This window comes from Simochromis diagramma, unplaced genomic scaffold (genome assembly GCF_900408965.1).
Source record: "Simochromis diagramma unplaced genomic scaffold, fSimDia1.1 OVJJ01000308.1, whole genome shotgun sequence".
In the NCBI taxonomy this organism is placed as follows: Eukaryota; Metazoa; Chordata; class Actinopteri; order Cichliformes; family Cichlidae; genus Simochromis; species Simochromis diagramma.
The window spans coordinates 3,770,769-3,891,237 of NW_024386785.1; the positions used below are offsets into that span (position 1 = coordinate 3,770,769).

Genomic DNA, 120,469 nt, shown 5'->3' on the forward strand with positions numbered 1-120,469 from the left:
AGCATCAACAGCAATGAACTCGAAGGAAAATGACGACTTTATTAACACACGGTACATCTTCTCTTTCAAGGCTACCATCCCTGTGCGCTCACGTGGTCAGCCTTGTAATCGGAAGGTTGCCAGTTCGAGCCCCGGCTCGGACAGCCTCGGTCGTTGTGTCCTTGGGCAAGACACTTCACCCGTTGCCTACTGGTGGTGGTCAGAGGTGGCGCCAGTGTCCGGCGGCCTCGCCTCTGTCAGGCTACACTGTAGCATCACCAGTGTGTGAATGTGTGATGGCTTTGGCGCTTTGGGGTCCTTATGGACTAGTAAAATACAAATACAGGCCATTTACCATTACTGGGCACCCTATTCTAGTCTCAACAACAGCATTTCAGTAAGTTTCCACTACAAGATGGTTCCCTCTTATCTACAGGCAAACATGGGCGAGAGTCTATTCAGGGCTGTGTCCTGTAACACTACGCCACATGATTATATGGCAGGTTTGAGTAATATGAGATTAATATAAGGCACAGTAATAAAGCACTTCAGGTAAGCTCATTCTAACAACATGGAAACAGGAGCAGTGCAAAGAAAAAAGAAGTGATCGCATATACAGTATAGTTGGGCTGCTGCCAGCTTCTTCACTCACTGTGTTTATACGCCTCTCTGCACTTAATTATTAGTTGTGATTATTAATCTCTGGCTCTCTTCCACACGTGTCCTTGTCCTGTGTTCCTCCCCTCGGCATCAACGGGTCCTTATGTCTGCCCCTCCCTGAGCCTGGAGATTTCTTCCTATTTAAAGGGAGTTTTTCCTTCCCACTGTCACCAAGTGCTTGTTCTTAGGGGGTCATCTGATTGTTGGGGTTTCTCTGTATTATTGTAGGTTCTTTACTTCACAGTGTAAAGCACCTCGAGGTGCCTGCTTTTGTGACATGGAGCGCTATAAATAAAACTGAACAGTTACATGGTTGGGGTCAAGACATCTGTCGCAGAAAGGCCACTCTTTCAGAAATCCATTTACATCTCAGATGTTGGAAAAACTGTTTATCAAATCTTTTTTCAGAAGACATATTAGAGTCCTTCATGGTGAGCTTGAACAACACACTCAAACACAGGTGTGATGGCTTTTTCAGTTTCAGGTTTCCTGGATGATGATTTGGGTGTTTATGAAGGTCCTGTTCTGTCTGTGCTCCAAACCTTTTGCATGATGCTGTCGCTGCTGCACAATGACATGTTGTGTTTATCAGGAACTAATTCAGCAGTCAGTAGAAAGACTTCTTTCTAAATACTCTGAATGTTTTTGAAGCTCATTTTTAGTTTCTGGTGTTTTCCCATGAATCCACTTCCTCTGTGGTCTCTGAACAGAGAGGCGTGTGGAGATGTTTCATGCAAAGCAGAATATTTTCCAGTCAAATGTGTTCTCAGCTGTGCTCCTGCCTGTCTGTTACATTCATATCATGGACCTGTGTGTTTTATAGTAACATCCAGTGAATCATTAAATAGCCGTCATAAATACCTGCTGTACCACCCCATTTAAAACCACTGTAAACACTGGTGTGTTGAACACCCACAGCTGTTGCTGCATGTGTGTCTGTGTCGTCCACTTGGTCTCCGTCCTCTTTGTTCCCTCTTTAAGACGCTGTTAATGAACAGGGGAGTGTCACTTTCTCTCTGAGCTGATCAGGCTCTTTGAACTGTTCTGTGCTCTTCATTTAAATCCAGACGTGATCACATTTTCAGACTGTAGCTCCTAAACTTTGGAACAACATGTTTGCAATCATTTACATCATGTTAACACAATCATTTGTATTAAATGTTAAAATAAATGTAACCTACCATTAATCATGTTTAAAATGATGATCCGAGCCTCTCCCAGCTGTCACTGGGTCAGCTGATCCAGGCTTATATAACTTTTAATGTAAAGTAGTTTTATTTCCTGCTGCAGCTGACAAGGAACAGATCCTGCTTTTCCATTGGCTGTGCTTTGCATGTACATCACAGGTGTTACTGAAACAGAGTGAATCCAGCAGCTCTGTGTTTGATCCTCCATCAGCTCAGCTCTTCACTGTAATCCAGATCTCCTAACATGATGCTCTGCTCCGGACTCAGCAGCACACTGTGTGAGTACAACACACTGATAATCCTTTATTTATACATGAAATCAGCTGCACATGTTCAGTCTAATCCTTTTCTAGCTTTCCACTGTGCTGTACTGTGACATGCTTTTCTTTCTGCTTTATTGGATCAGTTCATCTAACATCCTAAATACATGTTTGCATCACCTCAGCAGGACAGTTAGGCTTCACAGAGTCCTGAGAGCAATTCATGGCTGATCATTTACTTTGAAGAGTTGAAGTCAAACTGAACACAAATAAGTTTATTGACAAAAGTTGGAAAGATGAAGAGAATAAATGTGTCATTGAAATCTGCTGTTTAGAAAGAGTTTTCAAAGAATCCAGGTGTGAATGAAAGCAGCAGCTTTCTCCTGTTTGGTTTTCATTTCTGTTTCATGTTTTGAGGTGAATTCAACTTGATATCAAACACACAGTCTGACACTGAGCTTTCTTTCTGTCTCTTTCAGTGCTGGCAGCAACCTGTTCACTCATCACTTCAGGTAAATGCTGTTTTACTGCTTCTTATATTTCTCAGCCTTGCTGTTAACTTTATACTTCCATCATGCTAATCATGCTAATGCCTCGTTACTCCCTGGTGTGTTTTCCTCTGTCTGTTGTTGTCTTACACCCTCTGTGTTTCCAGCCATTTTCTAGTCGCGGTTCCTGGTTTGCTCCAGGACACCCTGGATGACCCGGCATTGACCCCCCCTCTTGTCTTTTTAGTGCTCGTTTATTTTGAGTTATTGCCATGTTTATAAAAATTACATTTTCATTTGGAAAAATGTTTAACATGTGGTCATTTTTCATACATGTATTATGAAATACGCAACAACTACATACTAGTTTGTTTGTTTTTTTAGACTTAGACTACCAGTGGCTCAAGAGTTGGCAGTTTGTATTGTAATCGGAAGGTTGCCGGTTCGAGCCCCGGCTCGGACAGTCTCGGTCGTTGTGTCCTTGGGCAAGACACTTCACCCGTTGCCTACTGGTGGTGGTCAGAGGGCCCGGTGGCGCCAGTGTCCGGCAGCCTCGCCTCTGTCAGTGCGCCCCAGGGTGGCTGTGGCTACAATGTAGCATCACCAGTGTGTGGATGACTGGATGTGTAAAGCTTTGGGGTCCTTAGGGACGAGTAAAGTGCTTTACAAATACAGGCCATTTATAATGTTAAGTACAATTTTGATTGCGTTCCGTTTACAATATTAAGTAAATGGAACAAAATTTTGGATTAAATGACCATCTATATTTCAGTTACATGACCAAGCATGTCAGTGTTACTTACTCAATTTTTTCACGTTTGTGTAAAACTACAATTATTTATTTCAGCTTAATATGTTTAAGCTTTAGTTATTCAATTGATTAAGTATATTGAACAGATTTGACTGGTTTCCAATCTACTCAATATTTTTAAGTGTAAAAGTGTTGCCTCAAACATTTTAAGTAAATGTCAGTTTTAGTTTTTGGAGTGCACATCCACATTTTTATCGATATCTGCAGGTCAGGCATTACATCCAATCACAGTTTAAAGACTTGCAACTCTTCTGTCGGAGCATGGCCTCTATGAAATACTCAAGAGCCAATCTGATTCCAGGTAAAAACTGTACACTTTCTTGGTGATTCTATGGTGGTGTATACTGCTGGGATTAGGCAGGCTTGGGAGAAAGAGTTGGGGAGGAAGGTGCCTGAATGTATGTGGAGTAAGTGTTGGTCTAAAATCCATTCTTGCTCTATAAACAGCAGTTAATTCAATTTAAAACCCTCCACCGGTTACACTATTCTAAGGTCAGACTGCACAAGATTTATCCTTTATCTTCCCAATGTGTGACAGGTGCAGATTGGCAGAAGCTACGTTGTTCCATGCCTCTTGGTCTTGTCCCTCATTAACAGACGTTGGTCTAAAATATTTGACTGGTCTTCTGAGGGATAAATGAAGCCCCTACAGCGTGAACCTGAACTTGTAATTTTTGGATGTTCTCAGACATCAGAGCTACTCCCGGTTACAGTGCAGTGGCCGTTAGAATTAGGTTTGATTGCCGCCAACAGGCTAATCCTGAGGGGATGGAAGTCGCCCACTCCTCCTTCTTTTCAGTTAAGGGTAACAGATATGATGTCCATAATACAAATGGAAAAGTTCAGCAAAGACTCAAAGGATTCTCCTCTGAATGTGTGGAACCTCTTCTTGGAACAACTTGTGAAGGCCAGATTTGTAAACTCTCATCGACTCCAGCATTTGGTATTCTACCCTGTGGTGTTTTGTGAAGTGCATGTTTGTCATGGTCTGGGTGGGTACCTGCAGGTCTCCAACAGCGGCCCCTCCTCCTTAGGCGGAGTTCGGTTGCTCCTCCCTGGCTGACCACCTGTGAGCAATTATTCCGGCAGTATATCAGACCTGCGCTCTCAACCATTCATCGCCTGAGTATCTGCTATCCCCATGTTAGTCAAGTGGAGCATCATAACTCTGTCCAGAATCCATGTGATGACTTACTTGTTCGTCTTGTTCTCAGAGGTAGCACCTGGAGTGGAGGTCTTGTCTCCCTCACTCCCGCCTTCCTGGACCTGGGCCGCTTGCTGCTGATACGACGTGGCCTGCCGGCCCACGTCTCGACCGCTTCCGGGCCTTCCGCCCCACCTGTCCCCTCCACCTGAAACCCAGTAAGGCAACTCAATTCAACTGTGGAGTATCGTTGATTGTCTGCTGGATCCCACTGACCGTGATCTCCTCTTATTCCAGTGCCCCGGCCCCTACCTAGTTTCCACCTCCCCGCTGCCTCTGCTGTTCAGCCGTCTCCTAGAGGTGTCTAGGTCACCCTCCGTTATCTTAGATTATCCTACGCGCCACTAGTGTGGTGGCGTCGTTTTGTTTTTTTGCTTGTGTTTGCCTGTGGGCGGAAATAAATCCTTTGTTCCCTTATCGTCTCGCTTCCGGGTTGGTTTCTGCACCTGTGTCCATCTCTGTTCCCTCGTGCCGCTGGGCCGTGACAATGTTTATTTGAATGAATTGTTTTTCCTGTAATGCATCTGAGCCTGTTTGTTTTTGTTTATTGAGGGGGTTTGTTTTTGTTTTATATTTTGATAATCTAAAATAAAATGATCAAAAAAAGAACACAACACTTTGTGGTGTTGCACACATCTTGTTCACAGTTTGCCGACTATCCTGCTTTGTTTCTGTCAGAGAACTGAAGCCAAGTGGCCTCATTTTATTTACTGATCTTTTGTTTTTTGTTTTTTGAAATTGTACTTTTACAATGACCAATATTGTTTTATCATTGAAGCCTACAAAGGGTAACTGTCATGGTCCTGGGTCATTTTGACCCAGCGGTTTAAGTTCCCTGTGTTTTCTGTCATATTTTGCATTATGTTGAGGACTCCAGGTTTCCTAGGTTGTTCTGTACAGTGTTGTTTATTAGATGTTCTCCCTGTGTTGTTGCCTTCTGTGTCTCCCACTGTGTGACTGTCTATATAGTGATGTGAGTTACTGTGCTTTGCTCCCACTCCTTGTGTTCCATGATTTCCTCTTCCCTTCATTTACCCTTCATGTTCTCCCTCTCTCTCTCCAGGCTGTCTCACTGCACTTCCTGCAGTTGTGTGTCCTCCCCGTGCTGTCAAGTGTAATTGTCCTCAGCTGTGTTCCTTGTGTGCTTCCACTTCCTCATTACCTGCTGTGTATTTATGTCAGAGTCTCCCTCTGCTCCATGTCGCATCGTCCCTCATGCTGTGTGTTTCTCTGTTAAGGTTAGTTTATATTTTCCAGTTTACTTTAGTTCTGTATCATTTCCGTGTGTCAGCAATGAAGCTGCATTTTCAGTTATTCCCGTGTGTTGTGAGTTCTGCACTTTGGGTCCTCTTCCTGCCTGCACACAGCCGAAACATGACAGTAGCAGGACAAGAATGCGTAAAAGATTGCCTGCCTCCAACAACAGGTCACCGATCAAAGAAAGAAAGAGAGCAAAGATGTGGTGCCGCCTGAGGATAGTGAGGAAAGCAAATGAACATGAAACGTAACACACATACTGACTGTAGGAAGGCGTTTGAAGGAAACCTGCACATGAAAGAAAATGTTTCTAAACTAAAAAGCTGAAAATTTTTACATTTGCGGAAGTGAATCCAGGCACAGAGAGGGTAAATATATGCAGGACCGGTCTATATAAACCTGTTCTGTCCGTGTGGAGCCTGGACTGCTGTTGGCATGCTGTGTAGCAGGAGGTTTCTCCTGCAACAATGTAAGGGATGTAGGCCAGCATGATCTGATCATCACACAACACACCAAACCCTAACCCCCAACTCCCCCCCTAACCTAATCACATCCTAAACTTCACAACACTAACCCCCTAAGACATAGGTGTCAAACTCTGGCCCACGGGCCAAATTTGGCCCGCAGCCTAATTACATTTGGCCCGCGAAGCCATACAAAATTACTATTAGAGCTGGCCTGCCAGTATCATACAGTGCATGTACTGCTAATACTACAATTCCCAGAATGCTCTGTTGGTGTTTTGGCACGTCAGTCATGACAGGACCATTAGCACCCTCTCCTCTGTTGACCATAGTCATAGCAACCATGCAAATACTGCCATGCTACCTATCCCAAAATGGGAAAAAGAAAGACAGAAAACAGGAGCTTTCTGGACAGGTGGGAGAATATGATGGAAATGTGATAAATGATAAAATGATAAAATTTAATTCAGAAGGCTGCAAATACATTTTTTATTTAAGAAATGAATTCCACTGATGTGTTATTTAATTAATTATTTAATTTCAGCAAAACTTGTTTGAGTCCATAAGAAAAGATTCCTTGTTATATTTGGAGGAAGATGTTTTTTCAATGAATATTAATGTTAGCCCGCGACTTTGATCCAGTTTTGAATTTTGGCCCACTGTGTATTTGAGTTTGACAGCCCTGCCCTAAGACGTTTGGAAATAAAAACAAGAAATCTCTGGCAGAACCAGGCTCAGGGACGGGCGGCCGCATGTGACGGTTTGCCAAGTAAACATTTACTGGCATAGCGTCTGTTCCTGCGCGTCCTCAAAGTCCTAAAGTCCGTCTACAAGCACGTTTAAAGCTCACTCACATGAACACCGACATTCTTTGAAAACAACTTTTAAGTGTATGATGAATTCTGGTCTCCTTCCTTTGGAGAGCCTTGGAGCACACACTGGACGTTGTTCTGTTTTATCATCTTTTGCACCCATTAATCAAAGATTCTTGCTTTAAATTGAGTTTCCAGTTAATGCGTCTGGGTAGGATCCAACAGGGTCAAACTACTGTTTAAAATAAAGTTCCTTATCAAACTGAATAAATAGAGGTGTGTTTGAGTCAGGTACCAACAGTACCAGTATTCACCAGCACTGGCACCATGCTCCGTGTAAGGCTCAGCTGCACACTGTGTGAGTACACGAATGATTTTCTATATTTATGTTTAATGACTGAATTCTAAAATGTTTGTTTCCGTCTGAATATTATTTTATATGTATGTGGGTTTTCTGTTGGATGAGTCCAGATGTATCACTTGTTGACAGCTCTGCGAGGCTGTAAGCAGCGATCTCTGAGCTGAATGTAAATGCTGAGCACATTTTGTGGTTAACATGAAAGGCGACAGACACTCGGAACTTCTTCTGGTTGGCACTAAACGACTGCTATCCAGAATTAACAATTTCTCTCTCACCATCAATAACTCGCTGGTCCCTATCTCTCCCTCTGTGAAAAGCTTGGGTGTCATTCTCGATAGCACATTATCCTTTAACTCACATATCAATAATATTACACGTGCAGCATATTTCCAACTCCGTAACATTAATCGCCTCCGCCCCTTCCTCACACCTCACGCCACTGCCATTCTCATCCATAATCTTGTTATCTCTAGGATTGATTACTGCAACTCATTATTATTTGGCCTCACACAAAAATCTATCAACAAGCTCCAACGTGTCCAGAACTCTGCTGCCCGTATTATTGCTAGGACTTCTTCTACCCACCACATCTCCCCAATCCTGCAGCAACTTCACTGGCTCCCGGTCAAATTTCGCATCCATTTTAAAATAATTCTGTATACATTCAAGGCTATTCATTCTCTCTCTCCACCGTACCTCTCTGACTTATTACAGATGAAGCTCCCATCCCGCTGCCTCAGATCTTCATCTTCTCTTTCTCTCTCTGTTCCCTCTGCTCGTCTGATCACAATGGGAGGGAGGGCCTTTAGCTGCTCTGCCCCTCGACTTTGGAATTCCCTACCCCCGGACCTCAGAAATATTAGTTCATTCTCTCTTTTTAAGTCCACCCTCAGAACTCATCTGTTTAAAATTGCCTATTTTTAAATTTCTGTATGTTTTAACTTTTATCTTCTATTTTTATCATTGTATACATTTCCAGTTTTTATCTATTGTACAGTGTCCTTGGGTGCTTTGAAAGGCGCTATTTAAATAAAATGTATTATTATTATTATTATGAGGCTGTGATTTTATGACACATGTGACACTCGCTGCTAAAGGTGTGACTTAGATACCTCACAGAAAAGTATGTTCAAAGCTGGTAGTAGATAACAATGTGAGGGTGAAGCAACATTATTGTGAAAATAATTTTATTTCAGTTACAGACGCAGGAAAATAGGTAAAACATCAAAGCCTTAATATTAATATACACCACGCATGTTTGAGAAGTTCTGCTTTTTCAAAAAGATGATCAAATCATTTTCGTTTAAATCTTTTCTCTTGCTCAATGAATAAAACACTGATGTTTGTTTTCAGTGCTGGCAGCGACCTGTTTGCTCAGCGGAGCAGGTAAACAGCATCTGGTGCAAGATCCAGTTTATCATTACAGAGCTCACCTCATGTCACATTTTCATATCTGTTCTTCAGATGCTTCCATGGAGAAAGCCGTCACCTGTCACATGGACGTTGTCCAGAGGTTGAGCTGTGGTACGATGCATGTTTACATCTGCGCAACCAAAGCGACTCGGCGGGGATGTGAAAAATCAGCTTGTACATTTCACTCAGTCAATGAAACTCTTGGAATTAATGAATTGAGAAAAAATATTTTGGTTTGATTTTTACATTTTTTCATCTAAAGGTTCATCGTCCTAAATTGGAGACATTTTTTAAACAAATACATAAATTGGGCCTGTTCTACACTGGGGCAAGAGGGGGCAATGCCCCCTTAAACAAACTTCCTGCCCCCTTAAGTCAAACTTTTGGAAGTTGAGAAAAAGAAACAGATTCTCCACAAACTGATTCTGGACAAGATTTACTGCAGTAGCTGAAAAGATCTGCTGGAAAATGTACAAATGAGATGATAGGGTTTAAGTCTTGTTTGCTTTCCCTCTGTGTTCTCTTTGTGTGCAGGCTCACACACTCCCCCTCCCCCCAGCTAAACATCCAATCACTTTAAGTATGCAAATGATCCGGTGTCCGGTTTCTCAGCAGTGTTGCCAATTTAGCGACTTTGTTGCTATATTTAGCAAGCTGTCCGACGCCCTTAACTACTTTTTATCTAAAACAACTTCTAAAAGTAGCAACTTCTCACTACTTTTAGGACAGCCAATAGTGATTTTTCTTACTGAGGAGTTGGCAACACTGTTTCTCAGTAGGCAGGACAGAGCAGCTAATCTGTGTGTGGTGTAACCAGAGGTGGGTAGTAACGAGTTACATTTACTCCGTTACATTTAATGAAAAAAATATACTTTTAAAGTATCTTTTAACTTTTGCTTGAGTACATTTGTGAAGAAAAACGGTACTTTTACTCCGCTACATTTGCAAAATTAGACTCGTTACTTTAAAAAAAATAATTAGTTTAACACATTAGATAACATGCCGCCAGTGGAGTTTCCAGTGACTTTTTTACCAATCAGATATGGCCATGCAGTCACATGACCAGTTTGAAACTGACCCCCTTAGCGACTTTTTTTCTAAAAAGCGACTAGCGACAAATCTGGCGACTTTTTCTGGTATTATTGGAGACTTATTTATGACGACTTTTTGACGTGAAAACGCGTGTCGCTCTTACTCTCAACAAGCAGCGGTGCTGCCGTGGGCACCTCACCCGTGCCAAAGTGCTCACAGGCGGAGGATAGTCCTCCCCCGGCTGCTATCAGAGCAGGAGACGTTCCTTCATACCTATGCGTCTAAACACACACACACACACACACACACACAAAGTAAATCCACCAGAGTGCCAATTTCGGGTCACTTTTGCCGGTCCAAGCCCGGGACCCACCTCTGGGTGTAACAACCCTTTTGGGTTATAGCACCACTGGGGAGGGGGGGGTTGCCCTACTATTGTAATAGCTGTGGGAGTCTCCTAGTGGGTGTGTGTTGTTAGCTCGTGTTCCATTCAGAAAGGAAAACCTTACCGTTGTGACGGCCTGGCGCCGGCGTTACCAATCTGTGCGCATGTATGCATGGACGAGTACAGCCGTGGAGACCTGGCTCAGGTGTAATGTTGCTGACAGTGAATAAAGGTCTGTTATTGGATTTAACCGACTGGCTTTGGGTTTTTAACCCCCACACCACACGCTCGCTCGACCCGCTAGCCGCTCCTTCCTCGCCATACTGCTGTTACAGTGGGTTACAGTGACTGTAACTGACAGTGAATTTGAACTCTTTCATGCACAGTGGTCACTACAGCTATTCATAGGTTGTTTTCTTGTATTTGTGTCAGTGTTGATGGTATACTTGCACATAAACCACTGCATTGGTGTCACTCCACACCCTGCCACCCAAAGGTCGTGTAATGTTACTATGACGTGTTTCATTGTAATTATTGTTATTTATTCCTGTCATCCATGAATTATGAGTATAAGTGTTTTTATTCATCTTTTACTGCCCAAAGACGAATAAAAATACTTAAGAAAGAAACTCCGGATTGAGGTAGTCATAATTCATGCATGAAAGGTTTAATGTTCGTCACTGTATTTGTTAGAAACAGTTTTGTAATTTTCCTTTAATTTAATTTATTCGTTAGTTTATATATGATCATGTATAAACTACATCATCAACTCAGTCAATAAATATACTTAGATGTATCTCATAAATGAAATAACAGTGTAGTAATTATTTTAGTAAACCTTTTACAGTTAATGAAAATGTAGTGCAAAATAAAATACCTACGATTATTATTGTTATTATTGTTATTCAAGTTCTAACCTCTCAGCTGCTTGCAGCGATGTGTTGCTGTAGGGTCTTTAACTTACAAAATAAAGCGCCTTGAGACAACGATGCAGGAATAAAAATCGCAGTGAACTCTGATTTTTACGCTGCTTTTAAATGAAATGCTCTCGTTTCTGATCCACTCGATGTGACAGAAAATGGAGTGATCAGTGTGGTAGCAGCTCTGTACGGACGTGCAGACGGAGAGACCTGCAGTGAGGGCAGACCTCAACAACAGCTTAACAACACTGAGTGCTCTCAGCAGGGAACCGTGGACGTCCTCAGGAGGAGGTACAAGAGAAAGGATCCTAAACTTCTGTTGTGAATGTGGCAGCTTACAGTCAGCTACATGTGAGCGTCCATGAGGTTGAGCTAATTATAGCTAGCAGCTAGCTATAAGCATAGTAATTATTCTCTATGGGCCAACTGAGCCTTTGCTGTTCATCTTTCAATTACAGCCGCTACATGAGCAAAGAAAGTAAAGAAATATGTGTAAATATGTTTTGGAAAAAGCAGCACAGTTAAACAATAACCAACATCCAGCACTGCTTTTTTTGTGTATGTGTTTCCTTCAGGTGTGATGGGAAGAAAGTGTGTGAACTGAGCGTGACTGACGTCCAAAGTCCTGACCCTTGTGTCGACACCTACAAATATCTGGAGACCAGCTACACCTGCTTACCTGCAAGTCAGTATCACATGACCATGAAACTATGAAGGAAGCAGAGCTCAGAAAGAAGGTCAGAGAGTTTGTGACTGATTTATGTGAGCATGCTAACGCTAAGTCAAGTCAGTCAACACATTTAAACACAGCAGATGTTCAACAAATCATCAAAACCAAGTAATACGTTGAAAACAACGAATAATGACTTTTTCATTATAATTTAGTAAAACATAAAATCTGCTTTGATGACATTATGTTAAAGCTCATGTGAAAGCTCATGAAAACATTTTGAGCTGGGATGTGAACACTGTTCCTGAGGTAGATGATGTCATCTGAGGAGGGAGCCAGTGAGTGAGAACGCACCAATCAGATGAATCATGAGAAGACCCTGATTAACAAACCCAAGTGAGCAGCAGGAGACAGAGCATGTGGAACATCTGCTAGAGAACATGAAGTTCATGTAGGCGCGTATATGTGAGCAACAATATTTCTGATCCTGTACCTCACAAATATGATTGCACTTCTGTGCACGCAGACGTTCAGGATCCTTTCATTCATGCAGCAAACGTTTAGGTTATTAACAGAAAGAAAGAGTTCATCTTTCTGAAGAAAAGTGGGTAACAACTGCTTTGATCTGTGAGTCAAACTGAAGAGAGGTACAAACATGACACCAAGATATTTTCCCCCGGAGGGTTAAGAAGGGACGGTGGAAAGCAAGGAATCCCTAAACTTTCAGCTTCATTTACATTGAGGCTGCCAAACAGCAGCTTCAACATGTCGCTGAGAGCCAATGTTCTTCAATGCTTTCATATCTAATCTGACCTGCTTCCACAGGTCACCTGGTCACATGCGAGCACTCGTTTGCACACCTGCACTGTGGTAAGAGTCATTATCTCTGTTGTGTCTCAGCTCTGATCATTTTCAGGTGAAGATTTTCTACTTTTATTGCAGTTCTTTGTTTTTATTTTATTTACATTTTAATTTCTTATTAGTGTTTATTAAGTCAATCCATGTGTTCTTTTGTTATGTTCATGGATTCGACCCGTGTTAAATGATTTATATGACTTGAATCAAATTTAAATTTGATTAAACTGAAAAAACGTTGCTGGGTTGTTTTCTGCTCGTCTTCTCTCGTCAGATGAAGGGCAGGCTATCCTCGTGTACGGGGCTCACTATGGACGCCACGATCAGACCACATGCTCCTACAGACGTCCGGCCTCTCAGGTCCAAAATGTTTACTGCTCCCGTCCCACCAGCAAAGTCGCTGAGAGGTACTGTTTTCCTCCTGTTACTGATTTAAACTGTGGCTGCAGGTATTACTTTCATATTTCTCAGTGCACATCGATGCCTGCGCTCACTCACATTGCTCTGCATCTCCAGCTGCGACGGGAAGAGCAGCTGCACCATCAGAGCGAGTAACTCGGTGTTTGGAGACCCCTGTGTTGGCACATACAAATACCTCGAGGTGGCTTACATCTGCCAGTGTAAGCAGCCTAAATGATCACGTTGATGTTCTCACACTACAAAGACTGACATGATCTGACGTGGAGATGTTGTCTGTTCTTTTGCAGATCTAACATGAACGGATTAAAATGCAGTTTTATGACAATTTATTGGGAGTTGATCAGCAAAACCATTTCATGGGTCTCTCAGTAGCTTCAGTGCTTTTGATGACTTTTCCTATGATGCAGTAAATCAGTGAAGCTGAGTCAGTTTCAAACACCTGTGATTGTTTTTTTCCTGTCCAGGATTAGATGGAGATTATCTGACTGTTTTAAAAATTACAAAAATAAACATCTATCAAATAATTATGTTTTTGCTTTTTTATTTAAAAAAACAACATTGGTCTCTGTATTTGTAATGTGAAATGGAAATAAACCTGCCTGCCAGTGTCTGGCTTTGGCTGATGTGACCACGACATTAAAGCTCCGTCCTGGTGTCAAACATCTGTTTTATTATCACTGAATAAAGGATGTTCCTTCAGATCATGGCATCAAAGACAAATCTTGTCTGGACTGTGCAAAACAGCAACATTCACATATAATAAATGATCATTTTAAACTAAAAACGTTATCCTACAGTCGGCATTAGGGTGAAGAGAGGATGATGATAGGCAGAGCTGGCACACCTAAATGTGGCGTGAGGACCTGACAGAGGCTTCGGTCTGTGAGGTCTTCATCTCCCACCTCCAGCAGAGCTTCACCACTCAGAGGCTGGACTATGCTCTGCACCTCCAGCACTGAGCTGCAGCTGCAGCGTGGTTGGTGCCTGCATGGAGCCATCAAGGTGACACATTCCCCACATCAAGCTGAGCATACATCCAAAACCTTCCAAGCAGGTCAAGTTGCAGGTCTGTTTTTATCTTCTGGTTTCTCTCGAGGATACACACCTTTCCATCAGATATGTTTCTCTCAGTGTGTGTCTGTGTGTGTGTGCCCTGCGGGCTTTATCTAAGGTCAAATTCTATTGTCTGTTTCAGTTTGTTGCACATCATGAGGGAAAGTTTCTGATTGGCTGCTTGCCTGGTGTGCAGATAGAGTCTTAGAGAAACAGTACAAATAGACCAGGTTCCTGTGCTCCACCATCAGCTCTGCTCTAACAGCATGCAGTGCTCCGGACTCAGCAGCACACTGTGTGAGTACAGGAAAGGCTTTGCACACTAAAAGTTGCTCCTTTAATGTGTCATTTACATGACTTTGTTGTCTTTTACCAGTAAGTTGTGTATCCAGTTTTTCCCTGTTTGTTATTCATTTTCATTTCATGTGTTAAAGTCCATGTGGAACACTGTTAACTTACAGTAACACAGAAGACAAACGAGTAAATCAGCTGTAGGTCGCACGCCGGCTAACACCCAGGTTTCTCTTTTTATGTTTCAGTGCTCGCAGCAACGTGTGTACTCATGACTTCAGGTAATCACTGAATGTTTGATACGTTTTATGCTAACGTCCTTTTAACCGCTTACTCTAGCACGTAGATGAGTTAGTGAAACCCGATCGGCTCTGATTGTGTCTGTGATACGACATCCGTCCTCTTTACTGCACGAGCCTGTAACCATCGCCTTCCTTACGTCGGCCTATCCAGTTTCTTCTTTTCTCTCAGAATACACAATAATATTTTTCTGGCTCTAACACGCCTTCATACTCAAAGAGATAGCCTAGATTTGCATAGCAGTTTTGCTTCATGCCTGTACACTATAGTGCTATTTGATTTTACTACACTACTCACTACAAGAGCCTCCGATAAGTTTTCAGTCCCACCACCACTAAGGAAAAATCCCTCAGGTAAACTGGAAACTCGGACTCATTGAAGCACTGACTGAAAGCAGTTCAGTAACAGAGAACAGTGTCCTGTGAAACTGATGTTAAACTAGTGGTGGGAACACTTTTAGATAATCGGAATTATGGGGACTGGCCTTCGTTGTCCCTACCAGAACTTACGGCTGATTCGCTTCCATCATGCTCAGCCAGTCAGGTTACATATCGGACCCCAGGAACGACACTGTTCAACATTCTTACATTATCTGAATAGCATCACTTCATTATTGTGCATGAGTCACCCAGCAGGAGGCTTCAGTGACTGAAAACCAGTCAGACCTGTCGCGGCAGAGAGACCGGTATGTTTGCGGTGTGGACCCAAAAGCAGACACGACAGAAAAACAAAGCAAAGTGAAACAAGGGTGGAACTAACCTAAGCTGGGAAAAACTAAACTATGACAACAATGATAGAAAACCAGAACACAACGCTGAACAGGGACATGCAAAACGCACCCATGAAATAAACCAAACATGAACCTGAGCAGTTGAAGAAAAACTCTATGATGCGACGTGACACAAGGTAAACAGATGATCCGACACTGAACCGAAGAAGACCGAAGGGCAATGAAGGAAGTGGAAACACCTGGAGAGACACAGCTGACACAAATGAACATGACGCCACAGGGGAAGTAAAACTGAACATGGAAACATCGAACCCTTCACAGTAAAACAGGAAACATAATGGAACGTAGACATGACAACACGGACTTGACAACGTGTGCACACAGACATGAGACACATGCCAGACTGGGGAGAGACAGAACGCAAGGACAGACACGTGGGAACAGAGAGGGGAGACGAAAGCACGGGCATAACTACAACACAAAATAACACAAAATTGCTGGGTGACAGACCATCAGCGACTGATGTGGAGGAAATCATTCCTCAGCCGGTTCAGAGGAGTGTTACAAAATACAAATACATATAATGAAGGTGACATTAAGTCGACTGGGATTATTTCCCACTTGGCCTGTGTTTTCTATATTTCAAATCCATTCATGTTTGTTTATGATGACCCTGCTGTAGCATAATAAATTTATCCAAGACTCACTAATTTTGGACTTTTTACATTTTTCATTTCAGGCTTTTTGGCCCCAGGTGGACCTACGGGCCCAGGTGGTCCTATGGGCCCAGGTGGTCCTATGGGCCCAGGTGGACCTATGGCCCCAGGTGGTCCTATGGGCCAGAGTGGTCCTATGGGCCCAGGTGGACCTATGGGCCCATTCCCGCCGACCTTCATGTCCACAGCGAGGGTGATCACCTGTGACAGCCTTGACAATGTGCAACGCCTGAGCTGTGGTAACATAAAAATGTTTTTTTTATAGCTCCTAGCTCTCACTCAAAAGTGAAGTTCTGATGTAATGTGCATTCTTTCTAATGTCCTGCAGGGGGCGACTCCTCAGGTGTAAATAGAAGTCTGACGCTGTGTTTATGAGAAACTGAGCTCAGTCTCACCCGAGGAGCAAAAAACCTGTTAAGGTTTAGGTTCTTTTTGTGCTTTATTCAGTGAAACTACAGTTTATGCTTGTGACTGATGTGACCTTTCAGACTTCCTGTAACACCACAGAACTACAGGAGGACATTTTCTGATTATTGAAAACATAAAAAGCCTCTATTTGTTTCTCTTGTGCTGCACACCTTATGCATTCCTTGTGATTCCCTCCGTTTGAACGTCATCATTCTCTGTGTAACAGATAATGGAGTGATCATCGTGCAGGCAGCTATGTACGGGCGGACAGATGCAGAAATCTGCAGTGATGGCATTCCTGCAGATCAGCTTGCAAATACACAGTGTTTCCAGATAGACACTCTGAAAGACGTCAAGAGCAGGTAAACAAGTCTGAGGAATCATGGATGAATCGATCACTTTAACTCACCTGAAAAGACGAGAGCTCCTCTTTGTCTCCCTGCAGGTGTGATGGCAAGAAGGTGTGTGAAATAAGTACAAACTCCTTCCGTACTTCTGATCCGTGCTCCGGCATTTACAAATACTTGGACACCACCTACACCTGCTTCCCAGCAAGTACATTACAACTGTGATTAGAAACTAATATTCAGTGTATTCAAATTTGTGAATGTGCATGTTTCTAATGTGCTTCATTTCTCTGTCAGTCCACAGTGTAACTTGTGATGATTCGCTGGCAAACCTTCAGTGCGGTGAGAGCACAGTTCCTCCTTCTTTGTGAGTCTTTGGATTCATGCGGTAAAAATACAAATGAGGTTAACGTTTGCTCTTCTTCAGGTGAAGGACAGGTTTTACTCATCCACGGAGCTGATTACGGGCGCCGTGACTCGACCACATGCTCTTTGAATCTTCCAGCCTCTCAGCTCCAAAATGTCCAATGCTCAAAGCCCATAAGCAATTTAGCTGACAGGTAAAGATGCAGACTCTCTTCCTTCAGCCTTTTGTCTTCTCACACAACATATTTCAACTCACCTTTACCTGAATCTGCAGCTGTAACGGGAAAAGCAACTGTACTGTCAAAGTGAGCAGCTCTGTGTTTGGAGACCCGTGTTTTGGCACCTACAAGTACCTGGAGATGGCTTATAGCTGTCACTGTAAGTGCCTCAGACTTCTCTTTAATTAGAGCATTTATAACAACAAAAAATTTAGCTCATGTAACAGTTAGAGAGAAATGTGAATCTGCCCTTACACACTGTGCTTTTAGGTGGTTCAGCACTGATCCCGTTTCCTAAAACGTTGGGGTTCAGTAATGAAACTCTCTGACATAAATTTTCTTTCAGTTGGTTTTCCAGATCACTGAATGGAGGAAATCGCTGACATCCAAATAGCATCAGCGTCTATGTTCTCTGAAGAAAATGTGCGATGAATCAATTATGAATCAAAAAGAAAAAGATCATTCAACATCCTGTGCAACGTCTGGTCAAAAATACGAAGATACTGATTTTATATCAGATTCTTTCCAGACCTGTTAAGTTGTGGTCTGTGGTGTCCATATACACTTGGCCTTTAAGACGTTTCAGAAAATAAATGATTCTAAATGTAAAACTGATTTAACACTGATTGTCTTAAATGTTTTCTTCTTTTTCCCTTGTATTCTTACGCCTGCTTCACTCTTAAATTTGCCTTCAATATTAAAATAATGAAACGTATCAACTGGATGGTGTGAGTTAAATGTGACAGGGATCTGACTAATTTCTGACGTGACTCTGTTGAAACGGTCGGATGTGAAGAGGAGCTTTTTATCATTAAGGACACCAAGGTCATTGACTCTGTGGTACTTCTCTAACAGTACTCATAGTTTGATAGTACAAATAATAATAATGATAATGGATTGCATTTGTACAGCGCTTTTCGGGGCCCTCAAAGCGCTGTGCAATGCCACTATTCATTCACTCTCACATTCACACACTGGTGGAGGCAGCTGCAGTTGTAGCCACAGCTGCCAAAACACACATTGCATGAAATTTGAAGTTCTGTTCAGTTCAATTGTATTTATACAGCAGCAAACACAACAATGGCCTCAAGGCGCTTTGTGAGGGAAAGACCCCACAACACATTACAACAGAACAGTAGGACTTTGCACAGCGTCTTTCAGAAAGACAGACTTATGAAGTAAGATTAAGATAAGACTGTATTGATCCTACGGCGGGGAAATCTGTGCGTTACCTCAGCTCAGGAACAGATAGCAGAAGAAAAATACAAACAAATACCAAATAAGTAATACACTTTATACAACAGTAGCACACATGTGACTATGACAGAGGGTTTTGGAAATATGCAAGACGTAAATGTAACTATTCTACCATCACTATTACTATGTAAGTAACAAATATCTGTAAGTATCTATAAGTACAGACACATACACACTAAATATACATTGTTATACATATACACACACATATACCTGCACACGTCCGTACATATAAAAAGTGCATTATGCATGAAGTGTGACTGTGGACGTCCACAATGTCCAGTAGTGTATTTACAGCATATGCACTCCAGATTTATGCAACGTTATAGTATAGTGTACAGTACTGCAAGAGCAGTAACTGCAAGTACTAACCTACAGTAACAGCAGGCCTCTGAGCGTAGACTTGAAGCTCGCTGCTGAAAGTGTGTGTAGGTCACACTTACTTCACATACTGATGTCGTAGATCTTTAACTCTTCCACAGAGTCGGTCTGATCATGTTATTAGAAACTAGAGATGGACCGATCCGATATTACTTATCGTCATCGGTCCGATACTGACCTAAATTACTGGATCGGATATCAGAGAGAAATAAAAAATGTAATCCGAAGTATCACAAAATCAACTCACAAAACGCTACTTGGCGTAACCCAGCTCGGCGCATCGGCGCAGTATGTGTCACGTGATAGAGCGGCTGTTGTCTGCGAGACCTGTCGGCGTCTGTCGGAGCATTTGGAGCCTCGCTACATGCTTCCTAACCGCGACATTTCATCTCGGCGAAAACTATCCCAGAGAAGTAAAGTAAGTGTGTAAGTTCATCCCTGAATGTTTGCAGAGTATTTCCACGTTAAGCTTAACAACTGAGATATTGAGCCACAGCTGGACTGGCCATCGGAGCTCCATACTGAGGTGAAAAGGAAGCGATTTGTCCCGGACTTCAGCTAGAATTAAAAAATAGACACAAAGCTGGAGTTATTCTGTCTTTGCTGGCAGTTGCATCTACTTCTCTCATTCTCTCCCCCTCCCTCTCCTCTTATTACTTCAAACATGAAACTGATCAATGATCAGCTGATCGGCTTTTCTGCCGCAAGTCCGTCTTTCTTGTTTGTTTATCGCCCACTTTGCGCTAGAAAGAGGAGACCAGCAGATAAACAACAGCAGCACGTTTAAGCTTGATCAGCTGTTGTTAGAATTTATTTAATATTACTTTCTAGTATCAGCTGATGTTTGCTGGAGCCACAGCTGTAAAGCTGCTGGTCATGATGTCGGTTTGGATATGTGGTGAGAGGGAAACATGAAGATGAAACCAGGAGATGTCCTTACTGAATCATCAGAGCTGAACAGGTGATGGAGGAACAGGTTTACCTTTTAGGTGACATGAATGAGTTGAAGTTATGAACTGTTTCTGAGAGACAAATAACACCAGGATCCTTTTTTTTTATGTAGCTGACAGCTGGTAACTGTGCAGGGGCGGGTCTAGCAAAGTTTTGTCGGGGGGCAGGTTGGACATCAACAGGGAGAGGGGGGCACAAAGAAATACTTTTCTTTGTTATGTCATTTAAAAACGTTGAATAAATAATTATCTGAATCTTACAACAAAAGTTGATGAAATGTATAGAAATCCATTACTGTATATACTGTAGTAACTAATAAGTCTAATATACCCTAGTAAGCTATAGTACTTTTTCCTTTGGGAAGGTACCATCTGTGCAGTCTGCAATTCTGTTGAAGAAAGATGTTGAATCTATTTAAATATTGTAGAAAAAATAATTGATTTCTGTGCATTTGTTTTACACTTGCATTAAATTAAAGTTGATTACATCGATTACGGGTGGGGGTGGTTCCCTAATATTTTTGCTGGGAGTTGGCAACCTTATTAGTTAGGTAGGTAAGTACTCTTTAAAATACCAGAATAGGGAGGATGGTGTAGGTTTAAATTTATTAGATTGAGCAGTGTTGCTGAACTATAAGATGTTTTGGGTGCAGTGTATTTTTTGCATACAGGTACAACAGAATAGCTTCAGTCTCTTGTTTTTTTAAACTTAAGTGTGAACTTCTACGAAATGCAGCAAGATATTTATAAAAAACAGTTTTATTGATTACAAAATACGCTATATTGGATTCATATCGGTATCGCAGATATCAAAATTTATGATATCGGAATCGGACATTAAAAAGTGGTATTGTGCCATCTCTAGTATATACGAACTTCGGTTGCTTATGTTTATAGGACCACCCTGTGTCTTCCTTTTATATTTTATTTTCCCTTGCTGTAAGAGCTCTGTAACACCGAAATTTCTCATCCATGGCATAATAAAGGTTTATTCTGTTCTATTCTAAAAGTAGAATGGGAGGCAGAGCCTTCAGTTTTCAGGCCCCTCTTCTGTGGAACCAGCTTCCAGTTTGGATTCAAACTTTCCTTTTTGCTAAAGCATATAGTTAGGGCTGGACCAGGTGACCCTGAATCCTCCCTTAGTTATGCTGCAGTAGACGTAGGCTGCCGGGGGATTCCCATGATGCATTGAGTTTTTCCTTTCCAGTCACCTTTCGCACTCACTATGTGTTAACAGACCTCTCTGCATTGAATCATATCTGTTATTAACCTCTGTCTCTCTTCCACAGCATGTCTTTATCCTGTCTTCCTTCTCTCACCCCAACCAGCCCCGCCCCTCCCTGAGCCTGGTTCTGCTGGAGGTTTCTTCCTGTTAAAAGGGAGTTTTTCCTTCCCACTGTCGCCAAAGTGCTGCTCATAGGGGGTCATATGATTGTTGGGTTTTTCTCTGTATCTATGAAGCGCCTTGAGGCAACTTTTATTGTGCTTTGGCGCTATATAAATAAAATTGAATTGAATTGAATTGAAGAACAGGTAGTTTAAGATCTTCAATAACAAATGACTGTTTGAATAAAAACAGCAGCAGCTCTGAAACACTTTAATAAAGCTGAAAACGAGCTGCTTTCTGTGTCCCTGCAGCTGTGATGGAAGAAAACTGTGTGACATAAAAATGAACATCATCAGTGCTTCTGATCCCGGCGTCTGCACCTACCTGGACACCACCTACACCTGCGTCCCAGAGAGTCTGTTACATCTCTGATTATAAACTAACAATCAGTCACATCTGTACATGAATCATTACAGTTTCTAATGTGATGCATTTCTTTGTCAGTCCACAGTGTAACATGTGAAGGATCTCAGGCGAACCTTCAGTGTGGTCAGATTTATTTTTTCTCATTTATTGTAACTTTAGTGGATTCATTTGATAGAACTACAAACATGGTTACAGTTCATGAACTCTTCCTCAGGTGAAGGACAGGTTATAGTCGTCTCCTGGGCGAATTATGGTCGCCGTGACACGACCACGTGCCCTGATGGAAATCCTGATCACGTCAAAAATGTTCACTGTTCGAGTCCCAATAGTGCAGAATATGTAACTAACAGGTACAGATGCTGACTCTCTTTCTTCAGCTTTCCATCTTCTCTCAGATGACACGGTGTATTTCAGTCCTCTGCTGACTCACCTTTGACCTGCATTCACAGGTGTAACTGGCAGAACAACTGTACTGTTGAAGCATCAAACACGGGGTTTGGAGACCCCTGTGGTGGCACCTACAAGTGTAAAACACCTCCAGGGGTTTTACACTTGTCAGGGTAAGTAACTCAAACAATAAAGTTATTAAAATAATATTTTAGGGTGTGTACATTCAGATTAATTTTTGAAGTAAATAGAAATGATAATCGTTCATCATTTTTGAAAGTTTAACCTGTCTCTGCTGAAAACACTGAAATCCTCAGACACAAAGTTGAAATGAGTTTTTTTGCAGATCCTAAAAGATTGAAATCACATTTATTAAAAAAGATCTTGAGCATCATCTTTTATTAGCTTATCATAATATTTAGTTATTAAATTGTGATTTAACCTCCTAAGACCCGAACTCTTCCACAGCATGTATTTTTAACTAATTATTAACATTTCAGGTCACAAGCTTCCCCAGCTGTCAGTGATGCTGTCCAAGACTTCCCATCAGGCTGTCTTCCCCCAAGTCTGCTTAAAAATACTTTTAATACTGTCGGGCTTTTTATCCTGAGATTAATTAACACTTGCTTGCTACAGGCTGTGTCCCATCATGTTTTAAACAAGCTATAGTTCAGCCTCTTCTTAAAAAACACAATCTGAACCCAACTGTTCTGTCCAATTACAAGAAATCTCAAAGCTTCCCTTTCGTTCCAAAGTTCTGGAGAAAGCTGCCTATTTACAGTTGCAGGCCCAACTTGATCTTAACGAGATCTCTGAAAGGTTTCAATCTGGTTTTAAATCCAGATTGAAATTAAATCAGACCAGGAGTGACATGTTTAGCCGCATGTTCTCCTTAAATTGCTGGCTGTCTGAATGGTGTCCCAGAAACGATGTGGGCTTCATAGATAATTGGCAAACCTTCTGGAGGAAACCTGGTCTTGTTAGGAGAGACGGCATCCATCCCACTTTGGATGGAGCAGCTCTCATTTCTAGAAATATGGACAAATGTATTAAACCCCCCAAAATATGACTATCCAGAGTTGGGACCAGGAAGCAGAGTTGCAGTCTTACACGCCTCTCTGCAGCTTCTCTCCTCCTGCTACCCCCCCCAAAAACCCATCTCCATAGAGACTGTGTCAGCTCCCAAACAGACAAAAACAAACTAAAAACCAGCAACAAACAACTTAAACATAAACAATTACAAAGAAAGAACAATACAGTATCCACATCTGAACCAAAGAGTAAAACAGTGAAATGTGGATTATTAAATATTAGGTCTCTCTCCTCCAAGTCTCTGTTAGTACATGACTTAATAATTGATCAACAAATCGATTTACTCTGCCTTACAGAAACCTGGTTGCAGCAGGATGATTATGTTAGTTTAAATGAATCAACACCCCCGAGTCATTCTAACTACCAGAAACCTCGAAGCACAGGCCGGGGGGGAGGTGTGGCAGCAATTTTTCACACCAGCCTATTAATCAACCAAAGACCCAGACAGACTTTTAATTCATTTGAAAGCCTGATGCTTAACATTGTCCACCCCAGCTGTAAAACTCAGAAACCAGTCTTACTTGTTATCATCTATCGTCCACCTGGGCCTTACACAGAGTTTCTGTCTGATTTCTCAGACTTTTTATCTGATTTAGTTCTGAGCTCAGATAAAATAATTATTGTGGGTGATTTTAACATCCATGTAGATGCTAAAAATGACAGCCTCAACATGGAATTTGATCTGTTATTAGACTCAATTGGCTTCTGTCAAAATGTAAAAGAACCCACCCACCACTTTAATCACACTCTAGATCTTGTGTTAACATATGGCATAGAAACTGAACATTTAACAGTGTTTCCTGAAAACCCTCTGCTGTCTGATCATTTCCTGATATTACCGTGGAAGCACTAGCTGGTAGTCAGGCTGTACATGTGTCCTTGTGGAGTTGAAAATAATCCACTTGTACTTGAAAAAACAAACAAACATGCAAACATTTGTTTCCACAGTCTTGAATTACAGTAATCCGTCTGAATGTTCCTGTACACTGACATATTGTGGTGGACCACTAGAGGGCTCCACTCACACCCAGTGTCGAGAAAGTGTGTTGCTGTGTTTTTTGGCGCAATGTATGGAGCTGACCTCTGACCACCACCCGTTGCCTACTGGTGGTGGTCAGAGGGCCCGGTGGAGCCAGTGTCCGGCAGCCTCGCCTCTGTCAGTGCGCCCCAGGGTGGCTGTGGCTACAATGTAGCTGCCATCACCAGTGTGTGAATGAGTGTGTGAATGGGTGAATGTAGTGTAAAGCAGTCTGGGGTCCATAGGGACTAAGTAAAGCACTATACATACCAATACAGGCCATTTACCATTTTACCATATACAGGTGGAGTCAAAGTAGTGAAAAACAGCCAGTTCTACCAATAAATCATGAAAAGTAAGGTTTAAATTTTTGGTGAAAAATGTGTTCATGACAATGCAGACTGTACGTTGCTAGTATGTAGCTTCCTAGATTTTATACTTAAGGCACATAATTATTCATTTTACAGGCTGTACAGCACATGAAAAATGTTTTATTTGACTGTAATATTTAATTATGTGGGATAAATAGGGTTAGATAGGGTTAAATAAGAAATTTAAAGAGTATGCTTATATAAAACAAATTCATACTTACTCCATTTTATGTATTTTAAACATATTTAATAGATATTACAGAATGTAGATGGATATGTGAAAAGAAATGGCTTTGATTTTGCCTTCTTAAGTAAATTTCTCTAGATCAGCCCCTGCAGCACAAACCAGGGCAAAGTTCAAGCATTACGGAAGTTTCATTTCTCATATATTATATTGATTATACTCATATTTGATTAGAAGTTTATATATAATGAACTATTAGCAGAATCACATATAGATATATTGTTATAGCACTCTGTGTTACTTTAACCATGAAAAGGCTGGATAGTTGTCCGTTATTTCACTCTTGGATGGAGATAAGCTGGGGGATGTCAATCTCTTTGACATGTTATATGAAACCATATTTGTCAATACATCCACCAGCAGTGATGGAAGTGACATCATCAATTCAGATCTGTCAGCACACGAAGAAGCAGTTACGGATCTCTGACACAAACAAAAGGTTTGTTGGTGTTACACCAGGCATCGTTGACATAATCCTGTCCTGTAAAAACGGTTCAAAATAAAGAAGAATAGAAATAAAATCAGAGGTCTGTGCAGTAAATGTTTTCTTCTTTTCTAATGTAAAAGAAAAAAAACAGTTCTGTTAAAGACCTAAGACTACATGATTTTAATTTGAATTAAAATAAAAATGGATTTCAAAAATGAACCCAGATTCAGTTTGTACCTCCATTGTTTATCGTCATACAATCTTCTCTTCCTTTATAATCATTTGGCTCTCCTTTGGCCCAGTTTGGGAAGTCAAACTGGGAACCATCACTCCACATCCACATAGTTTCCTGAAAGAATAAAGTTTGAGGTCTAGGGAGCTTGGAAAGAAAAGCATTTAAGTTGCTTAAATGCTTGAAAGCAAGCAACTTAAAGAAGTCCAAACACTTTTCTTTCCAAGCTCCTTAGACTACGATGACCGGGATGACTGAGAACCCTCACAGAAATAAAGTTTGAGGTTCACTTTGTTCTGATGTACTTTGGTGCATTTATGCTGAGAGTGCAGACAAGAGACCTCTACACTTCATGTCTGCTGCCAGCAGATACTCACTAGTAGCTCAAAGACAAATCTCAGTTAACACAAAGAAGAACACGACTAACTCTTATATACAAAACACAGACCTGGATTTGACAAAATTATGAAATTTGAATCAAACTGATGAATATGAAGAGAAACATATGAAATATCAGAAACAGCTGCAGCTCATCCTCTTTATCTATGAAACACTTACAGTCTCTCTGTCGTTGCCTCCAACCCAAGCTGTTTCATTCAACCCTGCTGCTGTGCGAGTGAGCTCTCTGATGAAGGTGTACTCAGCTGTGCTGTGGAATGAGGCCAGATGTCCACCGAGTGTCTGACAGGAACTCTGAGGAGGAAGATGAGGTGCACAGAAGATGAAAAGTGTGAGAATGCATTTAAAATCAGTCAAAGACAGAAACTCTTTATATCATCAGTGATGCAGCGACAGCTGCTGTTATTTCCTGATGTACCTCAGCATCAGTCCAGATCTTCATGCTGCTGTTAACGATGAAACAGCGACCTCCAAACCAAGTCCAACCAGGAGGGCAGGAAGCATCTTCAAAATGATTGCAAAGTTAAAAGGTCAGTGAACAGATTAATGGTTCCTCAAAAGAAAGTAATTTCTCCCCATAAACTTCAGAACAGAAGATGAAGAATTTCATAACAGACATCTGTTTCATTATTTTTCATGTGTTCCTAATAAACTGTCAGTTGAGTACACGCCAAAGCAAAGCAGTCGATCATCTCATGTTAGAAGAAGCTGAGCTTGAACAATGACTTTCATATTAACGGCTGGTTAATTATGTAACTGACTAACTACATCAGTACGACACTGCCTGGGTCTTTCTAAGGCCTCAGGTTTGTACAGCTTGTTGTACTTGTTAGGCGTCCCATCACACTTCTCTGCAGTTCTGATAGTTGGGTAACTTCCCTCCTTTCTGCCTCTAGTTTTCGTCTCCACTGAGGCTTCTGTTCTCGTGTTCATCTGATATTCAAGGATCCCTGTTGCTGTGTAGATCAGCTGGCTGTTTGCAGTGATGGTCACAGAAGGGATTTTATTAGTGTGCGCTCAAATATAGGACTTTGTAGGAATGCTTCAATGTTTTCACATTTAATTAGCAAATACAAGCACATTTTTGCTTTGCACACCGCAGAGTGAAGGCAAAGGACCAACAAGCGCTCAGCATCTCTGGGAACTCCTTCAAGACTGTTGGAAAACCATTTCAGGAGACGACCTCATGGAGCTCATGGAGACAAGGCCAAGAGTGTGCAAAGCAGAAATCAAAGCAAAGGGTGGCTGTTACCAAGAATCTAAAATATGAAACATATTTTGAGTTATTTCACACTTTTTTGTTTACTATATAATTCTACGTGTTCATTCATAGTTTTGATCCCTTCAGTGAGAATCTACAATGTAAACAGTCATGACAATAAAAAAATAAATGAATAAGGTGTGTCCTGACTATGTTGATAAATCTTTCATGCTGAAATGAGCAAATGTAACAAGTTTTACATATTTTTATGTTTTTGTAAAATATATACAAGTCTTACAAAAACAAAAAACACTGTTGTTTCTCAAACTGTATTTTGGGAAAGACATTAAAATTCATGTGTATTTTCGATTAAATACGCATAAATTTTCTAATTAAATATATTTTTAAATCATCCAAGCCTTCTGCTTGGATGATTTGACATGATATAACCTGTGTCTTTGTGCTTATCTAGTCTCTTTTTCTCTGACTACCTCATTTTAATATTGTGTTGATCAGAGCTCTTGTCATTTTCTGTTTTGCATTTAACCTTTTTTATAAGACATCTATCGTCCCGATAACGATATAAATCACAAAAATGTAACATTTTCTGTAAATTCTGTGAATCTCGGGCAGCTCGACTTGCGTGAAGTGTTTCCAGCTGCGCGTCAGCTGGAGTCGAGTGTTTTAACGATCCATGAAACGATACATTTTTAGACATAAGTTGTAACGGCCGCCGTTTTCTTTGAGTATTTATTACACGGCGTGCTGCGGGGAAAAGCCTGTTCTAACGTTTGAGTCTAAGGTTTATTTTTTAGCACCTGGCGGCTCTTTTTTACTTCTCATCCATAAACAATCTGCTCTTTCACGTGATTCAGTTTATTTTGAAAGGTCTCAACAGGATCTTGAGCTTTATTGTGAAAGGTTTATGTGGTACATAAACAAGTGGACACGCAATGCTGTTACCGTCGTTGTTGCTAATGACAACGCATAAAAACAGGCGCTTGTCCATCCGTAGTGTGGTTATATTAAATATAAGAGAAAGAGAGAACTTTAAGAAATGAATACAGCCACTACAGTGACCATCAAACCATGAACAAATATTGCCGTAAACAGTTTATTTTGCGACACCACGAAACAAACGACAGCGTAAAATGAAACGATCGACGTTTTTACATCGTCATCCGATATATATCGTTATATCGAACAGCCCTAATTCTGTCTGTTTGATTTTTACTTGTATGTGTCTTTAATTTGGTCGGAGGACTTTGTAAACTCTCCCTTTTAATGTACTTTTATTGCAAAATGTGTTCATCTCTCAACTTCAGATTGTTATTAAAGAACTGTTACACTGATTTACTGCACCATCTTGTGGTATAAAGCAGTATCTCTGCCTTATCTTCAGTTGGTAAACACAACGTACAGATGTTCTGTTCTCCACATTCTGTCGATGTTCAGGAAACATCAGTGAATAAAACAGAGACGTTTTTTATTTACGATGTCATTTTCATTAGCTTACTTGATAAGCTTATGAAAAAAAATTCAAATTCAAAAATTCAAAATTTATTTGTATGGCAGATTTAAGAACAACAGAGTTGACCAAAGTGCTTCACAATCAGTTAAAAACAAGAAAAAACTGTAGAGAAACAAATAAAGATAAATTAGAAACAAATAAAGATAAATAAGAAGACAATGAATTAAATATAAAAACATAAAACAGGCCTGATTGTACTCATACTGAACTCTAACACTGCCTGTGAATGCAGAGTTCGTAAGGTTGAGATTTTTTAATGAAGCGATTCAGTTTTCACAAAGTGGAAAGGAAGCCTGCATAGTAACAGTGGCATAGGGGTTAATAACAGAATTAAAACTAGAAAATGCATTTTCTGAAGAAACTGCAGCGTGGATGCTGATAGCTGAATGTTTTGAGTTGAAATGAAGCTGTTAAGTTAAAAATGTTGAAGGGGGCGCAGTATGAAAAGAAAAACAATAAAAGAACGCTTGGACACTGCTAGCATCGTGGACAGGTTTTTGACGGGGCTCCCGCACAAACGCAAAGCAGGAGATGAAGCATCGCCAAATATGTTTCCAAACCAACTTCCTTCCAAGCCAAAGACTAGAAAATATGGTGAAGCAAATCTTCCCTTTGGCTTCACCTGCACAAGTGCTGAGGTAGGTCTCCGCTGCAGAACTGGTTTTCCCTGCGTCGGGAGCAGCGCTGGGCTCTTCAAATCACAGACAAACAGGATCCCATATTCTTGATCTTTAGTTCACAAACACTTGTTGTAATGACTAACTACTCCTGACATGTTGGAGATGTTTGCTCTTTATACAGTAAAGTTACAGCGGGATACAAATAACATCAGGCTGATCCTGCCACGATTTGTTCCCTCGGTTCAAATCACAGACAAACAGGATCCCACAGCTGTTTATGTTTTTGAACACCGTTATGCACAGAGAGGCATTTTTTGAAAAAAATAAATTGATAGCAATGTTGAATATTATTACACAGGAAAAAAACAACTACATGTAAAATAATCACACTGTGACACCTCTGCCTTTGTAAATGAAGGGACAGTTACTGCGTGTTTATATGTAAGCATGTAAAACCTGAAGATAGTCAGATTAACAGTATTTCGTCTCTATCAGCCATTGTAGAAATGAACCTCATGTAAACAATAATGTTATTTATGTGTGGACGAAAGGCCCAAACGCATAGAAACAGCTGTAAACAGCAAATTACTACCTGTAATTTATTGCAGTTTACTTTTATTTGTTTAATTGTTTACTAAATGTTTGAGGTGTGAATTAAACCGCAATGGAGTTTGATAACAAAATATGTGTGTGTGGTTGGAGAATTTTTTTGTGCGGGGGGGTTCATGTAAAACAAAGGGGGGCCTAGCAAGAAAAGATTGGGAACCACTGACCTAGAGTGACCAAACTTTAAAACGAAGCCAAGACACTGAACTATTCAACTTGTATTTATCTTTTCAATATCTATTATACTTTTTCTTCAGTTCCAGTTTAAGTTTCAGAGTTTCAGAAGTACAGGCTGTCTTTACACTGTCACCACGTCTATTTAATAAACTCCACAGCCATGAAAAGTGAGAATTCTGTAGACTGGACATTGCTGGCGCTCGCAGTGAAAGAATTTTGTCAATATGACTTGTAGTTTTCTCTTGGGAAGCATTTGTTTTGGGGTCACTTTTCTGTTTATTTAAAGCAGCAGAAGAGAGGCGCAAATCAAAATTTATTTACATTCCAAGGTTCCTTACAGTGAGCGAGAGGCTGGCGAGAGGGCCTAAGGCATCAGCCTAAGGCATCAGCTAACTGGTCTGGCGGAGTGTGACTATCAAAAACTATGATTTCAGTCTTATTCTCGTTCAGTGTAAGAAAATTATGTGGTAACCAAATTTTAACTTCATGCAGACAGTTTAACAGAGTTTGCAAAGAAGCAGACACATCGGATTTCAAAGGTGAATAAATCTGGATATCATCAGCATAACAGTGAAAGGAGATGCTATATTTTTTAAAAATTAATCCAAACGGCAACATGTACAAAGAAAAGAGCAGGACCGAGCACAGACCCTTGAGGCACACCACAGTAAATAGGGGCAGAGGCCGAGGAGTGTTGCCCCATAGCAACAGAGAGGTAGGATTTAAACCAGGATAAAACCGTACCTTTGAGACCAACAACATATTCCAATCTTGACAGAAGAATGCTGTGGTTAACCGTGTCAAAGCAGCGGAAACCACGGAATAGCCAGAGTCAGCGGTTAAAAGAAGATCATTAAAAACTCTAAGGCTGTCTCTGTGCTGTGGCGAGGTTTCAAACCAGACTGAAACTTTCTGTTAATACCATTTGCATCTAAAAAGGCCTGAAGTTGTTTTAGAACGACCTTTTCCAATATTTTGGAAATAAAAGGGAGTTTGGAGATCGGCCTGTAGTTAGTGAGACCATTAGGGTCAAGATTTTTCTTTTTCATAGTAGGTTGCACAACAGCATGCTTAAAGACAGACGGTACACAACCTGATGACAATGATGCATTCAACAGAAGTAAGATACAAGGACCAATAACATGTAAAGCTTCCTTAAAGAAACGAGAAGGAAGAATATCGTGCGGGGAACCAGAGATTTTGAGATGATCAATTCTATCTTTTAAAGCAGAATAAGACACTGGCTCAAACTGTTGGAAGACAGTCAAGCATTCAGAGGCTGGAACTGGGTCTAAAACTGACGATGGATGAGATGGATGAGAAGCCCTTAGAGCTGAGATTTTTTCAGAGAAATACTTTAAGAATACTTTAACAGACTTTTGATACTTAGATAAAGAATTATGGAGGATGTCCAGAGAGATGTGGAGTTTGTCTTTCCTCCATTTTCTCTCAGCGCGACGACATTCACGCCTAAGGGCACGAGTAGCATCATTTAGCCAGGATTGGCGTGAGGATTTGGCACATTTAATCCTCAGAGGTGCAACAGAGTTAAGAATGTCAGCGCATGTAGTATAAAATAGTTTAGCAAGCTCATCCGCTGATAAAACCCCATTACAGTTAGCATCAGAGAGGGGAGAGTCAAGGAAAGCATCAGTGAAGTGAGCGATTGACTGGGAGTTAATCGTGCATGTTTGCCGCACAGGACCATCACTGTTCAATTCCACATTGCTCACTACAGTATTAAACAAAACCGGGAAGTGATCTGAAATCCCAGTGTCCTTAATGTCTGTGATGCAAATGTCCGTGGTCGTGTCCAAATTCATGGGCTGCATCCTCCTGAGGACCCAGCCTTAGCGGTCTACGTGGGCCGGGTCCTCAGAAGGTCGGGTAGGCCGGAAGTAAACGGCTGTGAAATGGGACGGTCTAGAACATAAAGAACACATTGTTGTGTAGAACAAGTCCTTCGGATCCTCAAGGTTTGAACATGATTTTGATAGGAGTTAGGGTCTTGGATTTAGAAGCAGTTTTTTAACACGTGCATCAAGGCAGATTTAAAAGCGTTTTGATTGGCCCATGAAATTCAGGCTTCCGTTCGATTGGTGGATTTCTCTTCAGCAGACAGGTGGTTCAGATCTGGGCGTTTGGAGTTAGTTGATGACTTTTAGAATTCTCTTTTTTGACTGGATGATTAAAACTTAAAGCATTTACCTTTCTGTCGTGGATTCTCCCACATTTCAGCGATTTTGATGATTAAAAGAATATAAACTTTTAATATTCATTCAGATGTTTTGTGATTCTAAATTTTCTTTAGTCATTACTCAGCTTTTGTACATTTTAAGGATGTTCAGCTACTTTCCAACTTTGAAACTTTTTCTGTGTGAACTTTAGATTTAAACAGTTTTACACTTTAGCCTTCAGCCTATTTCAGCTCATTCAACATTTTTAACTTAACATTCAACAATTATGTCATTTCAGCTCAAAACATTCAGCTATCAGCATTCACATTGCAGTTTCTTTAGAAAATGCATTTTCTAGTTTGTTAAGCAGTCACGCAGGATGCGCAAAGACACCTGGAGCTTGTTTTTTATCCAGTTTCTCTCTGCACCTTGACATTCGCATCTGAGAGCACAGGTGGCTTCATTAAGCCAAGGTTGACGTGTAGATTTGGTGCGTTTAGTCCTTAGTGGAGCAACATTGGCCCGAGGACAGCTGAAAAATGAACAATCGAGGGATTTAGGATGAAAGTCCACAGTGACCTGGTGCCCATCCGAAGTGTGATCGTTGCTAACAGGAGCACGTCCCAGCAGACAAAGGTTACTGAGATTCACGCCACCTCTGTAGGTCCACACCCATCGCCAGACAGGTAAAGGCTTCGCTGGCAGGTCAGAGGGAGCAGGAAGTCCAACAGGCCGGATCCAGCGATGGCAGCTGAATCTGTAACTGGACTGGTCCCAGAGGGCTTGAAAAGATGGTAGCACACCTGTAAGAGTACGAGGTTTCTTTACTCCATGTGATTTCAGGTAAGCCTTGAAGCGTAAAAGGATGCCACCTCGCTTTCCCTGTCTTCTAGAGCGCTTCCTGCGAGGCAGGGCAAATGGTGAGTGATGTAGGCAGTCAGGTATGTCCGCCAAAAGTGGAGGAAGACTTTCTGGCTCACTTTCCAAATCAAGCATTCAGTGTTTTAGTGGCCGACGGTTCAGAAGAGTTTGGCGATCACAGACAAGTAAAGCAGAACCATCAGGGCAACATAGAAAAAGAAAGGTAACAACCAGCAGACACAACCCAAAGAGACGTCTCGCCGTGCACACTGGTGCCATCTTGGATGCTGCCAGCATAACTAAGGGATGTTGCTGACATATTCTTGAGATAATTTTCATAAATATATAAAATGATTTCAATCTTTTAGGGTCTGCAAAAAACTGACAACGTTTTGGTGTGATTTCAGTCTTTTCAGCACATAAAGGTTAATCTTTCAAAAATGAGGAACAATTATAATTTTCATTCAAACAAATATGAATGTACAGACCCTAAAAGATTATTTTTATAGGTTTATTGTTTGAGTAACTTACCCTGACAAGTGAAAAACACCTCCAGGTACTCGTAGGTGCCATGACATGGGTCTACTAAGCTTGGTGCTTCAACAGTACAGCTGTTCTGCCAGTTACACCTGTGAATGCAGGTAAAAGGTGAGTCAGCAGAAGCTGAGAGAAGATGGAGGGCTGAAGGAAGAGAGTCAGCGTCCGTACATTTTAGTAAAATATTCCATGCTTGCGGACCAGGAGCATTTAACATTTTGGAGCTCAGAATGAGAACGTCCATCAGGGCACGTGGTTTTGTCACGGCGACCATAATTCGCCCAGGAGACGACTATAACCTGTCTTTCACCTGAGGAAGAGTTCATAGAGTCAAACTGTAACCATGGTGATATTTTTTTTACATGAATGCTCAAACATACAAAGAAAGAGAGGCTGTGTTCTCACCACACTGAAGGTTTGACTGGAAGATCCTTCACATGTTACACTGCGGCCTGAAACAGACACAGATCCCATAGAAACTGTAATCATTCATGTACAGATTGGGTTCATCAGTCATTTCTAATCACAGGTTTAACAGAGTCGTTACGTGTGAAGCAGTCGTAGGTGGTCTCCAGGTATTTGCAGACTCCAGGATCATAAGTAATGTTTGACTTTATGTCACACTTGGTTTTTCCATCACAGCTGCAGGGAGACAGAAACATATGGTGGCCCTGAGGGGTCAAACGGACTGCAACTTAAGAAAACACCAGCAAACAGAAAAACGCAGCAAAAGCACACAAAACACCACAGAAGGGAAAAAAAAGAAAAAAGTTCATGAAAACGTTAAATTTGGCTGACTGTCGGCAAAGTTACGTGATAGTTACGTGATAGTTACGTGATAGTTACGTGGGCTCACTGAGTGCAGCACAGATAAGATCTTGGAGAAGCTTGCGGCTGCCGTGAACACTCAGAATAAGACCTCTGAGTGTAAATTGGATCACATCTTGGAGAAGCTCACTGTGGTGAGCAGAGATGAGCAGAGATGGGCAGTAACGCGTTACTTGTAACGCGTTAATCTGATTACTTTTTTCAGGTAACGAGTAAAGTAAGGGATTACTATTGCAAAAACGGTAATTAGATTACCGTTACTTTCCCGTAGGAACGCTGCGTTACTGCGTTACTAAAACCGTGATTTTTTTGCAAGAATGTCTCACGACAGTGACGTAAGCGAGTGCGCTGTTAGTGACAACAGCTGTGTGCAGATCAACAGTGGATCATAAATCGAGTGCAGGAGAGAGTATGAGCGTGCAGCGTTTAAAGCGTGGAAGTACTGACCTTACTTTGAGTTTGATTCCATAAAAAGTGACAAAAACATTAGTGTCCGCTGTGCGTGGGAAGAAAACTTCTTTTTACAGCGAAAAAAACCCTAAACTTCCAAACAAGCACCGAGTAGCTATGACGTAATGGGAAACTCACAGAGAAACTCGCGGATTCTTCCACTGACCGCGGCACACCTGCACCAGGGTAAACCTCCGCCTACCCCACTCCTGCTTTACAGGTGAAAATAGAGCAACAGGACTGCTGAGTCTTTGACTTTATTTATTTTCTGCTGTGTTTTACTTGCATCTATTTGAAAGACTGAGTGTAAACACACAAAATATTTTATTTTATGTGCTGGAATGTGCAGAAAATAGGTTTAAATGTTAAACTAATTTCTTCCAGTCAGAGAATGTTGCATATAATTAAATTTTTGCTTGATGCATAAAGTTAAAAGATTAAAACTAATAAAACAAGTTTTAAAAAGAGACTTTTCCATTTGATTACATTTTGTATGATGGATTATGCAGAAAAAGTAAGTTGATCTATAGTGTTACATCATATTCTATAAGGATGTTATGTGTTTGTAGACTTTCTGCCCAGTTTGACCCATTTAGCAGAAGTCAGCCTGTTTAAGGCTCTGATGTCTATTCTGTATGACTTAAAGCAGTTAGGACATGGTCTGATTTTCTCACCCAATAAAGGAATATTTCATATATCAATGTGCTTATTTTACCAGATACATGCTACTGATGAAATTTTGTGATTTTTCTTTTTACCCATTTAAGTAAGCTTTCGGACAAATGTAGTGGTGCAAATACAGTGGAACCCTGACTTACGAATACCCCATTTAACGAAAAATTAAAGTTACGAAGGCACTGAACGGAAATATTGCAAAATGCCCGTGTAACGAAATCCACTGGCTCTGATTGGCTGAGCCTACAATGCCCACAATGCCTTCCAAATCATGTGACAAACCCTAATTGCGCTTCGCTGTTCCACTTGAATGACATACTGTTGTTCTAGTTAGCAATTAGCCTATAGCCTTTCATTCAGCATCGCCTCACTCAAAACGCGCGATGGGTGCTTCGACTTACGAAAGACCCTTGGGAACGAATTAATTTCGTAAGTTGGGGTTCCACTGTATATTAAAATGAACAATATCTCTTTCATAGATAACGCATCCTTATATACAGTGTCACACATATTCGTCTTTGAGATAAAATAGATATAAAGTCATATGAAATAGTTGCACCTTGAATGTTTCCTGAAGTTCAGTATTTGAAACAGAGTTACATTTCACTGCTGTAATTTTCTAATTAAATACATTTAATTTATTAATACAATAAATGTAATGTTGGACATATTATATTTACATTATATTACCAAACTTTGGTAGTTATTGGTCTCATGAAGTATATTAGCTCACTGGTTACTAGCTAATCTCTAGCCTCTCCACACAGCAAAAGTAAAAATAAAATAAAAGCAAGACTTTTGCCTTCATTTCTGTCAAACTATGCGGTTTAAAATGTTTCCAGTGCATGATGTCATTGTTGCTAGGCAAACTGGGCGGCGCATTGAGGGCTAGATCAGTGTTTTTCAACATTTTTTGAGTCGCGGCACATTTTATAGATTACAAATATCCTGTGGCACACCACCAACCAAACATGTTCCAAAATGACACATTGTAGCCTAATACAGTACATATAATGGCAAGTTAGTCTCTCAGTTTGTTTATACTCACTCAGTGTGAAACCTGGGCCTGTCTAGATGAACACAAAGATGATATTCTGGCAGGAATTGAAGAAAGGCATACACAAAGCTCTTCCTCAACAGCTCTTAATCTCTCTCTGTTTCTAGTTTTTATAGCAGCCATGCTCAAAAAGCTTTGCTCACATAGACATGTTGTTGAAAATGGGAGCAATGTCAAAATGGCTCTGTTTGCCAGAGTGGGGAACGATAGATCAGCAAAGCTCAGCTTTAAACCACAGTTTTGTCTCAGTTCAGTTAGTTCCTCCTGCTCCTGCAGAGTCATATCCTTTCCGATATCCTGTCCCTTACCCAGTCAAGGCATTCAGTGGAGACTGAGGGGAAATAAATTTACAACTTCTCCTCAAGCGTTTTCAAATGTTTACCTATTATTTCACACAGTGTGGCAGCTTTGATATCGCCTTGCCATTTCTGAGCAAGTGGGAACGTGCCAAGGTTGGCATTTTCCAGATGTTGTTGCCAGAGATGCACCTTTGAACGGAATCCATTTATTTTATCTGTGCTTGTGAGCAGGTTTTCATCTCAGCCTTGTATTCGTGGGTTCAGTTCATTCAAATGCAGAAATATATCTGCCATGTAAGCCAGCCTTAGACACCACTCATCACTTGCAAACAGCTTTGCATCATTGTACCTCCCCTCACTCAAAAACACTTTTAGCTCTTCTCGCAGCTCATACACGGACCATTGGACCTCCGTGTGAAGCAATAAGGCTGTATGCTCCGCTCCCATTTCCTCGCACAGAGATGCAAATATGCGCCTTTTCAGAGGTCTTGTCTTGACAAAGTTCACCACGTGCACGACATCATCCAACACAGGAGCTAGGTCTGCTGGTAAAGTCTTGGCAACGAGCACCTCACGGTGCAGAAAACAGTGAGTAAGAATATCATCGGGGTGTATCGCTTTCACTCTGCTAACGAAACCTTTGGTGCGCCCGACCATGGCTGCTGCTCCGTCACTGCAGACACGTGTGCAGTTTTCCCACTTAAGTCGCCCTTGTTCAAGATATTTGGATGTAACCCGAAAAATTTCCTCTCCTGTTGTTTTTTCTGGCAGTGCCTTGCAAAATAGAAAGTTTTCTCTGATGGAGTCTCCATCCACAAAACGCTCATTGGCCAAGAGTTGGGAATGTCCACTAATGTCTGTAGACTCATCAAGTTGCAATGCAAACTTCCCACTGAAGCATATCTTCTCCAAAACCAGAGCGGGACTTTGGCTATTTCTTTAACCGTGCCAGGGCCCAGCATCTTATTCACAACGGCTTGCAGGCAGGTAGTATTAATGTCTCTGCTACAGTGTGTGGTTTTGTTGGATTTGGCTATAAGTTCAGCCACTAAGTAGCTAGCTTTGAGAGCTCTTTCAGACACCTTTGTGTTTTTTCTCATTAACGTTACCTGTTTCTCAGCGTGTTCACGCAGGCGAACAAAATAGTCTGTGTTCTTGTTTTGAAGTGAGGGACGTTTGTGTGGAGATGGCGTTTAAGCTTGCTTGGGACCATGGCACTGTTTGAGAACTTTTCTCCACACACCAAACATAACAGAGTCGGTGCAGTGAAAGTAAAGCTCACCGTTTTTGATTTCTTTTGACCACCACTCGTAAAGGGCTCTTCTGGATTAGAATTTTGTCCAGGGCCCAGTTCAGAGGCCGCAGTTTTTCTTTTCAAATATTTATCCATCTTTGTTGTACGACTTGCAGCTGCCACGTACCGCGCGCATCACTAACGCTAATGTCTTAACTTAACAAGGTGATATTGCGCTACCCACTGACATGAAAGAGTAATGACTCTACCAGTCACTGCATTGAAAGCACAGATGCCCAACAATGATTTTATTACTTTTATTATTATAATTATTAAATTGTATTTTTTTGGACCAATGAATGAAGATTAAATAATTTCCCACGGCACACCTGACGATCTCTCACGGCACACCTATGTTTACTTCTTTAAGTTGCTTTTCAAGCAACTTAAAGAAGTCCAGACGCTTTTCTTTCCAAGCTCCTTAGACTACGATGACCTGGATGACTGAGAACCTTCACAGACAGGGTTCATTACTGTTGTGAGGGAAATCGATTCAATGTGTATTTTAATCACATATAATAGATGCTTGCTATCAGCTGTTTAGTATTAGCTTGTCACATCCGGATCTAGTTCTTCAAGTCATTATATCCCCCAGAAACAATCCAGTTTTTGTTTTCTACTTCAGTTTTGTTTGTATTTTCTATTTCCGTTGTGTTTTTCTGCTGCTCATGTTTTCTTAAGGTGCAGTCTGTTTTGCCCCTCAGGGCCACCGTAGGGGAAACAGCTGGTTTTCAGCTGATCATTTCCAACACGTTCTCATCCCAAAGCGTAAGCCACCCAACCAGTCTGTATGTTATGCATTCGGAAACCATTTGGAATCAATCTACAAATGTACATTTCTTTAATTTCTCATCATTAATCGCTTTGAAAAAATACTATTCAATACGATTAAAAGTGTGGTTATGGTTAGGGCTGGAATACACGGCTGGAACGTGTGTTACCGCCGGGAGCGTCATTCCATTGGAAGCCACAATCCGGCACATATCATAGGGACATGGAAGGTTACCTTTCGCGTTCGTATGGGAGGTGTCAGGATGAGACAAATCAGATCAGTTGGTGCATGCACACTCATATCAGACAGATATGAGTGTGCATGCACCAACCAGCATGCTGTCTGCTGTAACCCATAATTTCCTTTGGAATTAATAAAGTATTTCTGATTCTGAAACAAATTACTTTCAGGTAATCATTTAATTCCTGATAGTTTCATTAAAGATGTTGACAGGTTTTTGTTTGTTTGTTCTCCAACAGTGCTCACCTGTTCCTGACGTTGTCCAGAGTGTCACTCTGAGGGCAGATTGCTTTGTCTCCACATCTGTACCCAGCTGACTGCACAATGATCATTCCACGCACTGTTATACACACACAGTATGAAAGAAAAGGTACAATTCAACACAATGATTGCAATAATCCAGGTCTAAGGATTCAATTTCAGACTCAGATGCTGCAGTCAGATCCATTAACATTAGACGATGACAGTTGTTGTAGTTTTACCTCTGTACACCACCACAGTAAATGTGACATCAAACAAAAAAGTTAAAGTGCAGTTTTTTACCTCTAAAATGAGTAATTCTGTACAAAAATGACACATATTTATAAACAGTTAATCCAAAACTTTTGTTACGTTTGTTGAATTAAACCTGAGAACTGTAATCACATCATCACTGTCTGATTAAAACCTTGAAGTTGATTTAACGAGTTTGATTTAGTGACCTGTAACCGGGTGTCATTACTGCCGACGTGAATTATGATCTTACTGTATTTACGTTTACCCTTAGCCAGCAGTTTTAAATTTCCCTCAGTGTCGCCTGCTCTGGCCCCTGGAAGACACTTGACTATGGTTGCCGGTGTCTCTAGCTTCACATGTCTGAGAACAGAATCACCAATTACCAGAGTTTGACCCCCGGCGGGTGTGCCGCCGAGTGGGGAAAACAGTTAGACACATGAACAGGTTGGTGGTGTACATGCTAATGGATACCCGCCATAACTACGCAGTTACTGCGGTGACACTCACATTAGCTGTAGAGGAAATGGATGAGCTCATGCCTCTCCCTGTTAAACCTTTTAAATCACCAGCTCCGAAGAAGGTGATGTACGAACTGGGGCCGGGTATCGTCACTGATTTCTAGAATCGATTCGATTCGATTTGATTTGAATCGGGGAAATTTTGCCTCAGACAGTCAGGAATATTATAATTCTGATCACTTATCAGTACATATCTATATTTTTCTATCTATAAAAAGGAAGCTGACACTTGCCAGACTTAATCAAAGGTGTGAGCAGCACAGCAGACGCCTTTGTGTCAAAGTAACTGAGGATAAAACAGAAAAACATGAAGGAGATTTTCCTGGTCTGTGTTTTTATACCAGATGACCTTAAAAATATTGTCAAAAACGAAGTGAAGCAGAGCAAAGTTACAGAGGTTTGATTAGAGACAAAGCTCAGCGTTTTGCAGTTTTGCAAACTTTAAAAAGTTTCAATTTGTTCAGTATCGAACAGCAGAAATGAGGCTTTCTGTCGGAAGTAAGTAAAAAACAAAAACAGCAGCCAACAATGTGGACTGGTGGGTAATAAGCAGTGTTGGCCAAGTTACTTTGAAAAAGTAATTAATTATAGTTACTAGTTACTTCTTCAAAAAAGTAACTGAGTTAGTAACTGAGTTACAAGATTCTAAAAGTAATTAATTACTTGAAAAGTAACTATTGCGTTACTTTAAAACACATTTTAACCCTCTGGGGTCCAGGGTGTAATCGGCCATTTTTAACCACTTCTAATGTTTCCTCCACATTTCACCTTTAAAAACGATTTACTTTGCCTTGTTTGGTCTCATCAGCACAACCTCACGTGTCTGAATCTGCAGTCATGCTTTCATTTTGACTACTGTAGTAACACAACTGATCTAAAATCAGACAAAAAACATAAAATCAGAGTAGATAATGTTATATTTTTACTGTAACAACCACAAACATGTTTAATGAAACATATTTCATAACTTTAAATGTGAATATAAATTGTCAATTTTAAAATCATATGCACAAGCTTTGCAAACAACAAGTTATTTGCAGCCATTTACCTTTGACCTTGATCTTTTAAATAACCATTTCAAACATTACAGAACAATCAGCTGTTCTTCAATAAGAAGCCACAAATTATTTGTGCCACTGCAAATATTTCTGTCCACTATAAAGGAAACATCACAGCCTGATACCTGCAGGTCTGACAGCAGCAGGTGTGTCACTGCTGTTTCTACCTGGAGACAGCAGTCGCCTCGTTGTTCTGACACACAACACAAAACTATCCACAACACTACACACTAACTACACAAGACAACACATTAACTACACACTCCAAACATGCTAAACCTCACAAATCTCTCACATCTCAAAACTCCACAGCTCCTGAAACTTCCGCTGTTTTAGGAGCTGTGTTGTTGTTTTTGCTCATAAGCAGAGAGCGTCGCTGCTGTCCTTAGACAGACGTGACGAAACTATTGAGGTAAAACATGCGTATATCTTGTTTATCATCACTCTGGTTTTACGTGGCCACACAGTTTATAAACTGGTATATGTCACCTTGTTGCTTTGTCTGTAAGTGGTCATGTGATTGACCACGACTACTTTATTCTTCCTCAGTCAAACAGCAGCACTCATGCGATTGTTTTGCCCCCTGAGCTCCAGCTGTTGTGCCAGACAGCGATCATGATCACCGTCTGCGGGAGCGCAGCTGCTTAAATCTCCTGCCTCCGTTTTTACTGCTTGCTTTCATAGAGAGTATCGAGAATAACACCCTCCATCCTGCTCTTACTCAAGGTCTCATAACACTTATTCCAAAACCAACCAAAGACTTACTTTTGTGATAATTGGAGACCCATCTGTCTGCTCAATAATGACTATAAGATTATGGCTTTAATATTTGCTAACAGAACTAAAGAGGTCCCGGACACAATTATCGATGAGACACAGTCAGACTTTATGAGAAACACACACATTTCTAATAACATTACACTGATTAATCTGATCTGGTACCTGACAATAGCTTCATTCTCTTCCTGGATTTTTTAAAAGGCTTTTGATACAATTGAACATCAATTTATTTTCCACTCTTTGGAAGAATTTGGTTTGGAGAATTTTTCTGTAAAGCTGTCAAAACCTTATACATGAATGGCAATAGTTCTATTAAAATGATTAACAGCACTGTTAGGTTTATATTGTTGATTGTCATTTATGCTTAGAAATATTTACTCATATATGTTTAGAGGTTTATAATCGATTGCATATTGATAGGATGTCTGATCCTTAGCAGCCTGCAAAGACTCCGTGTGCCTCCCAGAGCGCCCTGGCATGCACACACATCTTAAGGTCATCAGAGAGGTCGTACCTTCTCTTACTGATTTATGGTGTAGGAGGACACCTCCTCTGTATCTGGTTAAGTATAAGAGCCCTTTGTTAGGGGGACAGCTGGACTCCTGGCACCAGCTTTGGGGAGTCTTCACAGGGTCACATCTTGACCCCCCCCCCACACACACACACACACACACACACACACACATACGACACACAGACAAGGTACTCTTTGTTCACATGTATGCCTGTGTAAGACTTCATATGTTAATGAACTTATGCATATTCATGTGACCACAATAAAGAGCGGTGCAGTCACTCTCCCTGATCCAGCTGAGTCAGCAGCTGGATCTGCTTTTCACAGGAACTTGGTAACAGCAATAAGAGAATCCGTAGTTTATTCCAAGAAGATATGGTGTCTCTCCCATATATAATGTCTTACTGGAACCAATATGTTCCAGATATCAACTGGAAGACAGTCTGGATTATCCCCCCATACATATCTGATTGTAATAATAAATAATAAATTTGTGTAATACGTTTAGCAAAACAATTTTTATCCATAAACGTAAGTTTACTAATAAAACACCATATTTCTGTTGTTTTCTTAAGGATGTAGAATTGTACATACAATCAATATCAAACACCACCAACAAAAAGGCTCTTAAAACAATATATACATGTGAATTTGTGCGTGTATTCATATAAACAAAGTTCTTTGTGTGTTCATCTTCTGTTCTTTTGTATACTTCATCTGTGTGTATGTTGTAAAAAAGTCGAAAGTCTGTGAGCAAAAACAACACCAAAAAAACCCCGCCCTTTCCTATTGGTCGAAAAATGTCGACCAATCAAAACATGGCATTTGTTGTGGGGGGGGGGGGGGGGGGGGTTAGGAGTGACGGTGGTGTTTTAAGATGTGAGAGATCTGCGACATTTAGCGCAAATCTTGTGTAGTTAGTGTGTAGTTAGTGTGTAGTTAGTGTGTAGTTAGTGTGTAGTGTAGTCAGTAGTTTTGTTGTGTGTGTCAGAACAATGAGGCTGCTGAGTGTTACAGGTGTTACAGCAGTGACACATCTGCTGCTGTCAGGCCTGCAGGTATCAGGCTGCTGTTCTCCTTCATCTCATAGTGGACAGAAATTATTTTTTGGAGCGGCACAAATAATTTGTGTGGCATCAGATTTGATGCAGAACAGCTGATTGTTCTGTAAATAGTTTGAAATGTTTGTTTAAAAAACGCCTTGGCTGCTTTTTTAGGTAAACAGCTGCAAAACACTTTGTTGTTTCCAAAACTATAGAAGAACTATATAATTGTCCAACATTGGTCATTATTTACTGTATTTTGCAGACAGAGTTACAGACTCATAATACAGTCAGAGCTTTATAAAAAAGAAAGAAAGTTGTGTTTTCAAAATTGGAGTTCAAGTTATTTTTACTTCCAATAGTGTTAACATGCTACAGGTCATGGACAAGATTTTTTTTTAATTTTCATTGTAAGTGGGCTAAAGCAGTTAATTAAAAGTCGTCTAACATAAATGTAAATGCTGTAATTTGATTATTTTAATAAACATGTAACTTGCATGGATTGGATGCTGGCGTGACCACAGTGCACACGTCTGCTGTTGCTCACAGTGGTCCAAGGGACGCTCAGGGAGTTGGTGTGCTCGCTCACACACATGAAACATTAGAGGGAACATTGGTGCTAGGACCAATTCTGTTTACATTATACATGCTTCCCTTAGGCAGCATCATTAGAAGACATAGCATACATTTACACTGCTATGCAGATGACACCCAGCTCTATCTGTCCATGAAGCCAGATAACACACACCAATGAGTTAAACTGCAGGAATGTCTTAAAGACATAAAGACCTGGATGGCTGCTAACTTTCTGCTTCTTAATTCAGATCAAACTGAGGTTATTGTACTCGGCCCTGAAAAGCCTAGAAATATGGTATCTAACCAGATTCTTACTCTGGATGGCATTACCTTGGCCTCCAGTAACACTGTGAGGAACCTTGGTGTCATTTTTGACCAGGACATGTCCTTCAATGCACATATTAAACAAATATGTAAGACTGCTTTCTTCCATTTGTGCAACATCTCCAAAGTTAGAAATATCCTGTCTCAGAGTGACGCTGAAAAACTAGTTCATGCATTTATTACTTCCAGGCTGGACGACTGTAATTCATTATTATCAGGAAGTCCTAAAAACTCCCTGAAAAGCCTTCAGCTAATCCAAAATGCTGCAGCAAGAGTCCTGACAGGGACTAGAAAGAGAGAGCAGATTTCTCCTGTTTTGGCTTCCTGTTAAATCCAGAATTGAATTCAAAATCCTCTTGATGCATCTCAATGATCCAGGAAAGTAAATCTCCAAAAGTTGATTCTGTTCATCTGGACGTAGCGTTTTGTGGGAGAAACGTTTCGTCATCATCCAGGTGACGTCTTCAGTCTCAGCTGACTGCAGGTTTCAATCTCATAAACAGGACATTTGCATAATGACTGAAACCAGCCCACTGAAGGAACAATGGGCTGGGAGGTCAGTTCCTTAATCTTAATTATGCTAATTCTCATCACCATTGATCAACAACCACTGATCAATCGCCATGAGTCCCATTCACAGAGAGTTGGGGAATGGCTGCAATCACAGCATTGTAAGATAGTGACAGATGTACCCTTAGGCCCCTCCTCCTTGGTCGCATAGGCCAAGTTTTGTCACCTGGATGATGACGAAACGTTTCTCCCACAAAACGCTACGTCCAGATGAACAGAATCATCAGGTTGCTCTGTTCCGTAACTCCTGTTCTCTGATAACATCAGTGAGGTGTCTCACTATGGGGAACGCTCTCTCTGCGTCATCATCAGAAGTCTCTATGTCATTACTCCAGCCAGCATTGGGTGGCAGTCATGACGCCTGTGTCAGGGAGGGGCCACCCTCCTCCCTATAAAAGGGTGTGACGCAGCGACACCTGTCATTCAAGTTGAAGCCCAGCTTGCTGTTGCACATATCTCCTATATAGAGACACCCCTTAAAAAAGGCCAAAGAGGTTACCATCCCTCTTGTAGAAAAACCATGAAGCGCAGGGTTGGGGCAGATGCTGGGAGAAAGGAAATGTGTTGTTTGCTAACAGGCTTTTCAACATGGAAATAAACACCTAATCAGACCTCCTGAAAGCTTTTGTTCTCTCTATATAGGTACATAAAACCCTAACCAGAGGGACAGCATGTAGGCGCTCCTGTTCAGGGAAGAAAAAAGCAGGGGGGCAAAAAGCCTCTAGCTCCAATGGAGTGCACTGGAGATGAAGATTTTTGGCCACAAAGGCCGACTTGGCCCGAGTGTTACTGTAGATTGGCCCACGTGAATTGGGTGCACTGTTTGTGTATTGACAGTGCATGAATATCGCTGACATGCTCAGCAGTGATGCCTGAGATTAGGGGAGTCATATTTACATATAATTGTTACACTATAAGTTTTGGCCGTCTCACCATGTTTTGGTCTCCCAGGTGTAACATTTTTTAATAATTTATGTTTTTGCTGGAGAAGTGCAACGTTTTGGTCAACACCATCAGACACAAAGAAATGCAAAATATATATTTTAAATGAAGTGTTTCAGCTAGTTTGACTTTTAGCAGCTTCTCTGTTCTACTGTTTATGCTTTCAAACTAATTATACCACATTTAAAAGTAAGATTGTTTTGGCTTTTTGTTATTAGAGTTACAGTCGTACATATTTTCAGAAGCTTGTATTTAATCTCCATAAGAAACAATCATATTTAGCAGCATGAAAATTACACATTTATTGAGAAAATTAACTATTTTTATTTTTTTATTCTTCAAAAGAGAACAATAAACAAAAATACATATTATTGAGCTGACAAGGTGTTGACAATGGTGACAATTATTTCTTTTAAAAATCACCATAAAAGTTTAAAAACTTATGTAATATCACAAGACACTTCATAACAATTTCATTTTTGCACATGTCAGATTCTCGATAGTTCACCAGCAAGTAGCTGCCTAGTAGCTATTCTTTCTTGATTCCTCAGAAGTTATGTCTAAAGTTCTCTGTGGTTGTGTGTTTAGACGCTGCTGGACTTTCTCTCCTTTCGTCTCTGTGCTTGTTTCCAAAACCTTCTCTTCTGCCTTTTTTCTTTCTCTCAGATCACTGATGTTCTTTATTTTCCCTCTTTCACTCTATTTCTCCATCTTTTCCTTTCTGAGAAACTCTTTCTTCAGCTCAGGCTGGCTGTAAATTTTTCTCTACTTCTTTTCGATCCTCCCTGCTCCTTCTCTTTCGTTCGTCTATGACAGCTTCCCCTTTGCCATTCTAGCCTGAAATGTACCATTAAGTAATTCTTAGAATTTTTCTGAAGCATTTACACAGATTAAGGATGGATATTCAAAACACAACTATGTATTAAGCAACAGAGATGCTATCCGGTCTTTAAGTAAGATGTCATTAGCCGTTAATTTAGACAGTTACAAACTGTCTCAACTCTTATATCTTTAATAAAATGATCAGTGTGGCTCTACCAGGTGTAACATCCAGGCATCCATAAAAAAAGAACATGTGAAATTTAACAGAGTTAGAAGTTAGCTTGCTGGATTCCTCCTAAACATGATACACCAGCTCTGCTATCACTTCCAACATAAATGAAGACAGGAAACTAAACAGTAGTGACGTTTGTAGGGTTACTGAAGTTGGGCTAGCTGCTATATAATGATGTGCTACGTGATCGCTAGCGACACAGCTATGTTAGCATAAACACAGTGAAGCTGGAGGATGAACGCTAACTCGTTTCCACTTGATAAAAGTTAACGTGAAGGTTCCTGACAGTGATCACTGGCTGTTTTTAGGGGCTTGTTCAGATGTAAAAGAACAAGATAAAAAGCACTGAAACATGTTAAAACACAACAGCCTTAATAAACGCAGGTAGTTTGGACTCCAATGCAGGCTTCATACATCATCACTTAAAAGACCAGCTCTCGGGGCAGAGATAGCTCAGTAGATAGAGTGTTTGCCCCCTGATCTCTTGGGGGTTCAAATCTACCGAACAGCGGCTTTCCTGAGGTACCCTTGAGCAAGGTACCGTCTCTACACACTGCTCCCCGGGCGATGGATTTGTAGCTGCCCACCGCTTGTGAAAGGGTTAAACGCAGAGGACTAAGCATGTTCCTACAGGATTAATAAAGTATACATTAACAATGAGATTCAAGATACGGCAAATTCGATAATATTCGACACACCTATAAAGCAGAAATATCAGTAAAATACACAGGAAGTAATAAGACTGAAATATTAATAAGAAAACTTAACATAATTAGTGAATAGGACACTTTTGTGGCGTTTGTCAACACCGTTAGAAAAAGCGTCAACACCGTCAGACAAAAATCTGATGGTGCTGACAAAATACCGACTTTCTCTCATAACACGTGTTTTTCTGACAGAAGCTTGTTTTTCATCAGCTGCTTGTGGCCTCAACAATCTACCTAAATGAAGCTTTTTACAAAATTATTCAATCTTGCATTTCATCGACTTTGGTGTTGACGCACTGTGGCTGTGACGCAGTTTTATCACAAAGTTGTGCCATAAATGAAATTAAAACAAAAAAACTCACCATGGCATGTGTATCGAACAGGAAGTGGTAAAGGGGTCCTCAGAGTGTAAGCTGCCCACAATCATTCCTGATTTTTTTGTACTTTTTAAAAAATCTGATGGTGTTGACAAAAACTCTGGACACGATTTTAATCACTTAAAATATGCAAAAATAAATTTCAGGTGTACATTTTGATATTAAATAAGGTATTGACTTAAATACTCAGTGACTTGATGTTTAATTTTACATTACTGTTCATTTTTCTCTCTATTTTAATATCATCACACCTGCTTGTGGACAGTGGATTTTTAGGGTACTGGTAATGTATTGTACCATTTAAAGTAAATATATATGCACAACAAAACACAAAATCATACTTTTGTTGTATAAACATTGCCTTGGTTTGTCTCTTAGTCAGCTGGGTTAACACTTGTGTGCATATTTTTAACCCCAAAATCGTGTTTTATCGGCGGACGTGTTTTGTCCCTTATCTCAAGAATCACTGACGATGCGAGAGCCAGGAGCAACGCAGTCTTCAAAGACAGGATTTTTATTTCCACATAAATGACACAAAGGCTTCTGTGGACAACGCAGAGACACCAAAGCGAATGTTTGAAAGAGAACTCACTGCAGTGAATTGTTGGACACGGTTGTCCAGCTTACCGCAGCTCAGGTGTTGGACACTGAGGCCATTAGAGGTGACCACTCTCCCTGTGGATATGCGGGACCCTGTGGGAGGAGAGAAAGTTCAGCTCTGATAAAGCCTGTATTAAAAACTAAATGTGTAAATTGTAAATTAATGACAACTGTGTTTCTTATATAAGGTCACAGATTGCAGTCTCTTGTTTTGAAAGCTTAAAATCCATCAGTTGTGCTCCTGATAACTCTGCTTCTGAGCAGCACAGTTATAGAGTCGTACATTTTGTTTCCGTGACCTGACAAGAACATGTCTGAGGTTTCTGGGCCCTCAGACAAGAGGACAATTTATTTTTTGCCGGAGTTGGAAAAACCTGAACTGTGTGTCTCCCAGCTCTCAGAAACTGTGTTTTCTTTCCCCAACCTGATGTTTTAAAGACAATTTGTGATGTGGCACACTCTGTTTTTGTGGCTCAGGCAGCTCTCTCTGATTTGTACCTGGACTTTTTAATTCAGAGACTGTGTGTTTCAAGATGTTTGTGATGCTGCAAGACTGATTCTCCCAGAGACTGAAACTGTCCCTGGGGCCCACCCAGAGCCTGAGTTCAAGGCCTCAGCCAAGTCTGGACCCCTGGAAATGTCTCCCTGCGTCTGCTGGGAGCTCAGCTGAACCGACCCAGCAAGCAGCATATGCCACACCGCTGCCTTAACCTGGGTCACACCAACACGAACTAGACGGTTCCTGCTAAATCCATCTCCACCAGAGTTCACCAGAGGTCTCCACACAGTCTCCTAAACTGATTGGTCTCTGCCACTGGCCTCATGACCAGCCTGCTGAACTGTTGCTTCTTTGTTTTGGAATATTTATCCTAATATTCCCAGCCCTCCATCCAGATTGCTCCACCCACCCTGGTCAGGTTTTCCTGTATTTGTTTAGTTTGGGACAACTGGAGGTCAACCCTTAAGGGGGCGGGGGGTTCTGTCATAGTTCTGGGTCTGTGATCCAGTCCTAATATATTTGTTTCGTTGGATTCTGTTTAAGTAATACTCTGTTTTATGATATATTTGTAGGTTCGGCCTCCCCGGGGTTGCACGTTCCATGTGTGTCGGTCTCGTTGTCAACCAACTCATGTCTCTGTGTTTAGTGTTCTTGTCCTGGTCATCTTGGTCTCATCTATGTGTTCTCCTCAGTCTTTGTGTCAAGCTCATGTCTCTTGAGTATGAGTCTCTGTGTGTCCTGTCTTATTTTGATGGTCTCGTCCTGTTTGCATTGTGTTCAGCTTTGCTTCCCTTGTCTCAAAGCCCTTTCTCAGTTCTCAAGTACGCGAGTCCGTGCTCGCGCTCTCGGCAGGTCCGAGCACGGACTCGCAATTTGTACAATTGGAACACCGCGTACTTGATGATGTCACAGGTCCCCTCCTAATTTAACTGTGATTAATATGTTATGAAGCTGAACTTTAATCTCAGCCAAACCGATTTACTCAAGAACAAAGAAAACACTGAAATAAACCAAATATTAACATATCGAAGTTAACTAAGTGACTTATATATCATGTTAACCTGAATAGCGAAAGACCGTGGGGGGTTTGAAACGATGTCCCGGGAGTCCGCTGTTCTCGCCGGCTCGAATAATCCTCGACCTCGCTGTCTGCTATGGAGCTGGAGTAATGGAGTATGGAGTAATAGACGTCTCTGAAAACGTCGGAGCACTTTTGGAAATGTGATATCTTGATAAATCGAGCAGATATTTGAAGCTTACACAGCCTGAAAATATCTTAAAAGTTTATTTTGTGACCCAGAAAGAGTAATATTTAAAGGTTTTTAGCCCCGCCCGCTCATCCGCCATTGCTGCATTTGAGTTTTGGACGAAATGCATTCTGGGATATTTAGCTGTACCAAGTCCACACAAGTCACCACCGATGCATGCTCGATAAAACGGGCGGAGAACACATCCGGGACTTTTTCTCATTCTCACCTTGATGCGTACTTTGAATTAGAACAGTACTTGGTCTCCGACTGATGACGTATCACGAGAACACAAGTACGCACAAAGACGCATTTTGAGACAGGCCCACCTGTTGCCCATCCTCTCGTTATCCTGTCTGTGTGGCTGGCTGCTGCCTCTAAACAGATCCTGCATTATTAGCATGGTGTGCTGCTCAGTGATATTCAATATTTATTGTTTACTGTTACTTGTGCTTGTGCTGGTTGTTGCTATGGTTTCCCTACTGTGTTGTTTTGTGTTTGCTTCTTCAGCAGGTGATCAAACACAATGATCACCTACAGCTTCCTTTCTCTCTCTTCTGTTTTCCATCTGTTAACTCTCTTCCCAACTTCTCTTTTCTTCTTCTTTCTCTTTCCCATCTCTTTCTGCTCTGATTGTAATAACTTAAAATAAAAAGAATAATAATCGAATAAACTATGACAAGGAGGAGGACCAGTATGGCAAAAGCCGTAAAAGTCAATAATTCTTATTGCTAAAGTGCTGGATGATGACGCCTGTGCTCATGCTTCTTCTTTGACTTCATATTTTATTATATAAATTGGGATTTTATAGTATTCATTCATCTGTAAACTTGGTGAACAATTTCCATGATGCTGCTTTACATGAAAGTTAAAAACAAAAGACCTGCTGCCATCCCATGTAAAATGCAAATGCTCTGCAGATGCAAATCAGCTAATGCAAAAAACTGAGTGAATTAATTCTATGAAATGTTTGCATGGAACAGGAGAAAAGGAAGTACTTTAAATCATTGTAGTCTAGGAAATATACTGAATATTTTTTAATTTTCCACATTTTTCGGGGGGCTTTTAGAATTTATGTCTGAAACAAATCAGACCTATACACTCTGAGATCAGTCTAAACATACATGCCCAGACCTTTCCCTCCCCAGTAACAACAGCTCTGGGGGGACACATCCCAGGTCAGACAGACACACTGTCTGAGGCGTGTCCTGGGATTGGCCCGGGGGTCTTCTCACATTGCACTGCCTGAAATGTTTCTTTTGAATGGGGATAAAATAGCCTGTGACTCTAGAAAAGCCCACACTCCCAAAGCTCCTGTACAGGATCCCCTGGTTAATGCTGAAACACATGTTAACTGGCAGGAAATTTCCAGTAACCCTTGAAAATCCTCATGCGGATAAAGAGCTGGTCCAGAGTCAGCTGGTTGAAACTCATTTACCTGAAGTGATGAGTGAACAGGTTGCTGCCAGCACTGAAAGAGACAGAAAGAAAGCTCAGTGTCAGACTGTGTGTTTGATATCAAGTTGAATTCACCTCAAAACATGAAACAGAAATGAAAACCAAACAGGAGAAAGCTGCTGCTTTCATTCACACCTGGATTCTTTGAAAACTCTTTCTAAACAGCAGATTTCAATGACACATTTATTCTCTTCATCTTTCCAACTTTTGCCAATAAACTTATTTGTGTTCAGTTTGACTTCAACTCTTCAAAGTAAATGATCAGCCATGAATTGCTCTCAGGACTCTGTGAAGCCTAACTGTCCTGCTGAGGTGATGCAAACATGTATTTAGGATGTTAGATGAACTGATCCAATGAAGCAGAAAGAAAAGCATGTCACAGTACAGCACAGTGGAAAGCTAGAAAAGGATTAGACTGAACATGTGCAGCTGATTTCATGTATAAATAAAGGATTATCAGTGTGTTGTACTCACACAGTGTGCTGCTGAGTCCGGAGCAGAGCATCATGTTAGGAGATCTGGATTACAGTGAAGAGCTGAGCTGATGGAGGATCAAACACAGAGCTGCTGGATTCACTCTGTTTCAGTAACACCTGTGATGTACATGCAAAGCACAGCCAATGGAAAAGCAGAATCTGTTCCTTCTCAGCTGCAGCAGGAAATAAAACTACTTTACATTAAAAGTTATGTAAGCCTGGATCAGCTGACCCAGTGACAGCTGGGAGAGGCTCACATCTCATATTTGTTGATTGGTTAAATCAGTTTAGCAACTGGTAAGAATTATTTTTTTAACACGATACAAATCACTGCAAACTGCAAAGGTTTTTTTCCAATGATTCAGTGACCAGAGGAAAGCTGTTCCAAAGTTTGAAAATGTGATCACGTCTGGATGTAAATGAAGAGCACAGAACAGTTCAAAGACCCTGATCAGCTCAGAGAGAAAGTGACACTCCCCTGTTCGTCAACAGCGTCCTAACAAATGTGATGTGCAAATCAGATCTGCTTGGAGTTTGGAATGATGACTGTAAGAAAACAAAAACAGGTTGTGCCAGGAACACATTTGAATGGAAAACATCCTGATTTGCATGGATTATCTCCACACGTCTCTCTGGTCAGGCAAACATTTGAGACGGTGGGTCAAAGGGTTTACCGAAGCCAGTTCATGAGGAGAACATCAGTACCCAAAGCTGAGCTTCAAAAACACTCACAGTATTTAGAAAGACGTTTCTGACTGTGAAGAGCCGGTGAACTAGTTCCTGAAAAACATAACATGCCACTGAACAGCAGCTACACCTTCATGCAAAGGTTTCTGGAGTTTCCACTTTCATTGATTTACCTTTATTAGTCCCACAAGGGGAAATTTCATAAGGCTGCCGACCTATTGCACGCAATGGCGGCGCCATCTTACCCTCCGACCATACATACATGACACAAAACATCACATGGGGAAGACAGGTCAGAGAGGTATAACAATGGAAAATGCACCACATGAGGAAAGATAAGGAGAAAAAAATAACTCCCCCCAGACTGAGCTCCAACAGGGAGATCAGTTTGAGAACAGAGAAAAACACCTCTGCACATGAAAACACTCTTAATACACCAAAGAAACACATGACAAGCAACAGGGGTGGGTAAAGGGTGAGAGACCGCCGATGTAGACAGCACATCCAGGCCTGCGTGCGCTGGTCTCCTTGATCCACCGTCAGCATCGGAGGGGAATAAGCGTCGAAGGCGTTTGGAGGGGGGATGAGTGTGTGCATATCAGTGTATATGTGTGTGTCCAGAGTTCAGCTGACACAGTGTCCTTCGCCCTGCTAGGCTAAGTAAACAGTCTTCCAGCCAACCCAGGTGGCCTTGCATGGAATGGGAAGGAACAGACTAAACACAGTCGTTATCAGGGAGTTGTTGTTCGGCTCCAGCCGAGAGGGTATCCGCATGAGTGATGGTGGTTTTTACTTTAGTGCGAACAACTCATATGAATTTCAAAGCAGTTCTACAGTCCAACACTGGTCTCTCAATCTCCCGTTGGAGCGCCGCGAGCTTCGCCATACTTGCGTTCTGTGATGTTGTCATTCTTGTGCTCAAGGAGCCGATTCTGAGAAGTCACGACCGCAATGAGCTTCTCCAAGATGTCATCCAGTTTTTCACTCAGAGGTCTTGTTCTGAGTATTCACAGCAGCCGTAGCCTCTCCAAGATCTTATCCATGCTGCACGCAATGAGCCCATTTTGAGAAACTCACGCCTCTCCCATCGTTCCAATCCCAGCGGGCAGCTTTGTGGGGGTTTGAACAGCCGGTTCCGCTTCCTTAATTCTTCGATAAGTCAGGGCCAAGCCAGCTCCGATCAGCCAGAACCCTGTTTTCATGGTTCCGAATAGGTAGATATCTTCAGCAGTCAGGCTCACCCGAGCCCAGACTTCTCGTTGAGAAGGGGTGTCAATTGCATTTAGGGACCAGTTGATCCAATCCATAATCCTCTTTTAGGTTTTAGAGAACAGACTGTGAGAGAGTGTTCCAGGGAAAAGCAATACAAAAAACACAAGACTAGACAAGGACACAAGAGGATAAGCAGGGAAGCTAAGGGAGAGGAGGAGGAGGAGAAAAGTGCGACCGCCTTCGTCAAGAGCAAGAGCAACGCCCACAATGCAGCAAAGCTGCATTGTGGGCGGCAGCTTTATTTGTAAAATGGTAAAAATGGTAAATGGCCTGTATTTGTATAGCGCTTTACTTAGTCCCTAAGGACCCCAAAGCACTTTCAGTCATCCACACATTCACACACTGGTGATGGCAGCTACACTGTAGCCACAGCATTTGTAAAGGACAGTAAAACAACCACAGAAGAATAAATAAGTAAAAAATAAAAATAAAAACAGGCATAAAATACACACAGAAATTAAAACAGCCTGAAACTAGAAGGTCAACAGCCATACAACAAAACATTTATAGTTGGTTTACATAGCTTTGTGTATGTATGTGTAATGTGTATATATAGACACTTGTGTGTGTGTGTGTGTGTGTGTGTGTGTGTGTGTGTGTGTGTGTGTGTGAGTGAGTGTGTGAGTGTGAGATTTACATTGCTGTGCTTGAGAGCCACCCTCTACCGGAACCAAATTCCCTGTATGTGTCTGCACATATACTTGGCCAATAAACACGATTCTGATTCTGATGATGAAAGGATTTAAATCAGCCAGGTGTCAACAGCCCAGGCAAAGAGACGGGATTTCAAAATACGCCTCATGAATGTGCAGGGGCAACCTGCTCCACATTTTAGGAGCTGCGACAGCAAAGGCATCGTCCTCTCTGAGCTTACACTTGGCTTTGGGCACACTGAGGAGCGACTGATGCAGTGGTTAAATCTCAAAGTACCAAAAATAAAACACCAGAATCAGGAGCTAAAAATATCTTGTTAAAAACTCTGAAAAGGGCTGTTTTGGCGCTTTGTGAGGTTCTGAAACCAGACGGTCCGAATCAGCTCTGCTGAGAATCCATGAACACTTTGATAGACCAAAGAAGCAGAAACGTTAAAAATGCAGCACCTGGCTGTGTTTCAGTGATACTGAGTGTCTAAATGAGTCCTACAGGTCTGAATTTATCATTCTCTGTATCATAATAATCAATATATCATTCTCAACGTGTTTCAACTGCTGCTCCCCACAAACAAGCAGAAATTATAACTGTATTTTTATAAGTTTTACAGCTTTTCCTACTGATAAGAACCGCCCCTATGGTCATTCATACTACACAAAGTAATCAGGCAATAAACAATTACATGACAGAAAAATGTGTGTTTTTAACTTTCTGCTGTACACAAAGAACTGGACTCCTGGGATTGAGCTGCCAGAACTATTCATATGATTTTGCACATTTATTTCTTAAATAAACAGTCAAACTGACAGATTTCTTTCTTTGTCACAGCAGCTTATCTATGTGACTTCTTTACACTGACAGGTTAACTAATCGTTCAGTCTGCCACTGTTTTATATTCTTGTGTGAATTTTAGGGCCGAGTACAATACTCTGATTTATCGGAATTTACAAGCACAAATTTTCTGGCTATTTTGTGATGGGTTGGGTTTTACAGGCTTAACTAGTAACGACTTCATGAACTTCTTCACAAATAAAATTTTAACCATTAGAGAAAAAATAATCATCTCACAGATGTAATATTATCTACAGCTACTTTCAGTACCATTGATGTTCATTTGGACTCTTTTTCTCCAATCGATCTTTCTGAGTTAACTTCAATAATTACTTCCTCCAAACCATCAACGTGCTCTGCTTGGGCTGCTGCCCCCGCGACCCGGCCCCGGACAGGCGGAAGAAAATGTATAGATCGATGGTAACTGGTAATAGATTACTTCAAGCTTTAATTGTAATCAAGTCATGAAGTTTTAATAATTTTGACTGTAGAAATCAGAAATTTGTATGATGAAGATACCCTTTGTGTATTATACAAACTGCCATTTTTTGTGACACGAAAAGAGAACTTTGTATATTTTTACAATTATTTCCCCACAACAAAGTTAGATACAGAAGAATTAGAGAACAATACAGTGCACAGAGACAATTATAATCTAGAAGCTGTTTAATTTTGTTCATGACTGAGCTGCTTTTGGACACTGTCTGATTTTATCATCAAGTATCAATCAAGAATTTTGACATCTTTACTATTTCAATTTTTTCATTTTCTTCCTGTATTTGTATCCCATCATTGCTTTTGTTTTACTAAGATATAGTGATAATTTATTACTATCATCCAATGTAACTGTCTTAATTCATTAATTATATTATTAATATAAGTTCCTCATAAGTATCCCCAGAAAAGTATATTAGTATCATCATAAAATAATATAAAGTTTGATCATTTAGACCTTAACCTTAAACATGTCATTAATACATATATATATTAAATAACCTGGGGCCCAACACTGAGCCTTGGGGGACTCCATGAGCGGTTTCCATGTACCCTGATGCAAATTCTCCTGGCTTCACAACCTGTTGTCTTCTAGATAAATAACTTCTGATCCAGCTCAGTGCCACTCCCCTTATCCCAGAAAACTGCAGTTTATTTAATAGTATGGAGTGATTAACTGTATCAAATGCTTTCTTAAAATCAATCAATAGTCAGACTGCAGATTGTTTTAGGTCCAGATCAAAAAGGAGGAAAGTAGGGGCTAAAGTTAGCATTTGGTGGCCCACAAGCACAAAGGTGTCTCAGCCTTCATGCCAGGCTGGTCACTCTGACCGTGTGATGATGTGCTCGGTGCAGCTGGTCTGTCAGCATGATTAAGCAGAAAGACTCGTGGTGAACTTTACTCGTTGAGGCGCTGCAGATACCTGTGCTTTGGCACAGAGGACTGGCTGATTAGAAAACCAGGTGCAAAGATGAAAGGGTGATACTAATGAGGAAATGGCAGCAGAGTACACACATGTCATTAAGGCTTGATCGGGACACTTCAGCAGAGAAAGTCTCTGTGTTAAAGATGTTAAGGCTGAGTTTGAGTTAAATCCTTTTCTATCAGGACGTCCGTCACAACTGACTCTATTTTTTATTTCTTTTTTGCCCGTCCAGCAGTGTAGCAATCAGAATTGAAGGCAAAAAAAAAAAAAGATTTGCCAGACAGATTTATTTTCCCAAGTGGACCATTATGGCTTTTTGCTATAATCTACCTAACAGTCATTATTAGACCTTTCTGGACCTGTGTGTGAGTGTGCTTGTGGTCATACAGTTTCCCTCTTTATTTTTATATCTAATTGGGTGTAGGGCTCCACAGCCGCGCCTCCGAGGACCACACCTGGGGGGCCCTGAGATGTTCTGAGAGAGGCGGAGTCTCCCCAGGTCCGGGCACCATGCTCTGGTTTATATGTTTGCACATCGTAGAAATAAATGAGCGATCATCGGTTTTCTTGACTGTTTTTAAGCATTTCTGCATTTCCATTGGTGGGAATCTGTCCTTGACCACACTTTTTATGAAAACCTCCACAAAATGATTGAACAAATGACTGGAGACCGTCTACGTGCATTGATCGGGTCGCTGAGGCGGTGAGAATTTTTTTTGTACAGGATGCTCATGATCAGATGAGAGAAGAAGAGAGCTTCTGAAAAGTGTCGCTTACCCAAATGAATAACATTGAACATTATGTATGTATAAGTGATTTTTGCACACACATTGCAATTGTGCTCATAGGAATTGTCACTCGGTCAAGTGAAGGTCAAAAACGTCGTTCAGCGTGACTGACTGAACTGATATATTGTAGGGATGACCTTGAGTGCCGATGGGTAAATGCCAACACGCTTATACACGTAATCAGGCTGATCCTTTTGATTAGAGAGTCCCGAACACGATAGGTTGAACCAAGTTTGAATAATTAAGAGAACAATTGATACGCAGAGTAGACTAGTAAGGCGTAGCAGGGAGAGGTGTTTTGTTTCCTTTACAGGAGATTTCCGGACCACAGCATTTCCACCAAAGCCCCAGACCGAACGGAAGCAACCAGAGGAGGGAGACCCCGATCAGAAGCACAGAGCACAGAGCACCACAGCTCCAGAAAATCTGTTGTTTAGGAGGCTAAAAGCTTGTTAAGGTTAAATGAAAGCAACTTTAGTAATAGTTTGCAGGATTTCTATGTGATGTAAATTGCCCAAAAATAGTGTTAAGACCAGATATGTGTTACCCCTGGAGGGGGTGAAAAATCAGGAGTAAATCTTTAAAGGTTAACTCTATAGAGGCTGTTTCCAAAGAGTGACAAAAGTAATGTAGAACCTTTTACCAGGAAAAGCTAATTAAATCTGTTCTTAGTTAACAGGAGTTACTGAGGGGGTCAGTTAATTAAGTTAACTAATAGAATTAGTTAAAAAGGGGGAAACTGTTAAGAAATAAATAATCTTAATGCTTATTTGCTGATTAGATTGTTTTATGAGAGGCCCAGACTAAGTCACAGGCTGACAGGAAACTGCATGTTTTTGCAGCATATGAGGAGCAGAGAGTGAAACTAAGTTCAGACGAAGGGCGACAGGTTGCCCTGGCAAAAGACCTCAGAAAGGGGAAGTTTTTGCAAGCTGCACAGGAAGTGAGACACAAAGAAAAGAGGAACCGGGTAGTAGGAGTTGGTTGTATTGAAACTGTGTGACGTCTGAAGTACTAAAATAACACATATATGAGACTCATGTTGAGCTTCGAATGTTAGAGATTCTGCAACTGGCTTTGGGCCGTGCAGGGCTCTCTCTCTTCCGCAAGAGGATTGAACAAATATATAAATGTTCTGACCACTCTGAGTCGGGTTTTCTCTCGTGGGGATCAAAGAACCGGGTTTAATAGTAGGGTGAAAGCATTCGAATCTATTTGTTTTTACTTACCTGCACTGACACAACATTGTGTGTTGTGAAACGTTAAATGAAGCATGCAGTGAGGAGACAGTACCATAAATGGCTGAGAAGATAATCCAGCAGAAACCTCGCCACAGTATTTAGTGACGTTTCTAAACTGCCTCATGTGTGCTCACACCTATGAGGTTATATCCGCACATAGGTGTGCATCTGGCTGAGTGGGTGAAAGGAAACATGATCCTAACAAGTTTCTCTGAACCTGTTCAAAAGTACCTTGTTCAGGCCCCAAGTCCTGAGCTCTGATGATGAAGTGAATGACATCGATCACCTCTTCATCGTGGCAGATAGTAGTCGGAGCGAGGGAATCTTTTGTCCTCAAAGTTGATGTTAGAAGCAGAAAAAAAAAAAAAGGGCAAGAGGACCAGGTCATCTCCAAAGCTGCAGCTCTCCTTCCTGGTCTACAGGGGTCAGTATTTTTCAAACGGACGGTTTGTCCAGCACATCCCACTGTTGGTAACGTGCTGGTACCACAGCACATCACTGTTTTGGCAAGCAAAGGAGGACCAACAAAATACCATTATCATAAGCTGAAGCCTGATCAGTGAGGAAATCTCATATCCAGCTCAAACTTCCAGCTGCTACTCCAGTAAAAATATCACCATGAGAGATTCCCCAACAGCACAGAGGTAGGGGGCATCATGATCCCTGAGTCTGTATGCACAGAGCCATAATCCAGCCTGTAAGTGAGACACGATTATCAGGATTCAGTTAGTGATGGTTTCAAAAACCTAAAAAATATTCTGTTTGTCACTAACTGGTTTGTGCAGTAGTCCAACAAACATGAGTGGCGCTCGCACACATACAGCTGTATCGTTCACCAACCGATCACCTCAGTTATATTTAAATGGGGCAACAGAATTACCTCAAAGTGCTTTATATTGTAATAATACAGAAAAACTCAATCATATGTGGAAAAGTACGGTATTAATTTTATAGCATTTTGCAAACTCAAACAGGCAGAGGCCACTTTTGTCCACGAACACACCGAGTGGGAGTTTTACCTACTTTGCTTTCCCTGCACAAAAATAATAATAATGTTGTTGTTGTTGTTAACTGATCACAGTCTGTACTTTTAACACCACAAGAAGATCCAGCAGCACTGTGAGTAGAGCAAAGTGCACTGTACAAACAAACTGCTGCTTTAAGGGTTAAACACTTAAAATAACCAGTAACTGGTGTTATTAAAAACAACATGCAGTAATAGCACAAAGAAGTCACAGGCGTAAGCTGTTGGGTGAGTGGTTAGTGTTTTTGAACAAAGGCGGAGGGTTAAGAAAGCAGTCTGTTTTCAGGCCTTGAAGCTCCGCCCACCTTCTCCCTAAAAGCATGCGAGCGTTTTTAAATGTCATATTTTAGAAAAATACAAACCCTGGGCCTCCCTTGTGCTGCAGGACTGAGGGCGGTCTGCTTGTCTCCACTGTGGGGGAAAAGGTCGAGGGTACCTGGACCTGGGGTACAGTGTGTGTTTGGGGAGTGTGATTGTGTGTGTGATTGTGTGTGCAGTGTTTATTTCTGTCTCCACGTTGGGTGAGTGCTGAGTATTTGTATATGTGTGCATGAGGGTGGGAATGCACGTCTGTGTCAGGTTGGATCTCAGACTCCACCTCTCTGGGAACATCTCACGCCCCCACCCCTGTGTGGTGGGGGCCTGCCAGTGGCTGATGCTCTCAGGCATCCCAGGCTGGGCGCTCAGGTGTGTACTGGCTTGGCGGGGCCTGGCGCTCTGACGCGGTTGGCTGTCGCCACAGCCCCCTCTGGCTGCTGGGTGACCCCCTGTCTGGGGCTCTCCTCAGCAGGGTGGTGTGGTTGCCCCTCCGGTGGTCCTCCGTGGGCTCTTGCACTCAGCCTCTGGAGCCCGAATCTCCTCCATGGCTGCTTCATGCTCTGGGGGCGGGGCTATGGCTCCCCACACCCTCTCAGAAAGCTACATGGAGAAACCTTTTGAATACTAGCGTGCTGATCCACACAGGTGTGCACGCACACACACACCTTCGCTGCTACCTCAAAGCATACTGTGCGTTGTCGGGTTTGCATGCTGCTCAGTAACACTCGATATCTATTGTTTACTGTTACTTACCTGCTGTGGTCTGTTTTTGCTTGTTTTCCTTCCAGAAGACTTTAATGTCTTTTTCTTGAACTTTCATCTTCTCCTCTCCTATCCCCCAGTCATGTCTGTTGTGTTTGTAATAACTTGAAAGTTAAAAAAATAAATGAATAAAATAAAAATAAATCTTAATAATTTATTTGATCTTAATTAATAATAGTAAAGATCAATCAAGTGGACCAATAATGATCCACTTGGAAAAGTAAATCCACTGGACAATAACTGCCTACGACAGTGGCGAAGGCGAAGAAGAAGAAGAACTTTTCATTTGTGTGCATTTTGTGCCAAATACATTTCCTTCTGTACGATGAGGTCAGCGCACAATGTTTTGTCCTCTTGGCTCATGTGTCGCCTGATGAAAATATCATGGATGTTTAAACATGCGACACCTGGAATAACAGAAGCAATAATACTTGAAGCTGACTTTACTACCAACTTAAAAATTATAAAGACAAATAATTTAACGAATGAAGGAGTGATGTGGCTGAAGATAAACGGCATCACGTGGAAACTGCACAGAATCAGCTGATAAACAGCAGCTTTGATTGGTCCTTATGGGCTAAAATGGTGCATCAACGATTTGTTGTTGTTGAGTCTGAACTTTAACTTGTGTCATCAGAGTTATCCTTGATTTTGCAGTATGAAACATTTGTGCAGGAACAAAGAGGTGAGAGGAGCAGAGGCAGTAGTCATGTTCATTTACTGTCATTGCAAACACTTTGACACAAACAGGGAAACAAACAAAACGCCAAACTGCAAATCAGCTGCGTTCTTTCCTCCACCCGAGTCAGAAAGACAGGAAGAGCTTCTAGAGTTTCTAACCCAGCTCACTGCTGCGCATGTGGTTGGCACACTGATACAAACAGAATTAAAAAATAAAGGACAATAAAAGCTGAAATCGAACCGGCCTTTAAATCACAATCAGACGTCTGTCGAGCACACAGAGAAAGCTTTCAGGGCTCCAACAACCTGCTTCAAAGTGTTCTCACTTTAATCCACAGACCTAGTGTTCATGTTTTTACTCCCACCTCAAATTAAACCACATCGTTCATAATTCAGGTTTTTAGTCTGAACCCCAAACAGAGCACAAACTCTGCTGGTTCGGTCTTTTTATAGAGAAAGTCAGCAGGTCGATGAGTTATGAGTCACTGAAGGTTTTCTCTGGTTCCTCCAGACTGACACACGAGCCGATCGCCGCTCAGCGGTTACAAACAAAACAAAAACAGCAGGACAGAAGACCCGAGGTGCGATCGCAAAAGTCTGAGAAGAAATCATGTTCAGAGGCGGCTCGTCCCCGTGCGCCTCTTCCAGCATCGCTCTGGTTTATAGACCGCTCCTCAGGAAGTCCCGCTCTCCGTCGTGTTGACTTCCTGCAGCAGCGCTGAGAGGTCCGGAGGTACCCGAGGAGACGGACTGAAGGGGAGATCGAACGCTCAATCCCGGATCATTGGTGGATGCAGATTCCTGGAAGCTTTGATCATAAATCAGAAGCATGCAGACACACAAACCTAAAAGATTCCTACATAAAAAAGGGACTACGTTAAAAGTAAAGCCGAGCGTTTTCATGGTTAGCTAATCGTCAGCATACATAACGGTACTGTGGCACGACGGGAGGGGAGGAGTCAGCGTGGGAGAGGGGTAGCGCTTCACATCGGCCTTAAACCAGGAGACCGACACTCGACATCGGTCAGGTGCCTCTTAGCTCATCTTTGGCTAAAAACCTGGGAGAAGACCAACATGAAGTGTTACCCTGATCCTCAACCGCTCAGCTCGACTGCAGGGCGGTTAGAGCAGCGGCGTCAACATCTGGAAACATCTGCAGGTGGACGTGCAGACAGATGTGACGGTTTGAGGAGTTAGCGCACATGTGGAGACGCCTACGATCTACCTGCAGCCAAGCCTTCTCACATCATCACCATCAGGAGCTAAAGGTTGTTTGCTGTACAAGTTTATGGACTCGCTCCTCCTGCTCCTCCTCCTCCTCCTCCTCCTCCTCCTCCTCCTCCTCCTCCTCCTCCTCCTCCTCCTCCTCCTCCTCCTCCTCCTCCTCCTCCTCCTCCTCCTCCTCCTCCTCCTCCTCCTCCTCCTCCTCCTCCTCCTCCTCCTCCTCCTCGGCTGGTTCGCAGCAGCTGTTCCTGCGTGTGGCTGCAGTCGGCGTCTCCCTCCGAGGATCCCGGAGGCGTCACACCGCCGTGCAGCATCTGTTCTGGAAGAGCTGCTCGACCACCGTGGAGTCCGCCAGCGTGGAGACGTCGCCCAGCTCCCGCTCGTCACAGGCGATCTTACGGAGCAGCCGCCTCATGATCTTCCCTGCAGACGGAGAGAAGGCAGAGCTCGGCTTCAGCAGAGCGACTACAGGTGCGACCGCCCGCGTCAGCCGCAGGTAAAAACGACACACCTGAGCGTCGAGGAGGAACCCTCACACGTCTCTAACGTGAAACAGAGCAGCTAGCTTCGTTACCAGATCTGGTTTTGGGCAGTCCGGGTGCGTTCTGGATGTAGTCGGGTGTGGCGATGGCGCCGATCTTCTCCCTCACTGTGAACACAAAGTATAACTCGCGTCAGATGATGAGCGCTCACAGATCAACAAGCCTGACAGGAACGAAGCTTCGGAGGAGACTTACAGTCCCTTCACCCACCTTGCTTTTTTAGCTCCGCCTCCAGCTCGCTGTTGTACATCACGCCATCATTGAGCGTTACGAAGCAGTAGAGGCTCTCTCCTTTGACCGGATGAGGTCTGCCCACCACGGCGGCCTCGGCGACGGCCTCGTGCTCCACCAGAGACGACTCCACCTCAGCTGTGCTCAACAAGTGACCTGGAGGGCAGACGGGTCACCGTTACACCAGAAATCACCCTCGGGTGTCAGACACGAGCGAAGACGAGCGCATAAAACACGCGGGAACGCAGGACGTAAAAAAGCTCAGAACAGACGAGAAGGTGCAAAATAAAATCTATTAAAAGTTTTTAAAAATGATCATTTAATAAAAGAAACTTAATAAAATCAAATAAGAATTATTTTTGGATTTTATACACTTACAGATCAAAATCCTGCGGCTGCGTATGAGACAAGTTTACAGAGCAACAGCTCCCTCTGCTGGTCAGACAGATGTTTAACAGCTGGGTTTCACAGGCAGTCACTGGGTGGTCGCGTCTTACCTGAGACGTTCAACATGTCGTCTATCCTTCCTGTGACCCAGAAGTACCCGTCCTTGTCTCTACGGCAACCTGCGAGAAAATGAAGGGGCGGGATTAAAAAGTTTAGTGCAGCCGAGACGCCGAGTCGTGTTTTAGATCCACAGCAGCTGTGAAAGCCACACAGACCTGTGGCCACGCCCCTTTAGAAACGCCTGGTTAAAGGATTCTGAGCTAATAATAAATATTACAGGTTACTTCATAAATGAGAAACTTCTGATGTGCTAAAGCTTCAAACGGTCGCTGCAGAAGCCTCAGTCTGACGCAAATACGAGCGAACACGTGAAAAGTTTGTGTAAAAGTCGCCGAGTTCGTCTCTTTGACGCTTGCAGAGTCGAGTCAAACATGACGCGCTGCTCACCGTCTCCTGTGACGTAGTATCCTGGAAACTTCTTGAAGTAGGTGCTTTCAAACCTCTCGTGGCTTCCATAAACGGTGCGCATCACGCCGGGCCACGGCTGCTTGAACACCTGTGTGAGAGGGCGGAGACAAACGGCAGGTGTGACGCGCTCGCAGACGCGCAGGAAGCACGAAGACAAATAAAGGCTCATTTACTCAAGGCTGACCAGGTATCCTTCGCTGGGCCCCTCCAGCTCCTCCCCAGACTCGTTCAGGATGGCCGGCACCACGCCGAAGAACGGGAGCGTCTGTGGGGACACGCGGGGGAGGGGGGAACCGAAAGCAACAAAATGAAAAAGAAAATATTTTTAAAAAGACGATAAATGGTGAGAAAACCTGATTGACTTGTTTCTGTGTTTAATGTCTTTTTACTTCACTTCTATCACCAGCTTTCCTCGCTTCCCTTTTTCCTTCATGAATTTATCTTTAAATGTTTTTGTTTTCAGATTTACAGGTTTCCTTTGTCTTGTTTGTGGTGACAGAAGCATAAAGGCGGGTCTCCCCTGGACCCAAACGCATCGTCAGCACTTTCTTAGATGTAAAGTTTTGAACCTTTTAAACCCAAAGTCTGCCAGAGCTCCTCTTCATGTCCATAGTAACTACACAAGCTGTGGAATAAACTACAAACAATAGAAAATCATTTGTGATTCTGTTTTTTTTTTGTTTTCAAACACATTTCAGAGGTTTATCCCTCAAAACTGTAAATGCAAAAAAATTGCAAATATCCAAGCACGGGGAATTTTTGAGCATCTTCATAGTTTCATTTTTGAGATGCAATAATTTTTATAAACTGCAGGAAAAACAAAATAAATATTATTGTGCACAGTTTTCAAAAAAACAGCATAAACCTGTTTTCTTTCGAGCCTCTCAGGAACCACACAGGACTCAAACGTGACGTTCAAACACAGCAGGAAACCTCTGAAAGGCCCTGCAGGGAAAAAACTGCGTTTCCCACCAAAAATGACGTCACTTCCGGATCAGATCAGCAACGCTCGTGTCTGGATTATGATGATTTTGTTGTTGTCAGCGCTTTTACAAGATTTTTGCAAGAAGCCGTTTGTGGAAGCAAACTGTGAGCGGAGACTAGATATAAGCAAGTACGACTCGTCCAGTTTCACATGCAAAGAAAATGATTGTGCTAGCCTACGTGGGTGTAATTCTACTGGAATTTAAAAACAGTTGTGCACAGCTGCAAAGGGCTTAAAAGGGTTAAAAGCCTCGATCACTGTTTTATCTTATTTTCTTCATTTAACCTTTTAACGTTTCTCCCAAACACACGCTTGAACCTAAACGTCATGTTCAGCCTTACTCACAGCAGATCCAGGCTTCATGGGCGTGGCCGCGGGCAGAGGAGTCAGAACATGTCCTCCCTGAAAACAGAAAACAACTTTGATCTCAGGCAGCCGCCCAGCAGGGGGCAGCACAGCCCACAGTCTGAGGTAAAAGCTCAGCAGAGAAACAGCAGGTGCACAAAGAAGCAGAAAGGCAGGTTAGAAATGGAGACCGATCTGTTCTAGATAAAGACGTTTGGAAGCGGCGGTGCTGAAGCTGCAGGAAACCATCACTCACCGTTTCCGTCTGCCAGAAGGTGTCGACTATCGGGCACCTCTTCTCTCCGACCACGTTGTAGTACCACTGCCAGGCCTCGGGGTTGATGGGCTCTCCGACCGTCCCCAGAACCTTCAGAGAGCTTCGCTTGTACCTGCACACAAAGGCACAGGTGAGTTACCCGCGCAGGCTCCTCGTGGGGGGAGGAGGGGCCTCGGCTCACCTCTGCACTGGCTCGTTTCCAAACTTCATCAGCAGCCTGATGGCGGTGGGAGCCGTGTAGAACTTGGTGACGTTATATTTGTCCACGATCTCCCACATACGGCTCACGTCGGGGTAGGTGGGCAGACCCTCGAACTGACGCACACAAAAGATTCATGTACAAAAATAACTGCAGGAAGTTTGGAGGAAGTTCCAGCCTCTGATCATCAGACAGCTTTGGACTCATCTATCCGGGTTAAACCGTCGCAGACACATCAGTGTTACATCACACGTCAGCCCACACCTGTAAACAGGAAGTCTGAGCGCGCTCGCACACTCACCAGGACGCTGGTGGCCCCGTTGGCCAGCGGGCCGTAAGTGATGTAAGAGTGCCCGGTGATCCACCCGATGTCCGCCGTGCACCAGTACACGTCGTCGGGCTGGTGGTCGAACACCACTTTGAAGGTGGTGGCGGTGTAGAGCATGTAGCCGCTGACGGTGTGGAGAACTCCCTGCAGGCGAGACGAGAGGAGCGAGGAGGAGCTTCAGAGGAGCGTTCATATGCAGAAATGTGAGCAGGCTCAACGTGATCAAAACAGGAAGTCATCAAATGACCCCACAGTTATTCCACTTCCTGTTACTCCAAATATGAGCTGCAGTGTGGGTACCGCCCGTTTCCAGCAGATCTTAGTAGTTAAATGTGTGGAAGAAGCAGCTGGTGGAGGTGGGTGGAGGTGACGCTCGATAAAAGTTAGGGACAAATGCAATCGCATGGCAGGATGCTGTAAATGGACCAGGTGTGCCCCGCCCCTCCCTGTGACAGCCGGGAGCGTCTCCAGCGCCCCTGATCTGGATGAGTCGCAGGAGATGATGGAAAGCTGGGACTTCCCCTGCTGTCGATCCCTTCTAGCACAAACATTTGTTTTTTCTTTAAAGTTGTAACAATATGCTGACCTAGTTTGTTATGTAAATTTGTAATTAATTTTATTTTTGGAAAGTGATTGGTTTATTAGCTTATGGGCCCGCCCATTAATCAAGGGCTTGCCTGGAGGCGTGTGGTAAAGATGTTTTTGTTTGTCAGATGATTTGGCAAACAATGATTTTTTGACTTTTTGAACTTCTTAAAGCAGATTAAGTTAACTTTCGTTTCATTTTAAGCTGTAAGAAGTTATTTGGTTGATTTCTGTTCATAATTTTCCACGAAATAAACATCATTTAGTTTTAAACGATGAAGTCAGAAGTTCTAAAACAAGCCTGTCACCACCCACGTTTGGAAAATAAAGGCCGTGACAGTTATAACATTCATGTCTCACTCTCCGGCTCACAGACACCCCGAACGAGTTACTGAAGCTCCGCCTGCTGCGGTGAGCAGGTGATGATGAAGGTGGGCTTTCCTCAGACACACTGAGTATCTGAGCAGGACGCCTCATTAAGTGAGACGCAGGTGACCCACAGGTGTGTTTCCTCACCTTCGGCTTGCCGGTCGAGCCGCTGGTGTAGAGGATGAAGAGCGGGTCTTCAGAGTCGCACCACTCTGGTTCACACTCGTCTGAGACGCCACGCAGCAGAGCGTGCCAACACAGGTCCACCTCGGGGTTCCACGGCACCTGAACACACGCACGCACACACACGCACGCACGCGCACACACACACACACACACACGTGAAACTGCCAAAGTCGTGCCTGAAACCCGGTCGATCGGCCTGTAAACATTCAGACCTGTAAAATCTAAGACACCAAACAGTTAGTCTGACACCTTCAAACTACTGAAGACAGCGAAGAAGAAGCAGCTGTGAATCTGAGAGAACAGAGCCACAGAGAGTTAGAGAGGCCACGCCCACTGGTTTCCTGCGTGTCCATCAGACCCCGGGCGACGCCAGCGTTTTTAAAAACCACACAAAGGAACCTGAAGCCGAGATATTAAAATATGTCCAACGATGAATCTAATGTCAGCGGCACGTTTCAGACGAAACAGCTGGGAGATTATCTGATAACTAACGAGGATCCGGAATAAAACGCTCCTCCCACGGAGGAGCAAAGGCTGCAGCTGTCTGGGGCAGGGGCGCGCTCCACCCAGGCACACGCGGCGGTTTAAACTACAGGGTCTCCATCTGGGAATGCCGAAGAAGAGAGCTGTGAACACCGAGCGGGTGGATTTTACATACGTACCAATGTTTGATTCTCAAAGTTAAATTTACAAAATAAATAAATATAAATTTTATTGTGTACGTTTCGTAAACCCAGCTCACTGACAGCACACCTGACGGAGCCAACACCACCTCCAGGTGACGTCTTCTATTCCAGCACCAAACACTGGACGAGTCGGCAACAATCGCTCCCATTACTCCCAGTGCGTCGGCTGCGTGGCCGCTTGGCTCCATCTCGTTTGCCTTTTTGAGCCAAAAACAATCCGCTGACGAGCCGCGTTCACGCAGGAAATCGACCCGGGTCTGATGTCACAGAGCTGCGGCTCCCACGATGCTGTTCTCGCGGTCGAACAGGAAGATACAGAGCTGACGGGTGAACGTCGAGTGGGCGGGGCCTCGGGTGGGTTCCAGCTAAAATAAATCTGCTCAGGTTTACATGCAGAGGAAAGAGGAGCAATCACCACCCTGGGACCTGAATCTTACCTGGCTGTCGCACAGGTAAGCTCTGGTGGGCAGGTACGTAGCGTGAAAACACAAGGCCCCGCCCGCATCTTGGTTAGCGAGGAAGAATCAGAGCTCTGTTTGTATCCAGAACTGGACCTGGTGCACCTCAAGGCTCCAGTTTGGGTCCTGCCTTGGTTGCAGTCTACATGTTGCCACTGGCTCCATGTTCTCACGCTACAACCTCTCGACTTGCATCGATCTGCCTTTGAAAGCAGGGACAGACTCACTGCAGCTGTTATGCAGCTGATGTCAAACAGTGGATGGCTTCAGTTTTTAAATTAAACAAAACAGAAGTTGTCATTATTGGTAACTGGACCAGGCCTCTCTTCATCGTCTCCAGCTGCTCCACAATGCAGCTGCTCGTCTGCTGACTGGCACTAAACTGAACCCAGTGTCGGCCTCTCACTGGCTCCCGGTTCCTCACAGGATCCAAATCGTACTTTTTGTTTTTAAATCACAAGCCGGACGAGCCCCTTCTCACCCGTCTGAGCTCCTGTTGGTTTATGCTCCAGGAAGAACCGTGAGGTCCAGGTCAGAACTAACCTTAACTACTCCTGGACTGAAGTGTGGTGGTGGCAGAGGCTTCTCTGTGGCAGGACCCAGACTCTGCAACAGTCTTCCTCTTAATATTAGACCTGCACAAACACTAACACTTTAAATCATCACTAAAGACACATTTTATGGTCTGGCTTTTAACACATGTTGAACATTTTGGTTTTAACAGCCTTCGTTGTTGTTTTTATTGACTTGTTTTCCTATATTTTACTGCATCATTGTTGTGCATCTTATTGACTTTACACTGTTAAGCACTTAGTGCAGCATGAGCTGTTGGTAATGTGCTATACAAATCAACCCGACCGTCACTGTTTCAACGTCACGTGTGTCAAAGTGTGAAACATCTGCACCAGATGTGTGATGACATCAGAGCAGCGATGCGGTTTATAACCCAGCCCACCTGATTACCCTGGGAAACAACAAGGGGCGGAGTCCTCCTGACATCTACCTGTGGTTCACGTATGTGTCGGCGACACCACCCATAGCTAACCACCGTCAGGCACTGCTGACTCGAGTCATCAATCGAGCGGTGCGAACAGCTTGGTGGGCTCACCTGAACCGAGTAAAAACCAAAGTCCTCCGTCTGTCACTTCATCGTAGCGAGCGCCTCGTTCAGCGTGCACTCTCACTGAGGGATGGCCGAGTCATCGATTAGTCTTCATCCGTGTCTCCGGATTTTATTTTCCGGACAAACGGAGCTCTGATTCTTCCCGAATGGCAGCGTTTAGAGGAGAGAAGCGTTACAGCAGGTTTATCAGACACCGAGTCGTCTCAGGGCGTGGACAACGCCCACAGGCGAGCGCTCGCCTCCGTCAGGACTCACAGGTGAAAGTGCACAACACGAGGAGTGTTTGCACAACAAAGAGAAAGTGTTAGTGTTAATCCACACTCAGAATTCACTTTTTATTCCAGCGAGCTTCAACAGTTCAGACAAAGCTGCGACAGAAAGCAGCAGCTCTTCCATCTTTGAAGGTTTCCTCTAAACGCAGAGCTGAATGATGTCATTATTTAATGTTCTCCAAATATTTAAAACTCATTTCAGATCTAAAGAAAATCTGTTTTTATTGGTTTAATCTGAACTGTCAAAAATCAGAGGAACAAACTGCTGCTGCAGGTAAAACAATAAATCAGCAACGAGAGCTTTTAAATCTTATCAGAGCTTTTGAAAGGATGATGCCAAAAATGACTGAAAGCTTCCAAACGCTCAGTGAGACTTGAAGCTTTCGCTCTTATCACGTTTATTGTTTCCGCTCCGCAGCAGATTCTGCAAATTCTTCTCAGAGTGAAACTCCCTCTAAAACAAAGAGTCGAAGCAAAGATGTTATCGAGGGTCAGCTGTGAAAATACCTTTGGTACGGGACGCGTTTTCTTTACTCTGCCCGCCTGTTTTTCCTGCTGGATGGGGGGAAGATGGAGGAGGAGGAGGAAGAGGAAGGAGAAGTAATGAGGGAGAAGGATTATTGAAAAGGAAGAACACAAAGATAAAAATCAGGATCCCTAAAAATCAAATCGTGACAGTGACGAAGTTTGAAATTTCAGATTTAACAGAACAAAACAGAAAAAGAAAGAAAAGTCAGCATCCTGCAGTTCCTCTAGTGTCCAGCAGAGGCAGTGAGTCACTCCCACTCACTTCCTGGTTTGGTTTCCCCTTTATAAAATCTTCAGAGCCAATTTATAATCAGGAATTTCCACAAAACTCAAACTCTGAACGACTACAACGGAGGTCCAATCAGACGGCTCAGTGGCCACCTCCATCTGCAACAGGAAACACCGCCTCCATCAGGTCAGAAGTTACAGGCAGACCTGATGGTGGCGGCGCTCGCAGTGACTCAGGTGAGGAAGACAAAACCTTCAGGTGTGTGGTTTACCTGCAGATCGGGGCACGGCCGTTTGGCGGGAGGCGACTGCGAGCCCAGAATCCCCTCCGGTTCTTTGGACAGGTGCTTCAGCATGATACAGCGCCCGACCGGAAACCCTCTGCACAGACAGACACACATCCGTACGCGTCACTGTGACCTCACAAAGGTACGCAGCACCACCTAAACTCAAGGCAGGGGTGAGTAGATCCCACACTCTGCACTGCAATAGGAGCTCCCACCCATCGGTGTGTGCAGGCTCGATCATTCTCATGCAAACAACAAAAAGCACATTCATGCTGGAACAGCGATCACACACGTGAAGCTATGGTGAAAAATCTACGTCACACCGAGCAGCAAGGTCTCACAGCACCAATCGGAGCACGAGGACCGACTCCACACCGCGATGGTGGAAGACAGACTACAGGTGATAGCAGCAGCGATGACGTGCAGATACATAACCAGCCCAACACAGCTCGCTCTGCTGCAAGGAGCTGATAAGGAAAGCACAGGTATCAGCGGCGTGCTGCACGGCTCCGCTTTAACACAGAACGAGAGGGCAGCAACGTTACAGGTCACATGATTCCTGCCTTCATTTGTACTCAGTTCATAACAAAAAAAAAAGACTCCTCCCACCTGACTGTCTCAGATTTGCCTAAATGAGAACCTTTATTATGCGTGACATCATCAAACTGAGACAGAGTCGAACAGCTCCAATAACGACGAGCTCTTCCTGCAGCTGCTACAATAAAGTTTAACACGCAGCAGGAAGTCGAGTCTGAAGGATCTGTGACACACTGCGTCACGCCGCTCTGCTGGGACCAACAGCAGCCACGGTTGGAGGGGGTGAAGTCGCTCTGATAGGCTAACACACCTGAGCGTGTGTACTTGTTTACATATCTTTGTGGGGACCAACAGCCCGCCCCCACGAGCTTGAAGACATTCTTGAGACTCAAAATGTGGTTTTAACATCGGGGTTACAGTTAGGTCATGGTTAGGCGTTCATGTCAATGACATGTCCTCACTAAGATATGACAACGTGTGTGTGTGTGTGTGTGTGTGTGTGTGTCTCTGTCTTACTTGTCTCTGCATTTCTGCAGCGCTTCATCAGCTAAGAGCTTCAGGTTGATCAGCTTATCTCCTCGATAGAAACCATCTACACACAAAAGGAAAGATGATTTATCCTGCCGTCAGACACACGCACAGACAGACACACGCACAGACAGACACACGCACAGACAGACACACGCACAGACAGACACACGCACAGACAGACACACACACACACACACGCACACACGCACAGACACACGCACAGACACACGCACAGACACACGCACAGACACACGCACAGACACACGCACAGACACACACACACTCCATTAGCTGGATTACAACCGTTGCTGGTTTCAGTAATCGGGGTTCAGACTGGGGACTCCTTCAGCTCAAAGTCAGTAATAAATCTGCGTTAGTGCAGCAAAGAGCTGAAATCAGCATCCTCCATTAATCAGTCGAACCTCCTCCGTGTCGGTCCGTCAGCTGATCAGATATGCTCTGCGTGGTTTCTGTACGCTGCTGCGTCACTCGAGCACACGGACCCCGACAGCCGAAGCTGTGACATCAGACAGGTGGAGCTCAGCTTTCACTGCAGCTCCATCAGCGAGTCACTCCCCATGTGCTCCACCTTCAGTCTGATCCTCGTCACTACAGCCAATCGCTCTCCCTTCCAGCAGAGCTGATGGGAAATGCTTTGCTTTACGCAGCAGCACCTGTGATGGTCACAGGTTAACTTTAGCTTTACTGTAAGACCCCAGCTTTAAAAATCCTCAGCGCCTAGTTTAAGGACGGATGCTTCCTCACGATAACGTGCACACGGATTAACAAAGCATCAACTCTGCAGCTACGCCTGCACCAGTTTACCGAACCTCCACCTGTGCTGGTCACAGTTAACGGCAGCCACAGAGGCACCGGGCCTCATGATCTGCTTACAGGATGAATGAGTGTGTGGCCAATAACGCAGCAGATTAACTGGATTATATCACCACCCTCTAATCCAGCTAATAAGACTGATTATTGGCCCCAACTCAGCACCTCGGCCAGCGCCTCTCTTCACCGCCACGTCCAGCTCGGTGGGTGAAACGCGTGTGCACGCTGCATAAAAGGTGAAAGCGTGAACTCAAAGGTGCACGTTTGGTATGAGATCATCAGGACGAATAAACGAGCAACATAAACGCTCCACCCTGACGCCGCGAGCGTCCCGGCTCCACCTCTGGGTGAAGACGGAGATCAATAAAGATGGAATGATTGGCGTGAGCAGCTTTTCGTGGGTCTGGATCTCGCTCCCCAGTTAACTCGGCCATTTCACCTTTTTTACAACCCACGAGTAGCCAACCAAAGGAGGTCAGAGGTCAAGGTGAGACTCTACACTGCTACCACCCCCCTGCAGGTTTAAGGATATCTTTAATGAGCGGGAACTTGTTGCAGGTGCGTGAGGCTGACCTGCAGTGATGAGCAGGCAGCACTGAGAGTCCACGATCCTCTCACACAGAGACTCTGCAGAGAAACCTGCAAACTGAGAGCAGCAGACCAGCGTTAGCCTCCATCTTTAACTCAAACCACCGTGTTCACGGGCGTCTGCAGCTCACCACGATGGAGTGGACCGCTCCGATGCGTACGCACGCCAACATGGCGACCACCAGTTCGACCACCATGGGCATGTATATGGACACGCGGTCGCCCTTCTTCACGCCTGGAGACAAAAAAGAGAAGCGAGCAGGATTTATGACTCGATCCAAATATCTGAGCACATAAAACCATCGTGAACGAAACCTTTCACTTCATAGAGCGCTGAGAGGGGGCGGTGCCAGCGAGCGGATAACTCACCCTGAGCTTTCAGGACGTTGGCGAACTGACAGACTCTCTGCAGCAGCTCCCTGTAGGTCACCGTCAGCTCGTCGCCGGGGTCGTTGCCCTCCCTGAAATCAGCAGTCAACACATGCATTAAAAACAAACAACAAGATGTAAGGTTTCCTCACATCTCGATGCTTTCGTCCTCCGAGAGCCGATGACCTTCAGATCAGGAAACGCATCACTAACACGCGACACCGGGCCTGTCACACGAGCTGATGAGCTCGACGGTCACTTTCCTGATTAAAGCCTCTGCTGCAGCTCTTTGTGCTCGCCAACGTCCGTCACATCGATTTCTGTGCTTGCGACCAAAATCTTTGTTTCTGGTTTGTGTTGCACTGTTTTAAGCTCAGAGATGAGTGACTGCGTACACACAACTTCCACACAAACATAGGGTGTAATTGTTAGCATTCAGCCTCTGCGATGCGTTCCTGAGGCCACAAAGCTGAGAGGAAGTTGCAGTGAGCGTCGGCGGGAGGCTCCATGATGCACAGGAGTCGTTCAGGATCAAATCAAACCCTGAGCAGTCTCTCCTCTAGCTAATGTTAGCCGATGCTAGCTCGGCTAAGCTGGCTGCTGGTTTCACATCATTTTAAATCAGCCAAAGTTAAAAACCGTCACTGGATTCACGCAGCGCGGCGCCAAAGAGCAGCAGAGGCGTGATACTCAGAACAGTCAGGCTGATAACGGCACTGCTGGCACTATGTGACAGAAATCTGCACTTTGATTCAGTTTTCCACTGAACAGGTCCCAGAGGTTAAAGTAACTGAGGGCCATCAACGACTTCATCTGTGCAGGAAAACACTGATGTTTATGGTTCATGCTCTCTCAGAACAGGAGGTCACGTCCATCCAGCAGCACACTCGTGTAATAAGGTCAGCCTCCATGTAACGACCAACCAGAGCAGAAATTTGGGCAATTTCTCATATTTATAGATCCTGAAGGAGCCACACTGTGTTTTGGTGAAACTAATGATTGTATGACCTTTTACCCCAGACTGGACAAACAGGTTTTGGTGTTCCTTTAAGAAAAACAACTCACAAACCAACCAGAGCAGAAACTCCAAGCCTTGGCACAGACTTGGTCTTGAGCAATCTTCACATTGTTGAAGTTGCCTCATGAAAACTTTCTGCTTTTTCACAACGCGGCGTCATTCTGGCCGTTTCGGGAACTTGCAACAGCGACACTCGAGGTCACATCCTCCCTCCCTCTCCTGCAGACGTGTGCAGTTTGCAGGGATGAGATGAAGCCTTTACAGCAGACAGAGGCGGACGAGCTGCGACAGCTCTGCCTCTGCAGATTATTGAAGCCCGGGCAGCTCGCCTCGCAGCGTTGCAGGCTGCAGACAGAATAATGTGGCTCAGATCCCACGTGGACAAACTCGACTACAAACCAGCACCGAAAAACTGCAACTACAACCTCACACGCCTGCAGATACACACACAGGCGCCCCCCTCACCCTCCTTTGAGATACACCGACATCGCCTCATTTACACACCTGCTGTCCACGCTGCCTGGACGCCGGTGAATCATCTCTCAGCTAGTTGAGTTCACCAACTCCAAACTGGAACCAGCCCAGAACGTCACTCTGTTCAGTTTAGTGCAGCTGCTCATTACACCTGAAACTGTTTGACTGCTGTTCGGAGCGCAGATGAAATTTAGCACAAACCAGGATTGAGGTTTATTTTTAAAATTTCATACATCTAAAAATAAGTTACATACATTTCAGATCAAAGGCTGATTTTACAGTGAGGTGTGAAAACTTGTGTCAGTTTTACTTTCATAGTGTTGAACTTACAAACTTGCTACAGAAAGAAAACGTTTCTTTCACAACAGGAAACTAACACCAAACACATTTCAGCTGCTTTCTAGAGCTTCGCGTTTGCCGTAAGAATGACGTTACGCTCGGCGGTGAAAAGCTGCATAAATTTGACACGTTTCAGGTGTAAACGTGCTTCTTCTGGCTCTCGCTCGTTTGTCGTCCAGTACGGACTGGTATCAGCTGCACAACCAGAACCTCAGCAGCAGCTGGGATCCCAATCTGCCTCTGTCTGCAGCAGCGAGGGGCGTTTCAACACTGCTGTGTGCACGTGCATGAGCGTGCATGAGCGTGTGATGGTGGGAGGGCCGCTCACATATCTGAGCGGTCTCTGTGACCCACCTGCTGCTCTCAGCTGATTGGGACTCACAGCATGCAGCTGTGCTGAGGTCCCGACCTCTGCAGGCACTTCCAGGCTGATATCCGAGCTGCGGGGTCCGCGTGCCCGCCGTCGGGCTCACGCCCCTCTGGCGTGACTGATTGTGTGGAGGTGCTGGGCCATTTATAGCACCACCACATTAACACTTTCAGAGCTGCACACGTGTCTGTTTGTGCATTTTAACGCTTACAGGAGTCTCAGCAAGCAGTTACAGCACGACCAGAAAACACCTCTGACATCGTTTTAAATTTGAGCCACATCGTTTAATTAGATCGTTAAACGGGACTGCGCACGTTCTCGAGCAGCAGCAGCTAATCTGGTGTTAACTTCTTCAGTGTTTAACAAGCTAACGCACACACTCTGGAAGCAAACACTCCAACAAAAGGTCACGGCGCTTCTTAGCCCAGTCATCACAGCAGCCTGTGTTAGAGGAACACACACACACACCTATAAATACACAACAGTGTTGGATTTATGTTCAACACTTGGCTCAAATGTCACTGAGACTCCAGGAGCTGTGAGGAGGTTTTTCACTGTCTCACAAAGATCAGACTCAGTCCCTCTGGGTCCTCTCCCCACTCAGAGGGGACCTGCTCAGGGTCTCACGCTCTGAGGAAAGAAGGTCAATACAGGAAAAGGCCAAAAACCCTTAAAATCAGCGGAGCTTCGACTCCATAACCAGCGCTGAAACGACCCTGATAAAAACATTAAAATATATTATATTAGCTCCGCCTTGTTAAAGCAAGCTTCCTTCTAGTTGGCTGCCCCACACAAACAGGTGGGTGGAGCCTCTGACATCAGGGACGTCAAACCTTCTCTCACCCCAACCAATCACAGCAGATGGCCCCGCCCCTCCCTGAGCCTGACCCGGAGATTTCTTCCTGTTAAAAGGCAGTTTTTCCTCCCCACTGTCACCAAAGTGCTCATAGGGGTCACATGATTGTTGGGGGTTTTCTCTGTATCACCTTGAGGCGACTGTTGTTGTATAAATAAAACTAAATTGAATGAAACTGAAGTCAAGCCTGGAGTTTTAAAAACATGACATGTTAGACTCGCTTCTCTCTGCTTTGTTATTAATGCCTGAGCATCTTCAGTTTAAATCCTCTAAAACAAACTGAGGTCAGTGATTTATGTGACAGGTTTAATGCTTCCTGCAGGGATTTCTCTCTGCTGCAGGCAGCCCACAGGTAATTCAGCTCTGACACGGGAACAGAGATGTCGAGTCTTAAAGGTGATCAGCTGCACTCGTGTGGAAACATTTTATTACTTCGAGCATTAATCAATAACCAGATTAATCTGCTGGATGACGCTCAGCAAACTTTGGACTGAACCTTCTGGATGCTTTCCAGAGATTGGTGGATAAAAGCCCTCCAGGCCTCTCCAGGGACCTGCTGCTGCTTTCAGAAGCTCTGCTCGCAGCATCCACTCCTCTGTGACCACAGGACAGTGACGCAACGATGAAAGGAAGCCTGAGAGGGCAGAGCTGGCTTATCTAAAATGCGATTTATGTTCAAGTCTCTCAGACTTAAAGCATTTTTATTCTGACGTGAAGATGAAACATTTTCTTCTTCCTCAGGCTGTGAGCTTCAGTGACGTCAGTCGTTTCAGATTCACGGTTGATAAACCAAACCACACAATCTGTTTGAGAGACGGAGACAAAAGAGGACGGCGGTGCACCATGTGCCCGTGCTCGGTCCTGCTACTGTTAGTGTTGTATCAGCCCCAAGAACGAATGGCTGGCTTTGACATGACAGTCAAAGTTCAAAGGTCGTGAGAACAAGATGCAGCTACTCAGAGGCCAAAAGCATTTTTAATATTTTATATATTTGAGCCTGTTGTTTATATTTTTCCAGAATCTCGTTTTTTTTTTGTTGTTTTTTTTTTTAAATATGAGCTTTTACATATTATTTCTATGTAAGTGTTATTTTATTCGTCGAGTTCCTGCATTATCATCATTTTTAACTCATTGCTCTGATTAAGCTATTCCAGTTGTGTTTAATGTTTTGGCGTCTGTAACACAAACATCTGGGATAAGGTCGCTCCTCATTGGTCGAAGCGCCTGTGTGCTGGCTCACTGTAGCAACCAAACAGCAGTCACACCTTTGCTTTGTGCCAGTGCAGGTAAGACTGATGGAGAAACTCGCGTCTGTTTGGCTTTATTCACACCTGAGATTCACGATGTCGCCCCCACCCATGAACCAGCCCCCGCCTGCACGTGTCTGCCGGGGTCAGGGACTGGAGTCGTGCCTCTGTCCTCAGGGCGGACGAGCAGACTCAGCTGAGACGCCGAGTCAGTTCAGAGGGAGAGTCCTGCTGGCCCGACAACCGTCATGAGATGAAACTGGTTTTTGTTCTCCAGCTGTTTACCCCGACTCACCAGTTTACAGGACCCAGTGATAAGAACACAGCTAACAGTGCTAATTTTATTTTAGTTATTTATGGGGGGGCTTCTCTTGATCAGAGTACACACACACACACACACACACACACACACACACACACACACATAACCGTGCTCTCATAGATCTGCTGAAATCACAGACACACACTGACCAGAAGAAGGCGACTTTATCGGCGAGCTTCTTCTCGTGGACGTTGCGGTCGAGCAGGTTGTAGCAGATGTTGGTGGACGCTCCCTCCATGCACTTGATGTAGATTTCTCCTTTGGTCACATCAAAGTTGTAGTCGAGGAACTGACCCGTGTGCTTGGTCTTCCAGAAGAAGTCCTTAGCAACGTCGCCCCAGAACTCTGCGGGACAGGAAGTGAGAGCGATCAGAGGGAGACGCATCAGTTTGCACATGAACTGTACGACTATTACAACAACAACAACAACAAACAGTAAATAAACATGGGGTTGCGTTTCCTTCAGTTACACACCCCGACGCATCTTCCATCACCACGAGTATCACTCCGTCTGTGACATCATCGTTAGCGTGGAAATACCAATGTACCCTTACACTGTATTATTACTGCAGTAACATCCTGGTACCATTTATTATTCTCTTTGTTGTATCACATAATTGCGTGGTTACATTATAACCGCCGTGTTACAGTATTTTACGTCCTGTTGTTCTTCCTGAGGACAGTTTATGTTCCAAGTACAGAGTTTATGCTCGTTACAAATACAGTTCATATTAAATATGTCTGCCCTCCTGACGCACTGCTCTGATGTGTTTACAGTTTGTTTTACACACACACACACACACACACACACTCCTGAAAAGGTGTCGCTTACAGCAGAGCCTATAAACAGCCGGCTTTAATCACTGTTAATAATCAACCAGCTCAGGTTAAACTGTTTAACAGCTGCTGCTGCAGCCAGACGCTGCTTTGCAACGTTTTCCTCTGAAAACCGTCATCTGTGCATGAAGCCTGCAGCACAGACCGGCTGATATCATGCTTTACACACCTCCCTCCAGGAAACCACCTGAGCAGGTAAAACTACTTCCTTACTGCCACCAAACTAAAATAATCTCAAAGTTCATGTCTATGGGTTACACTAAACTACACTTATTACAAACAGAACAGCAAAACTTTCTTTCAAGTCATAACGAGAAGTTTCATGTTATTTTTGCCCAAGCCGTCATTTAGCTTCTGAAACAGAACAAAGATGACACGAGTCCAGAAATATTCAGTCTGATGAAAAAAGAAAAAGGTCCTGAAAACTGGAGTATTTCATCCAGAGAACTGTGGATTTTTACAATGCTGCTCATTTCCAGCTCGTTGGTTTTATTCTTGGACTCAGCTGAGCAGCTTTGCATGGTTTTATGTGACACTCTGCTACATGTTTAATTTTATAGATACTGAACCTTTTCAGCTTCTTCGGCCTATTGGTATCAAAGTTGTTTCCCATTACAATAAATGGATTACATAAATGCTTGGATCATTCATTGTCACCCTCACTAAACTTTGACGGCTTTAACAGCAGCCTGCGTAGCCACGATGCCAACACGCCGTTGTGTTTCCAGAGGTGACCACATGTGGGTGAGAGGGTGGAGTCAAAGGTATCACCAAATGCTGTGCGGTCACCAAGCTGCATCCTTGGACCGTATTAGTGCATCAACCTGGAGCACCACCTTCTCAGATGGTCTGTTAGTGCAGTGACCTCACAGCAGACATTACTGGTCACATGATGTCATTACAAAGCTCCAAAAGGCTCCAACAGCACAAACACGATCCAGAGGTCCAGTTCTGGGACTCTATGGGTACCGACTCAGTGCTGGCGCCTCCGCTGGTCACTAGAGGAACTGCAGCTTTCACACCCAAAATCTTGTGTTTCTTTTTGTATTTAATCCATTTCATCTTTTTAAAACTTGGATTTGTGGTTTTCAGCTAACTGGTAAGACTAAATTGGTCTCCATGGTCTCTGGCTATGATGTCACTGCACCTGCCTGATCGCTTGAATCCAAACCAAAGAGCGGAAAATGTCACAGATCAAAGGAGAGCACAGAGGGCACGCGCAGGGAGCGGTGCATCTGTACATGAAGACAGGTCTACACTCCACCCCCGTGCGCGTGCACTCCGGGACTATCTGCACCTGCCCATTCACACTTTATAAGTTTAGCTGACTGTACGATGACGCTTCTGCACTTCTGCTTTAACCCTGACCCATCACCTGTGTCACCTGGGGTCGCAGGTGTCGTCTTTGCTACCTGAGCTACCGTTTTGAGGAGACTCACCGTCCGGGTTGTCCACGGACTTCATGTAGAGCTCTCTGTACTTGTCGAAACTCGGGACGTGAGCCTCCTTCAGCTCCTCGGAGCCGTGGAACACGTTCTCCTGCGGGGGCTTGTCAGGGATCATGTCTGAAACTCGAGCCGTGAGCTCAGCTTCCAGAAGAAACAACGGGTCTAGCGGGCAGGTGTCCTTCAGCTGCAATTAATGAATGGTGGCTACGAGGCTAGCAGGGTGCCAGCTAACGGCTAACAGCAAAGTTCATTTAGACTTCCTTGTTCTGCAGGAGCTTTTTTTGTTGAGCTTCCACTCAGACTTTGTGTGCAGAAGCCGAGCTTGGACCGTAAACTCGCAGGTGCGTCTGTAAACCGGATCCCAGGTGAGTGTGGGTGCAGCTCCCGTGGACTCTGCCCGCTCCTCTCGAGGAAAGTCCTGCAGATCGGACACAGAGCAGCTAACAGGCTAACGCGCTGAGCTAACAGCCTTCAGGAGAAAGAGAATTCACACGCGTGCGCAGAAGATTCCTCCCGCTTCAGTGTGTAAAGTGTGTTCTGAATAAATGTGGGCAGCAGTTGGTCCTCTGGCCGAGCAGAGCCTGTGTGGACTCTCCGAAGGAGCCGCTGAGAGGGTTTCGTCTCTGCGCTGACAAGTCGCAGCTCCTTCTTTTTCTTCTTCTGCTTCAGGAAAGTGTGTGGCGCTGAGCGCTGTTTGGCTCCAGGGGCAGCCAATCAGAGATCAGCGCTGATTCGCGGACTCACGGAACTGTAAGAATTTACAGTACTAACAATAATAAACAGGGCTGGTGCTGCATTCAAGTGCTTCTCACACAGGGTTTAAGATAGTAAAAGTTTTGTTTATTCAATTTTGGCTCAGTCTCGCTACTGTGCAAAAGTCTTGAACTTACATTGTGCTGGGAAAATGAGAAATAGGTAAAGCGATGAATGGAAATCCAGTTTAGAAGCCAAAAACAGAATTTATGTGATTCTAATGACCGTCAAGTCGGACAGATGGTGTTGCACGGTGAATCCAACTCTTATAGAACTTTTTTGTGTTCAATCCATGCGTTTTAAGTTTACCTGTGACAGAACTTCATCCTTAGAATTACTCAAATATATTTTGCAATTCCAGAAGCGGAAGTGAATGGAAGGGTGGTGTTTTGAGGCTAGTTTCATTTTTCCTTAGATTATTGATAACGGTCCAATGCTGCACCCTTGTGGGCACAGCTGTGTATTACAGCAGTCCCTCATATCATATTCTTATCTATTTATTTTTTAAGTATTTGAGTCAATCCGGCAGCATTTCTCTGAGACAGGTGAGCGGTCTCAGAAGCTCATGACCCGTTATTGATCCTCATGAAAGAGAAAAATCTTTAATTATACATTTATCACTCAGTCTCCTCCTAATCAGAGTTTTTATTCTGTAGGATGAGCGGTAGCTCGACAGAGCTCTGACTGTTTGTCAGCCTGGCTACAGAGCTGAAGAGAAACCTGGGGTTGTTCTTATTTTCTTCAATCAGTGATGAATAGTAAGATGTTCTGGCTTTGCGGAGGGCTTTCTTATAAAGCAGCAAACTATTTCTCCAGGCTAAATGATGATCCTCTAAATTTGTGACACGCCATTTCCACTCCAGCTTACGAGTCGTCTGCTTTAGGCTACGTGTTTGAGAATTATACCACGGAGTCAGGTACTTCTGATTAGAGACCTTAGTTTTCACAGGAGCTACAGTATCCAGAGTCGTACGTAGTGAGGAGGTGAAATTATTAACAAGATAATCGACCTCTGTTGGGGTAGCGTTCAGATAGCTGCTCTGCTCTGTGTTGGTCCAGGGCATTGGAGATGATAACAGTGGGTGGATTATATTCTTAAACTTAGTTACAGCGCTTTCAGAAAGACATCTACTGTGCTAAAGTCTACTCTCCACCGCTGTGTAATCAATTATTGTAAATGTAAATGTTGTCAGGAAATCAGGATATTATACTGTAATTGGCTCACCAGCCACTTTATTAGGTACACCTTGGTAGTACTGGGCTGGACCCCTTTTAATACTTCTTGGCTCAGATTCAACAACATATTCTGGTGACATGACATCATCATGACATCATCATACATGTGCAGCACCCATAATGAGAATCTCCTGAACATCCCAAAGCTGCTCTGCTGGACTGAGATCTGTGACTGCGGAGGTCGTCCGAGGACAGCGAACTAATCGTCATGGTGAGGAAACCAGTTTGGTCTTAGCTTTGAGATGTCGGAAATCTGGGATTCATGGAGTATTCCTCTGACGCCGTCACAAGCCATCAGCAACCACCCCTGGGTAGGCTTAAACGATGCTCGGCTGGTCCTGAAACCCCCCAGCAGCAACCTGAACACGGACGCTCTCGTGACGTTCACACCACAGACGCGCTTCACACACCAGTGCATAAACACTACAAAGCTTTCCTCCAGTTAAAACAAGGCCAGCTTCAGGTGGTGGCTGTGGAGACCTTTACAAACACATGTACATTTTTGGCCTTTAAGGATTCAAGATCTTTGTGATTATCAGCGTTAACTGAGAATGGAACCTGAAACATATCTGTAGCTCATCATCATCCACTCACAGACAGCTGCTGACAGAGCAGAAAGAGCCTCGTCGTCTCAGAGCTCACATCAGCAGCTGGAAGCTTAGAGGCACATCTGGGAAGAGCAGAGGAGTGAGCTCAGCTCCTGCTGTGACTCACACCATCGCTGCTTCAGGAGAACATCTGGACCTCCTCCAGATGTTAGACTCAAAATCCAGCAGACAAAAAAACCCATCATACTCTGAGCTTTGCTGCCTCTCTGAGTGGGAGTGGTTTTTAACAAACACCTGAAGGATTGTTTTCCTGTCATCGCCAAGTTGGAGCGCGATTCTGTGGAAAGGAGGAAAAACAGCCGACTCAGGCGTGGAAATACTGTTTTATTGTCTGTACGAAACTTTATTAAAGAAGTATAACAAACACAGAGAGAAGCCCGGACAGAGAAGACTCGGTGGCGCTTGGCCCGCGGCCTGCACGCTTATCGGCACAGACCGTTAAAAGGGGAGAGAGGTCAGAGGTCAGTCAAGCATCATTACCTTCGCGTATTTCCCTTCGCTCAGACACGTTCTGTACCACAGTCAGACATGAAACACCACCACAGTCCTTCTAACACTTACAGTGACACACTTATTATCGTTCCAGCAGACCGCAGTCCGCGTTCAGACGTGAAAAAAACTCTCAGCACAAAGACAGAAGCGCCGTTAACCTGGTCCCCTGATGTTGGCAGTGCGGAGGAAGTAACGCCGCTCTTCCACCAGCGTGATGCTGGGACCTCGCCCTCAGAGGTTCTCCAAGAACAGAGCAGCTGTGTCCAGGTGAAGATGCTCCGTACCAGCTCTGGATCGGCTACTGGGACCACAGGGGTGGAAGAATAGAACCATTACCTCTTTTCTACCAACTCTGTGCTGCTGAGAGCCCAACTTGGCGGAGGGTCAGCGGCTGAAGAAGACGTTTATGCTACTGAAGACAGCGGTAAGTGTGGACGCAGCAATGCCGCCATGCTGTTCCTGTTTTGGTTCAACATCAAATACTTCAGAGCACAGACGAGCATTTTTTAGACCAAACCCAAGCTCACTTCCTGCTCCTCTAATCCCCTCAAAAAAGATTTAGACACAAAGTCAGTTTCACGCCGACGTGTTTTTTTCCTAACAGTTCAGAGCTTCGTGTGAATTTTACTGAAGGTTTTTACTGGTTTGGAGGGGCGGGCCTTAATGGGGTCAGTCTCTAGGGAAGCTCCGCCTCCAGTTCCTCACGCCACCAGCTTTAACGTGACGCCAGCAAAAGTTTCAACAAATTCATTCGGACAAACGTGCCAAAATAAAGTTCACGTAAAGTTTAATGTTTAATTGTCTTTCACCCCCACCCATCTCCACTACCTCTGCCCGGCCGCCAGGGCTTCTGATCCAGCCTGTTTTAACTCCGCCCACTCGTCACTATGACGGAGCTAAACGGCACACGCAAAAAAGAAAATTAGAAAAAAAAGAAACGCAAACAAATAAAAAATTAAAAAAGTTATTTGATTTTTTCAAGAATGCAGAAATGTCTCTTTCCAGAAAGAAACCCAAATCCACACTCGGGTCCCTCCGCCCGTGAGAGAGCTGTAACCGGCGGATGGAGACGGCAGAGGGAAATAGTTCCTGCATAAAACGGCTCACGAGTGCCTTTTCTTTTGCGTGGTTCACATTCTTCTGGAAAGAGAAATCCCTGCAGAGCTTTCAAGCCTGCTTTTGTGCCTTTATGAACTTTCACATCAGTCGCATTAATCAGAAGCCAGACTACAACATAAACTAGGAGACTACTTTAGTTTTCCTCCTCAGGTCCGAAAGCAACACGTGCTGCAGCACAGACCAAAAAACTAGCCGGTAACCCCACCCCGAGGCTCCGAGGCTCCGTCCGCTCTTCCAGAAAATACATTCTGAAAAAGATGGAGAAACGAAAAGATCGGAGACGCTGAAGGCAACAAGCAGGAGAGCGGACCGAGCCTCAGCCGGACACTTTTGGGAGCGTTTGATGGAAGACTGACGCAGAGCGTTTCCCCACAACGACCTCCAGACTGGCAGTAAACGCACAAACAGTGCGCACGCACGCACGCACGCACACACACACACACACACACACACACACAGTAAAGAAAGATTAAGGCCATCGATGGAACATTTCAGAAACTGGGCTCCAGTCAGACCCACGACAGCGCTGCAGGGACGCGTATGCAGACTCGCAGTGATTCCCACGCGCTTCCTTCAGCACGCTAAGCAATACGCTTAAACCCCGACGCAGGACACGAGCCGAACTCTAACAGGAAGCGTCCGCAGACAGACCCAATCGGCCGCGAGCCCGAAAGAGCCGGACAGGCTTTTAACCCGCGCGCAGATTGAAGACGAGCTGACTGCTGTGCAAACCAAAGAGGGGGTCATTTAAGGTTACAGCGAGTGCATCAGAGGGGCGGAGTCAGTGACAGCACAGCCTGAGGGTGGAGGTACCCCACCCTCTGCCCCCAGCTGCTCAGTCGGGTTTCGGCTGGAGCGCACAGCATTTGGATTTTCCGTGATGTTTAAGGGCCGCTGCAGGAAACAGACAAAACAATCTGGTTTGGTTCTTTTTTACTAGACATTGTCGTGTTGATCAGAAGGCTGCCAAACGCAAACAAGTCCTGCAGTTTGTTAGGAAGCCTGACGTGTCCGATGTGCTACCAGGAACATTTTCAGTGTGAGGGAAAAATCTCTGCGCTGACGTGGCTGCGATCAGAAAGGTGAACAACACGTGCCAAACACAAAAACACAACCAGTGGAGAGAGGTGGGAGGCGTGAAGAACAGGAGCATCAATTTACAAAAGCTCAGCACAAATAAAGATGGTGGAAGAAGGCCAGCAGACGAGCCGGCGGCGCCGCGTCCCAGACTAAACCTGCACAAACCCTCAGCGGGTTCGCTCGGAATGTGTCGGGATTAGTTTGGGAGGTCGGCCGGGTCTGCGGAGGAGGATCTCCACGTTTCATTTCAAACACACACAGACAGACACACACACACACAGAGAACATCATCACCGTGTTTTCAAATCAAAGTTCGTTACAAACACCAGATATGTTTGTTGGCACCATCCGGTTTTGGGAAAGATGGAGTAACAGGGGGGAGGCGGGGCCGAGGCTTCGCGGTAAAGGATGTTTGTCGAAGGTGAGACGAAGGAGAAGTCCAGCAGGTACTTGGGGAGGGGGGGGGGGGGGTGTCAAGCTGAGACCGGGTTCGGCGCTGGATATAAAAACCAAAGGCTCGGCTTGATCGGGGTGTGGAGGCGGGTTGGTGGGCGAGGACGTCTACGAGAAACGTTGCTGCAGTCTTGAATATTAAAACTCCTCCTGATCCTCAGCGTCCGGTATGACGAAGCCCTCCTGGAGACAAACGCAGACGGGACACAGTTTTAGGCTCAGCACGAAATGTCACTTCCTGTTTGCACTACAAACCAATCATGTGCCGTGCTGCATTATATCAAATGAAAGTGTGTGTGTGTCCAGTGAAGAAGCACTTTTTAAATGTGTTTACAGTCAAAGTGCCGACGTGTGTTTAGGATCCTTCCCGAGGAGCTTTTGGAAGTTTTGGCATCGCCTGCGGCCGAGAGCCACAAACCACACCAACGAGTTCAAGAGCGCATTTAAAAAAACAACATTAATCTGCATAAAAACAATAATGATACATGTGTGTAAATGAAGCAGCAGCGTGGGAGGCTGACACAGTGAGCTGCATGCCTCTGCAAGAATCCACAGCAGCTGTTCTCACTGCAACAAATGGCACTTCCTGTGAGGAACACGGAGCGCATTTCAGCCAATCAGGTGTGAGGGATGTCTGGTGTGTCATATCTGAGCTGCAGAGTAAAAATGGATCCTCCGGTTCTGTAATTTAGCCACGTGATTCATGAATTATTGAAAGCTAATCACTCACGTCTGTGGCGTAGAGGATGTCGACGATCCTCTGCAGCGTCGGGTCGCCCTCGCCTTCCTTCTCCTGGCAGATCAGCTCGATGTTCCTCAGCTTTCCAAAATAAAAGTCTCTCTCCTTCTCCATGTCCTGGATGGTGGATTTCAGCATCTCCATCTGTGGACGAAGATAAAGACACCTGATCAGCACTCCTCGCCTCGCCGTCGTCCTTACAGAGGCGACAGTCTGCCCTCTGACCTCATTGATGAGCTCAGCCACCTCCTCGTCGTTTCCTCCCGTCCCCGCCTTCTTCGCACTGACCGGAGCCACCTTGGGCGCCACCTTAGCCACGGGGGGCCTCTGAGGAGCTGAGGAGAAATTAGAAGGTCAGCGACACGATCAAAACTTCAGCACTTCTAAACCTGTCTGTAACCGTCACCCATCTGAAATCTGACCAATCAGACGAATCGGCTCTTACCTTGATTGAGGGCCTTTTTGGGTGGTTTGTTGAGGGCTGACGTGGCGGGGTTGGGCGTGGGCATGGCGTCCTGCCCCTGTCTCGCCTCCACGGGGTCGTACTCCTTTCCGTCGTAGTTGGCGTCGAAGAACTTCTTGAACCACTGTACGAACTCGAAGTTATCCTGGAACTTCCCCTTCACCAGTTTGTCCACCGGAATGATCTGGAAGAGACGGAGAAATGGCGCCAGGCTGTTAGCGGCGCTCTGACTGCAGGGTTTACATAAAAACTCAAGTTTCATCACTTTTGTCTCTTTGACATTTAAAGTTCGACGGACATCATGTTAGTCCCACCCTGGACCGACACAGAGTCCCGTTAAACCGTCTACAGCAGCGGAGTCCAACTCCAGGCCTCGGGCGCCGGTGTCCTGCTGGTTTTAGATCTCACCCTGGGTCAGCACACCTGAATCAGATGATTAGTTCACGACCAGACTTCTGGTGGACATTATTTAGCAATTTACATCAGCTGATAACGCCGGCCCTCGAGTCCCCCCACCTGACATGTTCATTCTTTCCGTTTTGTCATTTGCCAAAATGAAATTAACCGTTCAGAACAATCAGACCTCAGGTTTGTTTCTGCACCAGCTCACCACCACCTCTCGTTCCAAACAAGCGCCTCGTCACGAAGACTCATGAATTCAACGTTCTCGTCTCCGCCCGTCGAGCTGCAGCAGGATCGTCTCTGCAGCTCTTTGGACTGCACACGTCTGAAGCGCACAGTGTTAAAAACCTTCTGGAAGGAGCTCAGAGATCATCCCGAAAGAAACACGTTTGGATCCAGAGGACAAACTGAGCCGACATTAATGAAGCTCAGTTTGCTAAAAAGACCAGAGAACAGGAAGCACCAGAAACAAAGAAACTTCCACTAATGCGAATAAAAGAGACAAAGTCAAACAGAGACTTTCAAAGGTTTGAGGAGCTTTTTTCAACCCTCAAAGATGTGCAGCGAGCCGAGCACAAAGCGAGTCTGGTCTGATTCACACACTGCTGTAAGAACAGGTGTTTGGTTACAGATCACAGCTGTTGGCGAGGGAGCGCCGCGCTCCTCCGCTGCCTTTATGTTTGCGCTGTCTTTAAAGCTTTTAAATAGCGTTAGTAAAAAGAAATACAAAGCAAATGTGCACATTCAAAGCTCGCTGGGACATTTCCTGAGCCGCGCCAACATGTCCACACTCCTCTGCTGCTGTAATGGGACCATCACTTCCTGAACTTCATCCTTTATTCATTCGGACTGAGAGCATAAAGTCGTCAGGTAAGCGTTTACTGAGCTCAGAGATCGGGAGGGCGCTCGTTTGCTCTCAGCTCCGAGAAAGTGGGCGTGGCATCAGTGGTGGCGTCTTTGCAGAACAGCGCTTAGAGGCCGGGGGTCAGCCGGGATCAGCCGCAATTCCTTGCATTCACGCTGTACGCAGGACTTGTGTCCTCGCTTCAGCTGAATGACTTCACTGTGGCAGGAACAGTGTAGCATGTAATTAGCTGTGGATTTCCCACAGAAACCAAATCCTCGCTAATCCTCAGAGTGATTCACGTCGCTCAGGCCGAACACACCCCTGCTCCAGTTACGCCAATGCTTCCTGCGGCTGCTTCACAACAAAAGACCATCACTAGGAAACCACAGGAAGGTGGTAATCCTTCATGTTTTAATATGACATCAGTTCACAGCAGCAGGCGTCTCTCTTCATGCTGCGAGGTAAAGAACCAGCGACGTGATGTACCGCGAGCAAAACGGCTTCACGACAGAGCGGTGCGGTCTGCATCCGTACGAACACGATTACAGTCGTCAAACAGAAACGTTTAAACACGTTATTATTATTGTCTGCATCTGTGAAACGGATGATCTCAACATCTGAGGATTGTGCGTCGCCGCCAACAGAAACTCATCAATGAGCTGCATGACTTACTTTGTCGACGCCCATCTTTTTGAAGGCCACCTGCAGAAGCTTGAAGTTGTGGATGTACTCGTGCTCGAGCTTGGCCCCGAACTTCACTTTCTTCAAAGGCACAGAGTTGGGAAACAGCATGTCCATGAACTGGCAGTAAGCAGCACCTGGACACAGGAAACACTTTGACTACAGGCGGAGAGGAAACACCGTGTCAACGGAGGCGTCACACACCACAAGAAATCACAACTGACAAACTGCACGTTTGATTTTAGAAATAGCTTTAATCGTCTCTTTCCTGTTCGCTGTGTGATGTAACCCACACAGTGATAGAAGTCACATGCTAACGCCTCAGGATACGGAGACGAGAAGAGCGTGAGGCCACAGAAAGGTTAGTGTGACTGAATCTGTTCAACGGTGACCTGAAAGGGTCAGAATAGGGTTTGTAGACTAATCTGATCATCTGATCATCACCTGACGTACGTTTAGGTGTCAAATATGAAGGCGGTCCCTCGGCGAGCTGCAGATTTAAAATAAAAATAAAAAACAGCACAAAGAGTGCTGAAAGTCCTCGCTTACCTGAGCACAGCATTTCTATCTTGGTGAGGTTCATCTGTAGAGACTCGTTGATCCACACGAGCATGTCATGGCGACTTAAGTTGTCGCTGGTCACTGAGGTCGAGTACACGTTCACAGCCATCGTCGGTCACCTGACCACACACACACACACACACTTACATGGTGGCCATCACACCGACAGCTCGTCGGGTTGTTACTGTCACTTTAAACCTGCTCGATCAGGACCTCGTCAATGAGGATGACCCGATTAGATAAATCCTCTACTCTGTGGAAACACTGGACTACTTTTTGAATTAATTTGCTGAAAAGTAATTGTTTTGGTTTGTCAAATTTCAGAACAAAGGACATGAAATGCAGTTTGATCACAGCAAACTCAGAATTTCTGTTTTTCAGACAAGACAAACAAAAAAAGCACGACTTCCTGTCCTTTTGTGATGGAAACGGGTGAAATGTGGATCTGAACCGACTCTTTGGCGTTTGCTCGTACTTGCAGGCCCGTCTGTGGCTCTGCGTCAGATAACGAGCTGCAACCTTCGGCCAACATTTAATCTGCCGCTGAAGACGAGGCTGCAGGCACACCCAGATACAAACCTCCCGGATGAGCACAATTTAAAATATCTACAGGAGCAGTCGCAGTTTTCTGAGTCAGCGGCAAAAATCACAAACTAAACAGACAGCAGTCCCGACGATGCCTGTTTCAGGTATGTCCTCTGCAGCTGGAGGTCAGTGCTACACAATGTACAGATGTGGTCAGCTGTCACATCTTAAAGGCCAAAACATGTGGTTATTGTAGGAGTCATCTGTAAGCAGCCTTCACACCAAGAGATCCTCTCAGGAGAGGAAGCTGAATGCCGTCGATGACCAGCAGAAAATCTACAGCAGAGCAAATGCTCCTGGGCAGGTAGTAAACACTGACAGGTCCATCAGCTGATTTCATTTAGTGACATCACTGTGAATGTTGCTACAAAAACTTGTGTGATTCAGCAACAGTGTCATCATGCTTACAGCTGTTTACAGGAAGCTGAGCAGACAGTGGGCGGAGTCACGTATGGTGAGGTACCAACCAGGTCGTGAAGGTTAATAAACGGACATCTTTCCCAGCCAACAACCATCAGTTGTCAGTCTGAAAGTAACAGTGACGCATTTGTTGGGTTTTTTTGTTTTCCTTATCACAAACCATCTTCCAACATTTATTCAAATATTATTCAAATATCATCTCCAGTAAATGCAGATTAGCATATTTCTCAAAGAAGAAAAGTTGGTTTTATCTTTGCTGTTAAATTCAGATTTTCGTTTTCTTTATTCAGAGGAACAAAGATAAAGTTTTAAAGGTGGGCAGTGGCCACAGTAGCTGACCAGATGAGGCCGGGCTCCTGAGCTGTGAGGAAGTGACCGTTAGCCACACGCTGCTAACATTAGCGGTGATCAGCAACGTCAGGTCCGCGGCTCCAAGCACCGAACGGGTCAGCGTCCGGCTCACTGGGAAGACACTGGCCGAGCTCCGCTATCTGACCGTTAGCTGTGTTAATATTAGAAAGCTCGGTCATCGGCTAAACGCGCCCACACCGGCCGGCTGAGTCAGTCACCTCCCGGACCTGCAGGCGGTCCCCCCGCCCTGAAGCACCGCCCGGTTAGCTCCCGTTAGCCTCGGCCATTATTGAGTCAAACCTCCTCGGATAAGAGCCGTTAATAGCGGTTTAAACCGTCACTGTACCGGCAGCTGCCAGAGCTGGAGCTCGGCCCCGGGATCGCACGGTTCTAGCTACATGCTAACACTGAAGCTAACAGAGCGCGCCGCCGTTATCCAGCCGCTCCGGCCGGCTTCAAACCTACCTGCAGCCGGTTTTCTTTCGCGGTTCTCGAACTTGGAGCTTTTACTCTTCTCAGTGGGAAATGTTTCTCATAAAAAAACAACCTGCGCTCGTTTCGACGTTTGTTCCTCTTCTGCTTTTTTCTTCTCTTCCTCACGTCCACTCTGCCGGCAGCGGAAGAAGCGATGCGATGACGTCAATACGTAAAGGGAAACGCCTAAACGTAAGGACGGCGGACGGAAGCGGAGACGTCAGAACAAAATGGTCTATGGTGTGGTCATTATTCATAAAAAGGATTATTTTCAATAAATTCATCATTCACGCCAAAACATCCTCATATTATAGGAGCAGCGGGTCAGGTTTACGTCACTCAGTGACGTATCGACATCCCAATAACCATAGTAACATCATTTTCCTCCTGTAGTGACACAGAAACATGTGCACTCCCACCTCCTGCAGCAGCAGGCCTTCACTCTGCTATCACAGGAAGCTGAATAATGGAAGAACAGCCTAGCTTACATTTACATGGAGATTTTAGGAGCTTAACGCCAAATAAAGACCACAAGAGAGAAGAGATGAACTGATTTTACTGAAAAACGGCCACCACCTGAATCTGTTGGTATTAAAGGGCCCAAAGAACCACAGCACAGTCACCGAAATCTTCATCGTCTCAGTTTGAACTTCAGCAGGTCGTCTTCACCGTGTGTGAGCTGCTGCCACACGATTGGCCGATAAGACATTTGTGTCATGGGCAGTTGAAGAGGCGTACCTAACAAAGTGGCAGGTGAGTGTATTTATTTTTGCCCTGCTCTCACACAGCTGCTAAAATCCACCAGGACTGCACACCAATGTTCCCTCTAATGTTTCATGTGTGTGAGCGAGCACACAAACTCCCTGAGCGTCCCTTGGGCCCCTGTGAGCAACAGCAGACGTGTGCACTGTGGTCACGCCAGCATCCAATCCATGCAAGTTACATGTTTATTAAAATAATCAAATTACAGCATTTACATTTATGTTAGACGACTTTTAATTAACTGCTTTAGCCCACTTACAATGAAAATTAAAAAAAAATCTTGTCCATGACCTGTAGCATGTTAACACTATTGGAAGTAAAAATAACTTGAACTCCAATTTTGAAAACACAACTTTCTTTCTTTTTTTTTTATTTTTATAAAGCTCTGACTTGTATTATGAGTCTGTGGTCTGGGAGAGAGTCTGTAACTCTGTCTGCAAAATACAGTAAATAATGACCAATGTTGGGTAGATAATTATATAGTTACTTCTTCAAAAAAGTAACTGAGTTATGCAAACAACAAAGTGTTTTGCAGCTGTTTACCTAAAAAAGCAGCCAAGGCGTTTTTAAACAAACATTTCAAACTATTTACAGAACAATCAGCTGTTCTGCATCAAATCTGATGCCACACAAATTATTTGTGCCTCATTGTTCTGACACACACAACAAAACTATTGACTACACTACACACTAACTACACACTAACTACACACTAACTACACAAGATTTGCGCTGAACGTCGCAAATCTCTCACATCTCAAACACGCCGTCACTCCTAAAACTTCCTCCAGTTTCTTAACAACTAAATGCCATGTTTTGATTGGTCGACATGGTACATTTTTCCACCAATAGGAAAGGGCGGGGTGTGTTGTTTTTGCTCACAGGCTTTCGAGCGTTTTCCTTATAAAACGCCGTTTTCACCGTTTCTTCCCGCAGTAAATATAAACAACGACAGTATTCAGGAAGAAAACCAAACATTGCAGATATTTTTTTATCATAACTCTGGTTTTACGTGGCCGATCAACACAATTTAAAAACTGCTATAAAGTCCACACTTTGTCCGTCAGTTGTTCCGTCTGTCCTGCTCACATCTCCAATGGTTGTACACGTTGTCATTAACGTGGCTTCACTCCACATCAGCCGCTTTGCTAAAACACCGGCACATAAGGACGCTGTCATAGCCTGTCAACGCTTAGCTGCGTATATACGAATGTGAATCGCATCATTGGCTGGACTGTGGGATAAGGTGGCATCGTTCTGATCCCATACAGGAGCAGCCAGTCACTGACTCACACTGCGAAACAGAATTGTTAACATATTTACTTTAATTTCAGTTTAGGTTAGATTTTTTTTTTTGTGCGCAGAGACCGTGCCATCAGTGCGCAATTGCGCACGCGCGCAGCTTAGAGGGAACATTGCTGCTCACAGGTGTGTCCTTCATTAGTGTAAAAGAGGCGTGGCTACACCTGGAACATCAGACTGTAGCTGTGTCCCAGCGACCGCACTTCACGGACTACGTGAGGCGGGTACTGCGAAGTGTGCGGTCGCTGAATTGGGACACAGCTTGTGTCCTCCACTGTGTGTGGCACTCAATGGCTGTGTCCCAATTCAGCGACCGCACGCTTCGAGTACGCATTTTGAGACCTATTACGTCACAGCGACGCGAGGACGACTGTCCCAATTCGAAGTGTACTCCAAATGCGCCGTCGATTTCCCCAAATATCAAGCGTGGTCCGGTGCACGCTTCGTGGTCCCATATATCCCACAATTCATAGCGTGGCAGTGGGTGTGGATAATTTTGCCGCAAAATACAGCAGAAGGGAGCAGCCGAAGAGTGAACTGTCAAAAGTAAGTACTGAATATGACGTCACTTATTTATGTGCGAATGTTTAACAATGAAGAACATTAAACATTACTGTTGGCCACATGTCGGCAAAGTTATGTGACATTAGTGACGTTTGTACTAACTTTGTTTTAAAGCCTTTACTTCAAAATATACGCTGTTCAATAGCTGAGCTTAATCTTACAGAGAATGTGATGATTTAGTGGGTAATTAAAGTCAGTCATATATCCACAAACACAACAAGCTGAAAGTCAGTGATGCTGCTCGGTTTGCAGTCCTGAATATCACAAGCAGGATCCACTGCACTGTTAATGTGAGCTGTGTTATATTGCTGCCTCTGTTCGGTGGTGTCGAGCCAAACGGACTTTAACGTGTGTTTGAACGAGCTGACGGTTCACTCGTTAAGCTGAAAGAAAGATGCTTTAATCACAGCAGTCACACATGTGTCCACTGCACCATCTGGAACTCTTCTTGTTTACACTCGTAATAACACAAACACTAAATCCTCCTGTTTGTAGCAGTGTGTACACCTGAGACTGTCACCTGTCTGTCCTGCACTCTCTCTCTGTTTCTTTCTCTCTGATTGTGGAATAAAAGTATGAACATGTGTTTATAAGTTACACTTGTGTTTGAATCCTGCAGCTTATCTGATTGGTAAAAAAAGTTACCGGAAACTCCACTGGCGGCATGTTATCTAATGTGTTAAACTAATTTTTTTTTTTAAAAAGTAACAAGTCGAATTTTGCAAATGTAGCAGAGTAAAAGTACCGTTTCTTCTTCACAAATGTACTCAAAAGTAAAAAGTATCGTGCAAAAAAGGTACTTTAAAAGTACATTTTTTTTCAAAAACTTACTCAAGTAAATGTAACTCGTTACTACCCACCTCTGCTTAAAAGTTACTATATACAGTAATGGACTTCTATACATTTTACATCAGATTAAAACTTTGGGTGTAAGATTCAGATAATTATTTAATAACAGCCAGACATTTTAAATGAGAATAAGAAAGAAAAGTATGTCTTTGTGCCCCCTTTTCCCTGTTCATGCCCTATCGGCCCCCCTGGCTAAACTTTGCTAGATCCGACAGGTCTTGCACGCCACAGCCGCTCTATCACGTGATGCACACTGCTCCGACGTAGAAAGTAACATTAAATAAATTCTAACAAAAGATTATCAAGCTTAAACGTGCTGCTGTTGTTCAGCCGCTGGTTTCATCTTTCTGGCGGAAGTGGGCCAAAAACAAAGAAGAGAGACGATCAGCTGATCATTGATCAGTTTCATGATTGAAGTAGCAGCAGGAGAGGGAGGGAGAGGCAGTCGCTCCATATATCGGTTGTTACAGGTCTTGCACGCCACAGCCGCTCTATCACGTGATGCACACTGCTCCGACGTGCTGAGGTTATGAGGCGAGTTACGCCATGTTGCAAGTTTTGTGAGGTGCTCTTTTGATATTTAATGGATCAGATTACATTTTTTGTTTCTCTCCGATATCCGATCCAGTAATTTAGGTCAATATCAGACCGATCTGATACGTAATATCGGATCGGTCCATCTCTAATAGATAGATATAATTTTTTTTAAAGGTTTATACCTTGTTTTTTGTTTGTTTGGGGGGAGGGGGTTCCTGTCTTGTTTTGATGGACATGAAGTCTGCCAATAAAGATTGAATTGGACCCACTGCTGCACATCATCTGTGAGGCTTTGCAGCCCTGATGATCCACCAGGACAAACTCAGCAGTGTGTGAGGAAGAGGAGGAGGAAGAGCCAGCAGCAGCTGACAGATGGAGAGAATAGACAGACTGTTCCCTGTTTGTGAAGGACTGCTAGGAAAGTTTAACATAACTGTCTGTGCTGAATCAGTCTTATTAGGTAATGTTCAAATAATGTTATCATCCCAGTGTTTTCAGTGTGGGAGAAAGTACTCAGGGCCTTCAAGCTACACACTATGAAAGGCAGCAACAAGTTTAATGTTCAGAAACCTAAAGTCTGTATCAGCAGCAGAATGGAGCTAAAAATAAATGTTGGTTTCAGTTTTATGAAGCTTTGAGTATTTTGGATCAGTAGCTGCTGTGTTTGTTGCATCATATTGCTGTAACTGTTTATATGCTTTATATATTCTGAGCTAAGTTGATCTATAGTGTTACATCATATTCTATAAGGATGTTATGTGTTTGTAGACTTCCTGCCCAGTTTGACCCATTTAGCAGACGTCAGCCTGTTTAAGGCTCTGATGTCTATTCTGTGTGACTTACAGCAGTTATGACATGGTCTGATTTTCTCACCCAATAAAGGAATATTTCATATATCAGTCTACTCTTCATTCTATCAGACACAGTTATCACAGCTCGTACATTTGCTTTTACACATATATGTAAGCATTGAGACAAATTTAGTGATGCCAACATATTAAACGAACAATATTTGTCTCTTATATATGATACAATGTAATACGTAATCCGATAACAACGATCTCTTTACCCGTCGGCTTCCCGTGGCTGTCATGCGACCGACTATTGCAGTTAATAACACAACAGCTTCTTGCCATTTTTTGTGTTTCTTTTTATCGCTGTGTGACTGATTTCAATTGAAAGCCTGCGTGCGCTTGTACCTCTTGCCCCGAGTTCCCAGAATCCTTTGCGGTTTTACCCCTGAATGACGTCACATTTTCAGTCTCTATATATTCACTGTCACAGATGCTTGTCTGTGAGTGAAGATTTAAGGTGACAGGAAATATAAATAACTGCAACTTGAATCTTTGACCCAGAGTTCAAGCTCACTGCTGTAATATATCCTGTAAAATATCTCATAATAATCTGACAAATATAACATTGTCCATATTATATTTACATTACCAAAGTGAGATGATTTTAGTCTCATGAACAACATCAGTTGTTCTGCGCGTACTCCGAACGTGCGGTCGCTAAATTGGGACACAGGGACTGAAGCCGTCACACTGAAGCATTCTGGGAGTTTCGTGAACGTGGAAATAAGCACAACAGCTCCGTTATACCTGAGAACATAAAACGCAGCAAACTAAGTTATTGATAACGCTGCTGATTACGTCACCGGCCTCTAAGGCAAGGACGCCCGCTGCCTCACCTGCCCTTGTTTCACAGGTGGGAGGGACTAAGATGCCAGGAGTCGAGGACGGGCACTTTGACAAATGAGACAGAAATGAGCACAGCTGCTTATGCTCTGAGCGTCGCGCCACCTCCAGGCTGTAAGCTCCACTGCTGACAAAGTCACAGACGCTGCTTCAGAGTGAGATTTGATTTATGTTGTTTCATTGAAAATGAACAATTTTAAATAACATTTCATTAATCAAACGAAGAAAAAAAACGGAGGTGAGGATGTGTAACTGATTTAAACGCTCGAGCAACATTTGAACAGTTTGTCACGTCGGCTCGGTCTGGTTTTCCTCGCTCGCCTCAAATCCCTGAGACTGAAGTCAGAGACGAGCTGAAAAACTGCAAACCAAACAGTAATACAGATGTAGTCAACATCCACAGATCAGTCCTGTGTGAAATATTAAGAACATACAGTGACGTGTGTCACGGTCGCACTCATAGTTTAACTGATTTACATCAACAACAGTAGAATTAAGGATTAAGGAAAGCACCTGGTTACAGCTTCATTACAGAAGCACACAGTTCATCAACGAGCACCGCAGTAACACAGGACCTCAGCCTTTAGGTCGTCACAATTTTATTGGAGGTAGAGTCTAAACACAGCTGAGCACACACTGGGGTCCCGGCCTGTGCTTGAGTTTGAAATGCATGACTTCATAGTTTTTAAAAAAGGAGTAAAAAAGGTGATAAATAAAGAGCTGACATGTCCTCAGCTCTGCTGATGCCAGAGTGTCTGACACAGGTAACCGAAGACGCAGGTGTCAGATTCCTGCTCCCAGACACTGCAGAGGATCAACATGTTCAAGTGTAGCAACTTTCTTTTGCTCTGATTTATGTTTAAGTAAAAAAAAAAATCTGTTTCTCCTGGAAACAAGAAACATGATTAAAAATCGTTTTTCTAATTATCCTTCGCCACCAGGGGGCAGCGTGCTGACACTTTCAGTACTTCCTTTCAGCCCGTCCTCATGGCCTTTTTCACAGGACTCAAAGCTTACGCTTACTCACTGCACCATCTTGTGGTATGAAGTGGTATTACCTGAAAGTACACCTGGAATTATTTGAACCCACATTTTAAAATGAATGAACCTGCAGCGGGCTCATTTGAACTGTATTAAGAGGTTTAAATTAGTTTGAAAAACATTGTTGTGCTGCTGAATCTCTCCAGCAGTGAAAGGCTCATCCATCAGCCTCGTCCTCAGGTGAGAAACCGCAGATACCTGCGCACAGACTGACACGTCAGCACTGTGTCGCTGATCAAATGACCACATCTGAACGGTAGCGCCTCCTCCTAACTCGACAGCTGCTGCTCTGCAGAGGCACTGGAGGACTGTGAGGAGGGGGGGGAGGAGGTGGTGGCAGCTGTGGTTAGAGGAGATAAGTCCTCACAGGTGAAGTAGTCCTTCAGGGGGGCCAAGAGGTGACGGACGACGGGGACACACCACGCCTTCCCGAGCACCTTCTGCCGCTGCTGCCGGTTCATGTCCCGCACATCGGTGTAATGTTTAGGGAACCCGAAGACTCTGCAGGGAGGAAGGAGGACACCTTTAATAATCCACCCATCTAACAGGACAACACTGCTCGTGGCTCAGATAAAAACTCAGTGGATCCACAGAAATCAGCCCACAGGCTGTTAGAGACGAGTGGACGAGAGACGTTACAACCCTTCAGCCTGCTACCTTTCCAGCTCCGTGATCCACAGTTTGTCCTCTTTGCCGTTGTAGAGGACGGGAAGCTTGTTGACATTTTTTCCTTGTTTCAGGGAGTTCGCATTGGTGGTGATCGTCCTCACCTTACACATCTGGAACACAAGCATGAGAACGATCATGTGGCCGAGCAGCTGTGGACGGATCACAGCGAGGAGCAGACTCAGTCACTCACCGTGGCCTTTCTGCCCAGCTCCAAGCACTCCTGCAGGTCCAGCTTGTCGCTCTGGGTGGCTACGATGGGCCTGCGGGTGAAAAATAAAACTTTATTTAAAGCGCTTATCCGCCAACGCATTTGAACTTTTTTCCCCTTTTGGCCTCGGAGAATCTCAGTATTTTGCTCTTATTTTGAAAGTTTCGTTGCTGCTAACCGCCACAGCCCTTCCTGTCTGCTTGGGTCGCTGTGGCCGTCCCGGAGCCGGCTAAACCGTTTGAGCTCGAGCAGGCGTCGCTCGCAAAAGACAAACTTTTCCATCGGAAAACTTTTGTCTTCCTGGAATGAGGAAACGTGCCCTCACAGAGGATCCCCTCACCGGGCGTTTCCCTCTAACGATCTTTGCTTCAGATTTAAATCACAGCGATTCATTAAAAGCAGCCGCTGCCGTCCTCTGCAGCTCCAGCTCAGCACAAACCCCACGATTCATGGAGCCCGCACTTCACAAGAGGAAACTCCACGAAAACACGAAATATCCGACTAATACTTTCCACTAATATTAAAAAGATGCTAAAGCTCACGTACCTCCTCATTCCCGGGATGTTTCCCCAGAAGTAGCGAGCTCTGCGGGCCGGAGTTACGTGCATGGCGTCCACCATCACCGGGTTACACTGACGGGAAAACAAGACACAGTTTACACCTCGTCAGTTTAACTAAGGAAGCACACAGGAAGAGGAAGGGCAGAGGGTTATGGATCCAAACTGAAGTGAGCGCGTGCAGACCTCCAGGAAGCGGCAGATGCCGATTTTGTTGCAGGTGTTCATGGCGACCGTGTTCTCGTACAGCCAGAAGAACGGCCGCGGGTCGTCCTCTTTGGGCTTCAGCCACTGAAGGATGCGGTAGTAATCAAAGAAAAGCCTCCCGGTGCCCTCTGCAGGAGGGAAGTGACACAGGAACACCAACAATAACCTTTAGACCACTGACACCTGTGTGACCGGACGAGCTGCAGAAACCTACCGTAGAGGCCTTTCCTTAACGGGTTGACGATGGAGAGGTCGTTACAGGGGCTGCCGCCGATGAGCAGGTCAAAAGGTCCCCACTGCTCGAGCTGGAGGAGCAAAGAAGACGTGGTGAGAAAAGGGGGCGGGGCTTCACCGCAGCACTTTCTATATTCTGACCCGTCAAACTCAGTCAAATCTTCTGTCTCAGCTCAGAAAAACAAACTGGAGACGCCCTCTCAGTCTGTCCGCCATGTTGGTCTCCTGCTCGCACGGATACGTACCGCTGTGGAGACGCCAAAATAAAACAGAGCGCGTCCTCATTTGTGGAAAGAGGAATTACGAAGGACATACGCGTTCCTGAGTGATGTGCCGCACGTCTCCGATGTGGACCATCTTCCCGTCGTGGTTGACGGTGGCAACGGCGACCGAATCCTCGCAAACCTCAGAGGCGACGTATTTGTCTATTTTGATGCCCAGGACTTTGAGCACGTAGAAACCTGTCGAGACGCGGAGAAAAGAAGGGGCTGTGTGGAAAAGCAGGAGCGTGTGGCCGTTTCACAGGAGCAGAAGGGCAGGTAAAGCTCACCTGTGCCGATGCCGTCGAACAGCGACAGGACTCTGACGGGTCGGCGGAGGTTTGCAGGGATGGACGGGTAGACGCGGTGAGGCTCCTGCAACAAGAAAAACAGCATCACACAAGAGCCGGCGTGATTTCTGACGAGACGACAGGAAGTCACACCTGACTCACAACACGGGGTGCTCCGATGTAAAAAAAAAAAAGTAACCCTGAGCGGATCTGATGCCGACACCAACATTTTATTTCTAATTTCTATTTATCTTGAAGAGAATTAAAGCAAATGCGTCACCAACATAGTTTAACCCTCTACACAAACACACAAAACAACAGAAGCACAGAACTCCTGATCCTGCTGGGACTGATGACTGCAGTTCACCACGTGGCCACAGGGGTCACTAGCTGTGACAGAGGGCGGGGCGTCAGACTGCAAGGAGCTGTGTGCCGCTGCTGGCACGTCCTCTCATTTTAGAGTTCAAGTAAAAAACAAAGCTGTTTTGTTTTTTATTTCAAAACTGCAAACATGAGCACGTTTCCCTCTGAACTGAACTCACTGAACTACCAAATAACCCGTCCTCTGTCCTGCATTTTGTTCGTATGTAAAACACAAACGCACACTTTAGTGTTCACGTGAGTTTGTGACGCTAACACAGCCGATCCCTCAGCATGTTTGTGCTCATGGTGCCTTCATATTCAATCATTTTTGAAGATTTTAATATTGCACAACAAACAAATCGTCCCTAACAGAAACGTCACCTCAAGGGACAGACGGCGTTATATTTCTACGGGCTGCGAGTTCGGCCCGCTGCGCTAAGCGAGCATTACTTTGACAACTGTCGGGAATAAAAATGAACTTTCTGCCACGATATGGACGAAAGAATCTGCTGTGCGAGTACCTGAGAAAACCTTTGTGTGGGAGCTACAGTTACCATTGTTAGAGTCGTCACGTACACCGCAAAACACAAAAAGGGTTACGCAGACACTCTTACTTTGCAGGTTCCCTTCACACAACTAAAAAGAAAGTCATGAGAAAAACTGCTTGTAGGTCTTGTAGCTTATTTGTGAGAATCAGAGTCTAACCCAGCGTATGCAATAATGTGGATATTTAAAGATGCGTGCAAATTTACACTTATGGATCATTTGCAGGGGGCAAGAAGGTCCTGAGTTCAGTTCCTCCATCAGGGTCTTTCTGGGTGGAGTTCACATGTTCTCCCCGTGTTTGTGTGGGTTCTCTCCAGCTTCCTCCCACAGTCCACAGACATGCAGTTAGTGGGGATAGTTGGAAACACTAAATCACACCGTAGGTGTGAATGTGAGCGCGAACGGTTGTCTGTGTGCCCTGCCACGGACAGGAGGCGTGTCCAGGGTGTACCCCGCCTCCTGCCTTAAGACAGCTGGGATAGCCTCCAGCGCACGCCGCAACCCTGAGAAGGTTACGCGGAAGCAAATGGACGGATAATTTTTTAGTAACGCTGTTAGTCTCCAAGCAACTGCAATGATCAGATACCCTGGGGCAGTTTAAGTCCATGTTAAAGGAAGTTCTTTTGTTTTCAATGTCGCTCTTAATTTGATGTGTTGTGAGATTTTACCTGGATAAATGAATAAAGGACTAATAGAATCAGCGGGGGCAGGGCAGCACCTTTGAGGGCTTCCTGCACACAGATCTTTACGAAGGCTGGTTTTCCACTCACAAACTCCATGCCGCTGTCATTGGTGAAAAACTCCTGCACGCGGATGCTCCAGTCCTCTCTGGGGATCAGCGCTCTGTGGGGTCTGTGAGCCTGACACAGGTAGCAGATCCACGGGTCCTCCAGCTTCAGCGAATCAAACGTTCCCGGCCCGACGAGGATGTTCAGACAGTCCTCGCAGTAAGACCTGAGGACGGAGAACAGAGGTTAAGAACGGGCTCGCACATGCGGCCGAAACACTGAAAGAAGCTGAGAACCTGCAGCAGCCATCGTTGCCACACAGCAGGACGTCCATCCCGTAGCAGCAGATGGTGCAGTAGGACTGATATCCATCGCCGTCGTAACGATATAAGGTTTCTGTGAAGTTATCCTGCAGGCACACAGACACCATCACAGCCAGCTGCTCAGGAGGAGCTTGAACGTTTCGAACAACACACAGAAACAAAGGAAAACATCTGCTCAGTTCTTTAAAAGCTCTGCAGGATTCCTGTTTCTGCGTTAGGTCTACGCTGCAACCCGACACCACAAACTGCAGCAGCGTCCATGCAGCTTTAAAGTGCGCGTGCTGATGGATGCACGGGTCCTTCCTCACGACTATCAGGGAGTCGAGCACCAAGCCTGAGAGCAGCTCCTCACCTTACACTTCAGGCACAGGCCGCCTTTAAACAGAGGGTGGAAGATCTCAATGTTGTCCGTCCCACAGCACAGACAGTACCCTGCAAACAGCACACGATCAAACACACGAGCTTATACACGCAAAGATTCCAGGCATGCAGCGCTGCACACTCACCTTCGATGTCCAGCTTCATGTCCACGATCGTGCTGATGATCGTCTCTGAAAGGAGCAGTGAGAGAGAGTGAGCCACGTTCACACCTGCTCAGGTGAGAGCTGACAGCGGAGGCTAACAGCTGCATCGCTAACAGCCGCCGAGCGTTACCTCTGTGCTTCTGGTCGGGCTGTGCGTAGGAGGCGGTCGGCTTGTTGACCTTGTTGTGGAGTTTGGTGTAGATCTTCTTCTTGCTCGGCATCCAATCAGACGACACGTCATCGTTCAGCTCGCCTCGCTTCTTATGAGCCTTCCTTCCTCTCCATCCCGTCTTACTCTTCCCCTTTCTCCACCCTCCTCGCCACCCCTCCTCCTCCTCCTCCTCTTCTTCTTCTTCCTCCTCTTCCTCCTTCTTCCCCTGTCTCCCCATCTTTGACCCTCCTCCTCGAGCTTCCTTCTCCTTCCGTGCTTTGGGGCCGTGCTCCGCAGGATGACCTTCCTTTTTGTTTGCCGTTGCTGGCTTTGAGGCCTTCCTGATGGAGCTGCAGGACAGCCTCTTCAGGCACACCTCCACATCTTTCAGGTTGATGCTGGAGGAGTCAGGAGAAGAGGAGGCTTTATGGGGGAGCTTCTTCATCACCCTCGACCACCAGTCTGCAGAGGGAAATCAAACGTGATCAAAATACATCATAAATAAGACGGAGCACGTCAAGTCTGTCCTACTCTGAGCTCCTTCTGTACGACCCCTGACCCCGCCTCCATGACTGACACAGAAACAGGCGTTCACAGGTGAGCCACACCGTCACTCCGACTCAGTCAGGCAGGTAGTAGAAAAGGGTCTGACTCTGCAGGTAGTATCAATGTTCTTACCGTTCTTTGGAGCGTTGGGCTGAAATCCTTCAGGCCCCGACGGCTGGAAGCCTCCCAACGCCCAGTCCAACATCTGCTTCAGCAGCTCCTCTCTGCCCTTTGGAGGAGGAGAGAACTGCTTCTTACAGCGCCGAGCCGCCTCCTGGTGCAGAGGAAGCAGGACGCGTCACATACGAGCACACAGACTTCAGTTTAGCAAAACATATTTAAAATAACATAGTAAGAACATGGCAGTGTTGTGGAATCTCAGGTTCCTTGAAGTTTTGACCTGTTCTTTACAAAACGAGTCCAGGACTCTTCAACTCCAGTATTTCTCCTGTTTGAACAAACACACCTGCAGGGACAGGTACACGGCCTCCTGGTAGGTGTTCCGGATGTTGAAGGAGTCGGCACAAAAGTTCTGGGTGAACGCAGCGAAAGGTTTGAGATCCTGCAAACTGACCTGGGATCAGAGAGAAGGAAAACATCCATCCACCGCGGGCCGATCGGCACAGGAGAAAGGCACAAATACAGATTTTACTAATAATTTAAAGCAGAAGACAAAGAAACGACCGTCTGATCACGTCTGCAGAGGAAAGGACTCAAACTCAGGGCATGCACGCACAAACGCGCGCACAAACGCGCGCGCGCACACACACACACACACACACACACACACCTCCCTCATATTTGACAGGAGGGGCTCAATTCTCTGACTAACAGCAAATCATTTCTCTTCTTAATCAAACATAATGAGTCTAACGTGACTGAGAAAACTCAGGAGAGACAAAGGAGAGAGAGAGGAGGTGAAGCGGGACGTCAGGTGACTGTGTGTCAACAGCCGTGATTGGATGTCCCGAGAGGACGAGCGAGGGACTCAAATGAGTATAGAAAGGGGCCCAGGAAGCTCCAGGTTGGTACTTCCACTGTGATTGGCTCTGGGGGCACCAGAGGAGATGCTGACACTGAACTCACTGGTTGGATCTATGACCAGCTTTGTTCTGCTTGAATTTACAGTATCAATTCAGCAGGATTTGTCTCCCTGTTTCCTTATCAGAGGAGGACCGTCGGACGTCTTCATCAGTCAAGCTCTGCCCTGCGCTCTGGGTACGACTCACTGGATCAGAGCCTGGACTAAACAGAGAGCTGATCCACACTTCCTGGTTCCACAGGTCGACAGCATGGTGCGACTCACCTGTGAGGACGTCTTTTGTCCGTACCACTCCACCAGCGTCTTCCCTGGCGGTGGAGTTTCTCCTCTGCACGGCAGGACGACGGCCGGCCACAGCGCCGAGCTCCCAACGTAACCCCAGACCAGCTCCCCCTTCAGGACAAAACACACACAGATGTGTTCACGCGAAACACTGTTAGTTTCTGTTGCCATAGCGACCAACGTGTGAGCAGGTGATTTCACAGTAAGCTAAACTGAGTCGACACCAGCAAACACACTTTCCCATCGCTGCCTTCAACAAACGCACGCCGAGTTTCACATTTTTGTACAAGACGCTGCAAAATAAGAAACTGCCACGGTGTGAAAGCGCTGAAACTTTCTGATGTCCTTAAACGCATCGTTTCATGTGACCGCCGCCTCCAAACTCAGTTTTCTGTTATTTGTTACCAACAAACTCAAACTGTCCCTGATTGAGAAGAAAAGTTTGGTACTTGGCTGTTCAGCTGAAATGTTCTGCAGATGCGTCACACGACGGCTGCAGTGACACATCACTCATGAACACAGTAAACACAGACAGTGCTGCTAGTTAGCAGCTGGTGTGAAATGCCTTACAGGTGATTGTTCCCGCGCCGATGCTACTCGGGTCGGCGTGGCTGCTGAATCCTCGTCATCGCTGCTCACGACAAAATCAGACTTGGCCTGACGATTTCTGTGACCTGCAAACGAGACGAGAAGCGGCTGAAGCAGCTCAGCGAACAAATACAAACAGAAACGGCCCTTTCTTATTGCACTGGTGGGACATTTCTTACTGTGCAGCTGCCTCAGTCTGTCAGCCCGACACATTCTGGAAGCTTCTGTAACATCCACCACATCTGGATAAAAACAGGACACGCAGTCACTGATTAACATCAACGAGGCGTCACATCAACTTCGTGTCAGAGCTGCAAACTCCGGCGTCAGTCCTACCGGAGGAGTTTTCTGTGTCGCCCGACTCCTCCGTGCTGCTGTATTCCCTGGAACGCACAGGTGGTCTGGATTTGGTCCAGTCGCTGTCCTCCGATGAGCTCAGTTTGTCCACTTCCTGTTTCCTCTCATTATCGTAAGCTGTCTGGTGACGGACGGGTATCTTCCTCCTGCGGTTGTTGGGTCTTCTCGCCCACATCCCCGGTTCAGGCAAAGCTTTGGAGGCTTCTCGGCTGTCAGGAAAAGTCTTGGGGATGTTCGACACCTTGGGATTAAAGCAAAGACAGAAAAAAGGGAAATTATTTATCCCTTCCCACCTGGGTCGTGTGGGCCACTCACATGGCTTTGACCTCTCACCTTAGCAAACACCTGAGTCCGGTGCAGCGAGCTCGGCAGGGCCAGGAGGGTCAAAATGAGCCTGCGCAGCGTCGAGCCGGGGCTGACTTCGCTCACCATCTGCAAACAGACACGCGTTGTCTCGGCTCACACACAGAGCTTTTATCCATGCATTTACTGCAGCAACCAGACGTGTGGACGTTCAGGCCACGCTGGTGCCCTCACCTTTGCCCAGGAAGTAGCTTCTCCGCTTCTCGTCGCGTGAATCAAACTGAGGTAGTCGTCCTGAAGTTGATCGGCTTCTGAAGAGGCGGCGTCACACAGACGCAGCTCTACCGCCATCTCTGACAGCACGCTGCTGGATAGCTTATTCTGAGGACGGGATGTTGCATTGCAGAGTCATTAGCAGCAGGTACAGACGGCATCTTATGAACACAGCGTAACAAAGTGACCTTTAAAGTGCACAAATCCTGCAGCCTGACAGCAGCTCACAGGAGCAGCCAGGACCGAGTGTGTGGGTCAGAGCATCTGGCTAATCTACCTACAGCACACATGTACTGGAAGCTCTCTCTCTCTTTGGGGAGCTGGCGCCCTGGTTATCGTCGCCGCCCTCAGGTCTAAACATCATTTGAATCGACTACTCAGGAAATCAGAGACAAATACCATGTGCAGAATAATTTGGTGTATGTCAAAGCAGCTTTGATTTCACACACTCGAAGGTGATTCATGATAAAGTAAAATGCAGATTTGAGGAAGGAATCCCGACTACGAGCCAGGAAAATCCTGCTGCAGCCGCTTTTCTTAGACTACAAGTCGGCCGGGAATCAAACCGGCGACCTTCAGTGTACCAGCCCTGCTCTGCCTCCAGCAGCACACAAACAAAGGCGTCTTACGCTGACTCTGTGAGGGTCTTTCTGGACGAGGGTGATGTTCCTCAGCGCCGAGTCTCCGAGCTGCTCGGGAACGCTCTCGACCACGCTCCGCAGCGCCGCCTGGTAAAACACCCGCGCGTCCTTCATGAAGTCGGCCCTGTCCTCGTCGTCCAGATCCACGGCCGGGGTGGCCCGCAGGAGGTTTTTGACTCGAGCGCCCACTTTCACCTCGGCTGCGGGCAGCAGCTTCGCCTCGCTGCTGAGCAGCTTCACGTCTCGCCTCCTGAGAAAGTCTTCGAGGGCGGCCGGCTGCAGGACCCTCGCCGCGTACGAGTGAAGCAGCACGAGCGTGAGCTGCAGCTCCACTCCGACATTCGCAGAGCCATACTGCTGCAGCTCCTGGAGCGCCCGGAGCGGCTCCAGCGCGTAGGCGAGGAACAGGAAGTGTAGCTCAACTTTCGGATCGGTCAGCCGGACGGTGATTCGCTGGGTGCTGATGCGCTCGGCGTCCACGGCCAGCGCCTCAAGTTTAAAATACTCCACCAAATCCGTCCAGCAGCCCGCCATCTTCTGCACGGCGTGGATGAAGAACAAGCACTGCGAGGAGACGGGGCGGGACAGGTTGTGGTGCTCCACGTCCGCAAACAGCTCCTTCAGGCTGTCGTTGATGGAGGCGCAGGTGGAGTAGTGACGGTGGATGTCTTTCACCAGGTCGACCACGTGACTGAAGGATGTGAGGAGTCCGGCCTGGCACGCTCGTCCCGCCATCCCAGGAAGGCCGCAGAGCGATACCAAGCTGGGGCTGAAAAGCCGGAGCTGGGCTTCAAACCTCCGGCTCACCTGTGGGGGCGGAGCATCACAGTAAAACACAGCCAGGTTGGAGAGAGGAAGGCCAGCCTCCGTCAGCGCCTTCATCAGAAGGTGTGGATCTGACTCCGGGGCTCCGACTGCCGAATCCACGCTGAGCTGCACCGCGAGCAGCGGCCTCACCACGCTCGCACCCGAGCAGCTGTCGAAGTAGCCAATCAGGACGATGCTCGTCCTCCGGCCCCCGCCCAGCTCGACCCCGACGTGCAGGTACAGGCAGTACGGTGTGCTGCGGAGCGCGTTGATGATTTGGCCGGTCGGCGTCAGGTCCACGTCATCGCGGCAGTACCGTTTACTGAATCGCAGCAAAACATCGCCCTCGTCCACCAAGGAGTCTGTTGACTCCGCCTCCTTCACCTGCTCAGGCGGAACACACTCGTCTATGTTTGTTACCGACTCCATCGTCAGGTCCACCACATCGTCCTCGTCGTCGGAGATCAGCGAGATTACATCATTTGCTTTTTCTTCCTCTATGGTTTTACTGTCCGTCGTCACGGTGACGGCGAGTTTCTGATTCGGCAGGAGAAATGCACCACCTGCGGGGGGGGGGGGGGGAGCGTTAGGCGACAGCTTTGAAGTGAAGGTTCACATATTAAACTTCTGGCTTTAAAACGAGCAGCAAAACATTAAAGCTTCAACGTTTCCGGTCGTGCTGACGATCTTTACCGTTTGTTATCGTTTCTGACCCACTTTTATAAACTATTACATAAAAGATATTAAATAGCCTGTGGCAAATGTATTAGTGTTGTCTTGTCACTATACATACTCTATGCAAAGTATAAAAAATGATATTTTTCACAAAGGAACTTCTTGTAGTTTTGCGACATGGTGCTGCTTTACGTGCACCCGGATATGCGTCATGCTTTACGGCAGAGATGTGCGGATCAATACTGAAATATCGATTCCTCCGATATCAGTCATTTATGTTCTAGAATCGATTCTCACTTTAAAATATCGATATTTTAGTAATTTAGGGTAAATTTGTAGTTTATCATTAACACAGTGGAAAGAAACTATAACATTCGGATCGTCTACACTGGAAGGAACTACTTCCTCTTCCGCCTTTCATAGTCATGTGCGAAATACGGCTGCATAACTGTGTGGCAGCCCCTGGCGTGCGCACTCACAACAATGGCTGAGCGTAAATGGAGTCATGTGTGGACGTGTTTTACCTCCACAAACAGCCAAGACGCGGTTTGCGATGTGGCAAGACAGTGAGGTTTTGTGGCAGCTCCACTGACCTCATCAAACACCTCAGAATAACTCATATCACAGAATATGACGAGCTTATGTTGAGGCGAACTGAAGAGGAGGAGAGGGACAGGTGCTGCTAGGGCGAGACAGACGCAGAGTCCTTTAGTGCTGAACATGCTCAAATAGCAGGTTTTTTATAAGTATACAAGTTATACAAGTAATCTGATGTCCTGTAATCATTATGAAGCTATATTATTACAATTACATAATACAATGAAACATCAATTTTTTGTATCGGTATCAGAGCAGTATCGTCGATACCACCCTGAATTTTACTTGGTATGAGATCGGAAAGGAAATCAGTGGTAAATGGCCTGTATTTGAATACACTACATCCAGTCATCCACACACTGGTGATGGCAGCTACATTGTAGCCACAGCCACCCTGGGGCGCACTGACAGAGGCGAGGCTGCCGGACACTGGCGCCACCTCTGACCACCACCAGTAGGCAACGGGTGAAGTGTCTTGCCCAAGGACACAACGACCGAGACTGTTGGAACCAGGGCTCGAACCGGCAACCTTCCGATTACAAGACGAACGCCCAACTCTTGAGCCACGATCGCCCCTGGTATCGCACATCACTGCTTTACGGGAACTCAAAAACGATGGACGCTTGACAGGTTGCAGCTTCATGCCCGGACATGCACCAGGCAGAGACGGCTGCACAGGCAGCCCAAGAAGAAGCACTTTTACCAACAGAGGGGGTACGTCTGTGATTTGGTTACATGTTGGGTTCAACAGCTCCAACACGGAGCAGAAGACGCCCATTTGTAAGCTATGCTATAAAACTATTCCCGCGCCCGATGGCAACACAACAAATCTCTTGTATCACCTACAGAAGGCCCACGAAGAAGAATCCAGAGAATCCGAGCTAAACCAAGCTGTGGAACGACGGGAGCAAGTTGGGAAAGAAAAACTATACCAGCTGAAGACGCAGCAGCCTTTCACACGAGGCCCGTATGAGAAAACGTCCCAGCGCCATAAACAAATCACAGGCGCCGTCTCGCATTACATTTGTAAAGGCATGGTCCTGTTTATGTAGTTGAGAAGGACAGCTTTCATGACCTCGTCAAAGTCCTTGATCCGAGGTACGTTATGCCCGGTCGTAAGCGCTTCAGTAAAGTCGAGTCGCCTCGCTTATACGACGCATGGCGGGCCAAAGTAGAGCAGGATGTTTGCAGTGTCGTGCATTAAGCCTTGGCTGCTGAGCTGTGGACGAGCAGAGATACGCAGCCCTGCATGAGCGTAACCATCCGCTTCATTAACAAAGACGCCGCGCTCGCTGTTGACAGACTGCGGACTTCCCACATGACCACACTGGAGTCATGTTAGCCCAAGGTACGAGTCTGCCGTCGCTACGTATTTAACGTGCATAAAGTACATTATGTGCGTATATACGTGCATGTAGTACTAGTGTATATACACACATTAGTTTTACTAGCATATATGATATGCATGTCAGTAAGACAAATATTTTGGGCAGAAAACCTTGAAACTGTTGTGCACTTTAAAAACTTCATTTTAAATGTATGATTTTGAAAATAAAGAAGGCCACAGCTGTTTTCCTTTGATGCATTTATATTGCTGCACTAAAATGCACGTTTCTCATTTGTGACAGTTCCTTTAAACCTTCAAAATAAAGTTGGAGAAAAGTGAGCAATGACATCTGTCACACTTTTCAGAGAATAAGTGCAAACATTGTGGTACATCGGGATATATATATCGTTATCGTGATATAAAATAATTCACATCGTGATAAATATTTTTTCAATATCGCCCAGCACTAGTTCCCAGCATCGGTTTCCCTGAAAACACGCTGTGTGACACCTGTGCGAGACACACCTAGGTCAGCAGGAACCAGGCTCTGTCCTCCTCTAGCTTCCAAGGCGTTGTACTCCCTGCCATCATTGTTCTCGTCGAAGAAGATCTTGAACCACTGGAGGAAGGTCAGAGCCACGGCCGAGTTCCTCTTCATCAGCGACTCGATGGGGATGTGCTAGGCAGAGCAACAGAGGATCTTTAGGTGCGTGTTTCTATCAAAGAACAAGCGCCAAGTCATCCTGCTGTTTCTAACACAGGTGTGCAGCGAGCACTCGCTTCAATGTCGGGACATGAAAGCGCAGCAACACTCACTCTGATCACTCCGGCCTTCCTGAAAGCAGCCTGCAGCAAGGTGAAGTTGTGCAGAGAGTGCATGATGGTGTCGCACTGGAACTGGACCCTGGAGAGGTCCAAGGAGCCGGGAAACAGCCAGTCCATCAGCTGGCAATAAGCCGCACCTGGATACAAACAGAGCAGGAAGTATTACACATCATTTACATTATTAACACGGCTTTATCTTTACACTGATCAAACTGGCTTTTCCTCGTTGCCTGTCATACATGTCCTGTTCCTGTTGCAGGGACAGATGACCTGAGTTTCTAATGATGAGCCCAGTGCAGGGTCAGGGAAACCCTGTAAGCCACACACTCGGGCAGCACAGGTTTTTCCTTTGCTCTCCTTCCTGCTCTGTGTAAATAGTCTTATTTATGGTTTTCTTTTCACAACATGCACCACGAGGCACACCTGCTCAGTAAGACATGATAGCAAGAAAGCTGGGCCACCGTCCACAAACACAGTAGTCCTTTTTAAGAAATGAGTCCTCGTCAGAGGGACAGCTCAGAGTCAGAGGCTGACACGGTTTCAGCATGTGCAGAGGACGGAGGCTGAAGATGAAGCCGCCAAGCAGGAGGAAAAGAGGAAGACCTCAGGGGAGGTTCATGGATGTAGAAAAGGAGGACAGACAGAGGGTTGGTATGACAGAGGAGGTGGAGGCAGATCCTCCACTGTGGAGACCCCTGAAGGGAGCAGCCGAAAGAAAAGAGTCCAAGGAAAGGAGGAAAGAATAGGAGTGATGTGCGAGTGCCTGTTGGTTTCTGTTAGCCAACCACAGATGGGCTCAGGAGGACGGAGAACTCCACGTGAGCAGTCAGGCGGAGGCTGTTAGCAATGTACCAGCATCAGCCATGCCTGTTAAAACACACCCACCTGTGCATGCCTGCTCCACCTTAGTGAAGCTCGTCTGTAAGGTTTCGTTTAGCCACGCCAGCAGCTCGTAGCGGTTATACAAAAACGTCCCGTTCAGGGTCACATGCACCGCCATCTCTGAAAGGCACCTGCACACACATCACAATGTTTTTAAAATCATACATCAATGCTGCAGCCCTGCACAGACTGGCGACCTGGCCCCCGCCTTTAGCCCCATGATAGGCTCCGGCTGGAGGGATGATACATGAGGCAAAACAAATATTACTGAGGCATGCAATACACAAGAGCCTGATGAAGTCAGAGTGACATTTACACAGGTAAGAACACTCATGCAGTAATATTTTCCTGTAAGCGCCCCAAAACGAGCCCACGTGTTTGCACAAATGTCTGTCCAGAAGGTTTACTAACAGTTTGAAAGAGCCCGATCTCCCTCTGCAGACCTCCGTCACAGCGTCACGGACACCGGGGTCACACAGTGCTGCTTCAGGGGCTGACCGCTTCCTCTGTAACGACTTCTTCGTGAAAGCGTTGCATTTAGGGTCCCATTAAAATGTCGTTTACTTCACATTCAATCTATAGAATGGAAACGAACGGAATGAACACGAGCGCATTCTAGGCGAAGTTGGAATTCCCGCGTTTCCAGCCGGAATCTTAAACTGTAACGTCCCCTCAAGTCTAATTTACAACTCGGCGCAGCCCTGCCCACCCCGAGTTAACGATCACGGCTGCGTTTACGTGCAAAAACAAAAACACTTCGTTGTATTGCTAAAGACGCAATCTTGCGACAGACAAAACCTTAACACCGGGACGCACGCATCGGAAATTCCAAAGTTACCGGAACGCAGCACACATTCACAGTGGCCTCTACACCAATCAGAGCAGAGCGGGGGTTATTCTAGCCAATAGAATCAATGGAAGCGGCACCGATGCGCTCTTAAATGTGTTTCCGGAAACTAACACGTGGGGCTGCCGTCGGAATAAAAACAATCTGATCTCAGGTCAGCTGGAGTCATGGTTGCATGTGTGATAAAGTGCGGCTAACAATACAATAGGAACTACAGCATTTAACGGCAATAACACCGCTACCGTTTAGAAATTGTCTCGGAGTTTAAGCGGTCGCTCGGTGGTCAGCTACTTTTGTTCACACCCCCACTTTCATTCAGCTGACTTTTACTCTGAGTTCCCAATAAGATGATTCTGTTCATCTGGACGTTTTCAGTGGGAAAAACGTTTCGCCACACATCCAAGTGCCAGATAGTTTCCAACCTTATAAACAGCACTTTTGCACAATGCCTTAAACTAGCCCACTGAACGAACAATGGCTGTGAGGTCAGCTACACGATCATCATTTACTCAGAGACCTTAATAACACAGCGAGATATCCGCATTAGCTCGCGACGCTGACTTACAACATCAGTACAAGTTTACAGCAAAGTCACAAACGGCCTGTGCGCTCCCGACGGTTTATTCTAGAAGAAATGTACAGTTTTAGCTTAAAAATCATGGTGAAACCTTTAGCGAATTCATGCAACAGGCGGCTAACAAACATGGTGGACTTACCTTCTCTGCTCAGCTCGCTCTGACCGATTCAAATACCAAAGAAGTCAGCCTCGACGACCCCCAAAACCCACCCAGCCCTCTGCCGCGGAAAAAAAAAAGCGGGTGTTTGACCTAGTCACTCAATTTAAAAACAGCCAGAAGTGTGAATAAAATAAAGGCCCACGCCCTTTAACAGCACAGGGGTCGAAATTTAACTTTAAATACCAGCTAGCCAAACTCTTTGGTTATGTTAATGTCGCTGTTACTGAAACATCCGGTTCTACAGCTGCTAGCTGCAGTTAGCTTTAGCTCCTAGCCTCACACTAGGCGACATCGGAGTTAGCAGATTTTCCGGTTGGCTGTTCCGACAGCGCTGCTCCACGTAAACATAGCTTTTATTTAAGCTAACCGTTTACACTATTTAAGACAGAGTAGTACAGTTGTAGAGCTCTACGGAGAAACCCCAACAATCAGTACTTTGGCGACAGTGGGAAGAAAAACCTTTAAGGGGCGTGGCATACAAAAGCATGAATTGCTCTCAGCTGCAAGGGCCGCACCACTGAACAAGCAGGTGGTCAGTCAGTGGTTTCCAGTTTATGACAACCTGCTCTGCACTCCCAGCCTCGAGGGCATGCCTTCCCATATGTATGGAACTGCGACGAGTCTGGTCCACAAGACCAGTACTCCTTAACCAAGGTGCTTGGAGTGATTGGCCAACCATGTCTGGAGGTCTGTGCAGGTGAGAAAGGTGAAACTACCACCTGCATGGCAGCCTTCAATGCAGAATGCATTTTCAGTCAAACTGTGATTATGTTTAAAGGGAAGCGGCTACGATGTGAGTGGCTCCAACAGTGCCCTGAGAATGTTACTGTTCAGGTCTCAGATAATGGCTGGATTAATGATGTCTTCCTAGAATGGGCTCAGTTGTTTGTTCAGTCATTACCTAAGGATGATGCCAGAGATCTAGATGGACTTGCAGACCCCAGACACCACCAGCACCAACAAGCAGACCCCAGACACCACCAGCAATCAGACCCCAGACACCACCAGCACCAGCAATCAGATCCCAGACAGCACCAGCAATCAGACCCCAGACACCACCAGAACCAACAAGCAGATCCCACCAGACACCACCAGCTCCAGCACCAACATCCAGACCCTAAAATCCCTCAGCCCCATTCATCCCCCTGCAGTGGTATCTGAGGTGCCCTCAACCTTTACATTCTTGGATGGTTGGATCTGAAGAAATAACAGTCAACTTTGAATGTGTTCCTGAGATAGAGATGGTCTTTAACCTGTTCACACCAAAGGAAGAGCCATCAACCTGAACTTGTATTACATTCAGTGATCTGTGTGCCCAACCAAAACAACAGAGGACTGTCAGAAAGAGGGCCAAACCTCTGTCATTTGTCTTCACAAGCGATGGACACGTAGACTACGTTTCCACCAAGGCAGTGCAAACTAAAAAGATAGAAAAGACCAGAAGAAGCAAAGGTGCAAAGAAGGATGACGTGCCCTGCAAAGCATGTAAGGCAGTCTATGGAGACAAAAGTGACCCAAAGGCCAGTGGGGAGTGGATCAGCTGTGGGAACTGCAGCGCCTGGTTCCATGAGACGTGTGGAGAAGAAAGTGGCATCTATGCTGACGATGGATTCTTCTGTAAAGACTGTCTCTAAAATAGAACATACAGTTCTTATGAAAATGTTGTAATAATTAACTAATTCTAGTTATTTTTAATGCCAGTGTTTTTATTCATGAATTATTAAATCAACACTTGAATGTGTTCATATTTGTTAAAATGAGTTCAAATCAAAGCTGACTGATAAAGTGGCCCACTTTACCCTAAAACACTGCTCATCTCAAAAATGTTTCAAAAGCTATAGGACCTGAATAATTATAATTTATGAAATTAAATCAAGGTTTACATATTGAAAACAACTCATATTAACAACAAAAACACAATTCAGTCTCACTTAGTGCTTATTTTGCAGTTTACCAAATCTGCCAAAAAATATGAAATTTGCCAAAAAGTGTCCCAGTTTAACTGATTTCACCCTGGAGATAGTGTCTGTCTCCTGAATCCAAACTGGAAGCTGGTTCCACAGAAGAGGGGCCTGAAAACTGAAGGCTCTGCCTCCCATTCTACTTTTAAATACTCTAGGAACAACAAGTAGGCCTGCAGAGCGAGAGCGAAGTGCTCTAATAGGGTGATATGGTACTACAAGGTCATTAAGATAAGATGGGGCCTGATTATTGAAGACCTTGTATGTGAGGAGCAGGATTTTGAATTCTGGATTCAACAGGAAGCCAATGAAGGGAAGCCAAAACAGGAGAAATATATTGCAGAATTTTGGATCAAATAAAGTTTTTTTAGGGAATTTTATAATGATAATAATAGTAATCAGTTACAGTAGTCCAGCCTAGAGTAATCAAGTCATGAACTAGTTTTTCAGTGTCACTAATTGCTTCCTTGGCTCAGTAGTTAGTCTCAGATGGTCTCACCACCTCTGACTTCTGACCTCAGCTCGGTTTTTGCCCTCGCACCATGACCAATTTTGGCGTGGAAGATGATGTCAGCGTTTCAACCACCTTTGGTTCCTTCAGGTTCTCAGAAGTTGTGGTTTTAGTGGACTACAGACGTCAATCTTGTCTTTTTGTGAGATAAATCACGATCTCTGTCTGTTCTGTGTTGAAATTAATAGCAATCTTGTCTGTGAGAGATATTTCATTCTTTGCCTGTTGTCTGAGTTACCTGGTTGTGCTCAGAGGACAACACATCTACTCTGATTGGAACAGTTTTCTGATGGGGTTCCACAGGGTTATGTGTTCGGACTGCTGAGTTATTATCACAGTGAGCAAAAGCAAAATAAAGTCTTAAAATTACACATAAAATTAACCAGCTTAAGAATTATTTTTTTCTAATGGTAACTAGATCAATATTTAAGTCACAGTGCTGCTTGCTGATCATCACCTCTCTTCCTAACCTAGCTCCAACAACTCTTTCCCAAATCTTCCTGGTGTGGCTCATCATCAGCTTTATCCCTCTGTAGTGACTACAGCTCGGCTCGGAGATTGTGTCAAACATCTCAGAAAGAAAGCCACTGCACTTCTTTAAGTTTAGCAAAGACGACGCTTCTTCACTTCTGAGGTGAAACGACTTCACAAAACGTAAAGCAGTCCAGCCGCTTTGGTTCCACCCTCCTCAGACCACCATGACCGGGATGACTGCGAGCCTACAGACCTAAGCCTGGTCACAAAGCTCTCGCTCCTACACACCTGCCTCCACCTCTGCTCTAAGGTTATGTACGATTTGTAGCCAGTGGCCTGGCTGTGTGCTGCCGTCTGTGATTGGAAGAAGAGGCTTGAAAAGGAAGTTATGAACGGCTGTGTGAAAGTGAAAGAAACTAGAAACAGACGACTTGAGCGCCCTCTGCTGGAATCAAGTTAAACAGCAGCACAGACTCGCTGTGATTAACCAACGAAATTAGTTTAATCGGGATTTTAAAGAGTTTTAAAGAGTCTACTTAGCACAGCTGTACTCTTCCGTTTGTGTGAGGTTCACTGATATCGCTGCTGGGTGGGGGCAGAGACCCTGTTTACCTGTCGGAGCTGTGGCGCTGGCTTCCTGCCGGTGTGTGGTGGGCTTCCTGCTCGCTGGGTGTGTGCTGGTCCATATCTTCTATGAGGACCCCCGCTGTTTGTTTGCCGTGCTCTGCAGAGCCGCCGTCTCAGTTTGTCCCACTTTAACCTTTTTAAAGAACAACGTCCGACGTCCAAGGGCAGGGGGAGGGGTGCAGGGCTGGAGTCCAGGTGAGGCTGAGGATGCCCCGGAGACAGGAGTGGTGGGAAAAGCTCGCCGGCCCTGTTTGATAAGCTGCGGTTCCCTGAATGATCCGGAGAGAACAGGCCGTGGTCTCCGGGTGTCTCCGGCAGGACTCGCTGACTCTGTCAGGTGTTTCCGGATTCTCCTTCCTACAGGTGAGCGCAACTGATGTGCGCAGTAGAATCATACTGTCCTGCTAACGCTGCCCTCATTGGAGCGCCCAGAAGCAGCTTCATGTCATGTTTGATGTCCAGATAAGTGACTCCGAGTTTCCTGCGTTTATTTTACTGAGCCTCCGCCCCACTGCTTCCCACTTGACCTCTTCCTCTTTTTGTCTCCTCCCAGTGGAAGCTGCTGTGGATGGTTTGGCCCCTGCTGAGGGGCGAGTCTAGGTGACTCCGTCTGAACACCAGGACGGTTTCATAACTCACCACGTCTCTTTAGCTTCTGCTGCGTTTGATCGATGATGTGTTTTCCCTGAACGACGCTCAAAGTTCCCCCTGATCGCTTCACTCTATCCCACCGTCAGTGTTCACACAGCCACGCACAACGCTGACGTGACATTTCAGGATAAGTAACCACTCGGCTGTGTCCTTCATATGTTAAACACGCAGTTACTCACCCGTTTAAAACGCACACACACACACACACACACACACACACACACACACACACACACACACACACACAAACCAAAGCTGACCCCTCATTCCTCAGAATTTTAGACTGAGTTATAAGTTCACGTTTTTAGTGTTGAAACAAATGAATGCAGACAACATTTAGATGACTCCGGGTTCTCTCGTATGTGCTGAAACTCTGCTCACAGTTTCAAATGAAATTTTAATGGACAGATGCAGATCGTTCTCCTGAGCATGGATCAGTTCTTGGTCGGTTCTCTTCCAGGTGAGGTGAAGGACAAAAGGAGACTTTTGAGGTTGTGGAGGTTAACGGTTTATAAAGAAGCTTGAGAGCCACCTGTGCAAGCTGGCTT

General features: G+C 44.7%; 6 protein-coding genes and 1 long non-coding RNA gene across 18 annotated transcripts; 3 read left to right on the forward strand and 4 right to left on the reverse strand.

Annotated features, from left to right (window-relative positions):
- The first annotated feature begins 1,956 nt into the window (after positions 1-1,956).
- Positions 1,957-22,527, forward strand: LOC120727959 (rhamnose-binding lectin-like). The gene is made up of 13 exons (XM_040022575.1): positions 1,957-2,104; positions 14,771-14,803; positions 16,292-16,507; positions 16,903-17,038; positions 17,122-17,231; positions 17,321-17,365; positions 17,451-17,583; positions 17,664-17,767; positions 17,954-17,969; positions 21,834-21,937; positions 22,027-22,071; positions 22,163-22,298; positions 22,398-22,527. Exons 1-13 carry the CDS (start codon positions 2,071-2,073, stop codon positions 22,510-22,512), a joined length of 1,227 nt encoding a protein of 408 aa, XP_039878509.1. The 5' UTR covers positions 1,957-2,070; the 3' UTR covers positions 22,513-22,527.
- LOC120728094 lies at positions 3,168-6,968 on the forward strand. Its single transcript, XR_005694640.1, has 4 exons — positions 3,168-4,528; positions 4,600-4,747; positions 4,827-6,599; positions 6,953-6,968. It is a non-coding gene; the product is annotated as an uncharacterized LOC120728094 (long non-coding RNA).
- Positions 7,379-13,702, forward strand: LOC120728091 (L-rhamnose-binding lectin SML-like). Its single transcript, XM_040022793.1, has 9 exons — positions 7,379-7,480; positions 8,837-8,869; positions 8,948-9,007; positions 11,389-11,524; positions 11,809-11,918; positions 12,729-12,773; positions 13,033-13,165; positions 13,275-13,378; positions 13,466-13,702. The coding sequence occupies exons 1-9, from the start codon at positions 7,450-7,452 to the stop codon at positions 13,474-13,476; spliced, it is 663 nt and encodes a 220-aa protein (XP_039878727.1). The 5' UTR covers positions 7,379-7,449; the 3' UTR covers positions 13,477-13,702.
- Positions 22,528-24,653: 2,126 nt separating the features above from the next.
- Positions 24,654-53,578, reverse strand: LOC120728090 (ladderlectin-like). Its single transcript, XM_040022792.1, has 9 exons — positions 52,680-53,578; positions 52,186-52,218; positions 49,029-49,094; positions 39,690-39,783; positions 34,376-34,470; positions 26,537-26,622; positions 26,278-26,412; positions 25,725-25,836; positions 24,654-25,541 (listed from the first exon to the last, which is right to left on the reverse strand). Exons 1-9 carry the CDS (start codon positions 52,711-52,713, stop codon positions 25,474-25,476), a joined length of 723 nt encoding a protein of 240 aa, XP_039878726.1. The 5' UTR covers positions 52,714-53,578; the 3' UTR covers positions 24,654-25,473.
- An 8,799-nt stretch (positions 53,579-62,377) lies between these two features.
- acss2 (acyl-CoA synthetase short chain family member 2) lies at positions 62,378-82,578 on the reverse strand. Of its 6 annotated transcripts, none has more exons than XM_040022798.1 (20): positions 81,884-82,578; positions 79,757-79,952; positions 74,982-75,073; positions 74,744-74,847; positions 74,598-74,670; positions 73,179-73,254; positions 72,111-72,219; positions 71,590-71,637; positions 68,505-68,642; positions 67,377-67,547; positions 67,058-67,191; positions 66,856-66,988; positions 66,600-66,656; positions 65,454-65,534; positions 65,249-65,357; positions 64,852-64,920; positions 64,334-64,510; positions 64,156-64,230; positions 63,796-64,004; positions 62,378-63,660 (listed from the first exon to the last, which is right to left on the reverse strand). In XM_040022798.1, the coding sequence occupies exons 1-19, from the start codon at positions 82,005-82,007 to the stop codon at positions 63,877-63,879; spliced, it is 2,094 nt and encodes a 697-aa protein (XP_039878732.1). In that variant the 5' UTR covers positions 82,008-82,578; the 3' UTR covers positions 62,378-63,660; positions 63,796-63,876. The 6 variants fall into 6 exon arrangements, with proteins under 6 accessions (XP_039878732.1, XP_039878733.1, XP_039878731.1 ...); XM_040022799.1 differs by having other exon boundaries at positions 62,378-63,653; positions 63,789-64,004; XM_040022797.1 differs by having other exon boundaries at positions 62,378-63,653; positions 63,786-64,004.
- A 2,217-nt stretch (positions 82,579-84,795) lies between these two features.
- On the reverse strand, positions 84,796-93,351 carry LOC120728097 (microtubule-associated protein RP/EB family member 1-like). 3 transcript variants are annotated; one of them, XM_040022803.1, is made up of 7 exons: positions 93,230-93,351; positions 91,315-91,445; positions 90,757-90,902; positions 88,818-89,019; positions 88,598-88,707; positions 88,364-88,516; positions 84,796-87,816 (listed from the first exon to the last, which is right to left on the reverse strand). In XM_040022803.1, exons 2-7 carry the CDS (start codon positions 91,433-91,435, stop codon positions 87,772-87,774), a joined length of 777 nt encoding a protein of 258 aa, XP_039878737.1. In that variant the 5' UTR covers positions 91,436-91,445; positions 93,230-93,351; the 3' UTR covers positions 84,796-87,771. The 3 variants fall into 3 exon arrangements, with proteins under 3 accessions (XP_039878737.1, XP_039878736.1, XP_039878738.1); XM_040022802.1 differs by having other exon boundaries at positions 93,148-93,325; XM_040022804.1 differs by lacking the exon at positions 93,230-93,351 and adding an exon at positions 92,320-93,111.
- Positions 93,352-99,016: 5,665 nt separating this feature from the next.
- LOC120728098 lies at positions 99,017-120,018 on the reverse strand. Of its 5 annotated transcripts, none has more exons than XM_040022807.1 (26): positions 119,256-120,018; positions 114,117-114,244; positions 113,223-113,368; positions 112,932-113,085; positions 108,989-110,370; positions 108,321-108,467; positions 108,117-108,215; positions 107,763-108,024; positions 107,606-107,668; positions 107,409-107,512; positions 106,821-106,949; positions 105,981-106,088; positions 105,647-105,788; positions 104,948-105,430; positions 104,800-104,844; positions 104,646-104,725; positions 104,267-104,379; positions 104,013-104,196; positions 102,334-102,418; positions 102,099-102,244; positions 101,764-101,854; positions 101,529-101,677; positions 101,332-101,417; positions 100,768-100,837; positions 100,566-100,687; positions 99,017-100,409 (listed from the first exon to the last, which is right to left on the reverse strand). In XM_040022807.1, the coding sequence occupies exons 1-26, from the start codon at positions 119,327-119,329 to the stop codon at positions 100,178-100,180; spliced, it is 4,824 nt and encodes a 1,607-aa protein (XP_039878741.1). In that variant the 5' UTR covers positions 119,330-120,018; the 3' UTR covers positions 99,017-100,177. The 5 variants fall into 5 exon arrangements, with proteins under 5 accessions (XP_039878741.1, XP_039878739.1, XP_039878742.1 ...); XM_040022805.1 differs by lacking the exon at positions 119,256-120,018 and adding an exon at positions 118,640-119,187; XM_040022808.1 differs by lacking the exon at positions 119,256-120,018 and adding an exon at positions 115,677-115,790.
- Positions 120,019-120,469: the final 451 nt, after the last annotated feature.

Excerpts from the sequence above, each read along its gene's own strand:
- LOC120727959 (XM_040022575.1), top strand. The coding sequence starts at position 2,071 with ATGATGCTCTGCTCCGGACTCAGCAGCACACTGT. Across the intron at positions 14,804-16,291 it reads GTGTGTACTCATGACTTCAG|GCTTTTTGGCCCCAGGTGGA; the intron begins GTAATCACTGAA and ends TTTTCATTTCAG. Across the intron at positions 17,232-17,320 it reads CTACACCTGCTTCCCAGCAA|TCCACAGTGTAACTTGTGAT; the intron begins GTACATTACAAC and ends TTTCTCTGTCAG.
- LOC120728091 (XM_040022793.1), top strand. The coding sequence starts at position 7,450 with ATGCTCCGTGTAAGGCTCAGCTGCACACTGT. Across the intron at positions 7,481-8,836 it reads AAGGCTCAGCTGCACACTGT|TGCTGGCAGCGACCTGTTTG; the intron begins GTGAGTACACGA and ends GTTTGTTTTCAG. Across the intron at positions 12,774-13,032 it reads GTTTGCACACCTGCACTGTG|ATGAAGGGCAGGCTATCCTC; the intron begins GTAAGAGTCATT and ends TTCTCTCGTCAG.
- LOC120728090 (XM_040022792.1), bottom strand. The coding sequence starts at position 52,713 with ATGATGCTCTGCTCCGGACTCAGCAGCACACTGT. Across the intron at positions 26,413-26,536 it reads AGATCTGGACTGATGCTGAG|AGTTCCTGTCAGACACTCGG; the intron begins GTACATCAGGAA and ends CTTCCTCCTCAG. Across the intron at positions 25,837-26,277 it reads GAGGCAACGACAGAGAGACT|GAAACTATGTGGATGTGGAG; the intron begins GTAAGTGTTTCA and ends TTATTCTTTCAG.
- acss2 (XM_040022798.1), bottom strand. The coding sequence starts at position 82,007 with ATGATCCCTGACAAGCCCCCGCAGGAGAACGTGTTCCACGGCTCCGAG. Across the intron at positions 71,638-72,110 it reads GGCCGTGCCCCGATCTGCAG|CAGGAAAAACAGGCGGGCAG; the intron begins GTAAACCACACA and ends CCCCCCATCCAG. Across the intron at positions 64,511-64,851 it reads CGACATGTTGAACGTCTCAG|GTCACTTGTTGAGCACAGCT; the intron begins GTAAGACGCGAC and ends TCTGCCCTCCAG.
- LOC120728097 (XM_040022803.1), bottom strand. The coding sequence starts at position 91,435 with ATGGCTGTGAACGTGTACTCGACCTCAGTGACCAGCGACAACTTAAGT. Across the intron at positions 90,903-91,314 it reads GATAGAAATGCTGTGCTCAG|GTGCTGCTTACTGCCAGTTC; the intron begins GTAAGCGAGGAC and ends TCCTGTGTCCAG. Across the intron at positions 88,708-88,817 it reads CAAAAAGGCCCTCAATCAAG|CTCCTCAGAGGCCCCCCGTG; the intron begins GTAAGAGCCGAT and ends ATTTCTCCTCAG.
- LOC120728098 (XM_040022805.1), bottom strand. The coding sequence starts at position 118,740 with ATGTTTGACACAATCTCCGAGCCGAGCTGTAGTCACTACAGAGGGATA. Across the intron at positions 110,371-112,931 it reads CCTGGTTCCTGCTGACCTAG|GTGGTGCATTTCTCCTGCCG; the intron begins GTGTGTCTCGCA and ends CCCCCCCCGCAG. Across the intron at positions 107,513-107,605 it reads CAGACTGAGGCAGCTGCACA|GTCACAGAAATCGTCAGGCC; the intron begins GTAAGAAATGTC and ends TCTCGTTTGCAG.